The sequence below is a fragment of the Lolium perenne genome, chromosome 2 (genome assembly GCF_019359855.2).
Source record: "Lolium perenne isolate Kyuss_39 chromosome 2, Kyuss_2.0, whole genome shotgun sequence".
Classification (NCBI taxonomy): Eukaryota; Viridiplantae; Streptophyta; class Magnoliopsida; order Poales; family Poaceae; genus Lolium; species Lolium perenne.
Window position 1 is genome coordinate 241,985,065 of NC_067245.2, and position 144,179 is coordinate 242,129,243.

At 44.2% G+C, this 144,179-nt stretch overlaps 2 protein-coding genes across 2 annotated transcripts; both read left to right on the plus strand.

Annotated features, from left to right (window-relative positions):
- The first annotated feature begins 5,879 nt into the window (after positions 1–5,879).
- LOC127335416 (S-adenosylmethionine decarboxylase proenzyme) lies at positions 5,880–7,439 on the plus strand. The gene has a single exon (XM_051362074.2). The coding sequence runs from the start codon at positions 6,024–6,026 to the stop codon at positions 7,209–7,211; it is 1,188 nt and encodes a 395-aa protein (XP_051218034.1). The 5' UTR covers positions 5,880–6,023; the 3' UTR covers positions 7,212–7,439.
- Positions 7,440–18,167: 10,728 nt separating this feature from the next.
- On the plus strand, positions 18,168–113,103 carry LOC127329250 (uncharacterized). Its single transcript, XM_051355781.1, has 2 exons — positions 18,168–19,079; positions 111,637–113,103. Exons 1-2 carry the CDS (start codon positions 18,168–18,170, stop codon positions 113,101–113,103), a joined length of 2,379 nt encoding a protein of 792 aa, XP_051211741.1.
- Positions 113,104–144,179: the final 31,076 nt, after the last annotated feature.

Below are 144,179 nucleotides of genomic sequence, written 5' to 3' on the forward strand. Positions count from 1 at the left end.
ACCACAACACGCTTATATCTGCAATCAAACAGGGTGTGAGATGCATGATACAATGGGGACTAGTTTCCCTCTCCGATGTAGAAAAGGTCACATGGGCAACCAAACGACACACATTTTGTGGCCCATGACCCATTTGTAATGTACAACACTCCCATCTTAGTGCGTCAGTGGTGCAAGAAATAGACCCAGGCTACCAAACACGCCCATGGTTCAGAGAAATGGACTTACTTGCATACGTGTGTATCTCCAGCCATATCCGCTAGTAGCGGAAATTGACTAGACGATAGTCCAGAAAATACAGTACATACCAGCAGCAAGGAAACATGCTGATACGATCGCACAGGTACTTCGTCAAATTTTCACCTACCCCGTGCCGCCGTGCAGCAATTTCCACCGCCGCCGCCGCTTGCGTCCGCTCCTTTGTCCGATCCGTCGCGGACATGGAAACTGTGCCGCCTCGCGCGGGAGAAAAATAATGCTGGAGGACGGCGACAGGCGCATCTATCTATCTATCTATGTACTGGAGCACTCTACGCCGGCCGAGCGGCGCCGCGCGGAGGAGGAAGACGACAGGGGATCGATCAAGTGGCGAAAAGGAATCGGGCACGGGACCAAGGTCACCGTCAGGCATCGAACGTTAATTAAGCACTGCAGCAAGATATCGTCAACTTCAAATCTATCGATTGATCCATCTACCGCATATACATATCTCTTGGCCCCGCGCCACCGATCTCTGAATTCTATGGGCCTGGGGAAAAAGATTGCGCGCGCTTATTATGTGTGTGTGGATCCACGCGACGCGCGCGAGACGGTGGCCTCTTCGACTCCTCACGTAATTCGTGCGGCCTCCAGGGGTCGCCGATCTTCGAGCGGCGGATTTCCTGACGTGCGGCCAGCGACCAACCGGTGCCGAAGACGAGATTGGGCTCCCGGCGTCCTTTCCGTGGGAGGACAAGAGATGGAGACTTTTGTTTCTCTCTCTTTTCTTTCTTTTTTGGCCTTTTGATGATTGATTGACGACATCGGAACGGCGCGGCACCATGCATGCTCGCCACTTTGCTAGGCGCAGACGTGGTGGTCTCCATCGGGTCATCGTCTCTCTTCTACTAGCTAGTAGTAGTCGTCACAATAGATGCGATGATACTTCTCCTCTCCTAGTTGCTTAACTCTCCTACACGTAGCCACGCAAAGCGTGACACGTCCAACGATGGAGTTCTTTGATCCGAATGGCTCCTTTCCCAAACTTTGTATTATTTTAGTTCTTTCAAAAATTTAAAATTTCTATTAATTTTTTTTGGTCACATTATATTGGATGGCTTAACTGAAGTATATGACTCGTCAATTGAGATGGTTTGACTGAAATGGCTTAGCCGTTTTTCACTAAAACATCTCGTTTGCGCCGCTTAGGTTAGCTAGTGTGTAAATATTTTGGATCCTCGAAGAATATTATTGGACCCTCTGGGTAAGAAAACAGGTAGATAAAAGTCATTCGGTATGGCTACATTTAAATGTAGTCATTTTTAGTATAGTTTTTAAAGAAAACTTGCCAACTAAAGTAGTGTGTCCTCTATTTCGGTTAAGCAAACCAGCATGGCATGACCAAGAAAAACCATAGAAGATTTAAATTTTAAGAGGGGTTTAAAAGTAATATAAAGTTTTTTTTTTAAAATCCATTTAAAATAAAGAACACCTAGCGGCGAGACTTCTATTTTCCAATGTCTTGTGTGCTATCCGCTCAAGTCTCACTAAGCCACAACAAGATTGATCTAAGAAAAGAAAGATGATTAGATACGGCGACTTGCGCATTTGTTTTAGAAAAGATGCCATCGGGCTGCAATTTCCTTTATATCTGCTCCTAGTAAGTTGTTGGTCCTCATGGAACCTTCATGTTTCTCCCTTGCATCTTGTAAAGCGCTCCCGTTGTGCACCGCCGTGCACCTTTACTTGACCATGCCACTGGCAAGGTTCCAACAACCAATAAGTAACATCGCCACTTCTAGATGGTTCCACATGACCATATGTCACCACTCTGTGATGAATGTGCCTGCCATCATAGCCACTCGCGCTTCCCTCCACCGTATCTATGCTTAGCAGTAGAGCATCCACTGTGATGACATCAGCCTCCTATTTTATTCTTTTCCTTTTTTTTGTAAATATTTAACCTATGACATATGGGTCCCATCAGCTATGGGGCGAAACGCATGCCAGCGCCTGGCCGTCAACAGGCGCCATGTCATGTCTGGCAGCGGCCCCCCTTGTCATAATACCCACTAAAATGACTAACCGAACCTATCAGTGTTTTCTGTCACAGTGTCAACCAAAGCCGGTGGCAATTTGCAAAAAAAAAATAAAAAAAATAAAACCATCGCCTTTTTGTTACAAAGCCTCTAATTGTGGTGGTTTATTGCAAGTTTCTACAATTTAAGGGAGCTTTGGCATTGTTGGAATTTGTACATTCCAGAAAGGACCAAAATTGACAACGACATGCTTAAAAGATGAAACAAATTGTTCATCCTCTATTCCTCTGCAAAAGAGAAACTCCAATAAACATGTTAATCCTACCTCTATAAATATTTCAGGGTTAATTGATTGGTCTTTTGCATGCTTTGAGTCCCAATACATGGGCGTCTTATGTTTAAGAACAAGCTTGTTTTAGCAAAAAAAAAAGGCTAGCCCAAATGCTGTTCAATGTATTGCTTATCATGAGTTGTACTCCCACCTGGCCAAAATATGTTGCATATAAGTTTTGGTCAAAGTCAAACTTCGTAAAGTTTAATCATCTATATTGATAAAAATATAAACATAGACAACAAAATAATAATATTTTTAGAATTGTTATGAAATTTGTTTTCATATTATATGCATTTGACATGGTAGATCCTTGTATTATTATCTATATTTTTGGTCAAAGTTTGCCTAATTTGACTTGCATAGAAAATTATGCATAACATAAAGTGGTCACGAGGGAGTATAGTGCTTCCAAGGAAAACTGGCAACGACCAAAGTAAAGCTACATCGTATGCTATATTTTGACCATAGTTAAACATAGTGCATATTTCATATAGTTGGCGATGACATTCTCTATTTCGTGTCATTTATATAGTATCATTTTTCAAGTTGAGAAAGAGATGTCCCAAGTATGTGAGGCGCCCTGCAATTTTCTCAGCACGCACAATATCTATTTTTATCTTTTTACGGGGTAAAAGAATGGTGTGCAAACCTTTCATAATCGGTATCTGATACATTATCCTATACCAGCTTTATGCGATGAACTATGGCCATGAGTTTGTGTCCAGATATATTCGCTTGTTTTTGTTGTTGTGTCCATATATTCGCTCGTTGGCACAAGGTGCATTGTATTATGGAGTCCAAATATGCTTTATCTCACTTTCCTTTCAAGGAATATGCTTTGCCTCACTGATTGTAGAATCAAAATTACTTTGAAAGTATCGATGCCCGTGGACACATTTTTGATGGGACTGGTTGACCACAAATCCTCATGCCCCGATTTGTCTAGAGCATGCATTGTATACACTAAGATCTTAGATACATGTGTATATACAAATAAATCTACAATATTGCTTTTCTAGACAGAAGGACTAATATCTTTTTAATTAATCCTATAAGTATTTCCTCTGCCCACGAATAAGTGTATATCTAGTTTGTTTTAAATTGATTTTTTAAAACTAATTCTATAGAAAATAGCATCCACATATATGAAATGGATATAGAGATACTAGTTTAGTATCATAAATATTGTTACTTTTCATACTTCCTCCGTTCATAAAAGGATGTTTCAATTTTGTGAAAATATGAATGTATATATATACTAAACTAAGTCTTGATACATCCAAATTTAGTTAAACTTGAGGCATTCTTTTATGGACGGATGGAGTATTAAGTTAGTGACATTTTAATAGATTTTAATTTAATATAGAACAAAATCTGGATGTACACTTTTTCGCGAACCGGAAGGGTATTGTTTTGAGGTGGAGCCACCACACGAAGCATCAAAATTTCGGTGTTGCCCAATGCGTGGCTGGAGGTTGAGGGTCACCAAAGTCTGATAAGATAAACACATGGCTCATTCATAGAGGAACCCAAATCGCACATTGTCACGAAACCGCAATAATGCCACCAGCAACCAACGCGCGCGATTCCATTCCTCGAAGCTTCACAAGGCCTACCACGCGCCGAGTCAGCCACAACGTGACCCCGATCCCAGCCCCGACAGGTCGGCCCCACCCGTCCTCACCCAGAAGCCGTCCGAACCTCAAAGAAGCCCGCGATCCCGAGACGCTTTTTTTCCCTCCGTGCACCCAGTCCATTGTACACCGGGGCCACCACAGCCGCGAATTCCGCCCGCCCCAGCTGTCAAGCCCAATTCACTGCGGAAGCACGTGACAGACTGGTCAGCGAAGTCGGCCTCCCTAGGCGCGGCGCACCGTGGACGGGCGCTCCCAGCCGCGAGTTCCCGCCCGGGGCTGGCCCCACCGCGCGTCCACGGGTCCACGGGCCTCCGCGCGGGCCGGGTCGCTTCCTTGGCGGCCACGGGTCCGATAGCCGGACCTATAAATAAGGGCCCGGGGCGAGGGTTCCTCCCTCAGCCGCACGCAACTCGTCGCATAGGAATTTCTTCCCACCCCAGCCCTCTCGCCGCCGCCGCTCCCTTGAGATCAAACTCGTCGAGAGGGAGAGAAAATTTTGCAGTCTCGGATCGAGATCTGCGTCGGGAGAGGAGAGGGGTAGAAGGGATTCTTCGGATCGGAATCGAAGCAAGCGGGCGCGCTCGGGATCGGGGTTTCCAAACAAATCTTCCCAAGGAACTGTGAGTTTTCTTCCTCGCCGAATTACCCTGTTTGCTGTCGTAGCTGTAGAATTTTGATCTCTAGGTCGTGGTGTTATGCGCCCTTAGGTGGTTATTATTATTATGCCCAGTGGATTCGGTTGGAGGATTATAGTCTTTGCGTAGTCAAACATTTAGATCTGGGATGGTACGGTTCTGGCTATGCATGTGGTTTCTAGATGTACCGATGTGATGGGTCGCTCATACAGTAGGAAAATTATTCGCTATTCAACATGGATTTTGGTAGTCAAAATCGAGCCGAGAATATTCGCTGTGCACCTATACTTGTCGCTGAATTAAATTGCGTCTAGAAATAAGGAGATTAGAGTAATTCCCGTGTCTGGATATAATCAAATAATAGAGCATTGACCATCAGGTGTATGCCACCATATCTTAGATTAGGTGCTCACGGTAGAATATAACCAAACAAACAAAATTCTTGTGTTTAGAAGTACTCAAACGATCGAGCCTGGAACATTAGATTAACTCATCATGCATGGCAAAACACTAGGCTCGTGGTTGAAATTTCTCTTGAATTCTAGACGTTTTGATTGTTATCCATTTAGTACAGGCTGTGTCTGGGAATAAACAAATAATCGAGATTATTTATTTGATAAACAAATAATCTTGATTCTTATATCCTATTTAACAAGAATAAATATGCAGTATTGTTTGTTCACTTGGAACCTTGAATGCTTTGATGGAATCTGCTGTATAACTCTTCGTTTCTCCCTGTGCAGTTTGTGAATGTTCTAATGGAGTCAAAGGGTGGGAAAAAATCTAGCAGTAGTTCCCTCATGTACGAAGCTCCCCTCGGTTACAGCATTGAGGACGTTCGACCAGCTGGAGGCGCAAAGAAGTTTTCTGCTGCATACTCAAACGTAAGAACGAAACACGCTGTTTTCCTCATTTTCAAACACTGTGTCTCCCTGTGTAGCTGGATGTGTTGCTAACCATGTGAAAACTGTTTCTTCTTTTGCAGTGCGCGAAGAAGCCTTCCTGATATCGCTTTTGGCTTCCCCGTTCCCGTAGTTTAGGATTTTTATGCAATTTTATTCTGACGCTTTTCTTCCACCAATCTCTCTGGCTAGCTGCTTCACGATAGTCGACCAGTTCTCTCCCTTTGTTCCTCTCTGTTCCTCCACCCTCGGCGTTGTTTTCTGACTCAGCTGCTGCAATGGCTGTCCTTGACTCTGCCCCCGTCTCGGCGATCGGGTTCGAGGGCTACGAGAAGCGCCTCGAGATCACCTTCTCTGAGGCATCCATCTTTGCCGACCCTCATGGTCGTGGCCTGCGCGCCCTCTCCAGGGCCCAGATTGACTCTGTTCTTGATCTTGCACGGTGCACCATTGTGTCTGAGCTCTCCAACAAGGACTTCGACTCCTATGTGCTCTCTGAGTCTAGCCTCTTCATCTACTCTCACAAGATTGTGATCAAGACCTGTGGGACCACCATGCTCCTGCTCACCATTCCAAGGATACTTGAGCTTGCTGAAGAGCTGTGCATGCCGCTTGCTGCTGTCAAGTACTCTCGTGGGATGTTCATCTTCCCTGGCGCGCAGCCTGCTCCCCACAGGAGCTTCTCTGAGGAGGTTGATGTCCTGAACCGCTACTTTGGCGGCCTCAAGTCTGGCGGCAATGCCTATGTGATCGGAGACCCAGCCAGGCCTGGCCAGAAGTGGCACATCTACTATGCCACCGAGCAGCCTGAGCAGCCCATGGTGACCCTCGAGATGTGCATGACTGGTCTGGACAAGAAGAAGGCCTCTGTATTCTTCAAGACCTCTGCTGATGGCCACGTCTCCTGTGCCAAGGAGATGACCAAGGTCTCGGGCATCTCTGACATCATCCCTGAGATGGAGGTCTGCGACTTCGACTTTGAGCCCTGCGGCTACTCCATGAACGCCATCCACGGGTCTGCCTTCTCCACCATCCATGTGACCCCTGAGGATGGCTTCAGCTACGCCAGCTACGAGGTCATGGGCATGGATGCCTCTGCTCTTGCCTACGGCGACGTTGTCAAGAGGGTCCTCAGGTGCTTTGGCCCCTCGGAGTTCTCTGTTGCCGTCACCATCTTCGGTGGTCGTGGCCACGCAGCTACATGGGGGAAGCAGCTTGAAGCCGAGGCATACGACTGCAACAACACTGTAGAGCAAGCCCTCCCATGCGGTGGTGTCCTCATCTACCAGAGCTTCACCGCGAACGAGGAAGTCGCTGTCTCTGCTGGGTCTCCCAGGTCTGTCTTCCACTGCTTTGAGGGCGAGAACGCCGAGAACCACCCTCTTGTCAAGGAAGGCAAGCTCGCCAACCTGCTCGCATGGCGAGCGGACGAGGATGATGTGGAGGAGGACGGGTTGCTGTGCTGAGTGAGACGACGTGAATGAATGATTGATCTGCTGTCGCTGTTTCGTCCGTGGAATATGTTCTGACTTCCTTGTCTCTATCGTTTCGTTTCGGTTTATTTATGTGAAGCAGCCGGCCAGGCTATTGTAATAAAACTATTGTTGGCTCTAGGTGGTCAGCTGCGTCTACCACAATGAGCATACGTTTGGGGAAAAGTTGTCACAACTTATAAATAAGAATTCATTGATAAATGTCTGTTGTCACTACTGATATGGTCTTTCTACATTCCACTGTGGTAACAGTGTTCGTAATCATTCATTGTGAAATGTCTCTTTTCACTACTGATTTGGTCTCTTCTGCATTCCACTGTGGTAATTGTGTTTGTGATCAGTTGTTGCATTCCACTGTGGTAATTGTGTTTGTGATCAGTTGTTAGATCTGACGTTTTGGTACCATGTAGTTCCTTGATTGTTGAAACTAGTTCGATTCTCCTTGCTATTTCTGATGAACACATTGTGATAGCTCGGCCTCACTTTTGTGAATCCTGGTTAATCATTCGCTTGGATGGACACGGTTGGTTTCTTCATGCTTATCTTCTGCATTTCTGATTCCCTGTTGGATACATATCTTCTGCATTTCTGCTGCACGTGCAAGTGGTACATCAATAATTCAAGGTTGCAGCTGGATGCTTCAATAATTCATTCGAGGTGTAGATGCTCGGCCTCGAGAGTTGGATGGGCAGCGAACCGGCGCACCCGATTCACACGAAGATAACTTTCTCTTGGCAGTTGAATAATGTTCTTGTAGTCGTAGAGCTCATCTTTTTTGCATAGAACAAGAAGAACCATATCCAATCTTGCGTAAAACAAGAAGACGAGACCAAGTTGCTGATAATTGTGTGCGCGTAGCTGGAGATGCGCATGGTCGACGCGGATATGTTCGAGCGTGATAGCTCCACCAGCACAAACTGTTCCTGGATGGTGCGTCTCACCTGGATCTCCGATCGATCGAGCGGTGTCGCCCATGAATGCTTTGACAACTACGCTTGAGCCGCCGATCTGTCCACGTTGCGCCGTATCCGGTCCATCATAACGTCGGAAGTCGAAAGCTACTCTGCTGACATTATTTAGCAGCAACAGCACGGGATGCATCAGCCTTTGCACACACGACTGTTGCTTCTTGCCTTTTGTCTTCCATGGGGAGCTAAGCCGGTTGGTTTTGTTTCGAATGAATTTCATGTTTTACCTGTTGTTTGCAAGTGTTTAACCACAGAATGAGGAAAAATATGGTGATAGCATAATAACTTGTGTTAAGAGCATCTCCACTGGCGCTCCTCAAATAGGCACCGGCAGCATGCTATGGGGGTCGCCGGCATCTGCTCCCCAATCTGAGGAGCGATTGCACACATCAGCGAACTCAATAAGAATTCTCAAAAGTAACATTGGAGACGCAAAAAAATTAAACTGCTCAATTTTGTTTAAATTTAGGATTATTTACATGAAATTGAATGAAACTTGAATTTTAAATTAGACTAAATTAAACCCTAATCTACTGGCTGTTGGTTGGGGCACGTGACGGGTCTGCCTCGTCATCGTACTTCCCCTTTGTTGTCGCATGCACCCATGCCCCCTTCTCCGCCCCTCTATGCATCTGGCGGTGGAGCATGGCCGCCAGCGAGCTTGCCGGCGGCGCTGCCCCCTCAGCGCCGCCTGCCACTAGCGAGACTCCTCCTTCTGGGTGAGCCTCGCTTGCTCACGGGCGGCGGCCTCGGCTTGGTGCTAAGCGTTTAGCTCAAGCGGCCTCTGCCGCTTGGCCGCTATGAGGAGTTGACCCGCCTCCTCCGTGGCCGCGCGCCGGCGAGAGATCTCGATGGCGTGCTTCAAGTTGGCGTCGTTGATCTCTTCCAGCTCCGGAGCCTCCGAAAACGCAGTGCGTTGAAGGATGCCAAGATCACCGCCTGCTCTTGGTCGCCTTGGAACTGCTCCACCTCGCCCCACTGAGCCGCCTCCTCCACCGCCTCGACTTCTGCGTCTGCGATGAATGTCTCATTTCACTCGTCGAACCGGGAGTCGTCAAGTTAAAGTCTAGCTTCTTGAATTCGGCGTCGGGCTGCGGTGGGTCCATAAGCACGGGCTGCGGTGGCTCTGGATGTGGTGGTTGCGTCGCCGCTGGCGTGCGGCCGTTCCGGCCTAGCATCGAGTACGTGGTTACCGGCTGGCGCACCATTGTTGTGGAGAGGCAAGTTCGGCAGAGCATAAGAAAGCGACAGTGGTGGAGATGCTAGTGCGGCGGAGGTGAGCAGATCACACTAAATAGGCGGTGGCGACTCGCCGTAGAGCATCCGAGGCGTCGCATTTATGGCGGCGTTTTTGCTTGGAGAACCGGTGGCTTCATTAACGGCAATTTGCTGCAGAGCATAAGAGGCGCCGCATTAAAGGATGCAGTCAACGGTAGAGTCGTTGACATGATGGTCCCGCCCTTCGAATCCGATGTGGCATCGTGTGCCGGCGTGCCCGTTCGGTGCCCCGCGCGATGGGGCCAGCACGGGTTTGCCGACAATTGTATTGGGCTCCAAACAGTGCCGACACATTATTGGATGCCCTGTGTGTCCCAAAAAGATTCCGGACCCCAAAATCGCTATTAGGATCGATGTGGGATGCGCCGGTGGATGCTCAAAAAAAGTGCCAGAAAAATATTTAGTTTTTGAACCTCTTTCACGCTCATGTCATGTAAATAGGTGTAGATGGTGCCTTGGCAAACAACATTGAGGAAGAATGAAAGGCAAAACCTTCAGAGTTAATCGTATTTGTTTTATTAGATATGCTTTTCAAGCAGTTGAGTCTGCTTGGATCACAACTAGATAGATAGAAGCCGGAGGAGCAATACCTTGTAAGACGCCGGTTTGCAGTCGTTTGCGTCGGCTACTCTTACTACAGTATTGATCAAGCTATCAGATGTTTACTTGTTGCCATCTTGTTCCTTCCTGGTAGGCGTTTCCCTTTGCTGTTTTCTGAAAAGAAACAAAACGAACATCTTGTTTATTGCCCGTAGGCCCTTGTAAGACGCCGGTTTGCAGTCGTTTGCGTCGGCTACTCTTACTACAGTATTGATCAAGCTATCAGATGTTTACTCGTTGCCATCTTGTTCCTTCCTGGTAGGCGTTTCCCTTTGCTGTTTTCTGAAAAGAAACAAAACGAACATCTTGTTTATTGCCCGTAGGCCCTTGTCTTTTATTTCTTCTGTTTTGTTTTAAAAAAGTAACGAAAATGCCATCTTGTAATCTTGTTTCTTCGGTGGAGGTGCGAAGCCTCTTGAGCGCCGCACGAGAGGAATCCCCCTTGGCATATGCGCCTGGGTTTCGTTTTCTCTTTTCTTGAATTGGATTGTTTCCTTTCTTTCTCCCTTCTCACATTCTTCTTGGCAAAAAACATATGTCATCTCCGCTTCATCGATGCTTTCTGGCTGGCGCCGAAAGTTGCAGGCACGGTGATTTTTATCGCACATCGCCAAGAATCCATGGATGCTTTGCTTGGCCTGCCACATCTCCGGAGAATATGTTGCGTTCAAGATTGCCGCCCCGGCTGTGAGGCCATCTCCTCCTCCTAGCCGCTGATAGTGAGAGAGATTCCTGTTGGCGAGCGCATCAAGTTCCAAAAGGCATTGACTAACTGACTGACGCCGAGAAATGCTGGGAAGGTATATTCCGCGCCAGCCGCCTCTCGGCAGGCAAATTGCGTGGAATCTCCCTCGTCTCCTGGTTCCTGGACGCGTGCCGATGACCTGATCTTCCCTTCCAACGCGTTGGGCGAGAGCGGGATCGATTGAGGCCGGGGATCAAGTGCTTGGTTCACACGGTGCGGCGATCGCGTCAGTCGTCACTGCTAAAGTAGCCAAAATCAGGAGTGTGTGTCTGTCACGGCAGTGGTTGCCCCGAAGTTGCGCCCGTTTAGGCGTTGTTTACTTATCCCGTATTTCCATTTGCAATGGGTTTAGGGATGAAAACAAAGTTGGATGGATATTCTTTAAAAAAAACAAACTAGCATAATTGAGAGCTTCTAGTCTAAATAAAAATATGAAGATAGGAGGAGAAATCTCGGAATTATTCCGTCCAAACCCAAAGAAGTAAACGGATAAGTGGGAATTTCCTGGGATTCAGGACAATCATCTTCGATCCGTTAAAATACATTAAAAGTAAACAAAATCTTAGTGAATTGAATCTTCAATCTATTTGCAATTTGGCACTAGCGCTACGGTCCGTGAAAACCTCGTCTTGTACCAGTCCTCAGAGCATCTCCAACCGAGCGACCCAAACGGACGCGTTGGACCGTCCGTTTTGGACCTTTTGGGTGACCGGGCGGACACGTGGATAGCGGCTCGCGTCCGCGTGTCTATTTGGGTCGCACGCTGCGCCTAACGCGCGGACGCAGCGCATAATCGAAGAAATAGAAAAACAAAAGTAAAAATGCAAATTTAAACGAAATATGATTAAACATATGCCCTATTTTGGGCAAATTTGTACATACCCCTATTTTGGGAAAATAACTAAGAAAAGAAACCCTTTATATGGGCTTTAAAATTTAAACTAAAAACCCTCTATTAGGGTTTGGTCGACGGTGCGGTGGCCGCCGGTGCGCCGCCTAGCCCCTGTGGGCGTCGTCGGCGTCGACGACGTCCCCGGGCGGCGAGGCACTGTTGTGACTTGAGCGCGCCGGGGACTCCGGCCACAGAGACCACAGGGCCTCCTCCCAGGCCGAGTGGGGGCCCGGAGCCACCCGAGGAAGCGGCGGCGCACGAGCACGCCTCCTCCCCGAGGCGCTGCTCCTCTCCCCGCTGTGCGCGGCGCTCGGCTTTCGGGCGCCGCTCCTCCTCCGTGCGTCGCCTCGCCTCCCGCCGCCGCTGCTCCTCGCGCCGCTCCTCCTCCGCGCGGCGCCTGGCCTCTTCCCGCCGCGCCACTTCCTCCTCCTCCCATCGCGCCTGGCGAGCCTGGGCGTACAACTCCCAGGCCTCGGCTTCCTCCGCCTGCCGGGCCGCTTCCTCCATCTCGGAGGTGCGAATGCCGCATGGAGGTGCGGCCATTACGCGTCCTCCTCCGCCGCCGAGATGAGCAGCGCGGCGTGGAGGTCGGGGTCCTCCTCGGAGGACTCCGGCTTGGGCTGCAGCAGCAGCGGCGCCGGTGGCGGCAATGCCGTGCCGCCGCGGGCGGCCTCTCCGATGTGGAGGCCGCCGCGGTTCCTTCCGGCCTGCAGCGCCGGCTGCTGCTGGCCTCGTCGTCGTTGGCTCCGGGAGCGAACACTCGCTTCGGAGCCATGGCAGCGGTTGCGCTTGGGGAGTGGACTGGGGACTGGAGTGGAGGGACAGATCCCCTCCAGTCCACATTTAATAGCCTCCCCGGTCACCGACAGGTGGCCCAAGGGAGACGAGACGCCAAGCGCCCGGACGCGACCGGACGCCGCGTGCCATCCGCGGCCACGCAAACCTAGCCCAGATTTGGGCCGGGTTTGCGTCGTTCCGGACGCCGCGGCCATCCGGCATTTGCGGTGCGTCGCCGCGTTGGGCCGCTTTTTTGTCCGGCTGGACCCATCCGGACGCGCGGGATGGGTCGCCCGGTTGGCGATGCCCTCACAAACTGTGCCAGCCGGAAGGGAGATAGGAAAGGGCCCGCTCTATCTTTTTGTTAATAAGGCAAAAAAAAATGTTATATTCATCGATTAAAGAGTTTATATATGTTTTATAGTCCCTATTTTTTTTTGCAAAAAGGATCTCCATTTATTAATCATCATCAACAACAGTAAAAAGCACACTAAACATAATAAAAATTACAAAAAGTTCTTTGGACCGCCTAGCGGAGACTACGAACACTAGGGCGAGCTGAAGACGTGCCGCCGTCCTTGTCCCTCCATCGCCGGAGCCAGGTAAAACTTGTCGAAGTAGAGCTTGTTGTAGTAGACAGAAGGAAAGGTCCCAAAAAACCAACGCAGCAGAGCAACAACCAACGCCGATGACCAAAATGTTGGCGGTGAACATGAATTTGAAGAGAAGGTAAGGGGCATGATTCCTGTTGTTGGTTACAAAGCTTCCCGCCCTATCATACGATGTTAGACGCACTCCTTCTTCGAGCTTCGAGGTGAGCCAAGTCCCATTAGGGCATCTCCAGCGGCGCGACGCATTTCGGACGTCCGAAATGTCCGTTTGCGTCGCGCGGCGGACGCGAGACTGACCGTTTTTGTCCGCGCGTCCGTTTGCACCTTGGGGTGGCTCCAGCGGCGCGACGCATTTCCGCGTTTGCATTAAATATGAAGTTTTGAAACAACAAAATAATATTCAACGAAGTCATAGTTATTACATTTAAATTTTAAAAAGTCTGCATGCAAATAAGATAGTACTTCTCTAGGCATGATCTGCATGGCCAACCAATGTCACTGATGCTCAATCAGGTACGCGGCGGAGCACGCTCCTGCTCTCCCGCGTGGCAAGAACGGAGCCGACGCCGACTACTGCGGCGCTACGGTGGTACGGCGGCGCTAGGGGTGGGGGTGGTGCCGTCGCACTAGGGCATGAAAGAAGGGGAAACAAAAAGCAAATCGAAGCGGTCGATTTCGCTGTCCCTGACATGCGGGACCGGGTAGCGTCCGCCGCGACGCAAACCTGGCGCATATTTGCGCCAGGTTTGCGTCGCGGCGGACGGCCCGGTCACTTTGCGTCGCCCCGCTGGAACAGGTCCCAGACGTCCCCTTAGCTTGCAGCTGAAGCACTCAAGACGCATTTGGTAGGCTGCACGATTTTCTTGGCCCGGTCTAGCAGTGCTAGGGTGTGCATGGCTGGGCAAAAACATAGACTGGGCCATGTTGTGCAGTCCGTTTGATAGCCTGCATGAAAATGGCTCACATTGGTTGGGTCACTATCCGCGCTTGTTTGGTAGGCTTTGTATCTCATATTTGGTCCTTGCAATGCAAAATAACTTTGTTTGGGTACCAACTATAGACCTATTATGGTCATCATGTACCACATTTGGTCAGCTTACCATCGATTTGCAGCGTGAGCAAAATCTTTCTATATGACATCATGAGCAAAAGTTCCAACTCTATAACTACAAACTGAAATGTGAGATAGTCAAATCAGTGCTCACAGATTAGTTTGATTCTTTTTAAATTATTGTTATTAGCATCCTTTGCTTGGAACATGTACTCAAATCTTTCTCTTTTCCTCCTTCCACTAGTAGGGAATGGCCTACCGCTCGCGTGCGAATTTTGGTCACCAGTCGCGTGCGCGGGTCCACTAGTGGTACCTCGCCAGCGGTATGGATTACTTGTCGCGTGAGGGTGCATCGCGCGGCTAGTAGGCTACTTACCAGTTGCATGTCCCCGTGGCACACGCTGCCAATATGTTTAATGACAACGCGTTGCCGGCACATTGTCATTATATGTTTATTGGCATCGCTCAATCTGCCCGCACGCTACCAGGACTTGTAGAACTACCCTGTACCTACGGCTGCCTACGCTATCGTTTCTCTGTATTATATATACACATGCAGTACCAAATACGTACACACACGCATTAAATTATACGAGTATCAAACCATTATTTGATCTCAAATGTCAGAACCGAAGATCACAAGCTAGTTATTAGTAATCTAAGTTAAAATCACATAGATGAGAAATGCAATCACGATGAGCAGCATCGGGACAAATGTGGTCTTCATCCGCTTCCTTCTCATCTCTCTCCTTTATGTAGCTAGAAAATGTCCGTATCTATCTTCCGCCTCCGTCAAAGTGTTCTACCATTTGTAGATGCAGCTGCTAAAATGGTGCATCTGTATCCAATAGTCTTTCCAATTGGCATAGACTCCGATGCCCTACCCTTGTAAATGAAATACGACGGTATCTCTATGCATGAAATAAATAATATACACCAGTAAAGAAAATTTATAAATAATATACGGCGTAGTGCCACAACACTTGAAAAAACATCAAGTACCCATAGATGAGCCTCATATAAAGACACACGATAAAAGAGGTCAACCAACAAGATCAAGTTAAATGCGCAAGCAAGGTGCATGGACATAAGACAATGTATTATTTGCTCACTCTTTCATTGACGGTGCAAGATTATAATCATTGGTAAGTGCATTTGAATATAAAGACACATGACAAAAGAGGTCAACCAACAAGTCCAAGTTAAATGCGTAAACAATGTGCAAGATCAATATACAACACATGACTTTTAGATCATTCAAAACTAAACCTAAGCAAGTTTGTCATACAAATTAACCAGCAACATCGTCACTTTCGACTCGACCTCGGCGGGAACGGGCGGAGGCCATCAAACGTCATGAAGTCCCGGTGGTCGCCCTGAAGATGACATCGCTCTTCTATCTGCTTCTGACTTGGTTTTACAGGGCCATAGTAGACAACCCCTCCCAACTGTAGACATCCTTCCTAATGAGTTGCCCAAGCTTATGTTGAAAGCAATACAACTCAAATCTAAAATATTTCTCACTACAGTTGGCAAAGTCTTTGACCCATGTTGTAAGACTAGATGGATCCACAAGTAGCCGATGATCCTGTACAAACTCATGCACGTGATGGATTGCGTAGAATGCCTTCTTCATGCTCTCTGTTGGTTGCTTCATGCAGGGAAACTTCTGTTTGTGTCCGAATACACACCTGCCACTGATGACTACTTCTCTTTTCAAGCCGCTACCCTTCAAGTAGTAGCGGTTGAGAGCATTATCCAGAACGTTCCTGATGTTGGTGTAGTTTTTCGGTTACACACTACCCGAGTCAAAATACACGGCGTGCGAGTGCTTGGGGTGCAAAACAATGAGGGTGCAATATTGGTCTACGTGCAACGCAATTCAAACAGACCATTATATCCTCAACTCAAACATAATGATAGAAATATATACAAAAGCATCTTGTGGCGCTAGCGAGTGACTTACTCGGGAAAATAAGGAAGGGCAAATATTTCTTTATCCTTAATTGCCAAGAAGAAACTTTTGATGTAATACATTGCATTGAGTCTGTTCTCATAGGTGACCAAATACCTCTCATACAGGTAGTAGTGGTCCGCTATCACCGCAGCTACTAAATGATATAGTGTAATCGACATTTCATCGAGCAGGTGCAGAGCACGGGTTCATACCGAGGTGGGGGTGCGGAGGGGCCGGGTGGGGTGGCACGGAGTAGCGGTCGAGCTCGGTGGCAAGGAGAAATGAGATGTGGCGCAGTCGGCAACCGATTTGATTGCGACGACGAGGCGAGGCGTGGCGCGGTCGACGGCGTCGAGATCGAGCGCTACGCAGTCCAAAGAGGTTGGCGAAACTGTATGGTTCTACAAAGGGCTTGGACGGAATGAAAACCGTGTCCCTCCGTACCAAAAATGTATCTGCTCATCTTGGCCGTCATTTTGTTCGGATAAAAAGTTCTTTAAGTCCAGGGATCTATGGAAGATTGGAAGCACATGCGTACCGAAAAGGCATCGCCGTGTATTTGTATAAAAAAAAATTGAGTCCAGGGATCTAGGAAAGCACAAGCCTTTGTATTGAACTTTTGTACTTTTTAAAAATCATTCTTTATGCTTCAATATTATAAGTGAAATTTCCATATTGATTTTACACAGCTACACACGTAGCGAAGTTGCTAAATGTTAGTTTATGGTGTTTTTTTATTACATAGTGGTAATGCATATCTTAAAATAAGTTTGTGTTGTTTTAAGTTTAAATTGTATTTTACAAAATGTTTCTTCTTGCTATCGTCGTATCTATTCGCGTACAAGAAAATGGAACTGGCAGTATTTTTTGAAAAATTGCATAAACTCCGTAGTACATAAGGATTTTGATAAAGATATATGAGGTGTAGGATCTAACAAATATCTTAATAGGGATTTCTAGTACGTGTCTAAGGAACCATATTTATTCAAATTTATTGTTTCTATAATATAAAACAGCATAACTTATAGTAGTCATCAATGAACAAAACATGACACGGATTCTACTTCATCTGCATATATACAACTTATTGATATGCTCATCTGCAATGCGATTATTAATATCTAGTGTATACGAGTGCTCTTCAAGTTTATAAAAAAATCTTATGCATAATTTCGAGCATGAAAATCAAGTTAGCACCGATTTTAGTACGATCTCGATGTCGCCTATTAGATTGGTTTGTTTGTACACGATACATACGAGATCAAGAAGGGGACGGGATATAACTCAGCTCACCTTGACATGGTCGAAGTCATCAGTTCGAGCCTGATTATTCCTAAAGCCGATGTGGGATTTTTCTACTTTGATTTACTCCCGGCCATGAGCGAACGGGAATGGATAAAAAGCTTGTGGAGTTGATGTGATAGGGTAGAGTTTGCTATACTGCTGGTGGTGAACTCCAAGCTAATAATCTAAAACGCATGGATAATATTGAGCAATGGTTAATTTAGTATTTGTGGCTTTCGTAGCAGGTGTCACCTTGCAGGACATTTTTGAAGAAAAAAAAATACATGTATGATAACATGCATATATGAGCATGACTACCGGTCAGAATCTATGATATAGTATAATCTTCAGAAAGATCACGAATTGGTCAGGAGTATGACCTACATGCTCCACCCATGGGGTTATCCACTGGAAGCCTAGTGGCACTTGTCAGCCATGTTGGTGACACGTATTGATTGAAAACTAACAATTCAAGGAACGATCCATTGCTCGGTTGCTGTTAAATGTAGCTGCTTGTTCCAATGTTCAGGAGGATATCGCTTATTGTTTACTGCCCGATTAGCGCTGAATTAGAGATTAATCAGAAATCAGCCGGTTACACCATTTTACCGGCCGACTATTACTTGGCCTGATTTTTTTTGTAAATCCCAGGCTCCCAACACTACAAATATTAAGATATGCTATAATATTCAACACAAAAATATTCAACCAATCCTCGCCGATTAGGTCGGTGCTCGATCGGGTCTTTGTCTCCCCCTCATGGGAGATGAATTTCCCTTTGTGCACTCTCACGGCGGTTACTAGGATTGGTTCCGACCATTGCCCACTAGTGCTGGACAATGGTGAGAAGGGTCTCGTTCGCTCCCCACGGTTCTTCTTCCAGACGTGGTGGTTCGGTGTTCCAGGCTTTGGGGAGATGGTGAAGGGCAAGATCCAGCAAGCCTTGGGTACGGTGCGTTCTCCTTGCTCCAGTATTGATGCTTGGCAAAACATTGCCCGGTGCTTGCGACAATTCCTCAAGGGATGGGGTGCTAACTTAGGCAAGGAGCGGAGGGTCTTTAGGGAGGATCTGATCAGGCATATTGAACAGCTAGACCTGACTGCTGATGCGGGTGGGCTGGATGACGAGGGCTGGTCCCTCCGCTATACCCTGGAGGATCAGATAATCGCCTTGGACTCTTTAGAGGAGGAATACTGGAGACAGAGAAGCAGGGTTCGTTGGACACTAAAAGGGAATGCGTGCACGGCCTACTTTCACGCCTTCGCCAATGGGAGACGACGGAAATGCATGATCCCTCGTCTGCTAACGGATGCCGGGGAGGTTTCCGTGCAGCAGGACTTGGTGGACCACATTTACGATTTCTACAAGGGACTTATGGGGGCGGCCGGGGAGAAGAGGGTCTTCTCCCTCGCTCCCAATCTATGGCCGACTGAGGCGTGGATCTCCGAAGGGGACAACGCGGAGCTTGAACTTACCTTCACGGCGGAGGAGCTGGATTCAGTGCTTGCTAGCATGAAGCCGGACTCCGCTCCAGGGCCGGATGGGCTGCCGGTGGCCTTCTTCAAGAATTTTTGGGAAATTCTTAAGGGCCCCATTCTTGCTATCCTAAACGACTTCACTCTAGGGAGAGTGGACATTGCGCGGCTGAACTATGGCATTATCTCGCTTATTCCGAAGGTTAGAGGGGCAGATTCCATCAAGCAATACCGACCCATCGCCCTTATTAACGTAATCTTTAAGTTCATCGCGAAGGCCTATGCGACTAGATTGACCCCGATAGCTCATAGGACGTTTGATAGGAGTCAAACTGCTTTCATCAAAGGTCGCTGCCTACACGAGGGAGTGTTGGCCCTACACGAGATTGCTCACGAACTACGCTATAAGAAGCTAAAGGGGCTGCTTCTTAAGCTAGACTTCGAAAAAGCTTATGACAGAGTCAATTGGGAGTTCCTACGTGAAGTACTGTTGAGGAAGGGATTCTCAGCAGGCGTGGTGCATAGACTTATGCAGCTTGTCTCGGGAGGACAAACTGCGATTAACATCAATGGTGAGGTTGGGCCCTACTTCAGAAACGCCAGGGGGGTGCGACAAGGTGACCCACTCTCACCGATCCTCTTTGACTTTATGGTTGATGCCCTAGCGGCCATCCTGACAAGGGCCAAGGAGAGTGGTCACATACAAGGGGTGGTGCCACACCTGATCCCAGGGGGGGTCACCCATCTGCAGTATGCGGATGATACAATGGTTATGATTGAACCCTCGACCGTTGGGATTGCAAATCTGAAGCTTCCGCTTCTTTGCTTTGAGAACATGTCGGGGTTGAAGATTAACTTCAACAAGAGCGAAGCGGTTGTGACTGAAAGATCGAGATGTCGCCTAGAGGGGGGGGGGGGGTGAATAGGCAATTAAAAACTCTTACGGATTTGTCTTGTAATAGTGCGGAATTAAACTATCGTTTAGTTTACAAGCACAAACCCTAAATATGCTAAGCCCAACTAAGTGTAACAATGGCAACTAGAGCTAAGCAAGATAGGCACAAGATATATGTAGCACAAGTGATAGCAAGATATATGTACTTCAAGCACGATGTCTATCACAAGGAAAGAGAGCTCGGGTATAGAAATAACCGAGGCACGCGGAGACGAGGATGTATTCCCGTGTTCCCTTCCTTTGCAAGAAGGTACGCCACGTTTGGAGGAGTGGATGTCCCACGAAGGATTCCCCGCGCCACGAAGGCTCACCCTATTCTCCGAACCACACCCACGAAGGATAATGGCCCTTTCCTTATGGTTAGCTTTTCCTCCGCTCCGGAGATGGCAAGCTCCACAACCACTTCACAAGCTCCACGAAGGAGAAGCCCGGGCCTCTTCACAATCTTCTTGAAGAGATCACCGGAGCACCAACCGCCAAGCCAACTAGGAGGTCTTCCTCCAAGAGTAACAAGCTCACGGTCTCTCACTCGAACTAACCATGGTGGAGAGCTCAACACTATGCAATGATGCAAAGCAAGAACACTAGAGGTGTTCAAGTCCTTCACTCTCAAATCCCACCCAAGCAACAAATGCTAAGATGAGATTGGAGAGGAAGAACAATGGGGAAAGTCAACAAAAGACTCCAAGATCTAGATCCAAAGGGTTCCCCTCACTTAGAGGAGAAAATGATTGGTGGGGATGTAGATCTAGATCTCCTCTCTTAGATCCCTCAAGAAATAGCAAGAGTTATGGGAGGAATCAAAGGGGAGAGCAAGTTCTTCAAAATGGAACAATGGAGGAGAGAGAATGGGAAGAACTACTTGCTCAAGGTGGAAGAAAGGTCTATTTATAGCTAGGAGCAAATAAAACCGTTGGGGGGAAAAGGACAAGAAAACAAAACGGGCCCAAAAAGTGCCCCAGCCGGCTGCCAGGCCGGCCGACCGGAAATGGCGCTGACCAGCCCAGCTGGGCGCCCGGTCGGGCCGGCCCACTGGCCGGGCGGGGCGGCAGCCGCTGGGCGTCATATAGGCAAGGGGCGCGCGGTCCGGTGGGGCATCCGGCTGGGCCGGGGTGGCAGCCGAGCGGCCCGTAGGTAACCGGTGCCCGGGCCGGAGGAAGTCGCCAGGCCCACGGGATCCCGCCCCGGATGGCACAGTGCCTGTGCCGGTTTCGACCGGGTGGGCCGGCGCCTGGCCCGGTCCGGTTGGCGCCCGGTTGTGGACCGGGTGGGCCGGCGGCTGGGCCGGTCGGCCGGCTGGCCCTTGCCCTTTTCTTTTTCTTCTTTTACCCTTTCTTTAATAACAAATGCTCCCGAACTCCGATTCGAATGAAACCAATTTTGTTTGAGAGATAAGAACAAATGCTATCCTATGAAAAGTGAAAACACAATAATATGTAGGAGGGGATTTTATCATGAATATAAAAGGTAGAACCTTATATCATGAATAACCGACAAAATCACCCAACCTCGAAAACGCAATAGAAGATGCATGCGAACACCGTTTTCGATGAACTTGGGCTTGTTGTAAAGCTAGCAACAAGCTCAAGAACCTTACACATAGAAACACCAAGAAGCAATAAGAATATGCAAAGTATGCAAAGGATTAAGCTCCCTAAGACGATGTGATCAAGTTACCCAACCGAAAGCCCCTCTTAATAGTGCGGCTATCTATCCTATAATCCGGTCTCCCAACATCCACCTTGAGACCGGTAAAAGGAAAACCTAGCAAGGCCATACCTTTGCCTTGCGCATCCCGCTCGATCTTGATGATAACTCTTCAAGCTTCACTCAAGCCAGAATGCCTCACTTGATCAATGTTGCTTTGTGAAGACTCACAAATGCTCCCCCATACACTATGATGGGAAAGCTCCATTGATGCACATCTTCACATGTCCATTATCACCAAATGGACGACAAGCTTCAAGCATGTGATTCACTCAAGATGCTCATCTTGAACTTGCCCAACTCAACCTTGTATCTTCTCATACTCACATAAGATAGAGCATGGCTAATATTGAGTTCCACATAAGAACTCCATCTTCATTTCTTCTTCTTGATCATATCACATATATATATCTTCATACCGATGATCTTGATGCCAATACACAAGGTATACCTTTATCTTCATGGCATCCATACTTGAATCCAACCCATGGAGTACAAGTAGTACCTATGGAATATTCCTTCATATAAACTCAATGAAAACATTAGTCCATAGGGGTTGTCATTAATTACCAAAACCACACATAGGGGCAATATACCCTTACAATCTCCCCCATTTTGGTAATTGATGACAACCACAATAAGAGGGTTTATATAATGAATATTAGAAAAAAGTACGCAACTTATCCGAGAATAAGTTGTATACAAGAGGTTGTATTTGATATGGTCAAGTAACACAAAGCTACTAGGCCATATCAAAACCGGCTCTACTCACATAACTACAACAAATGCAAGGGATGTGAGTAGAACCAATATATATAGAGAAAACTCCCCCACAATGTATGCACGTGTGATGAACATGAATTCATTGCATACATTGTCAAGATTAACCTTTGCGATAGTTTCCACTATATATATACAACCATGCAAGACATATAAATATGGAACACATGAGAGGTAAAACACTTAAGCACAAACCAAACTTAAGTATAAAACCATTCCCTTAAACCCTCTAAACTTCTCCCCCATTGGCATCGAGTGCCAAAATGGGTGACAAATTTAGAAAGCCAATATAATGTGAGATCCTCCCTAAAGTGTGCACTTCTCATAATTTGAGTGGAATCAAATGCACATATCCAATGATGAATACTTGAAGGAAGTCAAACTATATTGAGGATCAAAGATTGCATAAGAATAACATGATGGAGAAAGGTTTCACAAATAAAGCAAGCAATCAAACATCCAATTGGACAAACAAAGATATCATGATAAGAGAGATATAGTGCTCTAAATAAATATAAGAAAGCTCCCCAAGGTTCGTGCACAATTTATAATGTTTGGATTTGAATACAATATGCATAAACATGGAATCCTCACTCCCTATATATCATTTAGAACACAACTAAGATAAAGAGAATATGCTTATCAAGAACAACTTTAGTCCAACAATTACGAGATATGAGTGCATGAAGAAAATAAATAAACCAAGCACTCATAAATCTTCTTTACCAACCCACTAAAAATAAAGGGGTAAAAGATGGTCGGCAAAGAACAAGGATATCAAGGTGATGGATTAACGCTGTTATGTATATGAGTTTCTAAAGTGGACAAAGTGATCCATAAAGAAACATGCACACACAAGAGGTTAACAAAATATATAAGACAAGATATCCAAGATGAAGTCATAAAATATACCAAAGGATGTTTGCTGAAGAAGCATATATAGCCTATGGCTCCAATTTTCACTTATGGTATATGAATGAACTTCAACCAAGTTAAATCTAAAAAACATCACAACTAACAATAAGGGAAGTAAAGCTAGTTGGAGTGTTTTGAGAAAGGCAACAAGTATCAAAAATACGGATTTCTTTCACAAATTCATCAATATTGCACACAAGAGCTCTTTAAGGAATTGATATGCAATAAATTGCAAGAGGGCATATTTGTGATAGGTGAAACATAAAATATGATATATATAACCTATCATATGCATCTTCTCAAATTACTCAAATGTACAATAAGAAGTTTTCTTTAAAAGGATTTTTCAAGAATCGCAATATTTTCGAAATAAAGAATTTCATGCCAAGATGCAACCTACAAGAGGTTGGATCCTATATGAGTATGCATGAATAAGATACTAGCAATGTCATGATGTAGTAGATAAGAGTTCATCGATCATCCTAGCTTGACTCCAATTCTCATATGGTGACAACACCTTACTTATAGATGAGACAAGCCTCCATTGCATCTCCAATGTACCTAAAACATCATTCAAGTACATCTTGTCCCCCAAAGTTATTGGGTCCAACATGGTTAGACTAACCACAATATATAGGACACACTCCATATAAATATGTGCATATTTTGGATGAAATTTGAATTTCATGCACATCTTAGCCATTTAGGATTTGATGGAGTATACCCTATATAATGGATCAAAAGAAAGCAAGCATGCTACAAGTATAAACAAATTACATATAAGCATGCACCAAAACTTTTAAAGATCCAAGAAAGATATACTTTGGACAAAAACACCAAAAGAATTAAATAAGGCATAGAGGTGTGATAACCCACAAGTATAGGGGATCGCAACAGTCTTCGAGGGAAGTAAAACCCAAATTTATTGATTCGACACAAGGGGAGGTAAAGAATACTTATAAGCCTTAACAACTGAGTTGTCAATTCAGCTGCACCTGGAAAAGTGTAAGGGTATTTTACCCTTATCCATTATTTTGGTAACAATGACACCGTGCTAGAGTATTTGACCTAATACGTTTATAAGGATTATCTCAGGTATTAGGCAAAGAGGCATAAATGGTGTATCAAAGGAACAAGAAGGCTAAAGGAGACCCCCCACTTCAACAACAATCGAAAAGGGGTCTACAGCAGAAATCCAGTCTGCCACCCGGTTGGACCGGGCTCCAGACCGGCTGGTCCGGCGTGCGGTCCGGTCGACCGGGCGCCAACCGGGCTCCAAACCAACGCCTGAAGAATCCGGTTTGCCGCCCGGTCAGCCGGCCTCTAGACCGGCGAGTCCGGCGTATGGTCCGGTCGACCGGGCGCCAACCGGGCGCCAACCGGAGGAGCTCCTGGACGAAGAAAAGAGGGATCCGGCCCAGCATCCGGTCACAACCGGCTGGTCCGGTCACTGGTCCGGTCTGACCGGCCTCCAGACCGGACAGTCCGGTCAGGGGTCCGGTTGACCGGGTTTGTCGAGAGAAAAGCTGAGGTGTCAAGTGATCAACGGCCATATTTCGAAGAACACTATAAATAGGCCTTCTCCTACCTCAGAACACTTAGGCACTACACTACAAGCTGTTCTTGAGCTCTCTCTCTCTTACTCCATTACTAGAAACACCAAAAGCCTCCGATCTCCCTCCTCCTCCACCCAAACTCAAATCCCTCCGTAGAATCACTAGAGGAGGACCCGATCTACTGTTCTACCAAGCCAAATCTCATTCCCCTTTGTATTCATCGAGAAGCTTGCTTCCTATGGTTCCTTGGAAACCCTAGGTGGGCAAGAGGAGTCCGGAAAGCATCCGGGATGTGGATTTGCTCCGGGCAAGATTGTGAAGGTTTGGAGGCTACCTCAAAGTCTACCACAAGTGAGTGAGCTATTCCTTCGTGGGATAGGCTCCGGAGAATAGGGTGAGCCTTCGTGGCGTGGGGAATCCTTCGTGGGACCTCCACCCCTTCAAACGTGACGTACCTTCTTGCAAAGGAAGGGAACACGGGAATACATCCTCGTCTCCGCGTGCTATCGGTTATCTCTAACTGAACTCCTTACTTGTGATTTAAATGCCTGAGAGAGCCTTCGTGCTCGAGTTAGTTGTATCCTCATCTAGGTTGCTTCACCTAGTTTGCATTAGGCTCACCTTTATATTCCGCAAAGCCTAATATTGCAAAGAGAGAATTAAAATCTGTAGAAACCTATTCACCCCCCTCTAGGTTTACCATCTCTATACTTTCAATTGGTATTAGAGCCTGGACTCTTATTAAGGGCTTCACCGCCTTAAGAGTGAGATGGATAAACTATTCGAGGGTCTAGATGAAAACTCTAACCTTTCGGTTAAAGAGATGAAATCTAGATTCTTGGCATATGATGCCGAGAAGAAGAAAAAGGAGGATGAACTACAAAGCCAAATGGCAGAGATGTCTGCCATGCTTAAGAACTTGACTAGTGGGCCTCCTAGTACGGCTTCGGCCTCACTAGGGAGCTATCGCGAAGTCAACCATGACTATCCCAAAAACACTTCACCCATGCCTCATATAAACCATAATGGGAATGTTCCCCATTTTGATGGAACTCACTTTCCTTTTTGGAAATCTTCTATGGAATCTCATATTCGCAGCTGCAGTGTGGAGTTGTGGAAGATCATTATTCATGGATACCGGGAGCAACAAGATCCCATTTGGTTGACCTCCACCGAATTCTACAACCGTCAACTCAACGCCTCCGCACGTGACAAGATTAGGAGTGGCATCAACCGCAAGCTCCTTGATCAAGTCAATGACATAGACTCCGCTAAAGAGTTGTGGGATCGAATCATAGTACTCCAAGAGGGAACCGATTTGATCCAATCAGCTCCTTATGAGACCGCAAAGCAAGAGGCCCATCAATTCATGATTCGAGAAGGAGAGTCTGTGGCCGATGCTTATGCAAGACTTGGTGCCCTTAGAGTAAGGGTCAAGGGACTTGGTGTTGAGAAGTACAATGACGGCTTCGAGATGAATGAAGCATTCATAAAGTCAAAGGTCATTGCTATGATTGCCGTCAATCAAGAAGACACCAACCTTGCACTCAACTTGCAAATCATGACCAAGAGTGCCGATCTCAACTCCGATGATCTAGTCTCCTATATGGCCGCCAATGAAAACATGGCCAAAGCGGGAAAGAGGCTCATGGGAATGAACCGTGTTGATGAAGCCTCACGCAACCATGAAGCGCCACACAACCTTGCTCTCAAAGCTAGGGCCGATCATGGAAGCAAAGAAGACTATGAAATTGAAGAAGATGAAGAGATGACTTCAACTAGTGATATTGCTACCGACTTTGCTTTCTTTGCCAAGAAGTACAAGGCAAAGTTCCCTACGCTCCTCAACGACAAGAAGAAGAAGAGAACTTGCTACAATTGTGATGAAGATAGCCACTTTGCAAATGAGTGCCCTTATGAGAAAAGGGTAGACAAGCCAAGATTCATCAAAGGGGTCAAGCCAAGATTGAAGCCAAACCCAATCAACGATCGATACAAGAAGAACAAGGGAAGAGCCTTTGTTGGGGCCGAGTACTTGTCCGATGATGAAGAGGAAGATGAGGAGAAGGAGGCCGGAGTGGCCGGTTTGGCTTTCTCTAAGCCCGGGTCACTCTTCACATATGACTACTCCACGGAGAATGATGTTGGTTCTTCCTTCATGGCAAGAAAAACTCAAGATGATGACTCCGATGACTCTCCCTCACCTACAATCGTTGGCTCTTGTCTTATGGCAAGGGAAACCAAGTTAATGGAACCTCCACCTTCCCTATCTAGTGTTCTTGATGACGAAAACGAAAATCAAGAAGAATTAATTGTGCTTAAGGAACTCTATGATGTTAGATGCACCCTTCGTGGTGAAGCTATTGTCAAGTTTGATTTCTTGATGGACTCACTCAAAGAAAAGGATGAGTCCATTGAGGAATTAGAATATCATTTGAATGAGAAGGAACGGAGATTCAATCTCCTAAGACAAGAGCTAAAAACCGAAAGGTGCATATCTCAAGGCCTTAAGCAACAAATTGAAACTTATGAACTTGATAAAGTTAAGGACCTAGAAACTATTGATAGGGCTCAATCATTGACCCAAGAGCTCAATGCCTCAAAGGAGGAGCTTGAAGTTGCTCATGCTTCTCTCACTAGGGATCTTGACCACCTTGAAAAGGCTAACAAGCTTGTCAAGGATGAGCTCAAGAAACTTGGAGAGAACCATGATCTACTCCAAGAATCCTACAAAAAGGCTCTTGAATCAATGAAGGATCCCATTGATGTTGAAAAGCTTGCTTATTCCTCCACTTCCTTTACTAGTGAGCATGCTAAACTTGTTGAGGAACATGTTCGTTTACAAGAGGAACTTTCTTTGCATGTTGAGACCAATGCATATCTTGAATCCTTGGTGACCAAATATGGTCTTGACTAACATCCTAATGAATCTTCTTGTGAGAAAGCATCTATTCTTGAGGAAAATGTTAGGTTAACAAAGGAACTTGCAAAGTTCACCACCGCCAAGAACAAGATGGGATTGGATGACCTCTTGAGTAAGCAAAGGTCAAACAATCAAAAGTATGGACTTGGATATGTTCCCAAGTCCCACAAGAAGAACAACTACAAGAAGGAGAAACCCGCTCAAGATAAGAACAAGAAGGTCACTAATAATGGCAAAGCCTCAAAGGGCAAAGCCACTAGTGGTGACCGCACGGGGCCAAACGATCACTATGCGTTATTTGTTGATTATTATGGTGATATCTATGCTAACTATGTTGGCCCTCCTAATGGCTATGCTTATAGAGAGTACTCAATTTGGGTACCAAAAGATATTGTTGCCATTGCAAAGGAACCCATTAATCGATGGGTTCCTAAATCCTCTACTTGATTTTGTAGGGGTATTCCTCTGGTGGTCCAAAATGGGTGTTTGATAGTGGATGCACCAATCACATGACCGGAGGAAGAGGTGTGCTTGATCAATTCATTGAAGATATCAACAAGAAGTCAAGCATCACCTTTGGTGACAACTCAAAGGGAAAGGTACTTGGGTATGGCAAGGTAGCAATCTCTAAGGACTTGTGCCTTGAGACGGTTATGCTTGTTGAATCCCTTGGCTATAACTTACTTTCTATATATCATCTTGCCGATGCCGGTTACAATTCATATTTCACTAATTATTGTGTGAAAGTCTTTAGGAGTGACAATCTCAAATTGGTCCTTGTTGGATATGTGGAGAACAACCTTTACGTGGTTGACCTCTCGAAAGAGAGCCCCTCTCCCTCCACATGTCTAATGGCGGCCAAGCATGAAGAAGGTTGGTTGTGGCATCGCCGCCTTGGTCATGTTAACATGAGAAATCTTAAACAATTCCTAAAGGGTGAGCACATTGTGGGACTAACCGGCATTTCTTTTGAGAAAGATCATGTTTGTAGTGCATGTGTAGCCGGAAAGCAACTCAAGAAGAAGCATCCTATCAAGAGTATTGTTACCACATCTAGGCCTTTGGAGCTCCTTCATTTGGATCTCTTTGGGCCATCACATTATGATACTCTTGGTGGAAGCAACTATGGACTTGTCATTGTTGATGATTACTCAAGATACTCTTGGGTCTTTCTCCTTAAGTCTAAGGCGAGACCCATAGAGAGTTCATCACCTTCGCCAAGAAAGCTCTACGTATGTATGAATCCGAGATCAAGGCAATTAGGACCGACAATGGCACCGAGTTCAAGAACTACACTATGCAAGAGTTTGTTGATGATGAGGGCATCAAGCATGAGTTTTCGGCGCCATACACCCCTCAACAAAATGGTGTTGTTGAAAGGAAGAACCGGACTATCATTGAGATGGCAAGAACCATGTTGAGTGAATTCAACTCACCCCACAACTTTTGGGGAGAAGCTGTCAACACCCGGATTTTTAAGTCCGGATGCCTATTATGTCATACATCGCAATCCCAGGAATATTGTTGTTGCGAGGCATAATAGTTAAGTATCACAGTCATCATTCATTACAAACCATATCGTCTTACAATTGGAATCACATGATCCATATTACACGAATAGTTGATCTATTGATCAACACAAAAAAAAAGTTCATAGCGGAAGTGTAAGATACAAGGACTCTTTAGTCCACAGGCCAACGTCTGACGTCAGAAGATTCCCTAGTTGTCGTAGACATCTTGGTTGCCGTCATCTTGATAGTTATGCTCCTCTTCATAGTCTGGCCATTTGAATAGCCAGGGACACAACCGTGAGTACTTTAAAGTACTCGCAAACTAATACTAGTGTAAGTGCTAGACATTTCTAGTAAGGTTTGCTAAGCTCTAGTTTATTGGCATAAAGCCAATTTTAGTTCACAAGTATTTGAGTAAAACCTTATTCATGTGCTAACTAACTCAAGTGGGAACATTAGTGTCATTCCCACCATTCAAGTGGTGATTTCAATTCAATTCACCATTTCACAAGTCATTTCACCCATTTCATTTCAACATCTTTTTCAAGAATTTGACATTGGAAACTGTATGGCCTTTCCAACCGTCCGTATCCGTGGACACGGCTATTCGAATAGATTGACACTCTGCAGAGGTTGCACACTTGTGCCACAACATTTGATTTCATCCGTCGGGATTACCCCGAATCATCGTAACATGGTACGCGGATCATCAACCATAACCTTTCACTTATAAATCCTAGTATGAGCACCTCTCCCCATGAGCTTGGCCTCCCAGTGAAGACCAACTGTCAACCTGGGAACTGCACAGGGCTTGGCTGTACAATTCACCTCAATTCACATCATTTCTCAACAACGGAGGTGATACGTCCAAAACGTATCTACTTTCCCGAACTCTTTTGCTATTGTTTTGCCTCTAATTTGTGTATTTTGGTAGCAACTAACACGGACTAACGCTGTTTTCAGCAGAACTGCTCTGGTGTCTCGTTTTTGTGCAGAAATCCAACTTTCAGGAAAATCCTCGGAATTTATGCAGAAGGCCCTATTTTCCCAGAATACTGACGGAGCCAGAAGGACAAATCAGGTGGAGGCCCGAGGGCCCCACACCATATGGCAGCGCGGCCCAGGGGGGGCCCGCGCGGCCATGTGGTGTGGCCCCCTCGGCCGGCCTCCGACGCCCTCCTTCGTACTATATATTGCCTTCGACCTAAAAACGCACGGAGAGAAGTCGAAGTCGCCAGAAAGCCTCCAGAACGCCGCCACATCGCGAAACTCCGTCTCGGGAGCCATAAGTCTCAGTTCTGGCACTCCGCCGGGACGGGGAATTGGAGGAGATCATCGCCATCATCATCACCGACGCCTCTCCATCAACCAGCCATGCTTCCCCCATCCATGTGTGAGTAATTCCCCCGCTGTAGGCCGAAGGGGATGGTAGGGATTGGATGAGATTGGTCATGTAATAGCATAAGATTGTTAGGGCATAGTGCCTAGTGTCCGTAATTGGTACTTTGATGATATTGTTGCAACTTGTTATGCTTAATGCTTGTCACTAGGGCCCGAGTGCCATGATCTCAGATCTGAACATGTTATTATTTCATCATGATATTCATTGTTTATGGTCTTACCTGCAAGTTGTATACACATGTCGCTGTCCGGAACCAATGGCCCCGAAGTGACAGAAATCGGGACAACCGGAGGGGATGGTAGTGATGTGAGGATCACATGTGTTCACGGAGTGTTAATGCTTTGCTCCGGTACTCTATTAAAAGGAGTACCTTAATATCCAGTAGATTCCCTTGAGGCCCGGCTGCCACCGGCTGGTAGGACAAAATATGTTGTGCAAGTTTCTCATTGCGAGCACGTACGACTATAATTGGAACACATGCCTATTGATTGCTTTGTACTTGGACACCATTTTATTATTATCTGCAAATGCCCTGCTATGATTGTTACATGAGTTTCTCTCATCCATGCAACGCCCGTCATCCGTCCCCGTGCCTACAGTATTTTAATCCTGCTGTTTACTATAATCACTACTGCTGTCTCTGTTACTCTCGTCGTTATTTCACTATCTGCATCGCTATAAAATTGTTACTATCGATAAACTCTTGCGAGCAAGTCTGTTTCTGTGTGCAGCTGAATTGAAAACTCCGCTGTTAAGGCTTCCAAGTGTTCTTTGTCTCCCCTTGTGTCGAATCAATAAATTGGGTTATACTACCCGCGAAGACCGCTGCGATCCCCTATACTTGTGGGTCATCAAGACTCAAGTCGGGCGCCGTTGCCGGGGAGCATAGCTTTATTTGGAAGTTCACTTGGATTGATATTGTTCGCTGCAAATTCTCCATCATGGGTAAAGCTCGCGATTCTAAAGTCACCATATTACCATCCACTACAAGAAAAGGTACAACTCTGAGTACCTCTGCTACACTTGATTCACCATCTGTGATAAGTCAACTTGTTTCACCGCCACAAGCTGGTACGTCTGCTGAATCTGAAAACTCTCATAATATTGATAATGTTTCTGCTGTGCTTGATGATAGTGGTTCATTGGGATCCTTTCTAGATGCTACAATTGCTAGGTCTAGACAAATTGAAAATGCTGAAACTCCTAATGAAAATGCCACTACACCTGTTAGTTCACCTGAACTTGATTATTCTAGTGATGATCCTAATGAAGATTATGTGGAGCTTAATGATGATTTTATTAATAGATGCAATGCTACTGATGCAAGAAACATTAAAAAGTTTCTTACACAATATACTGTTAGACATAAGCTGTCTCCTGATCCTGAATTTGCCACATCTCCTATATGCATTAAGGATAAAGATTATGATTTTTCTCTTGATCTATCTCATATAGCTATTGTAGAGAAAGCACCCTTTTGTGGTATTGAAAAAGAAAGTGTTGTAGAACACATGAATGAACTTTCTTCTATGAGTAGCTTGTTCTCCGATGATGACAAGATGCGTACTTACTTTGTCATTAAGATTTTTCCTTTCTCATTAAAGGATGATGCTAAAACTTGGTATAATAATTTTCCTCCTGGTTCTATTAAAAGTCCAGCTGCTTTGCGTGATGTTTTCTTTCGAAAATACTTTCCTGCTAGTGCTCAACATGCTGCTTTACAGAGAATTTATAGGTTTGACCAGGGAGATGAAGAGAAATTGCCTGCGGCATGGGCAAGATTTTGTTCTCTTATCAGAGCTCGACATGGACATGATTTAGAAAAGAATGATCTACTTGATATATTTTATAGTGGACTAACCATTGAATCTAGAGCATATTTGGATAGTTCTGCTGGTTGTGTTTTCAGGAAAAGAACCTGCATTTAAGCTGAAGATTTATTGGCTAGAATAAGCCGGAATCATGATGATTGGAATACACCTGAACCAGCTCCAACGCCAATATTGAAGAAGAGGGGTTTAATTGAATTGAATGATGATGATATGCGGGAAGCTAAGAAGTCTCTCAAGGAGAAAGGTATTAAATCCGAAGATGTGAAGAATCTACCTCCCATAGAGGATATATGTGAGATAATTCCCCCTTCATCCATGATTGAGGTAAACTCCCTTCAACGCTTTACTAGGGAAGATATTCCGTATTCAAAACCTCCTGCGCAATGCTTAGATGAGTTTGATAATTATATTGTTAAGCAAGAAAATTTTAATATGAGAGTAGAGAATCACCTAATGGAAAATTCTAAAGCTATTAGCAATTTGCATGATATTGCGCAGGATGAGCTCAAGAAACTTGGAGAGAACCATGATCTACTCCAAGAATCCTACAAAAAGGCTCTTGAATCAATGAAGGATCCCATTGATGTTGAAAAGCTTGCTTGTTCCTCCACTTCCTTTACTAGTGAGCATGCTAAACTTGTTGAGGAACATGTTCGTTTACAAGAGGAACTTTCTTTGCATGTTGAGGCCAATGCATATCTTGAATCCTTGGTGACCAAATATGGTCTTGACTAACATCCTAATGAATCTTCTTGTGAGAAAGCATCTATTCTTGAGGAAAATGTTAGGTTAACAAAGGAACTTGCAAAGTTCACCACCGCCAAGAACAAGATGGGATTGGATGACCTCTTGAGTAAGCAAAGGTCAAACAATCAAAAGTATGGACTTGGATATGTTCCCAAGTCCCACAAGAAGAACAACTACAAGAAGGAGAAACCCGCTCAAGATAAGAACAAGAAGGTCACTAATAATGGCAAAGCCTCAAAGGGCAAAGCCACTAGTGGTGACCGCACGGGGCCAAACGATCACTATGCGTTATTTGTTGATTATTATGGTGATATCTATGCTAACTATGTTGGCCCTCCTAATGGCTATGCTTATAGAGAGTACTCAATTTGGGTACCAAAAGATATTGTTGCCATTGCAAAGGAACCCATTAATCGATGGGTTCCTAAATCCTCTACTTGATTTTGTAGGGGTATTCCTCTGGTGGTCCAAAATGGGTGTTTGATAGTGGATGCACCAATCACATGACCGGAGGAAGAGGTGTGCTTGATCAATTCATTGAAGATATCAACAAGAAGTCAAGCATCACCTTTGGTGACAACTCAAAGGGAAAGGTACTTGGGTATGGCAAGGTAGCAATCTCTAAGGACTTGTGCCTTGAGACGGTTATGCTTGTTGAATCCCTTGGCTATAACTTACTTTCTATATATCATCTTGCCGATGCCGGTTACAATTCATATTTCACTAATTATTGTGTGAAAGTCTTTAGGAGTGACAATCTCAAATTGGTCCTTGTTGGATATGTGGAGAACAACCTTTACGTGGTTGACCTCTCGAAAGAGAGCCCCTCTCCCTCCACATGTCTAATGGCGGCCAAGCATGAAGAAGGTTGGTTGTGGCATCACCGCCTTGGTCATGTTAACATGAGAAATCTTAAACAATTCCTAAAGGGTGAGCACATTGTGGGACTAACCGGCATTTCTTTTGAGAAAGATCATGTTTGTAGTGCATGTGTAGCCGGAAAGCAACTCAAGAAGAAGCATCCTATCAAGAGTATTGTTACCACATCTAGGCCTTTGGAGCTCCTTCATTTGGATCTCTTTGGGCCATCACATTATGATACTCTTGGTGGAAGCAACTATGGACTTGTCATTGTTGATGATTACTCAAGATACTCTTGGGTCTTTCTCCTTAAGTCTAAGGCGAGACCCATAGAGAGTTCATCACCTTCGCCAAGAAAGCTCTACGTATGTATGAATCCGAGATCAAGGCAATTAGGACCGACAATGGCACCGAATTCAAGAACTACAATATGCAAGAGTTTGTTGATGATGAGGGCATCAAGCATGAGTTTTCGGTGCCATACACCCCTCAACAAAATGGTGTTGTTGAAAGGAAGAATCGGACTATCATTGAGATGGCAAGAACCATGTTGAGTGAATTCAACTCACCCCACAACTTTTGGGGAGAAGCTGTCAACACCCGGATTTTTAAGTCCGGATGCCTATTATGTCATACATCGCAATCCCAGGAATATTGTTGTTGCGAGGCATAATAGTTAAGTATCACAGTCATCATTCATTACAAACCATATCGTCTTACAATTGGAATCACATGATCCATATTACACGAATAGTTGATCTATTGATCAACACAAAAAAAAAAGTTCATAGCGGAAGTGTAAGATACAAGGACTCTTTAGTCCACAGGCCAACGTCTGACGTCAGAAGATTCCCTAGTTGTCGTAGACATCTTGGTTGCCGTCATCTTGATAGTTATGCTCCTCTTCATAGTCTGGCCATTTGAATAGCCAGGGACACAACCGTGAGTACTTTAAAGTACTCGCAAACTAATACTAGTGTAAGTGCTAGACATTTCTAGTAAGGTTTGCTAAGCTCTAGTTTATTGGCATAAAGCCAATTTTAGTTCACAAGTATTTGAGTAAAACCTTATTCATGTGCTAACTAACTCAAGTGGGAACATTAGTGTCATTCCCACCATTCAAGTGGTGATTTCAATTCAATTCACCATTTCACAAGTCATTTCACCCATTTCATTTCAACATCTTTTTCAAGAATTTGACATTGGAAACTGTATGGCCTTTCCAACCGTCCGTATCCATGGACACGGCTATTCAAATAGATTGACACTCTGCAGAGGTTGCACACTTGTGCCACAACATTTGATTTCATCCGTCGGGATTACCCCGAATCATCGTAACACGGTACGTGGATCATCAACCATAACCTTTCACTTATAAATCCTAGTATGAGCACCTCTCCCCATGAGCTTGGCCTCCCAGTGAAGACCAACTGTCAACCTGGGAACTGCACAGGGCTTGGCTGTACAATTCACCTCAATTCACATCATTTCTCAACAACGGAGGTGATACGTCCAAAACGTATCTACTTTTCCGAACACTTTTGCTATTGTTTTGCCTCTAATTTGTGTATTTTGGATGCAACTAACACGGACTAACGCTGTTTTCAGCAGAACTGCTCTGGTGTCTCGTTTTTGTGCAGAAATCCAACTTTCAGGAAAATCCTCGGAATTTATGCAGAAGGCCCTATTTTCCCAGAATACTGACGGAGCCAGAAGGACAAATCAGGTGGAGGCCCGAGGGCCCCACACCATAGGGCGGCGCGGCCCAGGGGGGGGCCGCGCGGCCATGTGGTGTGGCCCCCTCGGCCGGCCTCCGACGCCCTCCTTCGTACTATATATTGCCTTCGACCTAAAAACGCACGGAGAGAAGTCGAAGTCGCCAGAAAGCCTCCAGAACGCCGCCACATCGCGAAACTCCGTCTCGGGAGCCAGAAGTCTCCGTTCTGGCACTCCACCGGGACGGGGAATTGGAGGAGATCATCGCCATCATCATCACCGACGCCTCTCCATCAACCAGCCATGCTTCCCCCATCCATGTGTGAGTAATTCCCCCGCTGTAGGCCGAAGGGGATGGTAGGGATTGGATGAGATTGGTCATGTAATAGCATAAGATTGTTAGGGCATAGTGCCTAGTGTCCGTAATTGGTACTTTGATGATATTGTTGCAACTTGTTATGCTTAATGCTTGTCACTAGGGCCCGAGTGCCATGATCTCAGATCTGAACATGTTATTATTTCATCATGATATTCATTATTTATGGTCTTACCTGCAAGTTGTATACACATGTCGCTGTCCGGAACCAATGGCCCCGAAGTGACAGAAATCGGGACAACCGGAGGGGATGGTAGTGATGTGAGGATCACATGTGTTCACGGAGTGTTAATGCTTTGCTCCGGTACTCTATTAAAAGGAGTACCTTAATATCCAGTAGATTCCCTTGAGGCCCGGCTGCCACCGGCTGGTAGGACAAAAGATGTTGTGCAAGTTTCTCATTGCGAGCACGTACGACTATAATTGGAACACATGCCTATTGATTGCTTTGTACTTGGACACCATTTTATTATTATCTGCAAATGCCCTGCTATGATTGTTACATGAGTTTCTCTCATCCATGCAACGCCCGTCATCCGTCCCCGTGCCTACAGTATTTTAATCCTGCTATTTACTATAATCACTACTGCTGTCTCTGTTACTCTGCTGCTGTTATTTCACTATCATCGCTATAAAACTGTTACTACTGATAAACTCTTGCGAGCAAGTCTGTTTCCAGGTGCAGCTGAATTGAAAACTCCGCTGTTAAGGCTTCCAAGTGTTCTTTGTCTCCCCTTGTGTCGAATCAATAAATTGGGTTATACTACCCGCGAAGACTGCTGCGATCCCCTATACTTGTGGGTCATCAAGATCAAGCTTTTCGGCGCCGTTGCCGGGGAGCATAGCTTTATTTGGAAGTTCACTTGGATTGATATTGTTCGCTGCAAATTCTCCATCATGGGTAAAGCTCGCGATTCTAAAGTCACCATATTACCATCCACTACAAGAAAAGGTACAACTCTGAGTACCTCTGCTACACTTGATTCACCATCTGTGATAAGTCAACTTGTTTCACCGCCACAAGCTGGCACGTCTGCTGAATCTGAAAACTCTCATAATATTGATAATGTTTCTGCTGTGCTTGATGATAGTGGTTCATTGGGATCCTTTCTAGATGCTACAATTGCTAGGTCTAGACAAATTGAAAATGCTGAAACTCCTAATGAAAATGCCACTACACCTGTTAGTTCACCTGAACTTGATTATTCTAGTGATGATCCTAATGAAGATTATGTGGAGCTTAATGATGATTTTATTAATAGATGCAATGCTACTGATGCAAGAAACATTAAAAAGTTTCTTACACAATATACTGTTAGACATAAGCTGTCTCCTGATCCTAAATTTGCCACATCTCCTATATGCATTAAGGATAAAGATTATGATTTTTCTCTTGATCTATCTCATATAGCTATTGTAGAGAAAGCACCCTTTTGTGGTACTGAAAAAGAAAGTGTTGTAGAACACATGAATGAACTTTCTTCTATGAGTAGCTTGTTCTCCGATGATGACAAGATGCGTACTTACTTTGTCATTAAGATTTTTCCTTTCTTATTAAAGGATGATGCTAAAACTTGGTATAATAATTTGCCTCCTCGTTCTATTAAAAGTCCAGCTAATTCGCGTGATGTTTTCTTTCGAAAATACTTTCCTGCTAGTGCTCAACATGCCGCTTTACAGAGAATTTATAGGTTTGACCAGGGAGAAGAAGAGAAATTGCCTGCGGCATGGGCAAGATTTTGTTCTCTTATCAGAGCTCGACATTGACATGATTTAGAAAAGAATGATCTACTTGATATATTTTATAGTGGACTAACCATTGAATCTAGAGCATATTTGGATAGTTGTGCTGGTTGTGTTTTCAGGAAAAGAACTCCAGACGAAGCTGAAGATTTATTGGCTAGAATAAGCCAGAATCATGATGATTGGAATACACCTGAACCAGCTCCAACGCCAATATTGAAGAAGAGGGATTTAATTGAATTGAATGATGATGATATGCGGGAAGCTAAGAAGTCTCTCAAGGAGAAAGGTATTAAATCCGAAGATGTGAAGAATCTACCTCCCATAGAGGATATATGTGAGATAATTCCCCCTTCATCCATGATTGAGGTAAACTCCCTTCAACGCTTTACTAGGGAAGATATTCCGTATTCAAAACCTCCTGCGCAATGCTTAGATGAGTTTGATAATTATATTGTTAAGCAAGAAAATTTTAATATGAGAGTAGAGAATCACCTAATGGAAAATTCTCAAGCTATTAGCAATTTGCATGATATTGTGGAGAGAACCTCCAATGATTTTAAGATGCTTGTTAAACATTTTCAAATGATTCAAACTCAAATTGATCAACTCACTAAAGTGCAAAATGACTTGCTAAATAATAATTCTAAAGAGAAACATGCTTATGAAGTAACAACTAGAGGTGGTGTCTCTACCCAGGATCCTCTATATCCTGAAGGGCACCCCAAAAGAATTGAACAAGATTCTCAACGCATTGAACCTAGTGCTCCTTCTAAGAAGAAAAAGAAGAAGAAACATAAAAATGTTGTAGAATCCTCTGAACCTGCTAATGATCCTAATAGTATTTCTATTTCCGATGCTGAAACTGAAAGTGGAAATGAACATGATAATGATAGTGATAATAATAAGAATGATGCTTCTGATAAAGAAGAAGTTGAAGATGAACCTGAAAAGCATGGTAAAAATAAAAAGTATACTAAAGAAGATTTTATTGCTAAGAAACATGGTAATGAAAGAGAACCTTGGGTGCAAAAGCAAATACCTTTTCCTGCTAAGAAACTAAAATCAAAGGAAGAAGAACACTATAATAAATTTTGTGATTGGATGAAACCTTTATTCTTGCAAATCCCTTTGACTGATGCTATTAAATTGCCTCCTTATTCAAAGTATATGAAAGATATTGTTACTAACAAAAGGAAAATCCCCAATGAGGAAATTTCCACTATGCTTGCTAATTACTCTTTCAATGGCAAAGTGCCAAAGAAGTTGGGCAACCCAGGTATACCTACTATTCCTTGTTCTATTAAGAATAATTATGTTAAAACTGCTCTATGTGACTTGGGAGCCGGTGTTAGTGTTATGCCTTTTTCTCTTTATAAGTGACTTTATTTAGATAAATTGATACCTACTGATATATCTTTGCAAATGGCTGATAAATCTACTGCTATTCCTGTTGGTATATGTGAGGATGTTCCTGTTCAAGTTACTAATAACTGCTTGATATTAACTGATTTTGTTGTGTTGGAAATGCCTGAAGATGATAATATGTCTATTATTCTTGGGAGACCTTTTCTTAACACCGCAGGGGCTGTTATTGATTGCAATAAAGGAAAGGTTACTTTCAATGTTGGTGATAAGGAGCATACCGTCTATTTCCCCAAGAGGGTTGATAAAGTATGTGGAGTCAATACTATTTCTAATGTGCTATCAAAATTGGAACTATCGATTGTCCTATATATGAGCCTAAAGAAGGTTATCAAAATCTTATGATTGGATCCATATCAATACAATTCAAGGTAACATGATTGATTTGAGGTTTATTTCTTCATATGCTATGTAAAATTTATTCGGTGGCAAGACTTGATCAACCTTGTTAACGAATACTTTTTTGCTGTAGCACTTTTGGTTTGCAACATCTCTTTCTTCCTCCACTTGTCTTATTTGCTGTAGCACTTTTGGTTTGCAAAGTTCCTTAGTTAATTAGAGATTTCAAAAAATTTCCTGGCCAGTAATAATAAACTTAATACCCAGAAATGCGCATTTTTCAAAGTTTTAAAAATTTTACAAAAATTATACCGTTGGTCCTATTTTTCGAAGAGGCACCTGGGAGCACCAGAGGATGACCTGTGGGGCACCCCAGGGGGCCACCCCACCAGCCGGCGCGACCAAGGAGGGGGGCGCGCCACCCTGTGGTGTGGGCCCCTCCTTGCCCCACTACTTCATCTTTTCCTCCCAGACTCTTCTCTCTCCCGAAAAAACTCGAACCAGCTTTCTCTCACTCGCGTTTTTGCTCAAGAGCTCAGGATTTCTCGATCTCTTTGCTCAGCCCAGATTTCTGTCTGAAATTTGGCACATTTGCTCTCCGGTATGTGACTCCTCCGCCTATCCAAGTAGAATTTTGTTTGGTTGAGTATATCTTGAATATTTTGCTGCAGTTGGTAACATGTTTAGTGAGCTTGCATGCTTGTTCTAAGGGTTATAAACTAGTTTTGATGCATGATTAGCACTCTAGCAAGTTCCTATAGTAGTTCCCCTTGATTATATGTCACCAAATCAAATTTTATATTGTTTGTTGAAAAATTCAGAAAATGGAGTGGAATAGATATCAACTAAACCAACAAGAATTGGAGGTGCAACAAGTCATGAGAGTGAACCGTGAAGAGGGAGTATACCCCTCTTACTACCCGTGCGCAGATTTCATGAGAAGCGCAGGAATATTGGAAGATTCAGAGTCTAATTTCTCGTGCAGGGTTGAGTGATTTTGTTGATGGAGAACCAAGCCAATATGCAAAATTGACTATGTCTGTTGTGCATGACTTTAAGTTTAATTGGTCGCGATCTAACCCCACAGTTCAATATAAGATTTATAATAAAGCTGTCAACTTGCCATTCAGTGATTTTTGTGTAGCAATTAGAGTACCGCAATGGGGATCATGCGAGAAGATAAGGGGATCGCCGCGAGATCTCTTAAGCCTCTTCGAGATGATTTGTCATGGAAGGAGTTTCTCAGAGGATGGTGGTAAAATTACTAGCATTCAACTCCCAGCTATCCGCTACTTTGCTTATTTCATTACTGAATGCGTTCTTGCTAGAAAGAGTGGTGGTAAACTATCTATCCAACATTTAGCTTTTCTAGATGCGGCACTGCAAGGTAGTAAGACTTATAATTTGGGGGCATTGATAGCTTATAGACTTGCTACTAACCGTGAGAAAGGTGGAATTTGTGGAGGTCTCATCGCCTCTCGTTTGCTAGCTTTGCATAATGTAGAACCTCACCATCTTGATATTCAACTTTCCATAGAAAAACTTGACATAGTCTCTATGATTAAACATGAATTTGTTTCTGCTTCATCTAATTTGGGTAGCCTGTTTTACAAGATGACATTTTATAAGAAAGTTTGGAGAATAACTAAGAAAACTGAGAAACTAGTAAGATTGCCTGCGCCTGTTCTATTTAACCTTGATTCCAGGGAAGATTGGTCAGTCACAGAAGATGCACTGAATGCACACATAGAGGGAGGAGGCCATCATGCAAGAGGCAACACGGAGGAGGCCGAGGAACACCTCGACTCATCATCCGATGCAGCAAGTTCCTCGCATCAACATGTTGGATATGTGGAGCCTCCACGCTTTTCTTCTGCACAGGAACCTTACTATGACTACGCCATGCATTACCCACCGGCGAGGAACAGCGACCCTCGTTGGGGTTGAACTCCACTTAGGACAAAAGCCTAAGCTTGGGGGGAGGTATACCGGCATCACTCATTCTTTGCATATTATGATTGCTGGATACTTGTATATACTTGTTTTGTTGGTTTGAGTGGTTTTCTAATGAGAGGGAGATGATATTTGGGGAAGTGCTGCCTGAAAACAGATTCTGGACTGTTACCGAAAAAATTCCCAAAAATAGCCAGAACAGTATTTTGCGAAGCCAATTTTTGTGCATGTTCCCCAGGTTGTTATCTAACTTTCATTAGTTGAACACTTTTCGATTTGAGCAGTGGAAGAATTTATTAAAAATCGAGTACTGTACTGCTGTCAAGTTTGACAAATTTCTGCTGCTTTGTGTTTATGTGAGTTTTCTAGTTTGCTATTTCTTGTTTTTGTTTTGTTTCCTTCCAAAACAAAAAAAGACCAAAAATATTTCTGTTGTTTCTCTTCACCATTTGTTTGCTTTGGTTTCTTGCATTTGTTTCGCTTTATTTGCTATTGCTAGTTTGCTATAAGAAAACCCAAAAAGATTTTGCTTTGTTCGCTTGTTTCCTTTTGTTCTTGTTTCCAATTCGAAAACTCCAAAAATATTTGCTGTTCTTCTTTGGTTTGTAAAGTTCATCATGAGTTCAATGGTCTTCGGTGGCTGGAGCGTGGTTTTCATTTCATATTATCCAAGCTACACAAGTGAAAGGCAATAATGACGATCTACGACAATTGGATTGTGGTGAGAGGCTGGTATGAACTCTATTTGTTTTCATTTTTGTACATATACTCATCCATGTGAGCATGCTTAGTGGTTCATGTGAGGTATATGTTATTTGAGAAAGTCTAGTAGGTTATGATCTCTCATGTTTAGCTCCAATTTATTAATATGAGTAGCATGTCATGGATGTTTGCTTGCATTGTTTTATTCATAAGTAAGTATGTCATTTTGGTATCCTCCTCTGAATAATTCATTTATATCGACTTGGCACATGCTCACGCATGCATATGACTGAACAAAAGTCAATTAAGCCTCGATGATTTATATTGCTTCAGAGTTCTTGTATCACTTTTATGCCTCCGTTAATTTATTTTGCCGCAAGCATGATTATGACGATTCTCGCTCTCTTGATTTGTCGCTCCCCAGTCTTTTGCTAGCCTTCACTTGTACTGAGCGGGAACGCTGCTCGTGCTTCCAAACACCTGAAAACCAAGTTGTTCCAAAGTGTCCACCATAAATACCTATGCATGGCATTTCAAACCATTCCAAGTAAATTCTCATGCGCTACCTTTAAAACCTTCAAAATGCTTCTCAATTTGTGTTAATGTTTCATAGCTCATGAGGAAGTATGTGGTGTTTAACTTTCAACCTTGTCATTTACTCTTGACGGACTTTCATTATGGACTAGTGGCACATCCGCTTATCCAATAATTTTGCAAAAAGAGCTGGCAATGGGATTCCCAGTCCCAAATTAATTAACTTAAATAGACACTCCTCCATGGTATGTGATTGTTGGACGGCACCCGAAGGATTCGGTTAGCCATGGCTTGTGTAAGCAAAGGTTGGGGGGAGTGTCATCATAATAGAACTAAAATAAAAAGGCACTCCTTCATGGTATGTGATTGTTGGCAGGCACCCGAGGATTCGGTTAGCCATGGTTTGTGAAAGAAAGGTTGGAAGGAGTGCCACATAAACATAAAAATAATTCATGGGAGCCGCTCTTGGGAGTCCGGTTGGCAAGGTAGTTGGTGTACCCATTACCATTCGTTGACAACAACAAACACCTCTCAAAATAATTTTACTCCTGTTTAAAAAATGAAAAGCTCTAGCGCATGTTAATCCCTGCTTCCCTCTGCGAAGGGTCAATCTTTTACTTTTGTGTTGTGTCTCCATTCTTTCTTTGAGCACTATCTTGAGAGCACAACTGTCATTCTTAGTATAATATGCTTGTCTCAAAATATGATTGATTGTGGTATAACTTTGATGCTTTTATCTTTGACAATCACTACTTCTAGTCTTTCTATGAACTTCAGAGGTGCCTGGGCATTTATGTTTTGCCGATCAAATACGGGCAAGCGAGATACCACTTTATCATACTCTCTTATGAACATTGCAATCCTACTTATATACATGGTTCATGATGCTTATTATTAATTGTTGGTACCTCTCCATGATTGACATAGCTGTTAGATGATCTTATTTGCATGTATCTCATTATGAACTGTTTAAGTATTAGCCATAGCATGAGAATATATACATCATATGAGCAAATGTGTTCGTGAAAGTTCTTTTATCGCTCAGTTGTTAACTGAATTGCTTGAGGACAAGCAATAAGCTAAGCTTGGGGGGAGTTGATACGTCCAAAACGTATCTACTTTTCCGAACACTTTTGCTATTGTTTTGCCTCTAATTTGTGTATTTTGGATGCAACTAACACGGACTAACGCTGTTTTCAGCAGAAATGCTCTGGTGTCTCGTTTTTGTGCAGAAATCCAACTTTCAGGAAAATCCTTGGAATTTATGCAGAAGGCCCTATTTTCCCAGAATACTGACGGAGCCAGAAGGACAAATCAGGTGGAGGCCCGAGGGCCCCACACCATAGGGCAGCGCGGCCCAGGGGGGCCCGCGCGGCCATGTGGTGTGGCCCCCTCGGCCGGCCTCCGATGCCCTCCTTCGGACTATATATTGCCTTCGACCTAAAAACGCACGGAGAGAAGTCGAAGTCGCCAAAAAGCCTCCAGAACGCCGCCACATCGCGAAACTCCGTCTCGGGAGCCAGAAGTCTCCGTTCTGGCACTCCGCCGGGACGGGGAATTGGAGGAGATCATCGCCATCATCATCACCGACGCCTCTCCATCAACCAGCCATGCTTCCCCCATCCATGTGTGAGTAATTCCCCCGCTGTAGGCCGAAGGGGATGGTAGGGATTGGATGAGATTGGTCATGTAATAGCATAAGATTGTTAGGGCACAGTGCCTAGTGTCCGTAATTGGTACTTTGATGATATTGTTGCAACTTGTTATGCTTAATGCTTGTCACTAGGGCCCGAGTGCCATGATCTCAGATCTGAACATGTTATTATTTCATCATGATATTCATTGTTTATGGTCTTACCTGCAAGTTGTATACACATGTCGCTGTCCGGAACCAATGGCCCCGAAGTGACAGAAATCGGGACAACCGGAGGGGATGGTAGTGATGTGAGGATCACATGTGTTCACGGAGTGTTAATGCTTTGCTCCGGTACTCTATTAAAAGGAGTACCTTAATATCCAGTAGATTCCCTTGAGGCTCGGCTGCCACCGGCTGGTAGGACAAAAGATGTTGTGCAAGTTTCTCATTGCGAGCACGTACGACTATAATTGGAACACATGTCTATTGATTGCTTTGTACTTGGACACCGTTTTATTATTATCTGCAAATGCCCTGCTATGATTGTTACATGAGTTTCTCTCATCCATGCAACGCCCGTCATCCGTCCCCGTGCCTACAGTATTTTAATCCTGCTGTTTACTATAATCACTACTGCTGTCTCTGTTACTCTGCTGCTGTTATTTCACTACTGCTACTGCTATAAAACTGTTACTACTGATAAACTCTTGCGAGCAAGTCTGTTTCCAGGTGCAGCTGAATTGACAACTCCGCTGTTAAGGCTTCCAAGTGTTCTTTGTCTCCCCTTGTGTCGAATCAATAAATTGGGTTATACTACCCGCGAAGACTGCTGCGATCCCCTATACTTGTGGGTCATCAGGAGGCAGCCTCGGCATAACCCCTATGACGTGTGTTCAGAGGGAACCCATACTAAGATACATAAACTTCCAGTTAAGCCCTACCCATAATCAGGTATTGTGGGGGTACTCAATATTGGAAAGGTATCGCATTCAAACCAATATCATTTTTATCAAAAATCACCATCTTCTCTTGTTCATATTCACCTTCAAAATTGATTCAATGAAATGATTTATCATTCCAAGGTTTCAAAAATTCAGTTCAAAGTCACATGTTCCCATCTAGAGTAGTCAAGTTTTAAATAATTAGCACTAGCTCTAGTCATGAGGGGTGCTATCTTGCTTTGCTAATTTGAGACTAACTTTACTACTCTAGTAACCACCTTTCACTTAGACCAAAGTTAACTATAAAAGTAACTCTTGGAGAAAACAAGTAAAAACTTGTAAGGTAGAAACTTGGGATAGGCTTAAGACAAGAAAGGTAAGACTATGGTGCCTTGCCCCAAAGGGGCTTTGCACTTTGCAAGAATATTAGCTTGAAACATTATAAATTGCAATAGTCTAGCTTGCATTGGTGTTAGCTTGCCTTGGTGGTTGAGGTGGTCAAAGTGCTCTTCTTCTTCTAGGTAGAATCCTTCCTCTTCCTGGTATTCTCCGGCACTAGCGTATATACATGAATACGAGGATACAATCACCAATCAACACTTAAGTAACCTTAATTAGCCTTAATGTCTCACTCCAAATGATCTAGCATCCTCACTTAGCATTGCTACTTAAAATTAATCTAGGGTTTCTTACTTAGTGTTAGAGAAATAATTTCTCTCCTTACATATGTAAATGATAGTTTCCATATAGTTCTTGAGAAATAATTTCCTCTCATTGAATCTTCTTAAGATTTAATTTCCTCAAACAATTATACATAAAATCATGTTGACATAAGTCAACCATTCATCATCATTTGAGGAATTGATTTAAATGAGGTAGAGTACCTCATACCATTTAATAATGCCTATTATGATTTAAATTCACCAAGCATTTCATTTGAGAGTATTTGACCAGGGGTCAATACTTCATATGAAAGTATTTGGGACAAGATTTAAATGAAGTGAAGCACTTCATATAATTTGCATAATAGTTTTGGACAATTGTTATCACCAGAATTTGACCGGATCAGAGGTGGGCCATGATTAAAGATGGGCTTGAAGAATATACATGGAAGATATACATGAATCGGCCTTGTGCACGAAGTTTGGGCTAGTTTGCCCGTGTATCTGTAAATATAGTAGGATACGTGTCGGTTAGTTAGAATTTGGCTCGTACACGGTTGGGATTATTCTCACGTTAGAAAGTATACGGACTATAAATATGTATCTAGGGTTATTGAGAAAAACAACAATCACGTTCACCACAAACCAATCTAGGCGCATCGCCAACCCCTTGTTTCGAGGGTTTCTTCCGGGTAAGCATCATGCTGCCTAGATCGCATCCTGCGATCTAGGCAGTATACGTTTATTCGTGTTCATGCGTTGCTCGTGCTGAAGCCTTGTTGATGGCGAGCAACGTAGTTATCATAGATGTGTTAGGGTTAGCATTGTTTTACCACGATACATGCTTTGCTCCATGCTATCCCTAGACGTCTAGCCGCCTTTACACCTATCTTAGGTGTAAGGGCGGCACCTTGCTTGATCCATGTTTAGTAGATCCGATCCGTTATGATTGCTCCTTGTTCTTCAAGGATTAGTTTAATATCTGCATAGTTAGGCCTTGCAAACGGGTTGAAGGATCCAGTAGCGCGTAGGGTGTAGTTTGCTAGCCCTAGATAAGATGTTCCGGGGATCAACTCTATGTTGGTTTTTAGGCCTTATCTAGGGCTGGTTTATTATCATCTTACGTGGCTGCCAGGCTCAATCACGTGTAGGATGTTCCGATTATGCGGTGAAAACCCTAAATCGTCGTAGGTCGTTTTAGCTTTATGTTGATCAAGCAGGACCACCATGTGATCGTAGACCTCATACGAACCATGGGTGGATCGGCTCCTTGAGCCGATTCACAGGACAACCTGAGAGCCGATTGAGGCTCGTATTTAATGTTTACGTGTATGCCATGCAGGAAACTAAGCGAAGCAGATCATCACCTTCCTGACCAGATATAGGTCAGGTGGCACGCCCTTGCACCAGCATCGGGACATGCGTGCCGGAGCTTTGCGGGCCGTCGCTCGAGGGACCAGGGCCAGCCGCAGTTCTGGGAGCCTCTCGGCTCTTCGTGTTGCCCGTCGTTGCTCGCCGGTGGGTTTCGGACGCCAACACATTCTGGCACGCCCGGCGGGACAGTCTTCAACGTCAACGGCATCATCATCCGAATCTGAGATGGCGGAAGGTCCTCCAGTCACGTACGAGGATCTGACTGAGGAGCTCAAGAAGAAGTATGACGATGTCAAAGCTATCTTCGAAGCCAACCTCATCGGCTCTTTCCAGAGGACCCGCTCACACGGCATCAGGTGGAAAGGGTTCTCACCTGAAGGCGCGCTCGATGGAGTGGACCTGTCTACCCCTTCAGAAGAACGCACCAGGTCTCTGCGTCAGGAGGTCAATCACATGGTAGCTCATTCGCTACACCGCCATTCTGAGAGCCTGGTGAACGCTTTGGAGCGTGTCGCGCTTCGGGTGATCCAGGAAATCATGAGACACCAGTACTCTCCGTCAGGACCTGCTCTAGGGACTCACCAAGGAGAGATACCACTCCAGACCCGACCGCCGCTGCCGTTCGCGCTGGCAGCACCAGAAGTGCCGAGTTCACTGGCATTCATCGTCTACAAGATTGGTGGTGATCCTAGTGATTACCAGTTCTTGTATGAAGCACCCAAGGAGATCCCGCACGGATACACGTGCACATATGTGCCGGACTGCAGTAACTGGGCACTCACGAGCCAGACTGCAACAGCAGGGGTTTCTGGAACAGCAGGAGGGGCCTCTGGATCAGATCTTGAGAAGCAGACGTGCCTAACTAAGTATGCCACTCCAACAAATCTCCAAAGCTCAACTCCTGCAGCTAGCTCGGATCTTGAGAAGCAAGCGTGGCTAGCTAAGTATGCCACTCCAGCAAATCTTCAGAGCTCGACTCCTGCAGCTAGCACTGCGGATCAGATCAGCACAATCTTGAGAGACCAGTTCGGCATGGTGCCGAAAAGGAGGGCAATCGGCTATTCCAAGCCGTACCCCAACGAGTACGATTTGATCCCGCTACCACCCAAATATCGGCTCCCTGAATTCTCCAAGTTTAGTGGGTCAGATGGCTCCAGTTCAATCGAGCATGTGAGCCGATATTTGGCGCAGCTGGGCACGATCTCAGCGGCAGATGCACTACGCGTGAGGTTCTTTGCACAGTCCCTCACAGGATCGGCTTTCGGGTGGTACAGCTCGCTGCCACCAGATTCAATCCGGACTTGGAAGCAGATGGAAGAGCAGTTCCACATGCAGTATCACTCAGAGGCTTCCGAGGCTGGCATTGCCGATCTAGCACAGGTACGGCAGAAGCGCGGAGAAACAGTGTCAGAATACATCCAGCGCTTCAGGGCCATCAGGAATCGATGCTGTTCGGCTCGTTTGACTGAAAAAGAGGCAGTCGAGTTGGCGGTGGTGGGTCTCGCATCGCCGATCAAGGATATGGCTTCCCAAGCAGATTACCCTTCGCTGGCGCATATGGTTCAGAAACTGTCATTATATGAACAGCGCCACCCAGAGTTGTACCAGGACAAATTCAAGCGTGTGGTAGTCCTGGTTGAGACAGAGGAAGATGAAAGCTCTGCGGGAGATCAAGAGGTAGCAGTGGCTGAATGGACTCGGGGGGCAAGCCCCGTGTCCTACAAGTGGGTTAAGCCACAAGGTCCTCCAAGAGGGTTTGACTTCGACGTGACCAAAGCTGAGCAAATTTTCGACCTCTTACTCAAGGAGAAGCAGCTAAAGTTACCCGAAGGCCTCAAAATCCCCACGGCACAGGAGTTGAACGGAAAGCCATACTGCAAATGGCATAACATGTTCACCCATACCACCAACGACTGCAGGGTGTGGCGTCAGCAGATCCAAATGGCGATAGAGCAAGGGCGTCTAATCTTCAGCCAGTACGCCATGAAAGTCGACACGCACCCCTTCCCCGCCGTTAACATGGTGGAGTTCACTTACCCTGGGAGGTGCCAGCCAGGTTTCTCGTTCAGCATTAACATGGTCGGGCCTGGACACCACTCTGGTAAGGACAGAGACGGGGGCACCCGCTCTTGTGACAAGGACAAGGAGGAAGCCGCTCCACGCGATCGGATCCGACGCGATGGCAAGCGCTACATCACAGAGGGAGAGGTGAAGGATGTGCGATATCAACGACCTCTCTCTGATCATCTCCTCAACAAATATGTGAGTCAGTACGACCAGCGCCGGCGATACAGCGACGATGACGAAAGAGATCGTCTGGCTAGCAGGGACGCCAGGAGATATCGTCGGCATGATCGCGACGAGGAGAGATATGAGCGCCATGCCAAGGAAAAATCAAGAGAGCAGGACGACGTGGACAAGCACTGGGATTGTCCCTTCTTCAAACACTGCTGGGATTCAGGAATGAGCCGATTGCCCACAATCGGCAACTGCCCAGAATGTAGACACAAGAAGAAGAGCGCAGGAGACGTGTCAGTGTTCAAGCGTCTGGGACCTCTCCCGTTTCGGAACAGGCAAGCTGAGTCCTCTCGGGTGGAAGATCTCGAGGAGTTGGAAGACGACGATGAAGAAGAAGAAGATAAGTACCACCGGCCAAGGTGGTGCCCTGATGGACTCAGCCGTTCCCAAAAGCGTAGGGTTCAGCGACTACGTGGCTTGGAGGAAGCCAAAAGGTTATACCTGCACACGTTAAGGAAGGCGCGGCCTGATCTAGCCGCGAAAATTCAGCGAACTCTGGACGAGGAGGGTCGACCACAGAAGAAAGAGTGGCGCCCCAAACAGAAGAAAGCCGATGATGAGACATCGGCTGGCACAAACATGGTGTTCATCCTTCCAGCGGAGTTTTGTGCTCCTGGAACAGAGGAAGCACCTGTGGCACAACTTGACTGCGGCCCAAGGCCGGTTATCTTTGAGAAGCCACGAGAAAGAAGTTACAGACACCTGAAGGCCCTGTACTTACGAGGTTATATCAATGGGCAGCCAGTCAACAAGATGCTGGTCGACACCGGAGCGGCAGTCAACATCATGCCATACTCCATGCTACGTCGTTTGGGACGGTCTAGCTCGGATCTGATCAAGACCAACGTCACATTGAGCGATTTCAACGGCCAAGCATCAGAAGCACAAGGTGTTTTGAACGTGGATCTGACCGTGGGGAGGAAAACCATCCCTACGACATTCTTCATTGTCGATAGCAAGAGCACCTATGCTGTCCTGCTAGGGAGAGATTGGATCCACGCCAACTGTTGCATTCCATCCACGATGCACCAATGCTTAATACAGTGGGATGGAGATGAAGTCGAGGTCGTCCACGCAGATGACTCAGCCGAGATCTCAACGGCTGGCATGAACGTTTGGGAGACGGCAGGCCAAGAGCCACTCTCCGGCATCACTTTGGACGACTGTGAGCGCATCGACGTGACAAAAAATGGGGTGAGGCTGGTCTTATCCACCGGCCTGACCGTGTAACAAGAGCAAAGGCTATGGACGTACGTGGCAAGGCCGATCCTTGTGATCGGCCCCAAAAAATAAAAAAGTGATGATCATGTCTCAAGCATGCCACGTAGTCGTAGTAAAGCACGAACAAGATGTAAACCTTCATTGAGCAATGCAATCAAAATGGGGGCCGATTCCAGCAATCGGCCCATATTATTATCCTCGCCATACGTTTTGCCTGTGTTCAGCGTCGATCTAACAGGTGACGGAAAGCTAGGGTATGGGTTTACATCGGCTGATGAGCTAGAAGAAGTCGACATTGGTCCTGGGGATAAGCCACGACCAACTTTCATCAGCAAAAAGTTAGATCCACATCTCAGGAGCCAGATGATAGCCCTGTTAAAGGAATACCCAGATTGCTTTGCATGGGATTACACGGAGATGCCTGGGTTAGACAGGAGCATCATTGAGCATCGGCTCCCTCTCAAGAAAGGATTTCGGCCGTTCCAACAACGAGCACGTCAGATGAAGGCCGAAATTCTCGAAGAAGTCAAGAAGGAGATAGAGAAAATGTTAGCCACCGGGTTCATCAGGCCATGCAGGTACGCTGAATGGATCTCCAGTATCGTACCTGTAGAGAAAAAGGACGGCCGATGGCGTGTGGCCATAGATTTCCGAGATCTCAACAGAGCCACTCCAAAGGATGAATACCCAATGCCTGTGGCAGAAACATTGATCAATGCAGCTGCTGGCCACAAGGTGTTGAGTTTCATGGATGGCAATGCCGGCTACAACCAAATTTTCATGGCTCCAGAAGATATACACAAGACTGCATTCAGAGTACCAGGATCAGTGGGCTTGTTTGAATATGTGGTCATGACTTTTGGGTTGAAAAATGCCGGTGCAACATACCAAAGAGCCATGAATTATATTTTTCATGATCTGATCGGCAAGTTGGTGGAAATCTACATCGATGACGTGGTGGTCAAGTCTGTCTCCTTGGAAGGACACTTGGATGATTTGCGACACATCCTAGACCGAACTCAAAAATTCGGGCTGAGAATGAATCCGAAGAAGTGTGCCTTTGGTGTGACGGCCGGTCAGTTCCTAGGGTTTTTGGTTCATGAACGAGGAATTGAGATCGGCCTGAAAAGTCAGGAGGCAGTACGTACCATGCAGCCGCCTACCACGAAGAAGGAGCTCCAACGTCTTATCGACAAGATCAACTTCGTCCGGTGGTTTATCTCTAATCTGTCAGGACGAACCGAGCCGTTCATGGCGTTGGTGAAGATCAAATCTGATGACGAGTTTCACTGGGGGGCAGAACAGCAGCAAGCGTTTGATGAGATCAAGCGGTATCTAACAACGCCGCCTGTGCTAGTTCCACCTCAGCAAGACATGCCGTTCTATATCTACTTATCAGTAGCTGACACGTCCATCGCTTCAGTGGTGGTGCAACTCTACGAGGGTGTTGAAAAGGTCGTTTTCTACCTCAGCAGAAGGATGTTGGATGCAGAGACAAGGTATCCTGAGGTCGAGAAGTTATGCCTCTGCCTATTCTTCACCGGCACCAAGCTTCATCATATCTTGTTGACGGCAGAGATCATCGTCATATGCAAGTCAGACGTTGTCAAGCACATGCTGTCGGCTCCTGTTCTGAAAGGCCGACTTGGTAAGTGGATGTTTATGTTATCGGAATTCGATCTCCGGTATCAGCCTACGAAAGCAGTCAAGGGACAAGCGTTGGCCGATCTCATAGCTGAACGGATCAATACTAACATAGCAGCACTATCTGTGCGTGCATGGGCTATGTTCTTCGATGGATCGGCTTGTGACGATGGTTGTGGCATCGGCATTCTGCTTGTGTCGCCTCGGGGGGCAACATATTCCTTCTCTATCAGGCTATCTACCCCTTGCACCAACAATGTCGCTGAGTATGAGGCAGTGCGCAAGGGAATGGAGTTGCTTTTGGAAGCCGGGGCAGAGGCGGTGGAGCTTTTTGGAGACTCGAAGTTGGTGATCTCCCAGCTCACGGACGAATACAAGTGCGAGAGTGAGTCACTCTTCCCATATTGGATGGAATGTCGTGAGCTGATGACACATTTTCGGTACATCAACTTCAATTGGGTCCCAAGATCTCAGAATACCGACGCTAATGATCTCGCACAGATGGCGTCAGGATATAAGGACATACCAGACGGGTCAGAAGTTCAGGTGCAGTTCCTGGAACAGGATGACTGGAGAGCCGATATCTTCAATTACTTGAAGGATTCGGCTCGGGGGGCACCTAAACGGATAAGATACAAGGCCATGAAATATGTCCTTATAGGAGATGACATGTTCTACAGGACGTTGGAAGGGTTACTACTCAAATGCCAGGGACCAACTGAGTCTAATCGGCTCTTACATGAGGTGCATGAAGGCGCCTGTGGAACTCACCAATCGGCTCATAAGATGAAGTGGCTGATTAGGCGATCAGGGTTTTATTGGCCCACCATGCTTGAGGACTGCTTCAAGTACTACAAGGGATGCCAAGCGTGTCAGATGTTCGAGAAGATTCAGATGGTACCCGCATCAGCGATGAACCCCATCATCAAGCCTTGGCCATTTCGAGGTTGGGGCATGGATATGATCGGCAAAATCCATCCTGCGTCAAGCAAGGGCCATGAGTGGATTCTGGCCATTACAGATTACTTCACCAAATGGGTGGAGGCCGTCCCTATGAAGAAGGTAAAATCGGAAGATGTTATCAAATTTGTGAAGGAACACGTCATTCATAGGTTCGGGATTCCCCAAACCATCACGACCGATGGAGGTTCGGTCTTCGTTTCTAAAGAATTCAGAAAGTTCTGCGATGACATGGGGATTAAGCTGATCCGATCATCTCCATACTATGCTCAAGCCAACGGGCAAGCTGAAGCGTCCAATCAAAGCCTGATCAAGCTGATTAGGAGGAAGATTGATGAAAACCCTAGGGTTTGGCATGAGACATTGTCAGAAGCTTTGTGGGCCTATCACATGTCATGCCATGGAGCTATAAAGACTTCGCCCTACCAGCTTGTCTATGGGCAGGAAGCCGTATTACCTTGGGAAATTACGGCTGGATCGAGACGTGCCACGTTTCAGAATGACCTGACAGCTGAAGAATATGCAGCCCTGATGAGTGACACTATTGAGGATGCAACGGAACTTAGACTTTGGTCGTTGGAGAAGATTAAAGAGAACAAAGCCAGGGTGGCTCGTGCATACAATAAGAAGGTGAGACCAAAGGAGTTTCAGGTTGGTGATCTAGTATGGGAAGCCGTGTTGCCATTAGGAACCAAGGATAAAGCATATGGCAAATGGTCTCCTAATTGGCACAGTCCGTACAAAGTCGTCCAGGTTTTGAAGGGTAATGCATACATGCTGGAACAGCTGGATGGTGTTAAGTTCCCAGCAGCCGTCAATGGTCAACACCTCAAGAAATATTTCCCAAGCATGTGGGACGATGGACAGTGAAACATGGGGGCCGATGTATAAAATCGGCCAGTAAAAAAAATTATATGCAAATCACAGCCGATGCACAGACATCGACTTTAGGAACATGGATACCAGCACAGCCGATGCTCGGACATCGACTTCAGAAGAATAAAAAGCCGACGCATGGCCATCGACTCTAGATGAATAAAATCAATGGAGCAGGTTAACAGATTGGTTTCAGGCCAAAGTCCTTGGCATTTGAGATAATTTTCCCATTGGATTTGCTGAGAAGTTGAATCTGTGCGCTTGGAGGATGGCGTGAACACAGATTGGACTTGTTGTGGCCTTGAGTCGCGTTTTAAGTAAAAGCCGATGTCTTGCCATCGGCTCTTTGAGCGTTGACTTCGTTTGACAATCGGCAAATTGGACGAGAAAACAAAATTGATAGAGGAATATTTTCTTCATTAATAAAGGGGATTTCTTACAAAGAAAGAGCCGATTGCTCAAGGGAGGAAGAACAAAAGAAAGGTCTATTGACCAATCTGCTACTACTACTACTAGACCTATACTAGTAGATCCTACTCTACGGGCCGTCGCTGCCCTCGTCGTCGCCGTCGGAGCTCTCGTCGGCGCTGCTGCCGGCGGGCTCCTCGTCGCTGCTCCAGTGGCCCTCATATGGGGCCTCCTCCTCTTCATCATCATCGTCGTCGTCATCTGACCCTGCGCGGAAGCGCTTTGCCGGCGGGTAGTCCTCGAGGGAGTCGTCATCATCTTCCTCCTCCTCTTCCTCGGAGGAGGTATAGTCGTCCCAGGAGAACAAGTCATCCTCGCTCTCCGATTCCAGCTCCCCATCGGCGAGGAACTGGAGGTCTTCATCTCCGCTGGTCAAGGACTTGTCGTCCTCGGACCAGACGGAGGAGGCATGGTCCTCCTGGTCCCACTCCTCTGGGGCGCGCTTGTCGTGCGCAGCCATCGGATCCCACTCCGGCGTGGGCTCGCGGGAGGAGGAGGAGGAGGAGGAGGAGAAGGACTGGGAGGAGAGATCCGACGAGGCGGAGGAGGAAGAGGAGGAAGACATTGCTGCTGAGATTGGGGTTTCTTGGTGCCGATGGCCAGAGCAGAGCAAAGGGATGAAGTGGGGAACTGTTCGGAGCGGTTAAATAAAAAGGGATATAGTGGAGATTCAATGCCACATCAGTTTCCGAGGAAGTGGTGCCCAAAGAAAAAAAAACAACGGTCAAATCACGCGGAGAAGTTGAGAAGGCAAGGCATCATGATGAAGGATACTGCGGCGGTTTTGCCCTGCCACGACATGACCCAACGAGGAAAAAGCAGAGTGGTTTTGGAATTATCATTTCCAAAACCAGGGGGGCATGTGTTATCACCAGAATTTGACCGGATCAGAGGTGGGCCGTGATTAAAGATGGGCTTGAAGAATATACATGGAAGATATACATGAATCGGCCTTGTGCACGAAGTTTGGGCTAGTTTGCCCGTGTATCTGTAAATATAGTAGGATACGTGTTGGTTAGTTAGAATTTGGCTCGTACACGGTTGGGATTATTCCCACGTTAGAAAGTCTACGGACTATAAATATGTATCTAGGGTTATTGAGAAAAACAACAATCACGTTCACCACAAACCAATCTAGGCGCATCGCCAACCCCTTGTTTCGAGGGTTTCTTCCGGGTAAGCATCATGCTGCCTAGATCGCATCCTGCGATCTAGGCAGTATACATTTATTCGTGTTCATGCGTTGCTCGTGCTGAAGCCTTGTTGATGGCGAGCAACATAGTTATCATAGATGTGTTAGGGTTAGCATTGTTTTACCACGATACAATGCTTTGCTCCATGCTATCCCTAGACGTCTAGCCGCCTTTACACCTATCTTAGGTGTAAGGGCGGCACCTTGCTTGATCCATGTTTAGTAGATCCGATCCGTTATGATTGCTCCTTGTTCTTCAAGGATTAGTTTAATATCTGCACAGTTAGGCCTTGCAAACGGGTTGAAGGATCCAGTAGCGCGTAGGGTGTAGTTTGCTAGCCCTAGATAAGATGTTCCGGGGATCAACTCTATGTTGGTTTTTAGGCCTTATCTAGGGCTGGTTTATTATCATCTTACGTGGCTGCTAGGCTCAATCACGTGTAGGATGTTCCGATTATGCGGTGAAAACCCTAAATCGTCGTAGGTCGTTTTAGCTTTATGTTGATCAAGCAGGACCACCATGTGATCGTAGACCACATACGAACCATGGGTGGATCGGCTCCTTGAGCCGATTCACAGGACAACCTGAGAGCCGATCGAGGCTCGTATTTAATGTTTACGTGTATGCCATGTAGGAAACTAAGCGAAGCAGATCATCACCTTCCTGACCAGGTATAGGTCAGGTGGCACGCCCTTGCACCAGCATCAGGACGTGCGTGCCGGAGCTTTGCGGGCCGTCGCTCGAGGGACCAGGGCCAGCCACAGTTCTGGGAGCCTCCCGGCTCTTCGTGTTGCCCGTCGTTGCTCGCCGGTGGGTTTCAGACGCCAACAACAATATCACCTAATGAAACTAGCCATATTGCCCATTAATTAAACTAGGACATGATCATACAAAGTGACCACACCATTTTATTGCAGAAACAATTAGTGTAAGTGAATTATGAATTATAGCAATTGGAATTACTTCAAAATTCAAATTGGTTGATTTTTAAGATTTATTTGAAGTCACAAAAGTCCCTGCCTTGTTATTTATGTCACATTAATTCTACACAAGATTTTGAAGTGGGGCCAGTGTGGTTGGATAGATATTTTTACAAGATTTCCAACTATATAAAATTCATCAAATTTGGTTGTGTAGATTTGAAACTATTCAATTTCTAAAACAGGATCAGTATTTAAATTTCTGCCAAATTAATTTGACAGGATTTGAGAAATGGGCCGGCGGGAAAAAGAATGGGCCGAAAGATTTGAATCTCAGGATGGCCAGCCCAACTAACGACGCGGGCCAGCTGACAAGGGGTCCCACGGGTCAGCGAGAGTACTCACCCGAAGCGGTATGCTGCAACGTGAGCCGTTGGATCAGAAGGGGATCGAGCGGAGGAGAGTCGTCGTCGTCGGAGGGAGGAGCTTGCTGGAGCGGCGGAGGTAGGGGGTCGGCGGCCAACCGGAGCTCCGGTGAGGGGCAGCGCCGTTACGAGGAGACGTTGTCATCGTCGGCGGGTGCGCTGGTACCAACGGCGAGGCCTGAGGTGGAGTGAATCGACGCCGACGATGTGCTACTGGTGCGGCAGACTCCAGCCAAATTCCGGCGGTGGAGGACCAAATCGAGGAGGGGAAGTGGTGGAGGAGGATCAGGGAGAGGAGGGGAGCAGATTGGTGTGAAGAAATCGAGCATGCGAGCTTCCCTTTTATAGTGTTTGAGTTGGCCGTGAGGTGGGCGGTGAGAGCGACAGCAGAGCGGTGGCTCCGGCGAAGGAAGGGGGTCGGCGAGGTAGGCGCGAGGTAGGCGGCGTCCAGATGGTTCTAGCGAGCTAGGGGACAAGGTGGGGGACGGTCTGGCGTGCGCGTGAGATGGCGACGTTCTGGCAGCAAGGTTGCGGGATTCCGGCGAGGTGGTCGTCGGCGACAAGGCTCGCGCGAGCAGGGGAGCGTGTCTGGCGGGTTGGCACGGCGACGGTGATGCTCGACGTGCAGCTAGGGGGTCCAGGGGAGGCGGCGTTCGTCAGTGTTGCACGTGGCCAGGGTCTGCCGGTGGACGCGTCCACGACGTCCTCGGCATCGACCAGAGCGCGCGATCTCCGACGATGTCCTTCGTCCTCCTCGACAGGTAGCGGTGCTAGGTGATGTAGGGTGGTGTTGTGGAGCAGAATGGCACCATGGCCAGGGTAGGGAAGGAGAAGAGGGGGGAGCTTGCCATGTGTGGCATGGCCGGCATGGCCATGCCATGCTAGCTTTGGCCCCTCCTTTTAGGGTTTCTGTCCATAGGTTAGATAGAGAGGGGGCAGGGGAACATGTGGAGTGATTTGGGGCAATAGGGTTTAGGCCAAACACTATTTTAAATAGTGTTTGCATAGTTCCCTATTTGTAATTTGCTATTTTTCACCAAATTTGGTTGAATTCATTTGATTCAAAAATATGAGAATGGGGTATTTGAATAAGTTTCAAAGGACCAGATACAAACATGTGTGGTGGTGGAATTTTAAAAATCAAAGAGATGCAATTTTTGGCAAAGTGAGATTGTTGCTTTGATAAAAAGTTCCAACTTTGGATGAACATAGAATTGGATCCAAGATGAATTTGACCAGGTGGTCTTTACCAAAGTTGTTCTCCTTCATGTGCTCTTGGACGAGGTGCAAATAATTGAGAGAGTTTAGTTTAAATTTTTTGAAATAGAGAGGCTCAAAGTAGTGACCAGACTGAAATTGGCAGATTTGACCAATATCACATGTGCTCACAATTTGAGTTTGAAATTGATTTGAATTGTGTTTCTTTGATTCCAAAAGTTGTAATAAGTGTTTAGTATCATATTACAACTAATGGTGAAGACCAAAATGGTCTAGGTCAAAGATTTAGAAAAATGGCATAAACCATATGTGAGGGTTTTGTGAATTTCTAACTTTTATTCTTTTATTTTTCTTTGCTTCATTTTGACAAGAGTGAGGTTTATTTGGTGTTAAATTGAGTTAGGTGAAAGGTTCAAACCAATTTGAGGCAAAGGGAGTGCAAAGGTCAAGATTGGATATTTTGGCTAGGTGCCACATATGCCTCTATGCATATGTTTGATTTTATTTTGTTTCTTACTTGAATTGGTTGGTAAGTGCTTTGTTGAGTGTGTTGAGGTATTTCAATTCATCTACTCAAGGTAGACAAAGCAAAGCTCATCATTTTCAAAAAGTATCCATAGGCTTGCATATGCCTTTTTTTTCTTAAATAAGATCTTTCCCTTTTATTTTGTTTTTCAAAGATTGATGACAAGAGGGATGAGGTTTAGGGTTTAGTAAGTTTTGCAATGGTTCATCACCATTTAGCAAAGTAAGAAAGGTAGAGTTCAAAATTTACACATTAGGGCTACATGCCCACATATGTCTTTTTCTTTTATTTTGGTTTCTCAAAATAGATCCAAAGTATTTTTGAGAAGGTTAGGGTTTAAGGTTTTTCTTATTTGATTTCTTTCTCTTTTATTTTATTTGGTTTGTGATCTTCACTTGATCACTTTAGGGTTTTAGGTTTTATCACATAAGCATAATAACACTCATCATGGCAAAACACAAGTATTAGTGGTGAGCACTATGCATAGCACTCTATGTAAGAATAGTTTTTGTTGGTTCTCATTTTTGGAAAAAGGAAATTCATTTTCTCTTTGTTTTGAAATTTGGGGTGTTACAAACCCTTCCCCCTTAAACAAATCTCGTTCCGAGATTTTAAGAGAAGTTAGGTTCCTAAGAGAGATTGGGCGATATGATTTAACAGGGAAACATACTTGGCATGGCCTGAGGTGCTTCTTGGGCTTCTGTGGCGGTCATGTTGTAGAAGCGGCCATTGTTGTTCTGGTTCTTTCTCGCGGCAAAGCGGCGTTGGTTCTGAGCAGGTGCAGCGGTGTTGGCGGCAATCTTGGCGAGTCTCTTGGGGCACTCATTGGAGTAATGCCCAACCACTCCACACTCATAACAAGTGATGGTGGCCTTGTCCTTGTTGGCGACGGGGATGGCGTTGCTTCCAGTCCTAGGGCCAGTGTTGTTGTTGTTGTTGTTGTTGTTGTTGTTGTTGTTGTTGTTGTGGTTCCCATTGTTGTTGTTGTTGGGGTTGTTGTTGCTGGTGTGATTGTTGTTGTTGTTGCCTCTGGGCTTCGGGGGTCCTCCGTGGTTGTTGGTGTAGTTTGGGCGGTAATTCTGAGCAGGGGGCTTGTTGTATTTTGGAGTAAATCCTCCAGATGAGTTGTTGCGGTACTTCTGGGTATTGCTGGACCCATGCTGGTTCATCATTCGGCGCTTGCGGTTCTCATTGGCTTGGTGAAGCTTGCCCTCCATCTGGATGGCGGAGTCCACCAGGGCTGCCAGGTCAGCAAAGGGAATGTTGACCAGTACAGTCTGCATCTCGTCGTGTAATCCGTTCAGAAATCTTTCCTTCCGCTTCTCATTGGTGTCGGTCTCATCCGGGGCGTACCTTGACAGAGTGAGGAATCTGTCGCGGTATTCTACCACGGACATTCTGCCTTGCTTGAGTTCGCGGAACTCGCCTCTCATCATCTTGATCAGTCCTTGGGGCACATGGTACTTGCTAAACTTCAGCTTGAAGTCTTCCCAGGTCATCATCTGTCCCGCATTCATTGCGCGGGTGCTGGTTCACCAGGCTCGTGCAGGTCCTGACAGGTAGTGGGTGGCGAACAGTACTTTCTCTGTGGCTTCAACTTGCGCCACTTCGAGGTTGTTCTCCATTGTCTGGAGCCAGTCATCGGCATCGAGGGGCTCTTCGGTCTTGTTGAAGATAGGTGGGTTGGTGTTCTGAAAGTTCTTCAGTTTTGACCCAGGGTGGTCGTGGTTTCCATGGCCGTTGTTGTTCTGAGCGAGCTGTTGCAGTGCAGCAATGTTGGCTTGGCGTTCAGCTCTCTCAGCTTCTCGGTCGGCCATCATCATCTCTAGCATCTGCATCATGGCGTCTTGGGTGGCGTTGCGGGTTGGTGGGGCCATCTGAACATCGGAGGGGATGATAAGATAAGAGGGAAATTTCTACGGTTTGTTTGAATTAAAGTTCACGAAGTTCAAAACTTGAAAACTCGAGTAGTGTTGAGGGGGTATAACCAACAACACTTTTTCATTCATACCAAACATCACACATTACAAATCTAACACCCCGTTGGTTTGAACAACAATTCATTCGCTCTACGATACAAGGGGATCCTGATACAACTCACACCTACTTAAGTGCTGGAGTGATACTACTCTTCGAGGTGGATTCTTCGTCTTCCCGGGTAATGTGCTTGGCGATAGGCGAAGGCGTTGTCCAACTCCTTGCGGGTCTTGTACAGCATGAAGTCGAGGTGTGCTACATAATGGTTCATCTCCGTGTGCGGGGGCATGGTCATCGGTCTTCCCATGGGGTCATGTCTTGGGTAGTAGATGAAGCGAGTGTTCTTGATCTTGTTCTCATTTTGTCCACACAGACGAGCAATTGCTTCTTGCATAGCTCTGACTAGTCCCTCCTTCCAAGTGTTTCCCGTTACAGAAAACCATATGGTTTCCCATACCGGGGCTCCAAGCTTTCTTCGTAGATCAGCAGAAACTTCCCACCGAGGTGGTCCTCCGGAGTGATTGTTGAGGGGTGTTCCGAAGAACTCGGGATACAGGCGTCCTAGATATTCCACTAGTTGCTTCAAGTCTTTCTCGAACATCAGGTTTCCTCCGTGACCAAGCTGATAGAACTCCCATTTGTACTCCATATATGAACAATGAGGATGAGTAAGTTAAAGAAGTGGTCAAGTGTGTAAAGTTTTATGTAGTTCTCAAAGTAAAAAGGTAGAGCATGAACTTCTCATTTTGAAAAAGATCTCAAGGATAAGAGTGAGAATAAATTTTCATAAATATTTACTTCATTTGTTTTGAAACTAAGTTTTGCAGACGTCCATTCTAACTAGGGTCTCCTAAGGTCAAACAATGGCTCTGCTACCAACTTGTCAACACCCGGATTTTTAAGTCCGGATGCCTATTATGTCATACATCGCAATCCCAGGAATATTGTTGTTGCGAGGCATAACAGTTAAGTATCACAGTCATCATTCATTACAAACCATATCGTCTTACAATTGGAATCACATGATCCATATTACACGAATAGTTGATCTATTGATCAACACACAAACACAAGTTCACAGCGGAAGCGTAAGATACAAGGACTCTTTAGTCCACAGGCCAACGTCTGACGTCAGAAGATTCCCTAGTTGTCGTAGACATCTTGGTTGCCGTCATCTTGATAGTTCTGCTCCTCTTCATAGTCTGGCCATTTGAATAGCCAGGGACACAGCCGTGAGTACTTTAAAGTACTCGCAAACTAATACTAGTGTAAGTGCTAGACATTTCTAGTAAGGTTTGCTAAGCTCTAGTTTATTGGCATAAAGCCAATTTTAGTTCACAAGTATTTGAGTAAAACCTTATTCATGTGCTAACTAACTCAAGTGGGAACATTAGTGTCATTCCCACCATTCAAGTGGTGATTTAAATTCAATTCACCATTTCACAAGTCATTTCACCCATCATTTCAACATCTTTTTCAAGAATTTGACATCGGAAACTGTATGGCCTTTCCAACCGTCCGTATCCGTGGACACGGCTATTCGAATAGATTGACACTCTGCAGAGGTTGCACACTTGTGCCACAACATTTGATTTCATCCGTCGGGATTACCCCGAATCATCGTAACACGGTACGCGGATCATCAACCATAACCTTTCACTTATAAATCATAGTATGAGCACCTCTCCCCATGAGCTTGGCCTCCCAGTGAAGACCAACTGTCAACCTGGGAACTGCACAGGGCTTGGCCGTACAATTCACCTCAATTCACATCATTTCTCAACAACGGAGGCAGCCTCGGCATAACCCCTATGACGTGTGTTCAGAGGGAACCCATACTAAGATACATAAACTTCCAGTTAAGCCCTACCCATAATCAGGTATTGTGGGGGTACTCAATATTGGAAAGGTATCGCATTCAAACCAATATCATTTTTTATCAAAAATCACCATCTTCTCTTGTTCATATTCACCAAGCATTTCATTTGAGAGTATTTGACCAGGGGTCAATACTTCATATGAAAGTATTTGGGACAAGATTTAAATGAAGTGAAGCACTTCATATAATTTGCATAATAGTTTTGGACAATATCACCTAAATAAACTAGCCATATTGCCCATTAATTAAACTAGGACATGATCATACAAAGTGACCACACCATTTTATTGCAGAAAAAATTAGTGTAAGTGAATTGTGAATTATAGCAATTGGAATTACTTCAAAATTCAAATTGGTTGATTTTTAAGATTTATTTGAAGTCACAAAAGTCCCTGCCTTGTTATTTATGTCACATTATTTATACACAAGATTTTGAAGTGGGGCCAGTGGGGTTGGATAGATATTTTTACAAGATTTCCAACTATATAAAATTCATCAAATTTGGTTGTGTAGATTTGAAACTATTCAATTTCTAAAACAGGATCAGTATTTAAATTTCTGCCAAATTAATTTGACAGGATTTGAGAAATGGGCCGGCGGGAAAAAGAATGGGCCGAAAGATTTGAATCTCAGGATGGCCAGCCCAACTAACGACGCGGGCCAGCTGACAAAGGGTCCCACGGGTCAGCGAGAGTACTCACCCGAAGCGGTATGCTGCAACGTGAGCCGTTGGATCAGAAGGGGATCGAGCGGAGGAGCGTCGTCGTCATCGTCGGGGGGAGGAGCTTGCTGGAGCGGCGGAGGTAGGGGGTCGGCGGCCAACCGGAGCTCCGGCGAGGGGCGGCGCCGTTACGAGGAGACGTTGTCGTTGTCGGCGGGTGCGCTGGTACCAACGGCGAGGCCTGAGGTGGAGTGAATCGACGCCGGCGATGTGCTACTGGTGCGGCAGACGCCGGCCAAATTTCGGCGGTGGAGGACCAAATCGAGCAGGGGAAGTGGTGGAGGAGGATCAGGGAGAGGAGGGGAGCAGATTGGTGTGAAGAAATCGAGCGCGCGAGCTTCCCTTTTATAGGATTTGAGTTGGCCGTGAGGTGGGCGGCGAGAGCGACAGCAGAGCGGCGGCTCCGGCGAAGGAAGGGGGTCGGCGAGGTAGGCGCGAGGTAGGCGGTGTCCAGGTGGTTCTATAGAGCTAGGGGACGAGGTGGGGGACGGTCTGGCGTGCGCGTGTGATGGCGATGTTCTGGCAGCAAGGTTGCGGGATTCCGGCGAGGTGGTCGTCGGCGACAAGGCTCGCGCGAGCAGGGGAGCGTGTCTGGCGGGTTGGCGCGGTGACGGTGATGCTCGACGTGCAGCTAGGGGGTCCAGGGGAGGCGGCGTTCGTCGGCGTTGCACGTGGGCAGGGTCTGCCGGTTGACGCATCCACGATGTCCTCGGCATCGACCAGAGCGCGCGATCTCCGGCGATGTCCTTCGTCCTCCTCGACAGGTAGCGGTGCTAGGTGATGTAGGGTGGTGTTGTGGAGCAGAATGGCACCATGGCCAGGGTAGGGAAGAAGGAGAAGAGAGGGGAGCTTGCCATGTGTGGCATGGCCGGCATGGCCATGCCATGCTAGCTTTGGCCCCTCCTTTTAGGGTTTCTGTGCATAGGTTAGATAGAGAGGGGGCAGGGGAACATGTGGAGTGATTTGGGGCAATAGGGTTTAGGCCAAACACTATTTTAAATAGTGTTTGCATAGTTCCCTATTTGTAATTTGCTATTTTTCACCAAATTTGGTTGAATTCATTTGATTCAAAAATATGAGAATGGGGTATTTGAATAAGTTGCAAAGGACCAGATACAAACATGTGTGGTGGTGGAATTTTAAAAATCAAAGAGATGCAATTTTTGGCAAAGTGAGATTGTTGCATTTGATAAAAAGTTCCAACTTTGGATGAGCATAGAATTGGATCCAAGATGAATTTGACCAGGTGGTCTTTACCAAAGTTGTTCTCCTTCATGTGCTCTTGGACGAGGTGCAAAGAATTGAGAGAGTTTAGTTTGAAAAATTTGAAATAGAGAGGGCTCAAAGTAGTGACCAGACTGAAATTGGCAGATTTGACCAATATCACATGTGCTCACAATTTGAGTTTGAAATTGATTTGAATTGTGTTTCTTTGATTACAAAAGTTGTAATAAGTGTTTAGTATCATATTACAACTAATGGTGAAGACCAAAATGGTCTAGGTCAAAGATTTAGAAAAATGGCATAAACCATATGTGAGGGTTTTGTGAATTTCTAACTTTTATTCTTTTGTTTTTCTTTGCTTCATTTTGACAAGAGTGAGGTTTATTTGGTGTTCAATTGAGTTAGGTGAAAGGTTCAAACCAATTTGAGGCAAAGGGAGTGCCTAGGTCAAGATTGGATATTTTGGCTAGGTGCCACATATGCCTCTATGCATATGTTTGATTTTATTTTGTTTCTTACTTGAATTGGTTGGTAAGTGCTTTGTTGAGTGTGTTGAGGTATTTCAATTCATCTACTCAAGGTAGACAAAGAAAAGCTCATCATTTTCAAAAAGTAGCCATAGGCTTGCATATGCCTTTTTTTTCTTAAATAAGATCTTTTCCTTTTATTTTGTTTTTCAAAGATTGATGACAAGAGGGATGAGGTTTAGGGTTTAGTAAGTTTTGCAATGGTTCATCACCATTTAGCAAAGTAATAAAGGTGGAGTTCAAAATTTACACATTAGGGCTACATGCCCACATATGTCTTTTTCTTTTATTTTGGTTTCTCAAAATAGATCCAAAGTATTTTTGAGAAGGTTAGGGTTTAAGGTTTTTCTTATTTGATTTCTTTCTCCTTTATTTTATTTGGTTTGTGATCTTCACTTGATCACTTTAGGGTTTTAGGTTTTATCACATAAGCATAATAACACTCATCATGGCAAAACACAAGTATTAGTGGTGAGCACTATGCATAGCACTCTATGTAAGAAAAGTTTTTGTTGGTTCTCATTTTTGGAAAAAGGAAATTCATTTTCTCTTTGTTTTTAAATTTGGGGTGTTACAGAAGCCATCTCTACGGCCGTCCACTATTCCAACCGGCTCTTCCTCTGTCCCCTCCACAACAAAACTCCATACGAGCTTCTTACCGGTAACAAGCCTAATGTCATGTACATTCGTGTTTTTGGATGCAAATGTATTGTTAAGAACAACAAAGGAAAGCTCGGTAAATTTGAAACTAGAACCATAGAGGGTATATTTGTTGGATATGCGGAGAACTCTCACGCCTATAGATACTACAACCGGTCCATCGGGACTATTGAAGTATCTTGTGACGTGGTGTTCTTGGAGGATAATGGCTCCCAAGTGGAGCAAGTTGTTTCATGTGTTGCAGGTAATGATGATGATCCATCTAGTGCCATCAAGCATATGGGCATTGGACACATCCGACCCATGGAAGTTCATAATGATGATCAAGATGATGGAGTAGATGTATCAAGCACGGCTCAAGTGGAGCCTAGCTCAACTCAAGCCGAACCATCAAGTGCAACTCAAGAACCATCCTCTACTCAAGATGAGTCACGTTCCGAAGAACAAGAAGAAGACCCTCATTCCACGGAGCAAGATCATGATGATGATCAAGAAACATCCTCAACTCATGATCAAGCTCAAGTGATCCCACATGATCAAGCACTAGCAAGAGATGAATTCATTGATCATGAAGGAACTGTTCGGAAGATCAAGGCCACAACAAGGGCAAGTGACATGAAAGTGGATCAAGTCCTTGATAGCATCTCAAGAGGAGTGGTAACTCGTAGACACCATGCATTACTTATCACTTATTGTCAATATCATGCTTTTGTGTCTAGTTTTGAACCACTTAAGGTACATGAAGCCTTGGTCGATCCGGATTGGGTAATTGCCATGCAAGAAGAATTGGAGTGTTTCACTCGTAATGAAGTGTGGTCTCTAGTTGAGAGACCCAAGGATCATCGCATCAATGTCATTGGGACCAAATGGGTATTCAAGAACAAGCAAGATGAGAATGGCATTGTCATACGAAACAAAGCAAGGTTAGTGGCGCAAGGGTTTGCCCAAATAGAAGGTATGGATTTTGAGGATACCTTTGTGCCGGTAGCCCGTCTTGAAGCTATTCGTCTTTTGCTTGCATTTGCATCCTTTCATAATTTCAAATTATATCAAATGGATGTGAAAAGTGCATTTTTGAATGGTCCCCTAAAAGAAACCGCATATGTGGCTCAACCCCCGGGTTTCGAAGACCCATGCCGACCCAACCATGTGTATTTACTCCATAAGGCACTCTACGGCCTCAAGCAAGCTCCACATGCTTGGTATGAGTTCCTTAGGGATTTCTTGCTACATGATGGGTTTTGCATGGGTACGGTCGATTCCACCCTTTTCACCAAGCGGGTTAAAGGGGGTGGCCTATTTATATGTCAAATATATGTTGATGATATTATCTTTGGTGGAACTAACCCCAATCATAACAAAGCTTTTGAGCTATTGATGACTAGGAAATTTGAGATGTTCATGATGGGAGAGTTGAAGTTCTTCCTAGGCTACCAAGTGAGGCAACTTGCAAAAGGCACCTTCATCTCTCAAGAAAAGTATGTGAGGGACATGCTCAAGAAATTCAACATGACCAATGCAAGCCCAATGAAGACACCCATGCCCGTAAAGGGACAACTTGGCTCATGTGACAGTGAGAAGGATGTGGACATAAAGGTATACCGCTCCATGATAGGATCCTTGCTCTACCTTTGTGCCTCTAGGCCGGATATCATGCTAAGTGTAGGGATGTGTGCTCGTTTTCAATCCGCTCCCAAGGAGAGCCATTTAATGGCGGTCAAACGGATTCTAAGATACCTTGTTCTCACTCCTACTCTCGGGTTATGGTATCCAAAGGGGTCAACCTTTGAACTCATTGGCTATTCGGATTCCGATTGGGCCGGTGATAAGGTTGACCGGAAGTCTACCTCCGGGGCTTGCCAATTTATTAGCCGGTCATTGGTGAGTTGGTCATCCAAGAAACAAAACTCCACCGCCCTATCCACCGCCGAAGCCGAATACATATCCGCGGCATCTTGTTGCACTCAATTGTTATGGATGAAGCAAACCTTGAAAGACTATGGTGTGTCTCTTGGTACGGTGCCTCTTCTTTGTGACAATGAAAGTGCAATAAAGATCGCCAACAACCCGGTTCAACATTGTCGCACCAAACATATTGACATTCGCCATCACTTCCTACGTGATCATGTTGCCAATAAGGATATTGATCTCACTCATGTGGGAACAACCTACCAATTGGCAGATATTTTCACTAAGCCTTTGGATGAAGCCCGCTTTGTTAACTTGAGAGGAGAACTTGGTATTCTTGATCCTAAAAACTTGGATTGATTAACTTCTTGCACTATATTCTTGCATTTATCTTGCTATCTAGCTTAGAGGCATAGCACATATGGGGATAGTCATCCTACCATGTCTTGGTATGATGCATACCTATGTGTGCAACATAAATAGACCCAATATCATTATATGGACCCAAGCATGTCTCTTCGAGGTCTCATGACATTTGCGCTTTCACATAGGGGGAGTAATCCCCGCCCCTCATTGAGCCTTCATTACAACTTGATTTGACTATATAAGGCCAAATGATCTTATTGCAAACATCATTTCCAAATGACTTATGATTCTTGATATATACTTCGAATCATGCCCATTGTTGCTATTTACATCTTGTTTGGATTTTCTCTCCAATGGGTATGCCTAGAGAACTTTGTGTTTCCAACTCCATGTCTATGCTCATCTCATCATCATCTATCTATCTATATGTACATGTCATCATCTGAGCATTCACACACATTTACACAAAGCATACGGGCAAAACGAGGAAAAACGGACAAAACTGGGCTGGCTGGTCCCTGGCCCGGTTGGACCGGGCTCTGGGCCGGATCAGCCGGCGCCAGGTCCGGTCGACCGGGCGCCCGACCGGATCGTGCGGCTGATATGAGTTGGGAGGGGATAGCCCTTGGGGTCATCTTCCTCATTATCCCCCAACTCCCACACCTCCATGGCCGACGCCCTCATCACCTCCGCCACGATCTAGGCCCTTCCCACCACAAGAATCCCCCCAAACTCCACCAAACCATAGATCGGGCTCCTTGGGACATCTCCACCAAAGGATTTGAGCCCTCTCAAGCTAGTTTGGGAATTTTTGGAGTTCTTGGTTTTCAAGCCCTACCTCGTGTTCTTCTTGCTCTCTTGATCAAGGAGGACAATGTCTTCGGGTAATGTACTCTCCCTTCCTCTCTAATTTCTAGTCCTCTTCACACATTGCAAGTTCTTGACAAGATTTGAGGAAATCTTAGGGTTAGGGTTAGGGTTTGTAAGTCCTCATGCCTTTAGAGTGTCTCACAACACAAAGCACATACTTCACTCTATTGCTATAGTCTATATTCAAGTTTTTGAGTTTTTGCATGAATTTGTGGTAGAAAATCTGGGCAACTCATCACAACTCGATAGATCCGGTCTGCCGCCCAGTCAACCGGCCTCTCAACCGGCCGGCCCGGCGTGCCGCCCGGTCTGACCGGATTGGCAACCGGCTTGTTCGGTCTGCCGCCCGGTTGGACCAGCCTGTGCGCCGGATCGCCCAGTTTTTCGCACAATCTCATCAATACACTTGGATATATGCTATGCTTTTTGGTTCCCCTCTTATTGATGACATGTACACTTACCCCACTGCTATCCTTGCTCTATTCTCTCATTCACAGGAAGTTCGAGTGGTGAACCACGGGGCACTGTTGCCAAGAGAGGACGGACTGCTGAGAATCCACCCCGCCGGTCTAGTGGTCGCGCACCTCCTGCAACTCATCAGACTACTGACACTGGAAGGTCGGAGAGGAGAAGAACCAAGTCAGTTGGTGGTAAGAAAAAGGATAAGCATGCAGCCCAAGAAGATGATGAAGAAGTGCCAGCTTTCAATCTTGCGGATGCACACCGTGGTGATTGGCGGGAAGTGCGGATGGTGAATCCATACCGCTATGAGCGCCGGACTTACACGGGTGGGGACAAGTTCTTCTGGACCAAGACACAAGCAACCCTATGGCATGGTTTCTATGATGATCAAGAGTGTATGAAGAATGTGGCTGTTGTGATGCCCAAGGCCATCAATCCTGAGGAGCTTGCCTTGCATGAAGCCACAAAGTATCACTTTGTGGTTGACACCTTGAAGGGTCTGGGACTATATGACCTTGTGTGCCTCAAGCCCGATGATACACAAGAAGATCCCACCTATTGTCCTCTGCTAGTCCGTCAGTTCCATTGCACAATCTTCTTCCATGATGATGCGGACCGCACCATGACTTGGATGACTAGCAGGGAGAAGTACTCCTGCACCTACACACAGTTCTGTGCGGCCATGGGGTTTGGTGGTGACCGTGCTCAAGGGTACAAAATTCACTCTCGATCTAAGATGACTAGAGGTGACATCTCATTTTGCTATCCCTCTAACCCCACAGCTGGGCCTCCCACCATCTCCGGGATGTACTACTCATACCTTTCTCTTGCCAAGATGTTCCATGAAAGCCTCATCAGCAAGTCAGGAGACACTAGTGAAGTCAGGAACTATCCCCTGAATCTGATGTACTACTGCCACCCTTCCAGGCTAAGGAAGATTGATGGGTGTGATCTTATCTACTGTGAGCTGAAGCGTGCAGTTATGGACCGCATGACTCCAAACTATGCTCAGTACGTTCAGAGGCTCATCAACTACATTGTTCCTGCTCCTCTCAACGTTCTTGATGAAAAGGTCGTCATGGAACCATTCGGATTCCCTACTCAGGATGGTCGCCCGGAAGTCCCTTCCATGATGCCCACCACTGAGCGCCGTTCCAAGGAACAGCATGATCCTGCAGCAAGCTCCAGTTACACTCGGCGCCCTCAGCATAGTGCCGCTCGCTTCTTCTCCAGCATCGGCAGATGTGCAAGAACACCAATGATGTCGCACATCAGAGTCTTGCCTTGAACCAGGAGACACGGAGGAGACAGAGTGAGTTTTTGGCTGCACGGAATGCTCCTGTTTCTCCTTCTGGCCCTGAGATGGAGCCTGTGGTTGCACCTGCCTGGGAGATGCCTCCCATTACAGATGAGATGCTCCAGAACTTCGATCTGTCCATGTATGCTCATGGTGGCCCTCCTCCTCGGACTGCTCGTGCTCCCTCCCCTCTTGCTGATGATGATGAGGAGGATGACGGTGGTGCGGCTGCGCGCGATGATGGCGAGAGCTCCTACTCCATCGGGCATCAGTTCTATTGATGGGTGCGGTAGCATCTCTCCTCTTTTCTTTGCCTTTTTGGTGTCCCGATGCCAAAGGGGGAGAAGAGAGTAGAGTCTAGGACCACGGGGTTCCTTGATTGTCACAAGCCATGGGAGTTGCTTTATTTGGATCTTATATGGCTTGTGCTTATTTGTTTCGATTTCTCGAGAATCATTTGCTACTTTGAATAATTTGTGTATGGACGTGTATGGACGACTATGTCTATGCTTATTCACTCTATTAGGATAATCATGTTTTATGCTTATATATCTTGATATACTTGTCCATACCATGCTTGTTTCCTAAAGATATTGGGGGAGCTTCTCATATTACACAAATGGTGCACTTTGCATTCAAATGCAAATTCTCCAAGTGCACACATTATGGGGGAGCTGTCGTAATATCTTATATGGAATCAAGGTTTAGAGCTTATCATAATATCTATATGTGACTCTAGCTCGGTTTGTCATCGTATACCAAAAAGGGGGAGATTGTAAGGGTATTTTACCCTTATCCATTATTTTGGTAACAATGACACCGTGCTAGAGTATTTGACCTAATACGTTTATAAGGATTATCTCAGGTATTAGGCAAAGAGGCATAAATGGTGTATCAAAGGAACAAGAAGGCTAAAGGAGACCCCCACTTCAACAACAATCGAAAAGGGGTCTACAACAGAAATCCGGTCTGCCACCCGGTTGGACCGGGCTCCAGACCGGCTGGTCCGGCGTGCGGTCCGGTCGACCGGGCGCCAACCGGGCTCCAAAACAACGCCTGAAGAATCCGGTTTGCCGCCCGGTCAGCCGGCCTCCAGACCGGCGAGTCCGGCGTATGGTCCGGTCGACCGGGCGCCAACCGGAGGAGCTCCTGGACAAAGAAAAGAGGGATCCGGCCCAGCATCCGGTCACAACCGGCTGGTCCGGTCACTGGTCCGGTCTGACCGGCCTCCAGACCGGACAGTCCGGTCAGGGGTCCGGTTGACCGGGTTTGTCGAGAGAAAAGCTGAGGTGGCAAGTGACCAACGGCCATATTTCGAAGAACACTATAAATAGGCCTTCTCCTACCTCAGAACACTTAGGCACTACACTACAAGCTGTTGTTGATCTCTCTCTCTCTTACTTCATTACTAGAAACACCAAAAGCCTCCGATCTCCCTCCTCCTCCACCCAAACTCAAATCCCTCCAGGGAATCACTAGAGGAGGACCCGATCTACTGTTCTACCAAGCCAAATCTCATTCCCCCTTGTATTCATCGAGAAGCTTGCTTCCTAGGGTTCCTTGGAAACCCTAGGTGGGTGCTTGCTGCGCGTGGTCGACGTATTGTCTTTCCGTTCAACACGCGTCCGTTGGGAACCCCAAGAGGAAGGTGTGATGCATACAGCGGCAAGTTTCCCTCAGTAAGAAACCAAGGTTTATCGAACCAGTAGGAGCCAAGAAGCACGTCGAAGGTTGATGGCGGCGGGATGTAGTGCGGCGCAACACCAGGGATTCCGGCGCCAACGTGGAATCTGCACAACACAACCAAAGTACTTTGCCCCAACGAAACAGTGAGGTTGTCAATCTCACCGGCTTGCTGTAACAAAGGATTAGATGTATAGTGTGGATGATGATTGTTTGCAGAAAACAGTAGAACAAGTATTGCAGTAGATTGTATTCGATGTAAAAGAATGGACCGGGGTCCATGATACGTCTCCGATGTATCGATAATTTCTTATGTTCCATGCCACATTATTGATGTTATCTACATGTTTTATGCACACTTTATGTCATGTTCGTGCATTTTCTGGAACTAACCTATTAACAAGATGCCGAAGTGCCGATTCTTTGTTTTCTGCTGTTTTTGGTTTCAGAAATCCTAGTAAGGAAATATTCTCGGAATTGGACGAAATCAAAGCCCAGGGGCCTATTTTTCCACGAAGCTTCCAGAAGTCCGAAGACGAAACGAAGTGGGGCCACGAGGCGCCCAGACTACAGGGCGGCGCAGCCTAGGGTTTGGCCGCGCGGCCCTGTCATCCGGGGCCCTCGTGTGGCCCCCTGACTTACCCTTCCGCCTACTTAAAGCCTCCGTGACGAAACCCCCAGTACCGAGAGCCACGATACGGAAAACCTTCCAGAGACGCCGCCAACGCCGATCCCATCTCGGGGGATCCAGGAGATCGCCTCCGGCACCTTGCCGGAGAGGGGAATCATCTCCCGGAGGACTCTACGCCGCCATGGTCGCCTCCGGTGTGATGTGTGAGTAGTATACCCCTGGACTATGGGTCCATAGCAGTAGCTAGATGGTTGTCTTCTCCCCATTGTGCTATCATTGTCGGATCTTGTGAGCTGCCTAACATGATCAAGATCATCTATCTGTAATTCTATATGTTGCGTTTGTTGGGATCCGATGAATAGAGAATACTTGTTATGTTGATTATCAAAGTTATATCTATGTGTTGTTTATGATCTTGCATGCTTTCCGTTACTAGTAGATGCTCTGGCCAAGTAGATGCTTGTAACTCCAAGAGGGAGTACTTATGCTCGATAGTGGGTTCATGCCTGCATTGACACAGGACGATGACAGAAAGTTCTAAGGTTGTGTTGTGCTGTTGCCACTAGGGATAAAACATTGATGCTATGTCTAAGGATGTAGTTGTTGATTACATTACGCACCACACTTAATGCAATTGTCTGTTGCTTTGCAACTTAATACTGGAGGGGGTTCGGATGATAACCTGAAGGTGGACTTTTTAGGCATAGATGCAGTTGGATGGCGGTCTATGTACTTTGTCGTAATGCCCAATTAAATCTCACTATACTCATCATGATATGTATGTGCATGGTCATGCCCTCTTTATTTGTCAATTGCCCAACTGTAATTTGTTCACCCAACATGCTGCTTGTCTTATGGGAGAGACACCTCTAGTGAACTGTGGACCCCGGTCCAATTCTCTTTACTGAAATACAATCTACTGCAATACTTGTTTTACTTTGTTTTCTACGCAAACAATCATCTTCCACACAATACGGTTAATCCTTTGTTACAGCAAGCCGGTGAGATTGACAACCTCACTTGTTTCGTTGGGGCAAAGTACTTTGGTTGTGTTGTGCAGGTTCCACGTTGGCGCCGGAATCCCTGGTGTTGCGCCGCACTACATCTCGCCGCCATCAACCTTCAACGTGCTTCTTGACTCCTACTGGTCCGATTAAACCTTGGTTTCTTACTGAGGGAAACTTGCCGTTGTGCGCATCACACCTTCCTCTTGGGGTTCCCAACGGACGTGCCAACCACACGCATCAAGCAAATTTCTGGCGCCGTTGCCGGGGAACTGAAGAAAAGTTACACCACAGAGATCTCTAACTCCCACGTCAACTTTGCGCCAGCAACAAATTTCTGGCGCCGTTGCCGGGGAGATCAAGACACGCTGCAAGGGGAGTCTCCACTTCTCAATCTCTTTACTTTGTTTTTGTCTTGCTTAGTTTTATTTACTACTTTGTTTGCTGCACTAAATCAAAATACAAAAAAATTAGTTGCTAGTTTTACTTTATTTGCTATCTTGTTTGCTATATCAAAAACACAAAAAAATTAGTTTACTTGCATTTACTTTATCTAGTTTGTTTTATTTACTGTTGCTAAAATGGCCAACGCTGAAAATACTAAGTTGTGTGACTTCACAACCACAAATAATAATGATTTCTTATGCACACCTATTGCTCCACCTGCTACTACAGCAGAATTCTTTGAAATTAAACCTGCTTTACTGAATCTTGTTATGCGAGAGCAATTTTCTGGTGTTAGTTCTGATGATGCTGTTGCCCATCTTAATAATTTTGTTGAACTATGTGAAATGCAAAAATATAAAGATGTAGATGGTGATATTATTAAACTAAAATTGTTCCCTTTCTCATTAAGAGGAAGAGCTAAAGATTGGTTGCTATCTCTGCCTAAGAATAGTATTGATTCATGGACTAAATGCAAGGATGCTTTTATTGGTAGATATTATCCCCCTGCTAAAATTATATCTTTGAGGAGTAGCATAATGAATTTTAAACAATTAGATACTGAACATGTTGCTCAAGCTTGGGAAAGAATGAAATCTCTGGTTAAAAATTGCCCAACCCATGGACTGACTACTTGGATGATCATCCAAACCTTCTATGCAGGACTAAATTTTTCTTCACGGAATTTATTGGATTCAGCTGCTGGAGGTACCTTTATGTCCATCACTCTTGGTGAAGCAACAAAGCTTCTTGATAATATGATGATCAACTACTCTGAATGGCACACGGAAAGAGCTCCACAAGGTAAGAAGGTAAATTCTGTCGAAGAAACCTCTTCCTTGAGTGATAAGATTGATGCTATTATGTCTATGCTTGTGAATGATAGGACTAATATTGATCCTAATAATGTTCCATTAGCTTAATTGGTTGCACAAGAAGAACATGTTGATGTAAACTTCATTAAAAATAATAATTTCAACAACAATGCTTACCGGAACAATTCTAGTAACAACTATAGGCCATATCCTTATAATAATGGCAACGGCTATGGTAATTCTTATGGGAATTCTTACAACAATAATAGGAGTTCACCCCCTGGACTTGAAGCCATGCTTAAAGAATTTATTAGTACACAAACTGCTTTTAACAAATCTGTTGAAGAAAAGCTTGGGAAAATTGATATGCTTGCTTCTAAAGTCGATAGTCTTGCTGCTGATGTTGATCTTTTGAAACCAAAAGTTTTGCCTAATGAAAATCATCATAATAAAATTGTTACTACAGCAAATGCCATCCAAGTTAGAATTAATGAGAATATAAGATTAATGGCTGAACTGCGTGCTAGGTGGGATAGAGAAGAAAATGAAAAACTAGCTAAAGAGAAGAATGTAGCTAAAGTTTGGACTATTACCACCACTAGTAATGCTAATGCTACACATGTTGCTGCACCTCCTACTAATAATAATAAAAGAATTGGTGTTAGCAATGTTTCCACTTCTAATGCAAAGCGCGAAAAACTGCCTGAAACTGCTAAAACTGCCTGTGATAAAGCTGCTGAAATTTTTTCCAACATTGGGGATGATGATCCCATTGCTTTAGATTATAATGGTTTGAATTTTGATGATTGCCACATCTCTGAAGTTATAAAGTTCTTGCAAAAACTTGCTAAAAGTCCTAATGCTAGTGCTATAAATTTGGTTTTCACACATCATATTACAAATGCTCTCATAAAAGCTAGAGAAGAGAAACTAGAGCGCGAAGCCTCTATTCCTAAAAAGCTAGAGGATGGTTGGGAGCCCATCATTAAGATGAAGGTTAAAGATTTTGATTGTAATGCTTTATGTGATCTTGGTGCAAGTATTTCTGTTATACCTAAGAAAATTTATAATATGCTTGACTTGCCACCGCTGAAAAATTGTTATTTGGATGTTAATCTTGCTGATCATTCTACAAAGAAACCTTTGGGTAAAGTTGATAATGTTCTCATTACCATTAACAATAACCTTGTTCCTGTTGATTTTGTTGTCTTGGATATTGAATGCAATGCATCTTGTCCCATTATATTGGGAAGACCTTTTCTTCGAACTGTTGGTGCTATTATTGATATGAAGGAAGGTAATATAAAATATCAATTTCCTCTCAAGAAAGGTATGGAACACTTCCCTAGAAAGAGAATGAAGGTACCTTTTGATTCTATTATGAGAACAAATTATGATGTTGACACTTCGTCTCTTGATAATACTTGATGCACACTTTCTGCGCCTAGCTGAAAGGCGTTAAAGAAAAGCGCTTATGGGAGACAACCCATGTTTTACCTACAGTACTTTGTTTTTATTTTGTGTCTTGGAAGTTGTTTACTACTGTAGCAACCTCTCCTTATCTTAGTTTTGTGTTTTGTTGTGCCAAGTTAAGCCGTTAATAGAAAAGTAAGTACTAGATTTGGATTACTGCGCAGTTCCAGATTTCTTTGCTGTCACGAATCTGGGTCCACCTCCCTGTAGGTAGCTCAGAAAATTAAGCCAATTTACGTGCATGATCCTCAGATATGTACGCAACTTTCATTCAATTTGAGCATTTTAATTTGAGCAAGTCTGGTGCCATTTTAAAATTCGTCAATACGAACTGTTCTGTTTTGACAGATTCTGCCTTTTATTTCGCATTGCCTCTTTTGCTATGTTGGATGAATTTCTTTGATCCACTAATGTCCAGTACCATTATGCAATGTCCAGAAGTGTTAAGAATGATTGTGTCACCTCTGAATATGTCAATTTATATTGTGCACTAACCCTCTAATGAGTTGTTTCGAGTTTGGTGTGGAGGAAGTTTTCAAGGATCAAGAGAGGAGTATGATGCAACATGATCAAGGAGAGTGAAAGCTCTAAGCTTGGGGATGCCCCGGTGGTTCACCCCTGCATATATTAAGAAGACTCAAGCGTCTAAGCTTGGGGATGCCCAAGGCATCCCCTTCTTCATCGACAACATTATCAGGTTCCTCCCCTGAAACTATATTTTTATTCCATCACATCTTATGTGCTTTTTCTTGGAGCGTCGGTTTTTTTTTGTTTTTTGTTTTGTTTGAATAAAATGGATCCTAGCATTCACTTTATGAGAGAGAGACACGCTCCGCTGTAGCATATGGACAAGTATGTCCTTGGTTTCTACTCATAGTATTCATGGCGAAGTTTCTCCTTCGTTAAATTGTTATATGGTTGGAATTGGAAAATGATACATGTAGTAATTGCTATTAATGTCTTGGGTAATGTGATACTTGGCAATTGTTGTGCTCATGATTAAGCTCTTGCATCATATGCTTTGCACCCATTAATGAAGAAATACATAGAGCATGCTAAAATTTGGTTTGCATATTTGGTTTCTATAAGGTCTAGATAATTTCTAGTATTGAGTTTGAACAACAAGGAAGACGGTGTAGAGTCTTATAATGTTTTCAATATGTCTTTTATGTGAGTTTTGCTGCACCGGTTCATCCTTGTGTTTGTTTCAAATAAAGCCTTGCTAGCCTAAACCTTGCATCGAGAGGGAATACTTCTCATGCATCCAAAATACTTGAGCCAACCACTATGCCATTTGTGTCCACCATACCTACCTACCACATGGTATTTTCCGCCATTCCAAAGTAAATTGCTTGAGTGCTACCTTTAAAATTCCATCATTCACCTTTGCAATATATAGCTCATGGGACAAATAGCTTAAAAACTATTGTGGTATTGAATATGTAATTATGCACTTTATCTCTTATTAAGTTGCTTGTTGTGCGATAACCATGTTCACTGGGGACGCCATCAACTATTCATTGTTGAATTTCATGTGAGTTGCTATGCATGTTCGTCTTGTCTGAAGTAAGGGCGATCTACACTGAGTTGAATGGTTTGAGCATGCATATTGTTAGAGAAGAACATTGGGCCGCTAACTAAAGCCATGATCCATGGTGGAAGTTTCAGTTTTGGACAAACATCCTCAAATCTCTAATGAGAAAAGAATTAATTGTTGTTGAATGCTTAAAGCATTAAAAGAGGAGTCCATTATCTGTTGTCTATGTTGTCCCGGTATGGATGTCTAAGTTGAGAATAATCAAAAGCGAGAAATCCAAATGCGAGCTTTCTCCTTAGACCTTTGTACAAAGTGCATAGAGGTACCCCTTTGTGATACTTGGTTAAAGCATATGTATTGCGGTGATAATCCAGGTAGTCCAAGCTAATTAGGACAAGGTGCGGGCACTATTAGTACACTATGCATGAGGCTTGCAACTTATAAGATATAATTTACATGATGCATATGCTTTATTACTACCGTTGACAAAATTGTTTCATGTTTTCAAAATCAAAGCTCTAGCACAAATATAGCAATCGATGCTTTTCCTCTATGAAGGACCATTCTTTTACTTTCAATGTTGAGTCAGTTCACCTATTTCTCTCCACCTCAAGAAGCAAACACTTGTGTGAACTGTGCATTGATTCCTACATACTTGCTTATTGCACTTATTATATTACTCTATGTTGACAATATCCATGAGATATACATGTTACAAGTTGAAAGCAACCGCTGAAACTTAATCTTCCTTTATGTTGCTTCAATGCCTTTACTTTAAATTATTGCTTTATGAGTTAACTCTTATGCAAGACTTAATTGATGCTTGTCTTGAAGTGCTATTCATGAAAAGTCTTTGCTATATGATTCACTTGTTTACTCATGTCATATACATTGTTTTGATCGCTGCATTCACTACATATGCTTTACAAATAGTATGATCAAGATTATGATGGCATGTCACTCCAGACATTCTATGTGTTATCGTTTTTACTGCTGGGGTCGAGCGGAACTCAGCGTGGGGATGCTGATACGTCTCCGACGTATCGATAATTTCTTATGTTCCATGCCACATTATTGATGTTATCTACATGTTTTATGCACACTTTATGTCATATTCGTGCATTTTCTGGAACTAACCTATTAACAAGATGCCGAAGTGCCAGTTGCTGTTTTCTGCTGTTTTAGGTTTCAGAAATCCTAGTAAGGAAATATTCTCGGAATTGCACGAAATCAAAGCCCAGGGGCCTATTTTTCCACGAAGCTTCCAGAAGTCCGAAGACGAAACGAAGTGGGGCCACGAGGCGCCCAGACTACAGGGCGGCGCGGCCTAGGGTTTGGCCGCGCGGCCCTGTCATCTGGGGCCCTCGTGTGGCCCCCTGACTTACCCTTCCGCCTACTTAAAGCCTCCGTGACGAAACCCCCAGTACCGAGAGCCACGATACGGAAAACCTTCCAGAGACGCCGCCAACGCCGATCCCATCTCGGGGGATCCAGGAGATCGCCTCCGGCACCCTGCCGGAGAGGGGAATCATCTCCCGGAGGACTCTACGCCGCCATGGTCGCCTCCGGTGTGATGTGTGAGTAGTCTACCCCTGGACTATGGGTCCATAGCAGTAGCTAGATGGTTGTGTTCTCCCCATTGTGCTATCATTGTCGGATCTTGTGAGCTGCCTAACATGATCAAGATCATCTATCTGTAATTCTATATGTTGCGTTTGTTGGGATCCGATGAATAGAGAATACTTGTTATGTTGATTATCAAAGTTATATCTACGTGTTGTTTATGATCTTGCATGCTTTCCGTTACTAGTAGATGCTCTGGCCAAGTAGATGCTTGTAACTCCAAGAGGGAGTACTTATGCTCGATAGTGGGTTCATGCTCGCATTGACACCGGGACACGATGTGAGAAAGTTCTAAGGTTGTGTTGTCTGTTGCCACTAGGGATAAAACATTGATGCTATGTCTAAGGATGTAGTTGTTGATTACATTACGCACCATACTTAATGCAATTGTCTGTTGCTTTGCAACTTAATATCGAGGGGTTCGGATGATAACTTTGAAGGTGGACTTTTTAGGCATAGATGCAGTTGGATGGCGGTCTATGTACTTTGTCGTAATGCCCAATTAAATCTCACTATACTCATCATGATATGTATGTGCATGGTCATGCCCTCTTTATTTGTCAATTGCCCAACTGTAATTTGTTCACCCAACATGCTGCTTGTCTTATGGGAGAGACACCTCTAGTGAACTGTGGACCCCGGTCCAATTCTCTTTACTGAAATACAATCTCCTGCAATACTTGTTTTACTGTTTTCTGCAAACAATCATCTTCCACACAATACGGTTAATCCTTTGTTACAGCAAGCCGGTGAGATTGACAACCTCACTGTTTCGTTGGGGCAAAGTACTTTGGTTGTGTTGTGCAGGTTCCACGTTGGCGCCGGAATCCCTGGTGTTGCGCCGCACTACATCTCGCCGCCATCAACCTTCAACGTGCTTCTTGACTCCTACTGGTCCGATTAAACCTTGGTTTCTTACTGAGGGAAACTTGCCGCTGTGCGCATCACACCTTCCTCTTGGGGTTCCCAACGGACGTGCCAACCACACGCATCAGTCCACAGTTCACTAGAGGTGTCTCTCCCATAAGATAAATAGCATGTTGGGTGAACAAATTACAGTTGGGCAATTGACAAATAGAGAGGGCATGACCATGCACATACATGATATGATGAGTATAGTGAGATTTAATTGGGCATTACGACAAAGTACATAGACCGCTATCCAGCATGCATCTATGCCTAAAAAGTCCACCTTCAGGTTATCATCCGAACCCCTTCCAGTATTAAGTTGCAAACAACAGACAATTGCATTAAGTATGGTGCGTAATGTAATCAATAACTATATCCTCGGACATAGCATCAATGTTTTATCCCTAGTGGCAACAGCACATCCACAACCTTAGAACTTTTTGTCACTGTCCCAGATTTAATGGAGGCATGAACCCACTATCGAGCATAAATACTCCCTCTTGGAGTTAAGAGTAAAAACTTGGCCAGAGCCTCTACTAATAACGGAGAGCATGCAAGATCATAAACAACACATAGATAATAGATTGATAATCAACATAACATAGTATTCTCTATCCATCGGAGCCCAACAAACACAACATATAGCATTACAGATAGATGATCTTGATCATGTTAGGCAGCTCACAAGATCCGACAATGAAGCACATAAGGAGAAGACAACCATCTAGCTACTGCTATGGACCCATAGTCCAGGGGTGAACTACTCACTCATCACTCCGGAGGCGACCATGGCGGTGAAGAGTCCTCCGGGAGATGATTCCCCTCTCCGGCAGGGTGCCGGAGGCGATCTCCTGAATCCCCCGAGATGGGATTGGCGGCGGCGGCGTCTCTGGAAGGTTTTCCGTATCGTGGCTCTCGGTACTGGGGGTTTCGCGACGAAGACTATATGTAGGCGGAAGGGCAGGTCAGGGGGCCGCACGAGGGCCCCACACACTAGGTCGGCGCGGCCAAGGGCTGGGTCGCGCCGCCCTATTGTGTCGCCAGCTCGTGGCCCCACTTCGTCTCCTCTTCGGTCTTCTGGAAGCTTCGTGGCAAAATAGGCCCCTGGGCGTTGATTTCGTCCAATTCCGAGAATATTTCCTTACTAGGATTTCTGAAACCAAAAACAGCAGAAACAAAGAATCGGCTCTTCGGCATCTCGTTAATAGTTTAGTGCCGGAAAATGCATAAATATGACATAAAGTATGCATAAAACATGTAGATATCATCAATAATGTGGCATGGAACATAAGAAATTATCGATACATCGGAGACGTATCAGCATCCCCAAGCTTAGTTCCTGCTCGTCCCGAGCAGGTAAACGATAACAAAGATAATTTCTGGAGTGACATGCCATCATAACCTTGATCATACTATTGTAAGCATATGTAATGAATGCAGCGATCAAAACAATGGTAAATGACACGAGTAAACAACTGAATCATAAAGCAAAGACTTTTCATGAATAGTACTTTCAAGACAAGCATCAATAATTCTTGCATAAGAGTTAACTCATGAAGTAATAAATCAAAGTAAAGGTATTGAAGCAACACAAAGGAAGATTAAGTTTCAGCGGTTGCTTTCAACTTATAACATGTATATCTCATGGATATTGTGAATGTAAAGTAATATAACAAGTGCAATATGCAAATATGTAGGAATCAATGCACAGTTCACACAAGTGTTTGCTTCTTGAGGTGGAGAGAGATAGGTGAACTGACTCAACATAAAAGTAAAAGAAAGGGCCCTTCGCAGAGGGAAGCATTGATTGCTATATTTGTGCTAGAGCTTTGATTTTGAAAACAAGAAACAATTTTGTCAACGGTAGTAATAAAGCATATGTGTTATGTAAATTATATCTTACAAGTTGCAAGCCTCATGCATAGTATACTAATAGTGCCCGCACCTTGTCCTAATTAGCTTGGATTGCCGGGATTATCATCGCAATACACATGTTTTAACCAAATGTCACAAATGGGTACCTCTATGACGCCTGTACAAAGGTCTAAGGAGAAAGCTCGCATTGGATTTCTCGCTTTTGATTATTCTCAACTTAGACATCCATACCGGGACAACATAGACAACAGATAATGGACTCCTCTTTAATGCATAAGCATTTAGCAACAATTAATGTTCTCATATGATATTGAGGATATATGTCCAAAACTGAAACTTCCACCATGATTCATGGCTTTAGTTAGCGGCCCAATTTCTTCTCTAACATTATGCATGCTCTAACCATTAAATGAGTGGTAAATCGCTCTTACTTCAGACAAGACGGACATGCGTAGCAACTCACATGATATTCAACAAAGAGTAGTTGATGGCGTCCCCAGGAACATGGTTATCGCACAATAAGCAACTTAATAAGAGATAAAGTGCATAAGTACATATTCAATACCACAATAGTTTTTAGGCTATTTGTCCCATGAGCTATATATTGCAAAGGTAAAGAATGGAAATTTTAAAGGTAGCACTCAAGCAATTTACTTTGGAATGGCGGAGAAATACCATGTAGTAGGTAGGTATGGTGGACACAAATGGCATAGTGGTTGGCTCAAGGATTTTGGATGCATGAGAAGTATTCCCTCTCGATACAAGGTTTAGGCTAGCAAGGTTATTTGAAACAAACACAAGGATGAACCGGTGCAGCAAAACTCACATAAAAGACATATTGTAAACATTATAAGACTCTACACCGTCTTCCTTGTTGTTCAAACTCTTTACTAGAAATTATCTAGACTTTAGAGAGATCAATTATGCAAACCAAATTTTAGCAAGCTCTATGTATTTCTTCATTAATGGGTGCAAAGTATATGATGCAAGAGCTTAAACATGAGCACAACAATTGCCAAGTATCACATTATCCAAGACATTTTAGAATTACTACATGTAGCATTTCCCGATTCCAACCATATAACAAATTAACGAAGAAGATTCAACCTTCGCCATGAATATTATGAGTAAAGCCTAAGGACATATTTGTCCATATGCAACAGTGGAGCGTGTCTCTCTCCCACACAATGAATGGTAGGATCCATTTTATTCAAACAAAACAAAAAAAAACAAACAGACGCTCCAAGCAAAGCACATAAGATGTGATGGAATAAAAATATAGTTTCAGGGGAGGAACCTGATAATGTTGTCGATGAAGAAGGGGATGCCTTGGGAATCCCCAAGCTTAGACGCTTGAGTCTTCTTAAAATATGCAGGGGTGAACCACCGGGGCATCCCCAAGCTTAGAGATTTCACTCTCCTTGATCATATTGTATCATCTCCCTCTCTTGATCCTTGAAAACTTCCTCCCCACCAAACTCAAAACAACTCATTAGAGGGTTAGTGCACAATCAAAATTTACATGTTCAGAGGTGACATAATCATTCTTAACACTTCTGGACATTGCACAAAGCTACTGAAAGTCAATGGAATAGAAACATCCATCAAGCATAGCAAAACAGGCAATGCGAAATAAAAGGCAGAATGTGTCAAAACAGAACAGTTCGTAAATACGAATTTCTGAGAGGCACCAGACTTGCTCAGATGAAAATGCTCAAATTGAATGAAAGTTGCGTACATATCTGAGGATCACTCACGTAAATTGGCATAATTTTCTGAGTTACATACAAAGAATTAGGCCCAGATTCGTGACAGCAAAGAAATCTGTTTCTGCGCAGTAATCCAAATCTAGTATGAACCTTACTATCAACGACTTTACTTGGCACAACAATGCACAAAACTAAGATAAGGAGAGGTTGCTACAGTAGTAACAACTTCCAAAACTCAAATATAAAATAAAAGTACTGTAGTAAAAACATGGGTTGTCTCTCATAAGCGCTTTTCTTTAACGCCTTTCAGCTAGGCGCAGAAAGTGTATATCAAGTATTATCAAGAGATGCAGTATCAACATTACCTTGGGCTTTACCCTTACCTTTCTTGTTCTTTTTCTTACTCTTTGATTTAGGGAATATATGTCTACCCCCCGGTGTAGAGGTGAATTTTAGGGTGCCTTCTCCCATATCTATGACTGCTCCCAATAGTTTCAAAGTAGGATCTTCCGAGTGTGATTTGTCCTGTTCCTGCACATTCAATAACAAGATAATCAATGGATATTGTTCTCCCAAGAATGGTTGTATGCACACCCGCAGCTATTCCTTTAGGAATTATAACAGAGTTATCAATAAGAGTTATTCCTTCTCCCCCTTCAACGAATCCCCAAAGTTTCAAAGATTCATGAATACTCTTAGGCATTAGGCAAAATTCAGACATAATATCACAATTGGCATGAAGAGTTTGGTCACCGATAACAATTTTAATAGTAGGATCCCATAATGAAGGTTCAGAGGTCACTAAAACTTGATGAAGACGGTTATGAACATATCTATAATTTTCATTCAAGCGAGATGCACTTGTCTCAAGAGTGTTTAATCTATTATAAATGCTAATAAGGGCTGAATCAAAGTTATTAGCTGAATCATGTGATGCAACCAACTTCTTTATGGCATTAAAAGCTTGATCCCCATTGCAATGAAGGAAATCTCCTCCCACTACAGCATCCAAGGCATATCTATAGCGAATCATAAGACCAAAATAAAAATTACTAAGGAGCAAACTTAGAGTCATTTGAGGTTCAGCTTTACGATAAGAAGTAAAAATTCTGGACCAAGCATCTTTAAAACTCTCCTCATCCCCTTGTTTAAAAGTGAAGACTAATTCCTCAGGTGAAGAAGTAACAGGTGCAGAACTAGACATGGTAACAAAAGTAAAATGCAAGTAACTAATTTTTTGTGTTTTTGATATAGAGTGCAAGACAGTAAATAAAGTAAAGCTAGCAACTAATTTTTTTGTGTTTTGATATAATGCAGCAAACAAGAAAGTAAATAAAATAAAGCAAGACAAAAACAAAGTAAAGAGATTGGATTGTGGAGACTCCCCTTGCAGCGTGTCTTGATCTCCCCGGCAACGGCGCCAGAAATTTTTTGCTGGCGTGCAGTTGACGTGGGAGTTAGAAATCTCTGTGGTGTAATTTTCCTTCACGTCCCAGGCAACGGCGCCAGAAATTTAGCTTGACACGCGTACAGCACGCGACCGTTGGGAACCCCAAGAGGAAGGTGTGATGCGTACAGCGGCAAGTTTCCCTCAGTAAGAAACCAAGGTTTATCGAACCAGTAGGAGCCAAGAAGCACGTCGAAGGTTGATGGCGGCGGGATGTAGTGCGGCGCAACACCAGGGATTCCGGCGCCAACGTGGAACCTGCACAACACAACCAAAGTACTTTGCCCCAACGAAACAGTGAGGTTGTCAATCTCACCGGCTTGCTGTAACAAAGGATTAGATGTATAGTGTGGATGATGATTGTTTGCAGAAAACAGTAGAACAAGTATTGCAGTAGATTGTATTCGATGTAAAAGAATGGACCGGGGTCCACAGTTCACTAGAGGTGTCTCTCCCATAAGATAAATAGCATGTTGGGTGAACAAATTACAGTTGGGCAATTGACAAATAGAGAGGGCATGACCATGCACATACATGATATGATGAGTATAGTGAGATTTAATTGGGCATTACGACAAAGTACATAGACCGCTATCCAGCATGCATCTATGCCTAAAAAGTCCACCTTCAGGTTATCATCCGAACCCCTTCCAGTATTAAGTTGCAAACAACAGACAATTGCATTAAGTATGGTGCGTAATGTAATCAATAACTACATCCTCGGACATAGCATCAATGTTTTATCCCTAGTGGTAACAGCACATCCACAACCTTAGAACTTTCTCACTTTGTCCTGCATTTAATGGAGGCATGAACCCACTATCGAGCATAAATACTCCCTCTTGGAGTTAAGAGTAAAAACTTGGCCAGAGCCTCTACTAATAACGGAGAGCATGCAAGATCATAAACAACACATAGATAATAGATTGATAATCAACATAACATAGTATTCTCTATCCATCGGATCCCAACAAACACAACATATAGCATTACAGATAGATGATCTTGATCATGTTAGGCAGCTCACAAGATCCGACAATGAAGCACATAAGGAGAAGACAACCATCTAGCTACTGCTATGGACCCATAGTCCAGGGGTGAACTACTCACTCATCACTCCGGAGGCGACCATGGCGGTGAAGAGTCCTCCGGGTGACAAGGTATCAACTTGTCAATGCCTATGGATTGTAGGCTAGGGTTTAGTTGGAAGTAGAGGGCAAGTAGATCTCGAAGGTTTCAGCCGAAAAGTACTCGACGATTATGAGAACTAGGGTTTGTAACAATGATTCGATGATCTCTTCGTCCCTCGACTCCCCCTTTATATAGGAGGCGGAGCCGAGGGTTTCGTTTTGTACAAGTTACAGAGTCCGGGACGGTTTCTAACTCATCCCGCCAAATTACAAATAACACTTCCTATTACAACTCTAACTTTCCTTAATATATCTTGGGCTCCCGAATCTTCTTATTCTTCGGGTAGTGGGCCTTCAGTAAACCCCGGGTACTATCTTCGGCAGGCCCATTTGGGATGCCTATGTCAGTAGCCCCCGAGATTTTGCTTGAATCATAGAGTCAGGGAAAATCTCCACTGTTTATTTTTATTCAACAGCTTCAACTTTTTTTATATTTCTTCACATAAAATTCTATATTGTACAGGGATAATGGTAGTTGGGGCTAGTTCATCTGACGGATCAGGTACTAGTTAACTGCTCTAGCGGCAATCCGCAAAAACCTACTTCAAGATCACGTCCCTGGACATGACCTCGGGATACTGGTGTAAACTTCGACAGGTGCCGCTTAAGGTCTTACCATTCTGTCGAGTCCCAGTCAAATTTATCGAGTACCTAACGCGTCCGTTAGGATTTTTCTTCGTATCTGTTGATACGGATAAAAGTAGCAGAGCGCAGTCTTCGGCGATGCCACGCCAGTGAACGGATCTGGGGTCTTACCTTCGCAAATTTGCGGCATTCAGAAATTGATCGCAACTTTGGCGTTCTGAGAATATATTGTCGAGTGCTTTTCCGGCTGTTGGAATGGCACATTTTATCGAGTCAAATATGACTTATATTGCTCTCCCGATGGGAGTATATGTAGAGTTAATTATAACTCGAAATATACTCTTTTGCTTTTCTATCTTTCTTTTTTAATTTCATCGGGCACGCGAACAGCGTTCCCGATGGGAGTAGCCCCCGAGGCTACAGCCAAGGACTTGTGCTTGGTTGTAGGCTCAACATTTTAGTCCACCTTGTCGCTATATTGTCATTATTTCCCGATATGATCTTCTTTTCATCTCTCGGGTGCGCGAACAGCCATTGCGTTGCTTGCGGTTGACGATGTTGAAGATCTTGAACGTGCCATCGAGATCAGATCCTTACGCCTCTAGTTCCCACAGACGGCGCCAATTGACAAGGTATCAACTTGTCAATGCCTATGGATTGTAGGCTAGGGTTTAGTTGGAAGTAGAGGGCAAGTAGATCTCGAAGGTTTCAGCCGAAAAGTACTCGACGATTATGAGAACTAGGGTTTGTAACAATGATTCGATGATCTCTTCGTCCCTCGACTCCCCCTTTATATAGGAGGCGGAGCCGAGGGTTTCGTTTTGTACAAGTTACAGAGTCCGGGACGGTTTCTAACTCATCCCGCCAAATTACAAATAACACTTCCTATTACAACTCTAACTTTCCTTAATATATCTTGGGCTCCCGAATCTTCTTATTCTTCGGGTAGTGGGCCTTCAGTAAACCCCGGGTACTATCTTCGGCAGGCCCATTTGGGATGCCTATGTCACCGGGAGATGATTCCCCTCTCCGGCAGGGTGCCGGAGGCGATCTCCTGAATCCCCCGAGATGGGATTGGCGGCGGCGGCGTCTCTGGAAGGTTTTCCGTATCGTGGCTCTCGGTACTGGGGGTTTCGCGACGAAGACTATATGTAGGCGGAAGGGCAGGTCAGGGGGCCGCACGAGGGCCCCACACACTAGGTCGGCGCGGCCAAGGGCTGGGCCGCGCCGCCCTATTGTGTCGCCAGCTCGTGGCCCCACTTCGTCTCCTCTTCGGTCTTCTGGAAGCTTCGTGGCAAAATAGGCCCCTGGGCGTTGATTTCGTCCAATTCCGAGAATATTTCCTTACTAGGATTTCTGAAACCAAAAACAACAGAAAACAACAACTGGCTCTTCGGCATCTCGTTAATAGGTTAGTGCCGGAAAATGCATAAATATGACATAAAGTATGCATAAAACATGTAGATATCATCAATAATGTGGCATGGAACATAAGAAATTATCGATACGTCGGAGACGTATCAGTGGGCAAGAGGAGTCCGGAAGCATCCGGGCTGTGGATTTGCTTCGGGCAAGATTGTGAAGGTTTGGAGGCTACCTCAAAGTCTACCACAAGTGAGTGAGCTATTCCTTCGTGGGATAGGCTCCGGAGAATAGGGTGAGCCTTCGTGGCGTGGGGAATCCTTCGTGGGACCTCCACCCCTCCAAACGTGACGTACCTTCTTGCAAAGGAAGGGAACACAGGAATACATCCTCGTCTCCGCGTGCTATCGGTTATCTCTAACCGAACTCCTTACTTGTGATTTAAATGCCTGAGAGAGCCTTCGTGCTCGAGTTAGTTGTATCCTCATCTAGGTTGCTTCACCTAGTTTGCATTAGGCTCACCTTTATATTCCGCAAAGCCTAATATTGGAAAGAGAGAATTAAAATCTGTAGAAACCTATTCACCCCCTCTAGGTTTACCATCTCTATACTTTCAAAAAGCACTAGTAACAGGGGTGATGTGAAAGCAGCAGTAATATGAGAGCAATAGTAACAGTAACACAGCAGCAGTAACACAAGAGCAATGGCACCGGGAAATAGTTGATACTACTTCCAATGAAATATAGAACGAGTATATGATGATGAGAGATGGACCGGGGTTCCCAGCGATCTACACTAGTGGTAACTCTCCAATAACAAGCGACAAGTGTTGGGTGAACAAATTACAGTTGGGCAATTGATAGGATTGAAATAGCATTAAGACAGAACATCAAGATTATTAATCATGTAGGCATGTTTTCCATATATAGTCATACGTGCTCGCAATGAGAAACTTGTACAACATCTTTTGTCCTACCAGCCGGTGGCAGCCGGGCCTCAAGGGAATCTACTGGCTATTAAGGTACTCCTTTTAATAGAGCACCGGAGCAAAGCATTAACACTTGGTGAAAACATGTGATCCTCATACCTACGCCTTCCCCTCCAGTTGTCCCAATTTCTGTCACTTTGGGGCCTTTGGTTCCGGACATAGACATGTGCATACAACTTGTAGATACAATCTAAGCAATAATTATAGAGCTTAAATCTAAGATCATGCCACTCGGGCCCTAGTGACAAGCATTAAGCATAACAAGATTGCAGCAACAATAACTTCACAAACTTTATAGATAGACTATTCATAATGTATCATCCATCGGATCCCAACAAACACAACACCGATTACATCAGATGAATCTCAATCATGTAAGGCAGCTCATGAGATCATTGTATTGAAGTACATGGGAGAGAGAGTACCAACTAGCTACAGCTAGAACCCGTAGTCCATGGGGGAACTACTCACGGAGCATGATGGAGGGGGTGGCGTCGATGGAGATGGCTTCCGGGGCACTTCCCCGTCCCGGCAGGGTGCCGGAACAGAGACTTCTGTCCCCCGAATTGGAGTTTCGCGATGGCGGCGGCGCCCCTGGAGTCTTTCTGGAGTTTCGTCAATCTGTGTCGCGTTTTTAGGTCAAAAGGGCTTATATAGGCGAAGAGACGGAGTCGGAGGGGCCACGGGGCCTCCCCACAGTAGGAGGGCGCGCCCCCCTTGGGCCGCGCCACCACCATGTGTGGGGCCCCCAGGGCTCCCCTCTGGTCCCTCCCTAACTTTCTGGAAGCTTCCGGGAAAAATAAGATACTGGGTCTTTATTTCGTCGAATTCCGAGAATATTGCCCGAACAACCTTTCTGGAACCAAAAACAACAGAAAACAGGAACTGGCACTTCGGCATCTTGTTAATAGGTTAGTTCCGGAAAACGCATAAAAACATTATAAAGTGTGAGCAAAACATGTAGGTATTGTCATAAAACAAGCATGGAACATCAGAAATGATAGATACGTTGGAGACGTATCATCATCCCCAAGCTTAGTTCCTACTCGTCCTCGAGTAGGTAAACGATAAAAGATAATTTCTGAAGTGACATGCTACCAACATGATCTTAATCATACTATTGTAAAGCATATGAGATGAATGAAGTGACCCAAGGCAATGATCTATAGTTGCTAACAAATAGATAACATATAGCAAAACTTTTCATGAATAGTACTTTCAAGACAAGTATCAAAAGTCTTGCATAAGAGTTAACCCATAAAGCAATAGATTCAAAGTAAAAGCATTGAAGCAACACAAAGGAAGATATAAGTTTCAGCAGTTTCTTTCAACTTTCAACATGCATATCTCATGGATAATTGTCAACACAAAGTAGAGTAATAAGTGCAATAAGCAAGTATGTAAGAATCAATGCACAGTTGACACAAGTGTTTGCTTCTAAGATGGAAGGAAGTAGGTAAACTGACTCAACATAAAGTAAAAGAAAGGCCCTTCGCAGAGGGAAGTGCTGGCGTGCAGTTGACGTGGGAGTTAGAAATCTCTGTGGTGTATTTTTCCTTCACGTCCCCGGCAACGGCGCCAGAAATTTAGCTTGACACGCGTACAGCACGCGACCGTTGGGATCCCCAAGTGGAAGGTGTGATACGTACAGCAGTAAGTTTCCCTCAGTAAGAAACCAAGGTTTATCGAACCAGTAGGAGTCAAGAAGCACGTTGAAGGTTGATGGCAGCGAAGTGTAGTGCGGCGCAACACCAGGGATTCCGGCGCCAACGTGGAACCTGCGCAACACAACCAAATTACTTTGCCCCAACGTGACAGTGAGGTTGTCAATCTCACCGGTCTTGCTGTAACAAAGGATTAGATGTATAGTATGGATGATGATTGTTTGCAGAAAACAGTAGAACAAGTATTGCAGTAGATTGTATTCGATTAAAATAATGGACCGGGGTCCACAGTTCACTAGAGGCGTCTCTCCCATAAGAATAAGTAGTATGTTGGGTGAATAAATTACAGTTGGGCAATTGACAAATAAAGAGGGCATGACCATGCACATACATGATATGATGAGTATAGTGAGATTTAATTGGGCATTACGACAAAGTACATAGACCGCTATCCAGCATGCATCTATGCCTAAAAAGTCCACCTTCAGGTTATCATCCGAACCCCTTCCAGTATTAAGTTGCAAACAACAGACAATTGCATTAAGTATGGTGCGTAATGTAATCAACAACTACATCCTTAGACATAGCATCGATGTTTTATCCCTGGTGGCAATAGCACATCCACAACCTTAGAACTTTCTGTCACTGTCCCAGATTTAATGGAGGCATGAACCCACTATCGAGCATAAATACTCCCTCTTGGAGTTACAAGCAAAAACTTGGCCAGAGCCTCTACTAATAACGGAGAGCATGCAAGATCATAAACAACACATAGATAATAGATTGATAATCAACATAGCATAGTATTCTCTATTCATCGGATCCCAACAAACAACACATGTAGCATTACAGATAGATGATCTTGATCATGTTAGGCAGCTCACAAGATCCAACAATGAAGCACAATTAGGAGAAGACGACCATCTAGCTACTGCTATGGACCCATAGTCCAGGGGTGAACTACTCACTCATCACTCCGGAGGCGACCATGGCGGTGAAGAGTCCTCCGGGAGATGATTCCCCTCTCTGGCAGGGTGCCGGAGGCGATCTCCTGAATCCCCCGAGATGGGATTGGCGGCGGCGGTGTCTCTAGGAGGTTTTCCGTATCGTGGCACTCGGTACTGGAGTTATTATCGACGAAGGCTTAAGTAGGTGGAGGAGATAGGTTTAGGGGCGACGCGAGAGGCCCACACACTAGGGCCGCGCGGCCAGGGGGTGGGCCGCGCCGCCCTGGCGTGTCGCCGCCTCATCGCCCACTTCGTTTCCTCTCCGGTGTTCTGGAAGCTTCGTGGAAAAATAAGATCCTGGGCGTTGATTTCGTCCAATTCCGAGAATATTTCCTTACTAGGATTTCTGAAACCAAAAACAGCAGAAACAAAGAATCGGCTCTTCGGCATCTCGTTAATAGGTTAGTGCCGGAAAATGCATAAATATGACATAAAGTATGCATAAAACATGTAGGTATCATCAATAAAGTGGCATGGAACATAAGAAATTATCGATACGTCGGAGACGTATCAGCATCCCCAAGCTTAGTTCCTGCTCGTCCCGAGTAGGTAAACGATAACAAAGATAATTTTTGGAGTGACATGCCATCATAATCTTGATCATACTATTGTAAGCACATGTAATGAATGCAGCGATTCGAAACAATGGTAATGTAATGAGTAAACAAATGAATCATATAGCAAAGACTTTTCATGAATAGTACTTTCAAGACAAGCATCGATAAGTCTTGCATAAGAGTTAACTCATAAAGCAATAATTCAAAGTAAAGGCATTGAAGCAACACAAAGGAAGATTAAGTTTCAGCGGTTGCTTTCAACTTATAACATGTATATCTCATAGATATTGTCAATGTAAAGTAATATAACAAGTGCAATATGCAAGTATGTAGGAATCAATGCACAGTTCACACAAGTGTTTGCTTCTTGAGGTGGAGAGAAATAGGTAAACTGACTCAACATAAAAGTAAAAGAAAGGCCCTTCGCAGAGGGAAGCATTGATTGCTATATTTGTGCTAGACCTTTGGTTTTGAAAACAAGAAACAATTTTGTCAACGGTAGTAATAAAGCATATGTATCATGTAAATTATATCCTACAAGTTGCAAGTCTCATGCATAGTATACTAATAGTGCCCGCACCTTGTCCTAATTAGCTCGGATTACCTGGATTATCATCGCAATACATATGTTTTAACCAAGTGTCACAAAGGGGTACCTCTATGCCGCCTGTACAAAGGTCTAAGGAGAAAGCTCGCATTGGATTTCTCGCTTTTGATTATTCTCAACTTAGACATCCATACCGGGACAACATAGACAACAGATAATGGACTCCTCTTTAATGCTTAAGCATTTAGCAACAATTAATATTCTCATATGAGATTGAGGATATTTGTCCAAAACTGAAACTTCCACCATGATTCATGGCTTTAGTTAGCGGCCCAATGTTCTTCTCTAACAGTATGCATGCTCTAACCATTCAACTAGTGGTAAATCTCCCTTACTTCAGACAAGACGGACATGCATAGCAACTCACATGATATTCAACAAAGAGTAGTTGATGGTGTCCCCAGGAACATGGTTATCGCACAACAAGCAACTTAATAAGAGATAAAGTGCATAAGTACATATTCAATACCACAATAGTTTTTAGGCTATTTGTCCCATGAGCTATATATTGAACAGATGAAGAATATAATTTTTAAAGGTAGCACTCGAGCAATTTACTTTGGAATGGTGGAGAAATACCATGTAGTAGGTAGGTATGGTGGACACAAATGGCATAGTGGTTGGCTCAAGGATTTTGGATGCATGAGAAGTATTCCCTCTCGACACAAGGTTTAGGCTAGCAAGGTTATTTGAAGCAAACACAAGTATGAACCGGTGCAGCAAAACTCACATAAAATACATATTGTAAACATTATAAGACTCTACACCGTCTTCCTTGTTGTTCGACCCTTACTAGAAATTATCTAGACCTTAGAGAGACCAATTATGCAAACCAAATTTTAGCAAGCTCTATGTATTTCTTCATTAATAGGTGCAAAGTATATGATGCAAGAGCTTAAACATGAGCACAACAATTGCCAAGTATCACATTATCCAAGACATTTTACCAATTACTACATGTAGCATTTCCCGTTTCCAACCATATAACAATTTAACGAAGAAGATTCAACCTTAGCCATGAATATTATGAGTAAAGCCTAAGGACATATTTGTCCATATGCAACAGCGGAGCGTGTCTCTCTCCCACACAATGAATGCTAGGATCCATTTTATTCAAACAAAAACGAAAACAAAAACAAACCGACGCTCCAAGCAAAGTACATAAGATGTGATGGAATAAAAATATAGTTTCACTAGAGGAACCTGATAATGTTGTCGATGAAGAAGGGGATGCCTTGGGCATCCCCAAGCTTAGATGCTTGAGTCTTCTTGAAATATGCAGGGGTGAACCACCGGGGCATCCCCAAGCTTAGAGCTTTCACTCTCCTTGATCATATTGTATCATCTCCCTCTCTTGATCCTTGAAAACTTCCTCCACACCAAACTCAAAACAACTCATTAGAGGGTTAGTGCATAATCAAAATTCACATGTTAAGAGGTGACATAATCATTCTTAACACTTCTGGACATTGCACAAAGCTACTGAAAGTTAATGAAATAGAAAAATCCATCAAGCATAGCAAAATAGGCAATGCGAAATAAAAGGCAGAATGTGTCAAAACAGAACAGTTCGTAAAGATGAATTTCTAAGAGGCACCAGACTTGCTCAAATGAATATTCTCAAATTGAATGAAAGTTGCGTACATATCTGAGGATAACTCACGTAAATTGGCATAATTTTCTGAGTTACCTACAGAGAATTAGGCCCAAATTCGTGACACCAAAGAAATCTGTTTCTGCGCAGTAATCCAAATCTAGTATGAACCTTACTATCAACGACTTCACTTGGCACAACAATGCAACAAAACTAAGATAAGGAGGGGTTTCTAGAGTAGTAACAACTTCCAAGACTCAAATATAAAATAAAGGTGCAGTAGTAAAATCATGGGTTGTCTCCCATAAGCGCTTTTCTTTAACGCCTTTCAGCTAGGCGTAGAAAGTGTGTATCAAGTATTATCAAGAGATGATGCATCAACATTACCTTGGGCTTTACGCCTACCCTTGTTACTCTTTTTCTTACTCTTTGATTTAGGGAATACATGTCTACCCCCCGGTGTAGAGGTGAATTTTAGGGTGCCTTCTCCCACATTTTTGACTGCTCCCAATAGTTTCAGCAGGGATCTTCCGAGTGTGATTTGTCCTGTTCCTACACATTCAATAACAAGATAATCAGTGGATACTGTTCTTCCAAGAATGGTTGTATGCACACCCGCGGCTATTCCCTTAGGAATTATAACAGAGTTACAAATAAGAGTTATTCCTTCTCCCCCTTCAACGAGTCCCCATAGTGTCAAAGATTCATAAATACTCTTAGGCATAAGGCAAAATTCAGACATAATATCACAATTGGCATGAAAAGTTTGACCACAGATAACAATTTTAATAGTAGGGTCCCATATTGAAGGTTCAGAGTTCACTAAAACTTGATCAAGACGGTTACGAACATAGCTATAATTTTCGTTCAAGCAAGATGCACTTGTCTCAAGAGTGTTTAATCTATTATAAATGCTAATAAGAGCTGAATCGAAGTTATTAGCTGAATCATGTGATGCAACCAATTTCTTTATGGCATTAAAAGCTTGATCCCCATTGCAATGAAGGAAATCTCCTCCCACTACAGCATCCAAGGCATATCTATAGCGAATCATAAGCCCAAAATAAAAGTTACTAAGGAGCAAACTTAGAGTCACTTGAGGTTCAGCTTTACGATAAGAATCAAAAATTCTGGACCAAGCATCTTTAAAACTCTCCTCATCCCCTTGTTTAAAAGTGAAGACTAATTCCTCAGGTGAAGAAGTAACAGGTGCAGAGCTAGACATGGTAACAAAAGTAAAATGCAAGTAACTAATTTTTTTTGTGTTTTTAATATAGCGAACAAGATAGTAAATAAAGTAAAGCTAGCAACTATTTTTTTTGTGTTTTGATATAATGCATCAAACAAGAAAGTAAATAAAAGTAAAGCAAGACAAAAACAAAGTAAAGAGATTGGAAGTGGAGAGTCCCCTTGCAGCGTGTCTTGATCTCCCCGGCAACGGCGCCAGAAATTTATTTGCTGGCGTGCAGTTGACGTGGGAGTTAGAAATCTCTGTGGTGTATTTTTCCTTCACGTCCCCGGCAACGGCGCCAGAAATTTAGCTTGAGACGCGTACAGCACGCGACCGTTGGGAACCCCAAGTGGAAGGTGTGATGCGTACATCAGTAAGTTTCCCTCAGTAAGAAACCAAGGTTTATCGAACCAGTAGGAGTCAAGAAGCACGTTGAAGGTTGATGGCGGCGAAGTGTAGTGCGGCGCAACACCAGGGATTCCGGCGCCAACGTGGAACCTGCACAACACAACCAAATTACTTTGCCCCAACGTGATAGTGAGGTTGTCAATCTCACCGGTCTTGCTGTAACAAAGGATTAGATGTATAGTGTGGATGATGATTGTTTGCAGAAAACAGTAGAACAAGTATTGCAGTAGATTGTATTCGATTAAAAGAATGGACCGGGGTCCACCGTTCACTAGAGGCGTCTCTCCCATAAGAATAAGTAGTATGTTGGGTGAACAAATTACAGTTGGACAATTGACAAATAAAGAGGGCATGACCATGCACATACATGATATGATGAGTATAGTGAGATTTAATTGGGCATTAGGACAAAGTACATAGACCGCTATCCAGCATGCATCTATGCCTAAAAAGTCCACCTTCAGGTTATCATCCGAACCCCTTCCAGTATTAAGTTGCAAACAACAGATAATTGCATTAAGTATGGTGCGTAATGTAATCAACAACTACATCCTTAGACATAGCATCGATGTTTTATCCCTAGTGGCAACAGCACATCCACAACCTTAAACTTTTTGTCACTGTCCCAGATTTAATGGAGGCATGAACCCACTATCGAGCATAAATACTCCCTCTTGGAGTTACAAGCAAAAACTTGGCCAGAGCCTCTACTAATAACGGAGAGCATGCAAGATCATAAACAACACATAGATAATAGATTGATAATCAACATAGCATAGTATTCTCTATTCATCGGATCCCAACAAACACAACATGTAGCATTACAGATAGATGATCTTGATCATGTTAGGCAGCTCACAAGATCCAACAATGAAGCACAATTAGGAGAAGACGACCATCTAGCTACTGCTATGGACCCATAGTCCAGGGGTGAACTACTCACTCATCACTCCGGAGGCGACCATGGCGGTGAAGAGTCCTCCGGGAGATGATTCCCCTCTCCGGCAGGGTGCCGGAGGCGATCTCCTGAATCCCCCGAGATGGGATTGGCGGCGGCGGCGTCTCTGGAAGGTTTTCCGTATCGTGGCTCTCGGTACTGGAGTTATTATCGACGAAGGCTTAAGTAGGCGGAGGAGATAGGTTTAGGGGCGACGCGAGGGGCCCACACACTAGGGCCGTGCGGCCAGGGGGTGAGCCGCGCCGCCCTGGTGTGTCGCCTCCTCGTCGCCCCACTTTGTTTCCTCTCCGGTGTTCTGGAAGCTTCGTGGAAAAATAAGATCCTGGGCGTTGATTTCGTCCAATTCCGAGAATATTTCCTTACTAGGATTTCTGAAACCAAAAACAGCAGAAAACAGCAACTGGCTCTTCGGCATCTCGTTAATAGGTTAGTGCCGGAAAATGCATAAATATGACATAAAGTATGCATAAAACATGTAGGTATCATCAATAAAGTGGCATGGAACATAAGAAATTATCGATACGTCGGAGACGTATTAGGAAGCAGGGATTAAATCATGTGCTAGAGCTTTTTAAGTTTTGAAATCATATAGAGAGCATAAAAGAAAAGAGAGGTGTTTGTTGTTGTCAACGAATGGTAATGGGTACTCCAACTACCTCGCCAACCAGACTTTCAAGAGCGGCTCCCATGAAGGACGTTATTTCTACCAGCAAGGTAGATCATCCCTCTTCTCTTTTGTTTACACACGTATTTTAGTTTTACTATGAGTGACACTCCCCCCAACCTTTGCTTACACAAGCCATGGCTAACCGAATCCTCGGGTGCCTTCCATCAATCTCATACCATGGAGGAGTGTCTATTTGCAAAATTAAGTTGCTTACTGATGAATCAGAGCAAAAGATGTGAAGAGAATTATTAATGAAAGTTAATTAATTGGGGGTGGGAACCCCATTGCCAGCTCTTTTTGCAAAATTATTGGATAAGCGGATGAAACCACTAGTCCATTGGTGAAAGCTGCCCAACAAGATTGAAAGATAAAACACCACATACTTCCTCATGAGCTATAAAACATTGACACAAATAAGAGATGATAACTTTTGAATTGTTTAAAGGTAGCACATGAAGTATTTACTTGGAATGGCAGGAAATACCACATAGTAGGTAGGTATGGTGGATACACATGGCATAGGTTTTGGCTCAAGGTTTTGGATGCACGAGAAGCATTCTCTCTCAGTACAAGGCTTTGGGCTAGCAAGGTTGTTTGAAGCAAACACAAGTATGAACCGGTACAGCAAAACTCACATCAGAACATATTGCAAGCATTATAATACTCTACACTGTCTTCCTTGTTGCTCAAACACTTTTACCAGAAAATATCTAGACCTTAGAGAGACCAATCATGCAAACCAATTTCAACAAGCTCTACGGTAGTTCTCCACTAATAGGTTTAAACTACATGATGCAAGAACTTAAAACAATTGCCAAGTATCAAATTATTCAAGACAATATGAGGCATTTTCTGTTCCCAACCAAATAACAACAAGTGCAATAGCTTCCAACTTTTACCATTGAACATTAGAAGTAAAACAAAGAACACAAGTGTTCATATGAAAAAGCGGAGCGTGTCTCTCTCCCAAACAAGGATTGCTAGGATCCATCTTTATTCAAACAAAAATAAAAATAAAAACACACAGACGCTCCAAGTAAAGCACATAAGATGTGACCGAATAAAAATATAGTTTCAATAGAAGAAACCTGATAAATTGTTGATGAAGAAGGGGATTCCTTGGGCATCCCCAAGCTTAGACGCTTGAGTCTTCTTGAAATATGCAGGGATGAACCACGGGGGCATCCCAAGCTTAGACTTTTCACTCTTCTTGATCATATATCATCCTCCTCTCTTGACCCTTGAAAACTTCCTTCACACCAAACTTCTCATAAACTTCATTAGAGGGGTTAGTACTCAAAAAACTTTAATCCACCTTAGTAGTCCTGTAGTGACACATTGCAAGTACTCAATAAAACATTAGCTACAGCTCTCCACGTCTAGAAAGCCTCACTTAAAGTCCACAAGAGACAATGCAAAAAACAGAGGCAGAATCTGTCAAAACAGAACAGCCAGTAAAGACGAATTTTTAAGAGGTACTTCCGTTGCTCAAATCAGAAAACTCAAAACTAATGAAAGTTGCGTACATATCTGAGGAACACGCACGAAAAGTGGCAGATTTTTCTGAGTTACCTACAGAGATCCCTTCCCAAATTCGTGACAGATAGAAATCTGTTTCTGCGTAGAAATCCAAATCTAGTATCAACCTTCTATTAGAGGCTTCACTTGGCACAACATTGCAATAAAATAAAGATAAGGAGAGGTTGCTACAGTAGTAACAACTTCCAAAACACAACAAAACAGTAGAAAAATAAAGACATGGGTTATCTCCCAAGAAGTGCTTTCTTTATAGCCGTTAAGATGGGGTCAGCAATTTTAATGATGCACTCGCAAGAAATAAGAGTTGAAGCAAAAGAGAGCATCGAAAAGCAAATTCAAAACACATTTAAGTCTAACGCACTTCCTATGCATAGGAATCTTGTACACAAATAAATTCATGAAGAACAAAGTGACAAGCATAAGAAGATAAAACAAGAGTAACTTCAAAATTTTAAGCATATAGAGAGGTGTTTTAGTACCATGGAAATTTCTACAACCATATTTTCCTCTCTCATAATAATTTTCAGTAGCTTCATGAACAAACTCAACAATATAACTATCACATAAAGCATGTTTTTCATGATCCATAAACACATAACTTTTATCAAGCTCAAAAATAGTGGGATTAAAACTTTCAAACCCACTTTTATCAATAATATAACAAGATGATTGATCAATCTCAAGAGATATGGGACTCCTAGATAAAGTCAAGACCTCTCCAATCCCATTTTCATTAGTAGTACAATTAATATTATCAAGAAACATAGGACCATCATCTAGAGCTTTATCATAAACATTTGCTACGCAAAACTCTTTAGTACCATGCATTTCGACATCAGGCACAAACAAAGCATTATCATAAGATTTATCAAAATAGCATGGATTATCATAAATAACAGTAGCATAATTATTCTCACAAGTTTTACTCATAGGGAATATTTCAAGAGAATCCACAGGAACATAACATTCAACCTCCTTTGGTAAGCATGGAGGACAATCAAATAGTGTGAGAGATAAAGAGTTACTCTCATTAGAAGGTTGGCATGGGTAGCTGATGACCCACAAGTATAGGGGGTGTATCGTAGTATTTTCGATAAGTAAGAATGTCGATCCCAACGAGGAGCAGAAGGTGTTGACAAGCAGTTTCGATGAAGGATTCACTGTAAATGCTCACAGACAAGTATTCAGGGGGTTTTGATATAACAGATGAATAAAGTACGAGTAAGTAAAGTGCGAGAGTAACAATTGCAGCGAGTGGCCCAATCCTTTTTAGCACAAAGGACAAGCCGGTTTATTTACTTATAATGACCAAACGTTCTCGAGGACACACGGGATTTTAGTCTAGTGCTTTCGCTACATACGGCTAAATAATCTTCATTGTTATGATAAGTGTTGTGTGGGTGAACCTATGCTAATGTACCGCCCTTCCTAGGACTAATACATACTTGTGATTATACCCCTTGCAAGCATCCGCAACTACAAGAAAGTAATTAAGAATAAATCTAACCACAGCCTTAAACTCTGAAATCCTGCTATCCCTCCTGCATCGATATACCAACGGGGGTTTAGGTTTCTGTCACTCCGGCAACCCCGCAATTGGCAAACGAGTACAAGATGCATTCCCCTAGGCCCATAAAGGTGAAGTGTCATGTAGTCGACGTTCACATGACACCACTAGAAGAATAACACCACAACTTAAATATCATAGCATTGAATATTACTCAACCATAGTTCACTACTAACATTTAGACTTCACCCATGTCCTCAAGAACTAAACGAACTACTCACGAGACATCATATGGAACATGATCAGAGGTGATATGATGATGAATAACAATCTGAACATAAACCTTGGTTCAATGGTTTCACTCAATAGCATCAACAACAAGTAGAAATCGATACCGGGAGAGTTTCCCCTATCAAACAATCAAGATCAAACCCAAATTGCTACGGCGGTGACGGTGTCCAGCGGTGGAGACGGCGGTGATGATGGTGGAGATGATGATGATGGTGATGGAGATGATGTCCAGCTCGATGACGGTGACGATGGCATTGATTTCCCCCTCCCGGAGGGAATTTCCCCGGCGGATCTCAGCCCACCGGAGAGCTCTTTTCTCTCTGGTGTTCTCCGCCCCGCAGAGGCGGCTGTAACTCTTCGTGAGGTACCCTCTGTGGCTTAGGTCTTCGGGACGAAGGGTTTCGCGAAGAAAAGGAGGCGAAAGGGGCTGTGGGGCCCCCACACCACAAGGTGGCGCGGCCAGGCCATGGGCCGCGCCGGCCTGTGGTCTGGCCCCACCTTGGGCCTTCTCAGCTCCTACTTCTGGCTTCCTTCGTCATCTTGAAAAATAGGATTTTTGGTATAATTTCCTTCCACAGTTGATCTTCCGAAATATTGCGTTCTGACGGTGCTTTTTCCAGCAGAATCCTGGCTCCGGTGCTTGATCCTCCAATAATGATGAAACATGCAAAATAGATGAAATAACATAAGTATTGTGTCCAAATATGAAATATATCAATGAATAACAGCAAATTATGATACAAAATAGTGATGCAAATTGGACGTATCAGTAGCTAATCCATTCTTCCTCCTTTTGTTCATCACTCTCCTCTTCTTTTTCATCCAATGAGCTTTCAGGTTCATCAATTTCCTCCTCTTTTTCATCTAATGAGCTTTCAGGTTCATCAATTTCTTCTTCCACAGGTTCCTGCAAATTGTGAGTGCATTCTTGTGCATTAATGAGTCTCTCTTTATAATCAATAATATAAGGATTATCACTGTAACTTTCTATGCAAAAATTAAGGATAGAAGAGACATAATCTTTAAGGTCCTTACAAACAACACAAGTTTCATAATTCTTAACCATGAAGGATTCGATCTCAGAGGCTCCCATAAATAAAACAAATTGTTCTACCTCTTCGAACCCAAGATGAATATAGTTATTCCAATTGTAGTTCTTAATTAAAGCTTCCTCACTAAAGCAACATTGGAATTTAAGATGTTTAGTATCCTCTTTAGAGCAACAATTTATATCATGGCGTTTAAGCAAGATTTTAGCAATTGTATTCAATTTTTCTATCACAGCACTCATGACTTTACCCGTTCTTGATTCTCTATAATTATTATATAATTCTATGAGCTCCAACATGGTTATGCGTTCTTCCATAACAACAGTTTTTAATTTTTAGATTTTTCAAATTTTTATGGATTTTTGGGTATATGAGAAAAATAAAACAAGACAAAAAGAAACTAAGCAAAAGTAAACTACGCAAAATAATACTAGACAGAAATAAACTAAGCACAAATATACTAGACAAAAATAAACTAAGCAAAACAAAACAAAATAAAATAAAAACAGAGAGAGGTAGAGTGTACTCCCCAGGTGAACTTATGAGTAGAGCTATGCCTCCCGGCAACGGCGCCAGAAAATAGTCTTGATAACCCACAAGTATAGGGGATCGCAACAGTCTTCGAGGAAAGTAAAACCCAAATTTATTGATTCGACACAAGGGGAGGTAAAGAATACTTATAAGCCTTAACAACTGAGTTGTCAATTCAGCTGCACCTAGAAAAGCACTAGTAACAGGGGTGATGTGAAAGCATCAGTAATATGAGAGCAATAGTAACAGTAACACAGCAGCAGTAACACAAGAGCAATGGCATCGGGAAATAGTTGATACTACTTCCAATGACATATAGAACGAGTATATGATGATGAGAGATGGACCGGGGTTCCCAGCGATCTACACTAGTGGTAACTCTCCAATAACAAGCGACAAGTGTTGGGTGAACAAATTACAGTTGGGCAATTGATAGGATTGAAATAGCATTAAGACAGAACATCAAGATTATTAATCATGTAGGCATGTTTTCCATATATAGTCATACGTGCTCGCAATGAGAAACTTGTACAACATCTTTTGTCCTACCAGCCGGTGGTAGCCGGGCCTCAAGGGAATCTACTGGCTATTAAGGTACTCCTTTTAATAGAGCACCGGAGCAAAGCATTAACACTTGGTGAAAACATGTGATCCTCATACCTACGCCTTCCCCTCCAGTTGTCCCAATTTCTGTCACTTTGGAGCCTTTGGTTCCGGACATAGACATGTGCATACAACTTGTAGATACGATCTAAGCAATAATTATAGAGCTTAAATCTAAGATCATGCCACTCGGGCCCTAGTGACAAGCATTAAGCATAAAAAGATTGCAACAACAATAACTTCACAAACTTTATAGATAGACTATTCATAATGTATCATCCATCGGATCCCAACAAACACAACACCGATTACATCAGATGAATCTCAATCATGTAAGGCAGCTCATGAGATCATTGTATTGAAGTACATGGGAGAGAGAGTACCAACTAGCTACAGCTAGAACCCGTAGTCCATGGGGGAACTACTCATGGAGCATGATGGAGGCGGTGGCGTCGATGGAGATGGCTTCAGGGGGCACTTCCCCGTCCCGGCAGGGTGCCGGAACAGATACTTCTGTCCCCCGAATTGGAGTTTCGCGATGGCGGCGGCGCCCCTGGAGTCTTTCTAGAGTTTCTTCAATCCGTGTCGCGTTTTTAGGTGTCGAAAGGGCTTATATAGGCGAAGGGGCGGAGTCGGAGGGGCCACGGGGCCTCCCCACGGTAGGGGGGCGCGCCGCCACCATGTGTGGGGCCCCTAGGGCTCCCCTCTGGTCCCTCTCTGACTTTCTGGAAGCTTCTAGGAAAAATAAGATACTTGGTCTTTATTTCGTCGAATTCCGAGAATATTGCCCGAACAGCCTTTCCGGAACCAAAAACAACAGAAAATAGGAACTGGCACTTCGGCATCTTGTTAATAGGTTAGTTCCGGAAAACGCATAAAAACATTATAAAGTGTGAGCAAAACATGTAGGTATTGTCATAAAACAAGCATGGAACATCAGAAATTATAGATACGTTGGAGACGTATCAAGGTGTCACAAAACAAATTTGTTGTCCAAATTATATCTAAGAAGCAAATCTCAAAAGATTTGTTCAACAAAGTTCAACAAATGAACCAAGAAAAAACCATTGAGCATAAAGGATGAAATAAAGCAAACATGCTCAAAGATATATCTCATTCAAGCTAATAAAATATGTAAGAAGGAATGAGATAGCAAACTCCCCAAAAGAGCAAGGTTCGAACAAATAAACCAAACCCTCTACACTTTTCTCAATGGCACAATGTACCGTAAAGGAAAAGATTTTTCTTCAAAAAAACAAACACTTGATATGAATCAAGGGGATTTATCAAAAGATTTTTCAAAGGGACAAGGAAGACATATGGGAGCAACAAAGATTTCTTGGAAATAAAATAAGGAAGTAAGAAACAATCCAAAGTGAAGGTGATCCATAAATTCAACTATATACAAGGTTATCAATTGTCAAAGACAATGAGAATATTGGAATTAACTTCCGATGGTATATCAACAAGAATAGTAAGGATCAACTTCACAATAAAAGGCATAGGATAAGTATATTGAATTAAGCACTATGCACGGATGAAGATTCTTGATAACTTCAACTAGTCAAACAATCACGCACGGCAATGATTAGAATAACTTGAAGCAAACGGTGTCCCAAATAAGATATAGAGATATGTATTTGAGGAAAAACCGCACCAAGAATTTCTTATTCAAACAAGAACCCACAAGATGAGTAATAAAAGATTTTTAATAGGAATGGAGCTTGTTTGAGCAAACATGCCACCTAGGAACAAGATAATTAAGAGCATCAACTCTAAGTGGCATAACCTCATATGTTCACATTTTCTAGGCTTGTGATATGTACAAAACATATTACTCCCCCATAATGTGATAAAACATTTCTTCTAAACAAGAGGCAACTAAAATTCAACTAGAGATGATTAATGGATATTTAAATTTCTCATGAGTATGACACACCACATAGTGACTAGATAATCTTGCAATATCAATACTAAGTGGTGGTACCCATATACCCACATTTTATAGAAAGAGAGATGCACAAAGCATATCACTCCCCCAAAATGGGATGTTCCATTAATAACTCAAAGAGAGCCAAATAAGATATCATCAAGATGCATTAGGCTCCAAAACAATACACAAGTATATGATGAGTCAAACAAACATACTTGAATACACAAGATAGGTAAGTAAGACACAACACATACACACAAATATTTGGTACAAAACCAAACATGCAAAGGGGCAAGTAACTTACAATAAATATGATGAGTTGAAGTATAAGTTACCGCAAAGAGGAACATTGGATATAAGATATAGATGATAATCCATATGACTTGGCTTGGTCAAAATATAATATATGAAGATCCCTTAATTCTTCATGAAGTAGCCAAGTCTCCAATGACCTCCACTTGTACCTGTTGATCAAGTTTGAGATTGTTGGTCCCCAACCAAGTTGGGTCCTAAGAGGTTAGTCACAATAGGCTTGGCAACCCAAATGGTTATTTTCTTGAAACCACTTTGAGTTCCAACAAACTTGGCAAACACATTGCCATCCTTATCCTTCCCTAGAGAATAATCATCATCAACAATTATAGGGTTAGATAAGGTACCACCTAAGCAAGAAGAAGCAAAGTGCCCCTTCTCACGGCATAAGTAGCAAGTGTTCCCCTTTCTCTTCTTTATTGATTTCTTCTCTTGGGGAACAATATCTTGATTCTTCTTGGGAAGTGGCCTATCTTCAACTTGAGGTCGAGCATGAGCTTGACCTTGACCTTGTGGCCGTTTCCCTTGTTGTTTCTCACTCAAGTGCTTCTTCTTCTTATTATTCAATGGGCATGATCTAACATGATGCCCTTCAACCTTGCACTTGAAGCAAACCAACTTGGCTAGATCATCGAATTTATCTTGGCCCTTCTTCTTGTTGCTCTTGCTCTTGGACTTGTTCTTGTTATTGGAGTTGAATCCAAGTCCACTCTTGTCATTGGGGGATTGTTGCACACTTAGCATCTTGTCAAGTGCGGATTTCCCTTCATGACGCTTTTCTAAGTCTTTCTTCAAAGAAAGGACTTGGGCCTCGAGCTCTTTTATTTCCTCTACATGGTTAGTAGAAATACAAGTACTAAGTAGAAGCTTCATTGTTGGAGCAACAAGGCAAAGCAAGTAATCCAACACAAGGTGTATCACTAGTTTGACTAGATGGATTACAAGGACTGGCACATGGCAATATAGCATTTGTAGTAGAGATTGTGCTAATGTCCACATGAGGCTCACAAGATGTTACCTTAGTGATACTAGCCTCATGATCTAACTTTAGCCCATCATAGGAAATTAGAAGGTCATCATGAGAGCCCGAGAGCTTTTTATGACTTTCTTCCAATTCCCTATAATTGCTAGTTAGCAACTCAAGTTGAGCCCTTAACTCAACATTCTCCTTTAAGATAGATGCTTCACAAGAAGTAGAGTTAGTAGCACAAGCATCATCAATAGATTTTTCATTTTCAAGCTCATAGGATTCAATTTCTTGTGTAAGCATAAAATTAGTATGCTTCTCATCTTTTAGCTCATGCTTGAGGAGAGTGAATCTCATTTCCCCATTTTCAACATGGGACTCCAACTCCACTATGGTTTCCCTATATTTATTCAAGGTATCCATAGAGTGTTCGAGATTAGCACGAGCTACTTTATTACCATGAAGAGAAGCATATACCGTTGCCATATTATACACTAAGGTATTATATTCTTCATCATTATCATCATCATCACTCTCATCATTAGAGGAAGTGTTAGGAGTCAAAGTAGGAGATACCTTTGATCCATTTGCCATAAGGCACATGTGCATACCGGAGGATGAAGATGAAGAAATTCTTGAATCCTCATTTGAAAACATGTCTTGATCCATAGAGTGTTCGGTTTCCTCTACATTGTTAGTGAACAAACAACTAGAGGAAATAGAAGCATTTTGATTATGGGAGCAAGACAAGGTAAGCATATCATCATGAGATCTATGTAAGCAATTTACACATGATATGCAAGGACTATCAACACAAGCATGTAGATTATTTTCAATGCTAGATGTGTTTAAGTCCAAAGAGGAAGCATTGCAATGGGATAGAGATGAAGAATCATCACTCTTGAGCACAATATCAACATTGCAATTTTCCTCACCACTCACCATATCATTACCTCGTGTCTTGCTACACGTTGGTGAAGTGGAAGAATATGATAACTCATCATGACCGGAGGTGGAAGCAACTTGGAGCTCTTCATGATGTGAAGGGGAAGAGAACTCCTCGGAGTCACCATCGACCAATTGAGAAGTGGATCCACCAAACATTTCCTTAAGCTTGATCCACATCTCATGAGACGATTTTCGCTTTATATATATCAAGAACCTACGAAAATTGGGTCTCAAGGACAATAAAAGCTCATTAGATACTTGAGCTTCAAGATGTAAGTTTTTCTCATCCTCTAAAGATAGATTTTGAGAATCCATCGGAGGAGAAAAACCGACATCTAGAAATTGCTCTATATGTTGACACAAGGTCCGAAGATTACAAAGTAAGCAATTTCGCCACAAAAGATAATTTGTGACATTAAAGACAATTGTGTCAATGTGCACTATACTAGCCGACATCTTTACTCTCAAGGCGGTGAAGCCTTAAACAAGGAGAGACCTTGCTCTGATACCAATTGAAAGATCGAGATGTCGCCTAGAGGGGGGTGAATAGGCAATTAAAAACTCTTACGGATTTGTCTTGTAATAATGCGGAATTAAACTATCGTTTAGTTTACAAGCACAAACCCTAAATATGCTAAGCCCAACTAAGTGTAACAATGGCAACTAGAGATAAGCAAGATAGGCACAAGATATATGTAGCACAAGTGATAGCAAGATATATGTACTTCAAGCACGATGGCTATCACAAGGAAAGAGAGCTCGGGTATAGAAATAACCGAGGCACGCGGAGACGAGGATGTATTCCCGTGTTCCCTTCCTTTGAAAGAAGGTAGGTCACGTTTGGAGGAGTGGAGGTCCCACGAAGGATTCCCCGCGCCACGAAGGCTCACCCTATTCTCCGAACCACACCCACGAAGGATAATGGCCCTTTCCTTATGGTTAGCTTTTCCTCTGCTCCGGAGATGGCAAGCTCCACAACCACTTCACAAGCTCCACGAAGGAGAAGCCCGAGCCTCTTCACAATCTTCTTGAAGAGATCACCGGAGCACCAACCGTCAAGCCAACTAGGAGGTCTTCCTCCAAGAGTAACAAGATCATGGTCTCTCACTCGAACTAATCGTGTTGGAGAGCTCAACACTATGCAATGATGCAAAGCAAGAACACTAGAGGTGTTCAAGTCCTTCACTCTCAAATCCCACCCAAGCAACAAATGCTAAGATGAGATTGGAGAGGAAGAACGATGGGGAAAGTCAACAAAAGACTCCAAGATCTAGATCCAAAGGGTTCCCCTCACTTAGAGGAGAAAATGATTGGTGGGGATGTAGATCTAGATCTCCTCTCTTAGATCCCTCAAGAAATAGCAAGAGTTATGGGAGGAATCAAAGGGGAGAGCAAGTTCTTCAAAATGGAACAATGGAGGAGAGAGAATGGGAAGAACTACTTGCTCAAGGTGGAAGAAAGTTCTATTTATAGCTAGGAGCAAATAAAACCGTTGGGGGGAAAGGACAAGAAAACTGCAGGAAAAACGGGCCCAAAAAGTGCCCCAGCCGGCTGCTAGGCCGGCCGACCGGAAATGGCGCTGACCAGCCCAACTGGGCGCCCGGTCGGGCCAGCCCACTGGCCGGGAGGGGCGGCGGCAGCCGCTGGGCGGCATATAAGCAAGGAGCGCGCGGTCCGGTGGGGCATCCGGCTGGGCCGGGGTGGCAGCCGAGCGGCCCGGTAGGTAACCGGTGCCTGGGCCGGAGGAAGCCGCCATGCCCACGGGATCCCGCCCCCGGATGGCACAGGTGCCCAGGCCGCTTTCGACCAGGTGGGCCGGCGCCTGGCCTGGTCCGGTTGGCGCCCGGTTGTGGACCGGGTGGGCCGGCGGCTAGGCCGGTCGGCTGGCTGGCCCCTGCCCTTTTCTTTTTCTTCTTTTACCTTTTCTTTAATAAAAAATGCTCCCGAACTCCGATTCGAATGAAACCAATTTTGTTTGAGAGATAAGAACAAATGCTATCCTATGGAAAGTGAAAACACAAGAATCTGTAGGAGGGGATTTTATCATGAATATAAAAGGTAGAACCTTATATCATGAATAACCGACAAAATCACCCAACCTCGAAAACGCAATAGAAGATGCATGCGAACACCGTTTTCGATGAACTTGGGCTTGTTGTAAAGCTAGCAACAAGCTCAAGAACCTTACACATAGAAACACCAAGAAGCAATAAGAATATGCAAAGTATGCAAAGGATTGAGCTCCCTAAGACGATGTGATCAAGTTACCCAACCGAAAGCCCCTCTTAATAGTGCGGCTATCTATCCTATAATCCGGTCTCCCAACATCCACCTTGAGACCGGTAAAAGGAAAACCTAGCAAGGCCATACCTTTGCCTTGCGCATCCCGCTTGATCTTGATGATAACTCTTCAAGCTTCACTCAAGCCGGAATGCCTCACTTGATCAATGTTGCTTTGTGAAGACTCACAAATGCTCCCCCATACACTATGATGGGAAAGCTCCATTGATGCACATCTTCACATGTCCATTATCACCAAATGGACGGCAAGCTTCAAGCATGTGATTCACTCAAGATGCTCATCTTGAACTTGCCCAACTCAACCTTGTATCTTCTCATACTCACATAAGATAGAGCATGGCTAATATTGAGTTCCACATAAGAACTCCATCTTCATTTCTTCTTCTTGATCATATCACATATATATCTTCATACCGATGATCTTGATGCCAATACACAAGGTATACCTTTATCTTCATGGCATCCATACTTGAATCCAACCCATGGAGTACAAGTAGTACCTATGGAATATTCCTTCATATAAACTCAATGAAAACATTAGTCCATAGGGGTTGTCATTAATTACCAAAACCACACATAGGGGCAATATACCCTTACAGTGATAGGGGTCGACGACACTGAGAAGCTAAGGGTAGCTAACTCGCTCAACTGCAACCTTGGGACCCTCCCGATGAAGTATCTAGGGCTGCCGGTTTCGGATAAGACCATGTCGGTAGAGGATTGGCACTTCCTGACGGAGAAGGTGGGACATAGGGTTGACCCATGGCAGGGGCTCTTTCTGGCTTCCGCTGGGAGACTGGAACTTACTAATTCTTGTCTCTCGAGCCTCCCGATGTTCGCGATGGGGATCTACCTCCTCCATGAGACGACACATGGGGAGATGAACAAGTCCAGAGCTCGATTCCTTTGGGAAGGGGTGGGCAACAAGAGGAAATACCATATGGTGGATTGGGCCACTGTCTGCAAACCTCGGGAATTTGGGGGACTGGGAGTCATTAACACGAGGCTCATGAATATCTCCCTGATGCTCAAGTGGATCTGGAAACTGTACCAGGGGGCTGAGGGTCTTTGGGCAGACCTAATCAAAGCCAAGTACCTTGGTGGGAATGATCTATTTTCACCCGTGGTTCCCACCAAGGGCTCTCAGTTCTGGAATGCCATCCAAAAGATAAAGTGGTACTTCAAATTGGGGGCAAGGCACAATGTCGCAGATGGGAGACGGACATACTTCTGGCTTGATTGGTGGACTGGGAGGGGCCTTTTAAGGGACCTCTTCCCACGCCTCTTCCAATGCTGCGATAACCCATTTGCGACGGTTGCTGGGGTACGGGACGCCAATGGGTGGCGTATCCGTTTCAGGAGGACCTTTGGACTTGCAGAAACGGTGGAATGGGAAAACTTGTGTAGGATCTTCGACCTCCACCCCTACACCACAGGGGAGGACGAGGTGAAGTGGTCCCTAGAGGCCTCGGGAGAGTTCTCCACTAGGTCAATCTATGGACGACTAATGCATGGGGCGGTAGTAACTCACTTCAAGGAGGTCTGGAAGACAAGGGTTCCTCCGAGGATTAGGGTTTTCCTTTGGCAACTCATTAGGAACAGATTGCCTTCTGGAGTTCAGGTGGCCAAACATAAGGGTCCTACCAATGGTGCATGTGCTCTTTGCGGGGAGCAGGAGGACTGCGATCACATCTTCTTCTCATGCCACCTTGCGAAGCTGATGTGGGCGGGAGCTAGGGAGCTCCTGCACTGCGATTGGAATCCAGCCGGGGCTGGACAGTTCATTGGTCTCGTCCAGAATATATCGGGGTCCTTGCGTAGGCTAGCTTGGTTCACCTTTGCGGCTCAGTGTTGGGCGCTTTGGAACATTAGGAACACACTAGCTATGGAAGGGAAAACTATCAACAACCCCGCTGATGCTTTCTTTCACATGCTCACCTATATGCATAGGTGGAGGGTCCTCGTCAAGCCAAGGGATCGAGAGTTGCTGGACGCGCTGATGGGCGAGGTTAGGAGCCTGCAGTCGAGACTTCGAGCAGGAGCCTGAGACCTGGACGTAGCGGGAGGGGCCTGCTGATGTATCTTCCTTGTTATCTTATGTACTAGTGGAGCTGGACTCGGTGTGGAGATGTTGGCTGTGCGGTTTGTATGTCTTAGTGCGTGGTGTCGGGCTTGAGAGCCGGTGTGTATGACTTGTATTTGCTGAACTTCGTGGTTGTCGTATGGCTTTATATATAAAGCCGGGCCGTCTGGCCTTATGTTTAAAATATGATGCACGTGATGGTAGCATGTCTGAGATTGTAGAGGAAGAAGTGGCGGCGGGGCTCATGCTAATGGAGAAAGGGGTGGCGTGAGCATGCTGGTGGAGGAAGGGGTGCCAACGGAGAGCTGCTAATGGAGAGTGTGCTGGTGGAGGAAGGTCGTGCTCCTGGACGAACTAGGAGATGCAAAGGGTGTCGGTACATCAGAGCATCTCCACTCGTATCCCCAACGAGGCCCCCGAGCGACGTTTTTTTCATCCGGACGGCAAAATTCGGCCCAGTCGCGCCCCCGGTTCCTCGTTTTCGTTCGGATTTGGCCCTTCATCCATCCGGAGAGCCCACGCCATCCCCGGTCCCCCGGGGATCTATCGGGGACTCCGGACGAGTAAAAAGCGGGGAAGTGCCCAATCTGTCGGCGGCTCGGCACACGAACCCCACCGCCACCTCGCTCAAAAGCTCCCCCACCCCTCGTGTCTCTCTCGCCGCTGCCACCACCCCGCCGGCTTGTTTCCCAGATTCCGCCGTCCCTCCTTCTCCACCTGCCTATATTCCGCCGTCTTTCGATGAAGGCCTATCTGGCTGCTCCTCCGCCGGCCTGTTTTCCGACTTTGTCCTACTCCTCGTCGCTCGCGGCTCGGGTTGCCTCGACCACGCCCGTCGGGTGTTCGTCCATTTGTCTCGCCGGGCATGGACTCGGACGAAGAGGAGGAGGAGATGTTCGTCGAGCTTATGCAAGAAGAGATGGCAGCCACCGCCCAGGACGAGGAGCACATGATGATCCTCGGTTGCTTGTCAAGCATGTACGCCGGACTGGCAACTGGTCGACGTGGTGGGTCGGCACCAGGTCGCCGGAAGTGCAAGACGAGACAACGAATGGAGGGCTACTGCATGTTGTACGCCGACTACTTCGCCGACAATCCATTGCATGGTAAGAGTGTTTTCCGGCGTCGTTTCAGGATGAGCAGAAAGCTATTTCTGCAAATTGTGTATGTCATCCGAGACTTTGACCCCTACTTCAGACGCAAGGCGGATTGCACTGGTTTGGTAGGATTTTCGTCACTGCAGAAGTGCACAGTGGCATGAGGATGCTGTCGTTTGGAGCTCCCGGTGATAGTGCAGATGACTATCTTTGGATGGCGGAGTCCACCGCCCTTGATTGTTTCTACCGGTTCTGCAGGTCCGTCATAGCAGTGTTCGGGGACTTTTACTTGAGATCACCCACTGTCGAAGACACTCAGAGGATCCTTGCAACAAATGAAGCTAGGGGTTTTCCAGGGATGCTTGGAAGCATTGACTACATGCATTGGAAATGGAAGAACTGTTCGTTTGCGTGGCAGGGAATGTACAAGGGTCACAAAAACGGCTGCACTGTGATACTTGAAGCAGTGGCTACCCATGATCTCTGGATTTGGCACTCTTTCTTTGGTATGCCTGGATCCAACAATGACATCAACGTCCTAAACTGCTCCCCGATCTTTTCCAAGCTTGTTGAGGGTCATGCTCCCCTGGTGGACTATGTGATCAATGGTCGGCACTACAACAAAGGATACTACCTTGCAGACGGTATCTATCCAAAGTGGGCAACATTTGTGAAGACTATCTCGAAACCTGGCACCCCCAAACTTTGCGAGTTTGTGAAGAAACAAGAAGCTTGCCGAAAAAACGTCGAGCGTGCATTTGGTGTCCTCCAGCAGAGATTTGCTGTCGGCCGGTTCCCCGCTATGACTTGGTCCAAAGATCAGATGTGGGAGGTGATGAACTGTTGTGTGTGCCTACACAATATGATTATTGAAAATGAGCGAAAACATCTGGTTCCTCTGGCTGCGCAACAGGCACCATATGAGAGAGAGGGACCTCTTGCACAACCTAATCACCAGGTGCCGACATCATGGGTCGCCTTCATTGCTATGCGCCAGGAGATCCAGACTCTACAATGCATCAACAGCTGCAAGATGATCTGGTGGAGCACATATAGATGCTCCGAGGCAACGCCAACGCCGACGCCAACTAGTCTGTCTTTATTTATTTGTTTCAAAACTTGTGAAATTGTGTGCTTCATTTGTTTCAGTACTTGTTAAACATTGTACTGATTTTCGCCGAATTTGTTTCAGCAATTTTCTGAATCTTGTTTGCTGAACTTGTTAAATTTTATGTCGAATTTGTTTGAAATATGTCAAATGCCTCAAGTTGGGGGTGTCCTGCCGGGGGGACGGCTGGAACTTCGGCGCTCCCCAGGCCTATTTTTCCTCCAATCCAGACGAAACTTTCGCCGGATTTGAGCGTGGGGAGCGCCAACGATTGGAGATGCTCTCACCTCCTGCTTCATGGGGAAGGAGGTGGAGATCGAAAGAGCGAGGAGGGGGGGATGGGAGGCATCATGCAGACACTACTAGACGGTAGGGATAATATTTATATTTACGTTTCGAGGGGCTTGGCTAGTTTATAGGCAGATGCCCGGCCTAAACTATAAACACAACCTATATGGCTACAAATTGACTGAGAGCTATACGATGGTTCTAAGAGCATCTCCAACAGGTGCTGTAAAAGCCCCGCGCGGCCAAAAACCGCCGGTTTGCCGCGCGCGGGCGCTGCCGCGCTGCTCCACCGGAGGCGAGAAAACGGCGCGCGCGCTAAACATTTTGCCGCCCGCGCGGGATATCTGCCGTGTGCGCTGCCGCGCGCGCTATAAACACGCCACGCGCGAAGCGGCCAACTGCCATCCCTCCCACGTGTCTCCGCCTCCGTCCGTCTCTCTCCCCGCCTCTCTCCCTCCCGCGCCGCTCCGCCTCTGGCCGTTCCGCCTCCATGCGACTCCGCCGTCGTCCCCTCCGCCCCCGCGCGAAGATGCCTCCGCCCCGCCTCCGGCTACCACGGCGTTTGGGCGCGGCCGAGCGGCCGATTCGACGCGGAAATCCGTTCCGGCGAGGAGCGGATCCGCCTCGGCACGTTCGACATGGCGCACGAGGCGGCGCGGGCGTACGACGCCGTCGCGTGACGGCTGGGCCGCTCCCGCCGCGCAATGAACTTCCATGACGTGTTCACACGGGAGCAGGCGGAGATGCTCGCGCCGCCGACGCCGGTGATCACACGGGAGCAGCAGCGCCGACAGCGGGAGCTGGAGCAGCGCCTTCTCATCGCCGAGCGCGACGAGGCGCTTCGCCTTGAATGGGCGCGCCGCTTCCCCGAGGACGTCGCCGCCACGGCGGCCTTCTACGCGGAGAAGGAGCAGAAGGAGGAGGAGAAGGCGGCGGCGAAGGCGAAGAAAAAAGCTAGCCGTGACAAGCGCCGCGCCAAGTCCGCGACGAGGAAGGAGGAGGAAAAGAAGAACGGCGCAGGGCCGTCGACCATCGTCCTCTCCTCCTCCTCCTCCTCCTCCTTCGAGTGGACGACGACACCGGTGTCGGAGACGACTCCGAGCAGCTCGGACTTCGATTGGGAGTCGGACGAGTAGTTAGCAGTTCGATATGTCGCATTGTATCATTAAACTTTTAAAATATATTCGTATTTTCGATCAAATTTTCATAGTTTGTTTGATTTAAATTTTCAAAAAAAAAACGGTCGGATTAGCAGTTTGTGCCGCGCGCGCTGCAAAATAGAGCCTCTGCCGGAGGTGCGTTTTTCGCACAACAACGCGCGCTGCAAAATAGAGCCTCTGCCGCAGGCAAATTCGCTAACACGCGCGCTAGCGGTATAAAGCGCGCCGAATCGCCGGTTTACAGCGCCAGATTTTACAGCACCTATTGGAGATGCTCTAAGTGGATGTTTGCTGGCGTGTAGTTGACGTGGGAGTTAGAGATCTTTGTGGTGTAACTTTTCTTCAGATCCCCGGCAACGGCGCCAGAAAAAGAGCTTGATACGCGTACAGCACGCGTCCGTTGGGAACCCCAAGAGGAAGGTGTGATGCGTACAGCGGCAAGTTTTCCCTCAGTATGAAACCAAGGTTTATCGAACCAGTAGGAGCCAAGAAGCACGTTGAAGGTTGATGGCGGCGAGATGTAGTGCGGCGCAACACCAGGGATTCCGGCGCCAATGTGGAACCTGCACAACACAAACCAAGTACTTTGCCCCAACGAAACAACGAGGTTGTCAATCTCACCGGCTTGCTGTAACAAAGGATTAGATGTATAGTGTGGATGATGATTGTTTGCAGAAAACAGTAGAACAAGTATTGCAGTAGATTGTATTTCAGTATAGAGAATTGGACCGGGGTCCACAGTTCACTAGAGGTGTCTCTCCCATAAGATAAATAGCATGTTGGGTGAACAAATTACAGTTGGGCAATTGACAAATAAAGAGGGCATGACCATGCACATACATATTATGATGAGTATAGTGAGATTTAATTGGGCATTACGACAAAGTACATAGACCGCTATCCAGCATGCATCTATGCCTAAAAAGTCCACCTTCAGGTTATCATCCGAACCCCTTCCAGTATTAAGTTGCTAACAACAGACAATTGCATTAAGTATGGTGCGTAATGTAATCAATAACTACATCCTCGGACATAGCATCAATGTTTTATCCCTAGTGGCAACAGCACATCCATAACCTTAGAGATTTCTGTCACTTCCCCAGATTCACGGAGGCATGAACCCACTATCGAGCATAAATACCCCCTCTTGGAGTTACTAGCAAAAACTTGGCCAGAGCCTCTACTAATAACGGAGAGCATGCAAGATCATAAACAACACATAGACATGAATTGATAATCAACATAACATAGTATTCTCTATTCATCGGATCCCAACAAACACAACATATAGAATTACAGATAGATGATCTTGATCATGTTAGGCAGCTCACAAGATCCGACAATGAAGCATAATGAGGAGAAGACAACCATCTAGCTACTGCTATGGACCCATAGTCCAGGGGTAGACTACTCACACATCACTCCGGAGGCGACCATGGCGGCGTAGAGTCCTCCGGGAGATGATTCCCCTCTCCGGCAGGGTGCCGGAGGCGATCTCCTGAATCCCCCGAGATGGGATTGGCGGCGGCGGCGTCTCTGGAAGGTTTTCCGTATCGTGGCTCTCGGTACTGGGGGTTTCGCAACGAAGGCTATTTGTAGGCGGAAGGGTAGGTCAGGGGGCGTCGCGAGGGGCCCAGGAGACAGGTCGGCGCGGCCAAGGGTGGGGCCGCGCTGCCTGCCCTCCTGGCCACCCCGTGGCCCCACTTCGTTGACTCTTCGGTCTTCTGGAAGCTTCGTGGCAAAATAGGACCCTGGGCGTTGATTTCGTCCAATTCCGAGAATATTTCCTTACTAGGATTTCTGAAACCAAAAACAGCAGAAAACAACAACTGGCACTTCGGCATCTTGTTAATAGGTTAGTTCCAGAAAATGCACGAATATGACATAAAGTGTGCATAAAACATGTAGATATCATCAATAATGTGGCATGGAACATAAGAAATTATCGATACGTCGGAGACGTATCAGCATCCCCAAACTTAGTTTCTGCTCGTCCCGAGCAGGTAAACGATAAACAAAGATAATTTCTGGAGTGACATGCCATCATAACCTTGATCATACTATCGTAAAGCATATGTAATGAATGCAGCGATCAAAACAATGTAAATGACATGAGTAAACAAATGAATCATATAGCAAAGACTTTTCATGAATAGTACTTCAAGACAAGCATCAATAAGTCTTGCATAAGAGTTAACTCATAAAGCAATAATTCAAAGTAAAGGTATTGAAGCAACACAAAGGAAGATTAAGTTTCAACGGTTGCTTTCAACTTATAACATATATATCTCATGGATATTGTCAATGCAAAGTAATATAACAAATGCAATATGCAAGTATGTAGGAATCAATGCACAGTTCACACAAGTGTTTGCTTCTTGAGGTAGAGAGAAATAGGTGAACTGACTCAACATAAAAGTAAAAGAAAGGTCCTTCAAAGAGGAAAGCATCGATTGCTATATTTGTGCTAGAGATTTAGTTTTGAAAACAAGAAACAATTTTGTCAACGGTAGTAATAAAGCATATGTGTTATGTAAATTATATCTTACAAGTTGCAAGCCTCATACATAGTATACTAATAGTGCCCGCACCTTGTCCTAATTAGCTTGGATTACCGGGATTATCGCAATGCACATGTTTTAACCAAGTGTCACAAAGGGGTACCTCTATGCCGCCTGTACAAAGGTCTAAGGAGAAAGCTCGCATTGGATTTCTCGCTATTGATTATTCTCAACTTAGACATCCATACCGGGACAACATAGACAACAGATAATGGACTCCTCTTTTATGCATAAGCATGTAGCAACAATTAATTTTCTCATATGAGATTGAGGATTTATGTCCAAAACTGAAACTTCCACCATGGATCATGGCTTTAGTTAGCGGCCCAATGTTCTTCTCTAACAACATGCATGCTCTAACCATAAAGGTGGTAAATCTCCCTTACTTCAGACAAGACGAACATGCATAGCAACTCACATGATATTCAACAAAGAGTAGTTGATGGCGTCCCCAGGAACATGGTTATCGCACAACAAGCAACTTAATAAGAGATAAAGTGCATAAGTACATATTCAATACCACAATAGTTTTTAGGCTATTTGTCCCATGAGCTATATATTGTAAAGGTAGAGGATATAAATTTTAAAGGTAGCACTCAAGCAATTTACTTTGGAATGGCGGAGAAATACCATGTAGTAGGTAGGTATGGTGGACACAAATGGCATAGTGGTTGGCTCAAGTATTTTGGATGCATGAGAAGTATTCCCTCTCGATACAAGGTTTAGGCTAGCAAGGTTATTTGAAACAAACACAAGGATGAAGCGGTGCAGCAAAACTCACATAAAAGACATATTGTAAACATTATAAGACTCTACACCGTCTTCCTTGTTGTTCAAACTCAATACTAGAAATTATCTAGACTTTAGAGAGACCAAATATGCAAACCAAATTTTAGCATGCTCTATGTATTTCTTCATTAATGGGTGCAAAGTATATGATGCAAGAGCTTAAACATGAGCACAACAATTGCCAAGTATCACATTATCCAAGACATTATAGCAAATTACTACATGTATCATTTTCCAATTCCAACCATATAACAATTTAACGAAGAAGAAACTTCGCCATGAATATTATGAGTAGAGCTTAAGGACATACTTGTCCATATGCTACAGCGGAGCGTGTCTCTCTCCCACACAAAGAATGCTAGGATCCATTTTATTCAAACAAAACAAAAAACAAAAACAAACCGACGCTCCAAGCAAAGCACATAAGATGTGATGGAATAAAAATATAGTTTCAGGGGAGGAACCTGATAATGTTGTCGATGAAGAAGGGGATGCCTTGGGCATCCCCAAGCTTAGACGCTTGAGTCTTCTTGATATATGCAGGGGTGAACCACCGGGGCATCCCCAAGCTTAGAGCTTTTACTCTCCTTGATCATGTTGTATCATCTCCCTCTCTTGATCCTTGAAAACTTCCTCCACACCAAACTCAAAACAACTCATTAGAGAGTTAGTGCACAATCAAAATATACATGTTCAGAGGTGACATAATCATTCTTAACACTTCTGGACATTGCACAAAGCTACTGAAAGTCAATGTAATCGAAATATCCATCGAACATAACAAAACAGGCAATGCGAAATAAAAGGCAGAATCTGTCAAAACAGAACAGTTCGTATTGACGAATTTTATTGAGGCACCAGACTTGCTCAAATGAAAATGCTCAAATTGAATGAAAGTTGCGTACATATCTGAGGATCACTCACGTAAATTGGCATAATTTTCTGATTTTCCTACAGAGAATTTTGCCCAGATTCGTGACAGCAAAGAAATCTGTTTCTGCGCAGTAATCCAAATCTAGTATGAACCTTACTATCAACGACTTTACTTGGCACAACAAAACACTAAACTAAGATAAGGAGAGGTTGCTACAGTAGTAAACAACTTCCAAGACTCAAAATAAAAACAAAGTACTGTAGTAAAAACATGGGTTGTCTCCCATAAGCGCTTTTCTTTAACGCCTTTCAGCTAGGCGCAGAAAGTGTGCATCAAGTATTATCAAGAGACGAAGTGTCAACATCATAATTTGTTCTAATAATAGAATCATAAGGTAACTTCATTCTCTTTCTAGGGAAGTGTTCCATACCTTTCTTGAGAGGAAATTGATATTTAATATTACCTTCCTTCATATCAATGATAGCACCAACAGTTCGAAGAAAAGGTCTTCCCAATATAATGGGACAAGATGCATTGCATTCAATATCCAAGACAACGAAATCAACGGGGACAAGGTTATTGTTAACGGTAATGCGAACATTATCAACTTTCCCCAAAGGTTTCTTTGTAGAATGATCAGCAAGATTAACATCCAAATAACAATTTTTTAATGGTGGCAAGTTAAGCATATTATAAATTTTCTTAGGCATAACGGAAATACTTGCACCAAGATCACATAAAGCATTAGAATCAAAGTCATTGACCTTCATCTTAATGATGGGCTCCCAACCATCCTCTAGCTTTCTAGGAATAGAAGCTTCGCGCTCTAATTTCTCTTCTCTAGCTTTTATGAGAGCATTTGTAATATGTTTTGTGAAAGCCAAATTTATAGCACTAGCATTAGGACTTTTAGCAAGTTTTTGTAAGAACTTTATAACTTCAGAGATGTGGCAATCATCAAAATTCAAACCATTATAATCTAAAGCAATGGGATCATCATCCCCAATGTTGGAAAAAATTTCAGCAGTTTTATCACAGGCAGTTTCAGCAGTTTTAGCAGTTTCAGGCAGTTTCTCGCGCTTTGCATTTGAAGTGGAAACATTGCCAACACCAATTATTTTACCATTAATAGTAGGAGGTGCAGAAACTTGTGTAGCATTAGCATTACTAGTGGTGGTTATAGTCCAAACTTTAGCTATATTATCTTCTTTTTCATTTTCTTCTCTTTCCCACCTAGCACGCAATTCAGCCATCAATCTTATATTCTCATTAATTCTAACTTGGATGGCATTTGCTGTAGTAGTAATTTTATTATCTATATCCTCAGGTTTAGCAGCCATTTTATTAATTAAATAAGATTGTGACGCAGACATATATGAGATTCGGTTTTCAGCATTCGCAAGTTTAGTTTGCAACCCAGAGATTTCCATATTCAGATTTTCAAGTTGATTTCCTATATTCTTCAACAAGGTAGATTGCTCATTCGTAGTTTTAGTAAACAATTTATTTTGCTCATATTGTGATTGCATAAAGTTCTTGGTGGATCTTTCAATTTCTAACATCTTTTCCTCATTAGGTGAAGCGTGTCTACCATAAGAGTTACCATTAGCAGGATATGGCATAGAGTTATTGTAATTGTTATTCTTAATGAAATTCACATCAACATATTCTTTTTGAGCAGCCAACGAAGCTAACGGAACATTATTAGGATCAACATTAGTCCTACCATTCACAAGCATAGACATAATAGCATCAATCTTATCACTCAAGGAAGAGGTTTCTTCGACAGAATTTACCTTCTTACCTTGTGGAGCTCTTTCCGTGTGCCATTCAGAGTAGTTGATCATCATATTATCAAGAAGCTTTGTTGCTTCACCAAGAGTGATGGACATAAAGGTACCTCTAGCAGCTGAATCCAATAGGTTCCGCGAAGAAAAATTCAGTCCTGCATAAAAGGTTTGGATGATCATCCAAGTAGTCAGTCCATGGGTTGGGCAATTTTTAACCAAAGATTTCATTCTTTCCCATGCTTGTGCAACATGCTCAGTATCCAATTGTTTAAAATTCATTATGCTACTCCTCAAAGATATAATTTTAGCAGGGGGATAATATCTACCAATAAAAGCATCCTTGCATTTAGTCCATGAATCAATACTATTCTTAGGCAGAGATAGCAACCAATCTTTCGCTCTTCCTCTTAATGAGAAAGGGAACAATTTTAATTTTATAATGTCACCATCTACATCTTTATACTTTTGCATTTCACACAATTCAACAAAATTATTGAGATGGGCAGCAGCATCATCAGAACTAACACCAGAAAATTGCTCTCGTATAACAAGATTTAGTAAAGCAGGTTTAATTTCAAAGAATTCTGCTGTAGTAGCAGGTGGAGCAATAGGTGTGCATAAGAAATCATTATTATTTGTGGTTGTGAAGTCACACAACTTAGTATTTTCAGGAGTACCCATTTTAGCAGTAGTAAATAAAACAAACTAGATAAAGTAAATGCAAGTAACTAATTTTTTTGTGTTTTTGATATAGCAAACAGGATAGCAAATAAAGTAAAACTAGCAACTAATTTTTTTGTGTTTTGATTTAGTGCAGCAAACAAAGTAGTAAATAAAACTAAGCAAGACAAAAACAAAGTAAAGAGATTGCGATGTGGAGACTCCCCTTGCAGCGTGTCTTGATCTCCCCGGCAACGGCGCCAGAAAAAGAGCTGCTGGCGTGTAGTTGACGTGGGAGTTAGAGATCTTTGTGGTGTAACTTTTCTTCAGATCCCCGGCAACGGCGCCAGAAAAAGAGCTTGATACGCGTACAGCACGCGTCCGTTGGGAACCCCAAGAGGAAGGTGTGATGCGTACAGCGGCAAGTTTTCCCTCAGTATGAAACCAAGGTTTATCGAACCAGTAGGAGCCAAGAAGCACGTTGAAGGTTGATGGCGGCGAGATGTAGTGCAGCGCAACACCAGGGATTCCGGCGCCAACGTGGAGCCTGCACAACACAAACCAAGTACTTTGCCCCAACGAAACAGCGAGGTTGTCAATCTCACCGGCTTGCTGTAACAAAGGATTAGATGTATAGTGTGGATGATGATTGTTTGCAGAAAACAGTAGAACAAGTATTGCAGTAGATTGTATTTCAGTATAGAGAATTGGACCGGGGTCCACAGTTCACTAGAGGTGTCTCTCCCATAAGATAAATAGCATGTTGGGTGAACAAATTACAGTTGGGCAATTGACAAATAAAGAGGGCATGACCATGCACATACATATTATGATGAGTATAGTGAGATTTAATTGGGCATTACGACAAAGTACATAGACCGCTATCCAGCATGCATCTATGCCTAAAAAGTCCACCTTCAGGTTATCATCCGAACCCCTTCCAGTATTAAGTTGCTAACAACAGACAATTGCATTAAGTATGGTGCGTAGTGTAATCAATAACTACATCCTCGGACATAGCATCAATGTTTTATCCCTAGTGGCAACAGCACATCCATAACCTTAGAGATTTCTGTCACTTCCCCAGATTCACGGAGGCATGAACCCACTATCGAGCATAAATACCCCCTCTTGGAGTTACTAGCAAAAACTTGGCCAGAGCCTCTACTAATAACGGAGAGCATGCAAGATCATAAACAACACATACACATGAATTGATAATCAACATAACATAGTATTCTCTATTCATCGGATCCCAACAAACACAACATATAGAATTACAGATAGATGATCTTGATCATGTTAGGCAGCTCACAAGATCAGACAATGAAGCATAATGAGGAGAAGACAACCATCTAGCTACTGCTATGGACCCATAGTCCAGGGGTAGACTACTCACACATCACTCCGGAGGCGACCATGGCGGCGTAGAGTCCTCCGGGAGATGATTCCCCTCTCCGGCAGGGTGCCGGAGGCGATCTCCTGAATCCCCCGAGATGGGATTGGCGGCGGCGGCGTCTCTGGAAGGTTTTCCGTATCGTGGCTCTCGGTACTGGGGGTTTCGCAACGAAGTCTATTTGTAGGCGGAAGGGTAGGTCAGGGGGCGTCGCGAGGGGCCCAGGGGACAGGTCGGCGCGGCCAAGGGTGGGGCCGCGCCGCCTGCCCTCCTGGCCACCTCGTGGCCCCACTTCGTTGACTCTTCGGTCTTCTGGAAGCTTCGTGGCAAAATAGGACCCTAGGCGTTGATTTCGTCCAATTCCGAGAATATTTCCTTACTAGGATTTCTGAAACCAAAAACAGCAGAAAACAGCAACTGGCACTTCGGCATCTTGTTAATAGGTTAGTTCCAGAAAATGCACGAATATGACATAAAGTGTGCATAAAACATGTAGATATCATCAATAATGTGGCATGGAACATAAGAAATTATCGATACGTCGGAGACGTATCAATGTTCAACATAATCGGTCTCCACTCAACGAGGGTATGTCTAAACAATGTTTTTGAAACTTGAAGCAATCAAATGAGCCTTCGAGATGGCGAGGAGTTGCTAGAAATTTGTGTTATTTGTCCCATTTACAATAAACTTCTAACAAATCTGAAATACTCCTTAGTCCATAGCATGGCATGAGAAAATGGTTAGTCCAATATGGAAGACTGTGAGGAGTTCAGACCAACTTAAAAGAGACTCTCTATGTCTCACCATTTTTATAACATGAGAAGAGGAGACATACAGAGGGAATCTCCGCCGTTCTTGCATACCGGCCTTCGCTCATGTCGTGTCTGTCAAAATATTGAAGCCCGAGTGAGAGCTATACGATGGACTGTGCTTTCATTTTACCCAGAGTAGGTAAGTCATGTCAATAATGGACACATTTTTTTTAACATTTGAACCAGACACTCACTTCCATCAACCTAGGTTATTTGCGGGATTCATAATCACGAAATTTCATGGTGACATTAATCACGTGTTAACCAACCTTTGACTAGTCTCGTCTTCGTGATCGCGTTGGGAGAGCATGTCTCTGTATCCCATCGGCTAGGGGTGTGTTTGGTTACTTGCATCCTTTTTCTAGATTTTTGAAGATCTTGTCCCTATAGCCATGATTCACCGTGCGAAGTTCAAATTCAAGTTGTGCATCTAGTTTGATTGCTAACAAAACATTTCATTTTGGTGCACTTCGTTTGGCTACTAACAAAGTTAATTTCCAGGTAGGGGATGCAAATTTTGGTTGTTTGGTTTCATATGTTGTGATGCGGTAACCACTTCTCACAAGCGGTAACATTAACATACACTACTATGAACTAACATGCAAGCCACATATGAAACTAACATGAAACACTAAATTCATGATGTTTAGCCCTACCTATACTAGCAAATAGCAGTTCATCGACATGTTACCTTGATACAATCCAATAGGAGTTCACCACAAGTATGAGTTAAACACACATAAAAGGAGTTCACAAAACACAACGGCATGGTTGACAACGGAAAATCTTCAGTTCTTCACTTCCTTGTCTTTAGATCCTCGTGTTGCCTGTATTAGCCCACGCATCGTCAGCCCACTCTTGCCTCTTGGTCTTCCAGTTCTCATTAATTATCAACAATACTAACATCATGGATAACATCAACATCGTCAGTCCTTACATCATTCTCTTTGGGGAATAATTCATCAGCACCCCACCCTAAGATTCAGTTGTGCAGAAGGCAACATTCAAGAACTAGCTTAACTTGGGTGGGGAAAGGATGGAATGACTTCTGATCAAGGTTAAACATGTTCTTCAGAGCAACGAATGCCCTCTCGGTCGTCACTCTAAGGATTGAGTGTCCGAGATTGAGAAATTCCTTGGATTTTTTGGGGAAAAACCTTGCAAAGAACTCATTGTGATGGTACCTTGTTGATTTGAAGGGTGGGAGAATTCCAGGGTGGCAAGCATATCGGACATCAGTTGGGTAGAACTTACCCTTGGGGATTCTGGGGCCATCTGATATGTCCAATCTTTCAACAATAATGGATGCATCATAAGATGATCCTTCCCATATAACTAACACATAACATTTTGATTGGTGTACTGCTTTCTCCCCTATATGCATGAGCCTCCCTCCTTGGCACTCTAGCAATAACATGAGTGCCATCAATACTTTCCCCACCCAAGTTAATCTAGTTCTTGCATGTTTTATTCGGCACAACTAGATCTTAGGGTGGGGTATTGATGAGTTCTTCCCGGATGAGAATGATGTGAGGCTTGACAAGAATGATGTTTGGCATGGTGTCGGTGCCGCTGATAATGAGTCCTAGAGGAACAAGAGGCAGGAGTGGGCTGGCGCTATGTGTGCCGACAGAGGCAACACTAGGATCTAAAGTGGAGGATGCAAAGAATGAAGAGGCAACACCATGACCTCATGTTATAAGAACTAGTATTTGTGTGTATAATTGGTACTTGTGGTGAACTTCTATTGGATATTAGCTAGGTAACTTCTTGAAGAAATGTGATTTTCTAGTAGTTATGGTTGAACGACATTAATTTAGTGGTTCATGTTTGTTCGATATGCTTACTATTAGTTCCTTATGATGCATGTTAGTTCATACTTATGTGTGGTAATGACACCACTTGCGAGAAGTGGTAGCCACAACACCAGAGCGTATGCAACCAAATAAGTTTAATTCCATCCACTACCCAAAATACATCTTTGTTGGCAGGCAACCAAAGTGCACAAATGAGCCAAAATAATTTCTAGCAGCCAAACTAGATGCACAACGTGAATTTAGATTTGGCCCAGAAGATCATGGCTCCGGGGAGAAGATCTGCCCATATGCAGAAATAGGGTGCGAGAACCAAACACGCCCTTGGTGTGTCATGTGTGTGGATGTTGGCATAATCTATTTTCGAATTACCGCTGCTACAACTCATCATCCATTTCTGCCTCTCTTGACGTTTGAATGGAATCCTCCAAATCCGTACCCCCAATTGACGTTCTTCTCTACGAATACTAAAATAAATGGTTTTTCTCCTTTCCTAAAGAAATGTTTTTTTTTTGCTTTCATCCATGCTTTGCAGCATTGCGTACATTACTGACAACATAATTGGATAAGCATTCACTTGGCGGTTCAACAAAAGAAACTTGTAAAAGGATCAACAGAGGGATTGGGCGCATGTGACGAGCATCGGGGTCGCTTGGCCCTATGGGCGGCGCATGTACCATGCAAGTTCAAGGTTCTTTTTTTTCGAGAGCACGCGCAAAACGTGCCTTATCTTTATAGAAGAGAGAAACAACATTTACAAGATTCGGTAACCAGATGCGAACACCATGCCCGAGAACCCACGCACGCCCTAACTCCACCTATGCCTACTCTCTCGCGACATCTAAACTCCTTCCTCTCTTCGCTCTCTCCCAAAGATGGAACTCGTCTCTGTTCTCCTGTAGCATTTGATCAACATTCTTCTTCCTCCTTGTGTCCCCGAAATCCCTCGCGTTCTGTTTCTTCCAAAGCATCCAAGCCGTGCAAATCACCATGGAGTCGAAGCGTTTCCTGTCGATCCTCCTTACTCGCTTGCGGGCCTCCGTCCACCATCTCTGCAGGTTGCCTGTGGATCCTGGGTCCGTAAGCTGTAGGCTCACACTGTGTAAGACTCTGCACCACACATGTCTCGCGTAAGGACAAAGGGTTAGAATATGATCCACATTGTGCTCCTCCTGTAGGCATGTGTAGCAAGCATCCGGGTGCTCCTGGAGCCCATGTCTCGCCCTCCTATCCGATGTCCACAACCGATATCTCAGGTCCAGCCATGCGAACATCTTGCATTTCATGGGGGAGAAGGATCCCCACACTGGCTTACTCTTGCTCTACCTCATGCTCCCTTGGCAAAGCATACCTGTAGGTGCCTTTCGCCGTATACCTTCCGGATTCCACCCCTTTCCAGGAGATGTGGTTCGGGCTTCCTGCCTCCCTCTGCACAGATTCTACTGCCTCCCAAAGTGTCAGACATTCCCTCCAGAGCTCCTCTGTCATCTCTCCCGACATATCGTCTATCCATTCGTCCTTAGGAAGTGCCTCTCCTACGAGCCGCTCATTTTTCCTCCTTGTTGGGACCCTCGCCATGACTTCCGGTGCCAACTCCGCCGCGGTAAACCCGCTGATCCATCTATCCTTCTAGAAGTATGTTGAGAGCCCATCGCCCACTTGGAAGTGTACGAGGCTCTGGAACACCTCCTCCGCCTCTGGGTCCTTCAGCCCTGGCAAGCCCTGCCACGGCCTTGTCATGTCCGTACGTCGGAGCCAGAACCACCTCACTCGGAGCGCCAAGCCCTGCAACCTCGGATCCTTCACTCCGAGGCCGCCAAACTTCTTTGGTTTGCAAATGTTTTTCCATGCCACTAGGCACTGCCCTCCTTGGACCTCATCCTTGCCAACCCAAAAAAACGCTCTCATCCATTTGTTTATTTCCTCCAGCAGCCATACAGGGGCCTCTGTGACCACCATTTGGTGCATCGCCCTAGCCGCCACAACAGAGTTTACTAGCACAAGCCTCCCCTCTCTCCGAACGAGCCCTCTCTGCCACGATGGCACGCATTTGATAACTTGGTCCAGCATCGGTTGCCACTCTGCTTTAGTCAGGGGTCTGAGAGCTAACTGAAGCCACAAATATCTGATCGGGAACCGCGCCAACTCACATCCTAGGATTCGGGTGGTCCTCTCCTCATCTTCCTGCGTTCCTCGAATCAGGGTAGCCGATGTCTTTCTATAGTTGACCTATAGGCCTGAGGCCTCGCCAAAAAGGCCTAGGATCTGTCTCACGGCCCATAACTCCCTGCTCTTCGGTTTTAGGAATATCACCACGTCATCTGCATATATCGATAGCCTCTGTAAGGGCGGGATAGCCGCCAGGTTCCGAAAGAGCCCGTTCTCCGACGCCTTAGTGATTGATATCCCACAAGTATAGGGGATTGCAACACTCTTCGAGGGAAGTAAAACCCAAATTTATTGATTCGACACAAGGGGAGACAAAGAATACTTATAAGCCTTAACAACTGAGTTGTCAATTCAGCTGCACCTGGAAAAGCACTAGTAACAGGGGTGATGTGAAAGCAGCAGTAATATGAGAGCAATAGTAACAAGATAACACAGCAAAGAGTAGTGAATACAGAGGCAATGGCACCAGAAAATAGTTGATACTACTTCCAATGTCTTATAGGAACGAGTATATGATGATGAAAGATGGACCAGGGTTCCCAGCTATCTACACTAGTGGTAACTCTCCAATAACAAGTGACAAGTGTTGGGTGAACAAATTACAGTTGGGCAATTGATAGGATTGAAATAGCATTAAGATAGAACATCAATTTATTAATCATGTAGGCATGTTTTCCATATATAGTCATACGTGCTCGCAATGAGAAACTTGCATAACATCTTTTGTCATACCAGCCGGTGGCAGCCGGGCCTCAAGGAAATCTACTGGTAATTAAGGTACTCCTTTTAATAGAGCACCGGAGCAAAGCATTAACACTTGGTGAAAACATGTGATCTCATATCTAAGCCATCCCCTCCAGTTATCCCAGTTGCTGTCACTCTGGGGCCTCAGGTTCCAGACATAGACATGTGCAAACAACTTGTAGATACAATCTAAGCAATAATTATAGAGCTTAAATCTATGATCATGCCACTCGTGCTCTAGTGACAAGCATTAAACACAACAAGATTGCAGCAACAATAACTTCACAAACTTTATAGATAGATTGATCATAATGTAACAATTCATCGGATCCCAACAAACACAACACCGATTACATCAGATGGATCTCAATCATGTAAGGCAGCTCGTGAGATCATTGTATTGAAGTACATGGGAGAGAGAGTACCAACTAGCCACTGCTAGAACCCTAGTCCATGGGGGGAACTACTCACGGAGCATGATGGAGGCGGTGGCGTCGATGGAGATGGCTTCCGGGGGCACTTCCCCGCCCCGGCGGCGTGCCGGAACAGAGATTCTGTCCCCCATATTGGAGTTTCGCGATGGCGGCGGCGCCCCTGGAGTCTTTCTGGAATATGATCGATTGATATAGGGTTTTCGCGTCGAGGGGAATATATAGGCGAAAGGGCGTGTCAGAGGGGTCCCGAGGGGCCCACACCACCTGGCGGCGCGCCTCCCTCCTAGGCTGCGCCCCAGTATGGTCTGGAGGCTGTGGGCCTCTTCTCCGTCTCTCCTTCGGTGTTCTGGGTCCGTCTCGGTGAAATAAGAGGTTTGGCTTTTGTTTCGTCGAATTCCTAGGATATTGCCCGAACAGCTTTTCTGGAACCAAAAACAGCAGAAAACAGGAACTGGCACCTCGGCATCTTGTTAATAGGTTAGTCCAGGAAAATGCATAAAATCATTATAAAGTGTGAGCAAAACATGTAGGTATTGTCATAAAACTAGCATGGAACATCAGAAATTATAGATACGTTGGAGACGTATCAAGCATCCCCAAGCTTAGTTCCTACTCGCCCTCGAGTAGGTAAACGATAAAAAGAATAATTTCTGAAGTGATATGCTACTTACATAATCTTGATCATACTATTGTAAAGCATGTGAGATGAATGAAGTGACTCAAGGCAATGATCTATAGTTTGCTAACAAATAGATAACATATAGCAAAAACTTTTCATGAATAGTACTTTCAAGACAAGCATAAAAAAGTCTTGCATAAGAGTTAACCCATAAAGCAATAGATTCGAAGTAAAAGGCATTGAAGCAACACAAAGGATGATTAAGTTTCAGTAATTGCTTTCAACTTTCAACATGCATATCTCATGGATAATTGTCAACACAAAGTAAAATAATAAGTGTAATAAGCAAGTATGTAAGAATCAATGCACACAGTTGACACAAGTGTTTGCTTCTAAGATAGAAAGAAGTAGGTAACTGACTCAACATAAAGTAAAAGAAAGGCCCTTCGCAGAGGGAAGCAAGGATTAAATCATGTGCTAGAGCTTTTCAAGTTTTGAAATCATATAGAGAGCATAAAAGTAAAGTTTTGAGAGGTGTTTCTTGTTGTTGACGAATGGTAGTGGGCACTCTAACCCCTTGGCCAAACAGACTTTCAAAGAGCGGCTCCCATGAAGGATGTTATCTCTACCAGCAAGGTAGATCATCCCTCTTCTCTTTTGTTTACACATGTACTTTAGTTTTATTTATGGATGACACTCCTCCCAACCTTTTGCTTTCACAAGCCATGGCTAACCGAATCCTCGGGTGCCTTCCAACATTTCACATACCATGAAGGAGTGTCTATTTGCAAAATTAAGTTGCTTACTTATGAATCAGGGCAAAACATGTGAAGAGAATTATTAATGAAAGTTAATTAATTGGGGCTGGGAACCCCGTTGCGAGCTCTTTTTGCAAAATTATTGGATAAGCGGCTGAGCCACTAGTCCATTGGTGAAAGTCTGCCCAACAAGATTGAAAGATAAAACACCACATACTTTCTCATGAGCTATAAAACATTGACACAAATAAGAGATAATAACTTTTGAATTGTTTAAAGGTAGCACATGAAGTATTTACTTGGAATGGCAGGAAATACCACATAGTAGGTAGGTATGGTGGATACACATGGCATAGGTTTTGGCTCAAGGTTTTGGATGCACGAGAAGCATTCTCTCTCAGTACAAGGCTTTGGCTAGCAAGGTTGTTTGAAGCAAACACAAGTATGAACCGGTACAGCAAAACTTACATAAGAACATATTGCAAGCATTATAAGACTCTACACTTTCTTCCTTGTTGCTCAAACACTTTTACAAGAAAATATCTAGACCTTAGAGAGACCAATCATGCAAACCAAATTTCAACAAGCTCTACGGTAGTTCTCCACTAATAGGTTTAAACTACATGGTGCAAGAGCTTAAATATGATCTACTTGAGAGCTCAAAACAATTTCCAATTATCAAATTATTCAAGACAATATGAAGCATTTTCTGTTTCCAACCAAATAACAATAAGTACAGTAGCTTCCAACTTTCGCCATGAACATTAAAAGTAAAACGAAGAACACCAGTGGTCATATGAAAAAGCGGAGCGTGTCTCTCTCCCACACAAGGATTGCTAAGATCCAAATTTATTCAAACACAAACAAAAATCAAAGCACACAGACGCTCCAAGTAAAGCACATAAGATGTGACCGAATAAAAAATATAGTTTCACTAGAGGTGACCTGATAAGTTGTTGATGTAGAAGGGGATACCTTGGGCATCCCCAACCTTAGACGCTTGAGTCTTCTTGAAATATGAAGGGATGAACCACGGGGGCATCCCCAAGCTTAGACTTTTCACTCTTCTTGATCATATATCCTCCTCCTCTCTTGACCCTTGAAAACTTCCGCCACACCAAACTACTCATAAACTTCATTAGAGGGGGGTTAGTACTCAAAAAACTTTAATCCACTTTAGTCCTGTAGTGACACATTGCAAGAACTCAATAAAACATTAGCTACAGCTCTCCACATCTAGAAAGCCTTACTTAAAGTCCACAGGAGACAATGCAAAAAACAGAGACAGAATCTGCCAAAACAGAACAACTAGTAAACATGATTTTTTTCGAGGTACTTCTGTTGCTCAAATCAGAAAACTCAAAACTAATGAAAGTTGCGTACATATCTGAGGATCACTCATGAATTTTCGCAGTTTTTTCTGACTTTCCTACAGAGAGACCTACTCAAATTCGTGACAGCTAGAAATCTGTTTCTGCGCAGAAATCCAAATCTAGTATCAACCTTTTATTAGAGACTTTACTTGGCATAACAATGCAGTAAAATAAAGATAAGGAGAGGTTGCTACAGTAGTAACAACTTCCAAGACACAACAAAACAGTAGCAAAATAAATACATGGGTTATCTCCCAAGAAGTGCTTTCTTTATAGCCATTAAGATGGGCTCAGTAATTTTAATGATGCTCACATAAGAAATAAGAGTTGAAGCAAAAGAGAGCATCAAGAAGAAAATTCAAAACACATTTAGGTCTAACCCACTTCCTATGCATAGGAATCTTGTACACAAATAAATTCATGAAGAACAAAGTGACAAGCATAGGAAGATAAAACAAGAGTAACTTCAAAAGTTTCAGCATATAGAGAGGTGTTTTAGTACTATGAAAATTTCTACCACCATATTTTCCTCTCTCATAATAATTTTCAGTGGCTTCATGAATAAACTCAACAATATAACTATCACATAAAGCATGTTTTTCATGATCCATAAACACATAATTTTTATCAAGCTCAAAAATAATGGGATTAAAACTTTCAAACCCACTTTTATCAATAATATAACAAGATGATTGATCAATCTCAAGAGATATGGAACTCCTAGATAAATTCAAGACTTCTCCAATCCCATTTTCATTAGTAGTACAATTAATATTATCAAGTAACATAGGACCATCATCTAGAGCTTTATCATAAACATTTGCCAAGCAAAACTCTTTAGTACCATGAATTTCGATATCAGGCACAAACAAAGCATTATCATAAGATTTATCAAAATAGCATGGATTATCATAGATAACAGTAGCATAATTATTCTCACAAGTTTTACTCATAGGGAATAGTTCAAGAGAATCCACAGGAACATAACATTCATCCTCCTTTGGTAAGCATGGAGGACAATCAAATAGTGTAAGAGATAAAGAGTTACTCTCATTAGAAGGTTGGCATGGGTAGCTAATCCATTCTTCCTCCTTTTGTTCATCACTCTCCTCCTCTTTTTCATCCAATGAGCTTTCAAGTTCATCAATTTCTTCTTCCACAGGTTCCTGCAAATTGTGAGTGCATTCTTGTGCATTAATGAGTCTCTCTTTATAATCAATGATATAAGGATTATCGCTGTAACTTTATATGCAAAAATTAAGGATAGAAGAGACATAATCTTTAAGGTCCTTACAAGCAACACAAGTTTCATAATTTTTAGACATGAAGGATTCTATCTCAGAGGCTCCCATAAATAAAACAAATTGTTCTACCTCTTCGAACCCAAAATGAATATAGTTATTCCAATTGTAGTTCATAATTAAAACTTCTTCACTAAAGCCACATTGGAATTTAAGATGTTTAGTATCTTGTTCAGAGCAACAGTTTATATCATGGCGTTTAAGCAAAATTTTAGCAATTATATTCAAATTTTTTAACACAGCACTCATGACTTCACCCTTTCTTGATTCTCTATAATTCTTATATAATTCTACAAGCTCCGTCATGGGTATGAGTTCTTCCATAACAACAGTTTTTAATTTTTTGGTTTTTCAAATTTTTATGGATTTTCTGGTTTACAAGAAAAATAAAACAAGACGAAAACAAACTAGACAAAAGTAAACTAAGCAAAATAATACTAAACAGAAATAACCTAAGCACAAATAAACTAGACAAAAGTAAACTAAGCAAAACAAAATAAAATAAAATAAAATAAAAACAGAGAGAGAGAGGTCGAGTGTACTCCCCAGGTGAACTTATGAGTAGAGCTATGCCTCCCCGGCAACGGCACCAGAAAATAGTCTTGATAACCCACAAGTATAGGGGATCACAACAGTCTTCGAGGGAAGTAAAACCCAAATTTATTGATTCGACACAAGGGAGACAAAGAATACTTATAAGCCTTTACAACTGAGTTGTCAATTCAGCTGCACCTGGAAAAGCACTAGTAACAGGGGTGATGTGAAAGCAGCAGTAATATGAGAGCAATAGTAACAGTAACACAGCAGCAGTAGCAGTAACACAGAGGCAATGGCACCAGAAAATAGTTGATACTACTTCCAATGTCATATAGGAACGAGTATATGATGATGAAAGATGGACCGGGGTTCCCAGCTATCTACACTAGTGGTAACTCTCCAATAACAAGTGACAAGTGTTGGGTGAACAAATTACAGTCGGGCAATTGATAGGATTGAAATAGCATTAAGATAGAACATCAATTTATTAATCATGTAGGTATGTTTTCCATATATAGTCATACGTGCTCGCAATGAGAAACTTGCATAACATGTTTTGTCATACCAGCCGGTGGCAGCCGGGCCTCAAGGGAATCTAATGGTAATTAAGGTACTCCTTTTAATAGAGCACCGGAGCAAAGCATTAACACTTGGTGAAAATATGTGATCTCATATCTAAGCTATCCCCTCCAGTTATCCTAGTTGCTGTCACTCTGGGGCCTCGGGTTCCGGACATAGACATGTGCAAACAACTTGTAGATACAATCTAAGCAATAATTATAGAGCTTAAATCTAAGATCATGCCACTCGTGCACTAGTGACAAGCATTAAACACAACAAGATTGCAGCAACAATAACTTCACAAACTTTATAGATATACTGATCATAATGTAACAATTCATCGGATCCCAAAAAACACAACACCGATTACATCAGATGGATATCAATCATGTAAGGCAGCTCATGAGATCATTGTATTGAAGTACATGGGAGAGAGAGTACCAACTAGCTACTGCTAGAACCTGTAGTCCATGGGGGAACTACTCACGGAGCATGATGGAGGCGGTGGCGTCGATGGAGATGGCTTCCGGGGGCACTTCCCCGTCCCGGCGGCGTGCCGGAACAGAGATTCTGTCCCCCGAATTGGAGTTTCGCGATGGCAGCGGCGCCCCTGGAGTCTTTGTGGAATATGATCGATTGATATAGGGTTTTCGCGTCGAGGGGAATATATATGCGAAAGGGCGGCGTCAGAGGGGTCCCGAGGGGCCCACACCACCTGGCGGCGCGCCCCCTCCTAGGCCGCGCCCCAGTATGGTCTGGAGGCTGTGGGCCTCCTCTCCGTCTCTCCTTCGGTGTTCTGGGTCCGTCTCGGTGAAATAAGAGGTTTGCCTTTTGTTTCGTCGAATTCCGAGGATATTGCCCGAACAGCTTTTTTGGAACCAAAAACAGCAGAAAACAGGAACTGGCACCTCGGCATCTTGTTAATAGGTTAGTCCAGGAAAATGCATAAAATCATTATAAAGTGTGATCAAAACATATAGGTATTGTCATAAAACTAGCATGGAACATCAGAAATTATAGATACGTTGGAGACGTATCAGTGATCATGGCAGACAAGGACTCCATCACCGCCACAAACAACATGGGTGAAGTTGTGTCACCCTGCCTCAAACCTCGTCCATGGTAGATCCTGTCTCCTGACACTCCGTTCACCATGACCCTCGTGTTCGCCGTGTGTAATAGGAGGGCGATCCATTTTAGGAATCTCTCGCTCAAACCCCATTCTCCTCAGCACCTCAAACATGAAACTCCAAGAGATAGAGCCGAACGCTCTCGCGAGGTCTAGCTTCAGAAGTACCCCAGTCTTTCTCCTCATGTTGATCTTTCTGATCACTTGTCTGACTAGAACAAAATTGTCATGTAAACTCTGGTGCTTGATGAACGACGATTGATTCATACTCACAATCTCCCCAAGCCTTGACCAGAGACGATTAACAATGAGTTTAGAGAACAGTTTCGCAAAGCTATGAACTAGACTGATGGGCCTGAAGCCCTTTGTCTCAGTAGCCTCAGGTCTATTGGGGATGAGCGTGATCTGTGCTCTATTTAGCCTGGCAAAATCTCTACCATCTCCCACTCCCAGTTTCATAATCCCTGCCAGCATATCATCTTTTATGATCGGCCAGGCTCTCTGGTAAAACGCGCCGGTGAAGCCATTCGGCCCAGGTTCATGGTCATTCGGCATCTCGCGGATAGTGTTCCAAACTTCCTCCTCCGTGAACATGTTGTCTAACTCAGCAAGGTCCGCTACCGGAATGTCAAGCGCTTCCAGGTTGATGGTGTGAGCTCTAGTTTGAATGCTCCATGTAAGCCTCTCAAACTCCTCCGTGAACATCTCATTCTTTCTCTCCTGGGTGGTCGCAGTTTCATCTCCCACTCTCACAGCTGCGATGTAGTTTTTCGTTCTCCTCCCATTTTCCACGGCATGGAAAAGCTTAGTATTAGTGTCCCCCTCATTCAACCATCTTATTCTCGATCTTTGTCTCGCAATGGTACGCTCTAGGGAAGCCAGCCCCAGCACCACGTGCTTTAGCATTTTCCTCAACCATGCCTCCTCATGTGAAAGCGCTCTAGACTCTTGCGCTACGTCAAATCTAAGGATCAAGGTATTCGCCATCGCGATTTTGAGTTTGATGTTCCCCACTTTTTTCTCTCCCCATGCTTGGAAGAATTCCGCCACATTGCGGAAAAAGGCATCAAGGCGTCTAAAGGGGTATATAATGCTGGGGTCGCAAACCCAAGCCTCTCTCAGGGCATCCTCAAAACCCTCAAGGTTTAGCCAAAACTCCTCGAATTTGAACCTCCTCTTTGGCTTGAAAACCGCTCTTAGGGAAAGGTGGATTGGAGGATGATCCGAAACCGAAGAGGAAAGGGCCTGCAGGATTGAATCCGGGTGCATCAGATCCCAGTCCACAGAAACAAAGGCCCTATCAATACAGGTAAGCGTGGGCACCTCCCTCTCACTACTCCAAGTAAACCTCCGACCATGAAGGTAGAGATCCTTGATCTCATGCTCCTGGACAAAATGCCTAAAAGTCGTCATCATGAATCTTTCTAGACGGTCATTGTTTTTCTCATCCGCATACAAGATCATGTTGAAGTCGCCAAGAAGCAACCATGGCCCAGGGCAAAGGCTTCTTCTCTCCGTAAGCTCAAGTAAGAAGCTCAACTTATCCTCATGGGTTTGCGGCCCATACACCGTGGTTAACCACCACCTATTATTATCTCTGGGGATTACTTCCCCGGTAACCGCATAGGCATCAAAGATACGTGCAATGTCTACAACGGATTTGTTCCAAGCTAACAAAATCCCTCCTGTCGTCTCCACCGCATGAAAATAAACATACCCATCAAACGATGGTCCCAGACATTCCATTACCAAGAAGTTATCGATTACATCCAACCTCATCTCCTGGAGGCACACAACGCTTACTCTAAGACTAGCAATGAACTCACACACCACATCTCTCTTGGCTAGATCGTTCAGACCTCTGACGTTCCAGCACATGATCTCGAAAGAACAATCCATGGATCTAATCTAAAACTCACTCCAAGCTCATGCGCCCTACTGCGCCGACACTGCCACCCTGCAGCGCACCTCTCTCTCAAAGCTCGTGGGGATTTCCTTGCCAAAGATGGCATCCATCACTCTCAGGTGTGTGTCATGGATCAGGGAGTTGAAGAACTCCATGAATCTCCTGAGATCATCCTCACCTACCGAGAGGTTCTCTGGGCAAAAGCCCAACGCCTTGAGCAACCAGCTCTCCGCCGCGGATGCCATCTTGCCTTGCGTGTCGGTGATGACCCACAAGTATAGGGGATCGCAACAGTCTTCGAGGGAAGTAAAACCCAATTTATTGATTTGACACAAGGGGAGACAAAGAACACTTGGAAGCCTTAACAGCGGAGTTGTCAATTCAGCTGCACCTGGAAACAGACTTGCTCGCAAGAGTTTATCAGTAGTAACAGTTTTATAGCAGTAGCAGTAGTGAAATAACAGCAGCAGAGTAACAGAGACAGCAGTAGTGATTTTAGTAAACAGCAGGATTAAAATACTGTAGGCACGGGGACGGATGACGGGCGTTGCATGGATGAGAGAAACTCATGTAACAATCATAGCAGGGCATTTGCAGATAATAATAAAACGGTGTCCAAGTACAAAGCAATCAATAGGCATGTGTTCCATATATAGTCGTGCGTGCTCGCAATGAGAAACTTGCACAACATCTTTTGTCCTACCAGCCGGTGGCAGCCGGGCCTCAAGGGAAACTACTGGATATTAAGGTACTCCTTTTAATAGAGTACCGGAGACTCCGTGAACACATGTGATCCTCACATCGCTACCATTCCCTCCGGTTGTCCCGATTTCTGTCACTTCGGGGCCATCGGTTCCGGACAGCGACATGTGTATACAACTTATAGGTAAGACCATAAACAATGAATATCTTGATGAAACAATAACATGTTCAGATCTGAGATCATGGCACTCGGGCCCTAGTGACAAGCATTAAGCATAACAAGTTGCAACAATATCATCAAAGTACCAATTACGGACACTAGGCACTATGCCCTAACAATCTTATGCTATTACATGACCAATCTCATCCAATCCCTACCATCCCCTTCGGCCTACAGCGGGGGAATTACTCACACATGGATGGGGGAAACATGGCTGGTTGATGTAGAGGCGTTGGCGGTGATGGCGGCGATGATCTCCTCCAATTCCCCGTCCCGGCGGAGTGCCAGAACGGAGACTTCTGGCTCCCGCGACGGAGTTTCGCGATGTGGCGGCGTTCTGGAGGGTTTCTGGCGACTTCGACTTCTCTCCGTGCGTTTTTAGGTCGAGGCCGATAAGTAGTCCGAAGGAGGGCGTCGGAGGCCGGCCGAGGGGGCCACACCACAGGGCCGCGCGGGCCCCCCCTGGGCCGCGCCGCCCTATGGTGTGGGGCCCTCGGGCCTCCACCTCAATTGTCCTTCTGGCTCCGTTAGTTTCCTGGGAAAATAGGGCCTTCTGCATAAATTCCGAGGATTTTCCCGAAAGTTGGATTTCTGCACAAAAACGAGACACCAGAGCAGTTCTGCTGAAAACAGCGTTAGTCCGTGTTAGTTGTATCCAAAATACACAAATTAGAGGCAAAACAATAGCAAAAGTGTTCAGGAAAGTAGATACGTTTTGGACGTATCAACTCCCCCCAAGCTTAGCTTATTATTTGTCCTCAAGCAATTCAGTTAACAACTGAGCGATAAAAGAACTTTCATGAACACATTTGCTCATATGATGTATATATTCTCATGCTATGGCTAATACTTAAGCAGTTCATAATGAGATACATGCAAATAAGATCATCTAACAGCTATGTCAATCATGGAGAGGTACCAACAATTAATAATAAGCATCATGAATCATGTATATAAGCAGGATTGCAATGTTCATAAGAGAGTATGATAAAGTGGTATCTCGCTTGCCTGTATTTGATTGGCAAAACATAAATGCCCGGGCACCTCTGGAGTTCATAGAAAGACTAGAAGTAGTGATTGTCAAAAGATAAATGCATCAAAGTTATACCACAATCAATCATATTTTGAGACAAGCATATTGTACTAAGAATGACAGTTGTGCTCTCAAGATAGTGCTCAAAGAAATAATGGAGACACAACATAAAAGTAAAAGATTGACCCTTCGCAGAGGGAAGCAGGGATTAACATGCGCTAGAGCTTTTTATTTTTATAAAGACAGGAGTAAAATTATTTTGAGAGGTGTTTGTTGTTGTCAACGAATGGTAATGGGTACACTAACTACCTCGCCAACCGGACTTTCAAGAGCGGCTCCCATGAATTATTGCATATTTATTTGGCACTCCTTCCAACCTTTCTTACACAAACCATGGCTAACCGAATCCTCGGGTGCCTGCCAACAATCTCATACCATGAAGGAGTGCCTTTTTATTTTAGTTTTATTATGATGATGACACTCCCCCAACCTTTGCTTACACAAGCCATGGCTAACCGAATCCTTCGGGTGCCGTCCAACAATCACAAACCATGGAGGAGTGTCTATTTAAGTTAATTAATTCGGGACTGGGAATCCCATTGCCAGCTCTTTTTGCAAAATTATTGGATAAGCGGATGTGCCACTAGTCCATATGAGAGTCCGTCAAAAGTAAATGACAAGGTTGAAAGCTAAACACCACATACTTCCTCATGAGCTATGAAACATAAACACAAATTGAGAAGCATTTTGAAGGTTTTAAAGGTAGCGCATGAGAATTTACTTGGAATGGTTTGAAATGCCATGCATAGGTATTTATGGTGGACACTTTGGAATAACTTGGTTTTCATGTGTTTGGAAGCACGAGCAGCGTTCCCGCTCAGTACAAGTGAAGGCTAGCAATAGACTAGGGAGCGACAAATCAAGAGAGCAGTAATTGTCATAATCATGCTTGCGGCAAAATAAATTAACGGAGGCATAAAAGTGATACAAGAACTCTGAAGCAATATAGATCATCGAGGCTTAATTGACTTTTTGTTCAGTCATATGCATGCGTGAGCATGTGCCAAGTCGATATAAATGAATTATTCAGAGGAGGATACCACAATGCCATACTTAATTATGAATAAAACAATGCAAGCAAACATCCATGACATGCTACTCATATTAATAGATTGGAGCTAAACATGAGAGATCATAAACTACTAGACTTTCTCAAATAACATATACCTCACATGAACCAACTAAGCATGCTCACATGGATGAGTATATGTACAAAAATGAAAACAAATAGAGTTCATACCAGCCTCTCACCACAATCAGATTGCCGTATATCGTCATTATTGCCTTTTCACTTGTGTAGCTTGGATAATATGAAATGAAAACCACGTTCCAGCCACCGAAGACCATTGAACTCATAAAGAACTTTACAAACCAAAGAAGAACAGCAAATATTTTTGGTGTTTTCGAATAAGAAACGAGAACAAAAAGAAACAAACAAACAAAGTAAAATCTTTTTGGGTTTTCTTATAGCAAACTAGCAATAGCAAATAAAGTGAAACAAATGCAAGAAATCAAAGCAAACAAATGGTGAAGAGAAACAACAGAAATATTTTTGGTCTTTTTGTGTTTTGGGAAGGAAACAAAGCAAAAACAAGAAATAACAAACTAAAAGAAACACATAACAACAGGATGACAGAAATCTGTCAAAACCTGACAGCAGTACAGAAATCGATTTTCACAAAAATCTTACGTTGCTCAGATCGAAAAGTGTTCAACAAATGAAAGTTAGATAACAACCTGGGGAACCTGCACAAAAATTGGCAGCTCAAAATGACGCTCTGGCTATTTTTGAGAATTTTTACGGTAACGTTCCAGAATCTGTTTTCAGGCAGCACTTCCCCAAATATTATCTTCTTCTCATTAGAAAACCACTCAAACGAACAAAACAAGTATGTGCAAGTATCCAGCAACCATAATATGCAAAGAATGAGTGATGCCGGTATACCTCCCCCCAAGCTTAGGCTTTTGGCCTAAGTGGAGTTCAATCCCATCGATCCCATGAGGTAGTGTCTCCGTAATATGACGAAGATGGGTCGTATTCGGGTATGTGCTAGAAGAAGCACCCGGATATGTGACGGTGTGGTCGTAGGAGGCCCCAGCGTCCTCGGAGTCATGTTGCTGGTGGAAGTCTTTTATCTTCAAATGCTCATCCACTTCCTCCTTAGTGCACGACCATGATTGCCTGTCAATACTTAACAAACCTAGTTGGGGAAGAGGAATTTCTTTCTCATCCCCGTCAGAAAACAACATTCTATACACCATATTATCTAAAGTAGAGTCAGTGGTAACAAAATGATGACTCTTCATAGCAACAATATCAAGTTTCCTAGGGGCCAATGGCACATCATTAGGATCAATAGGAAGATTAAGATATGTTAAAACACGCAGTGCGATAGTTCCTCCAAAAATAGGCCCCCTGGTAGTCAGGCGGCGAGCAATAAGAGCATCAAGGTGATAAGATGTCTGACCAGTAAGTGCAATATTCAAGAAAGCAAGATGGTAACTAGAAATGTTGCTAGTGTTCTCCCTACCAAGAATGCTAGTAGCAATGTAGTATGCAAAATACTTAATGGCGGGGAGTTGAATGTTCCTTATCTTGCCCCGCTGAATGGTGCGACAATCATCATCGGTGATCCCTCGGTAGAGCTCCAACAAGTCCCGGGGGTTGTCATCAATCCTACTTGCTGTACCTACAGGGGCAATATCCAAGGCACGACAAAAATCCTTCAATGGCATAGTAACAGGATTACCATAGATCCTGAATGCAACCGTTGGCTCATATTGTTTGTTGTTGAACTGGAAACTCTCGACGAAGATTTTGGTGAGCAAGTAGTATTGCTCCCTTTCATCTCCCATATAGGTGGTTAACCCTGCCCTGTTGACAAGGGTTAAGAAATCCTCCAGTATCCCTGCATTCCTTAGAAAATCATAGCATGGAAAAGTAGAAGCATTAGGAGGCCCGTTGTCCTCTTCGGGCGCGAAGCTAGGCGCGATGATGTCTTCATTGTATGATCGCCTAATCCGGGTGGCGGCCCTAGAAGGCCTCCCGGTGCTGGTTGTCCCTTTCTTGAACAACTCTCCAAAGCTGAACTTCTTCATAGCTTCTCTGAAATTTTCAACAAATGATATAAAAATTTGATTT

Bases quoted from the DNA above. Each gene is read 5' to 3' on its own strand.
- LOC127335416 (XM_051362074.2), top strand. From the start codon at position 6,024: ATGGCTGTCCTTGACTCTGCCCCCGTCTCGGCGATCGGGTTCGAGGGC.
- LOC127329250 (XM_051355781.1), top strand. From the start codon at position 18,168: ATGAATTTCCCTTTGTGCACTCTCACGGCGGTTACTAGGATTGGTTCC. The intron at 19,080-111,636 runs GTTAGAGGGGCA...AACCACACATAG, and splicing joins TTATCTCGCTTATTCCGAAG to GGGCAATATACCCTTACAGT.